This window comes from Palaemon carinicauda, chromosome 27, assembly GCF_036898095.1.
Source record: "Palaemon carinicauda isolate YSFRI2023 chromosome 27, ASM3689809v2, whole genome shotgun sequence".
Taxonomy (NCBI): Eukaryota; Metazoa; Arthropoda; class Malacostraca; order Decapoda; family Palaemonidae; genus Palaemon; species Palaemon carinicauda.
This window is the reverse complement of record NC_090751.1, coordinates 33,802,935-33,907,934: the sequence shown is the minus strand read 5'-3', so window position 1 is coordinate 33,907,934 and position 105,000 is coordinate 33,802,935. Positions and strand designations below refer to the sequence as shown.

General features: G+C 44.1%; 1 protein-coding gene across 2 annotated transcripts; it reads left to right on the top strand.

Annotated features, from left to right (window-relative positions):
* Positions 1-2,139: 2,139 nt before the first annotated feature.
* Coprox (oxygen-dependent coproporphyrinogen-III oxidase) lies at positions 2,140-87,273 on the top strand. Of its 2 annotated transcripts, none has more exons than XM_068350999.1 (9): positions 2,140-2,340; positions 23,581-23,728; positions 23,946-24,144; positions 33,272-33,474; positions 38,795-38,942; positions 49,367-49,529; positions 62,861-62,980; positions 74,461-74,630; positions 83,158-87,273. In XM_068350999.1, exons 2-9 carry the CDS (start codon positions 23,634-23,636, stop codon positions 83,242-83,244), a joined length of 1,185 nt encoding a protein of 394 aa, XP_068207100.1. In that variant the 5' UTR covers positions 2,140-2,340; positions 23,581-23,633; the 3' UTR covers positions 83,245-87,273. The 2 variants fall into 2 exon arrangements, with proteins under 2 accessions (XP_068207100.1, XP_068207099.1); XM_068350998.1 differs by having other exon boundaries at positions 2,140-2,367.
* The last annotated feature ends 17,727 nt before the right edge of the window (positions 87,274-105,000 follow it).

Genomic DNA, 105,000 nt, shown 5'->3' with positions numbered 1-105,000 from the left:
TTTGTGAGTCAACAAGCAAATCTTAAATTCAATTCTAGACTTAACAGGTAACCAATGTAGATCGATCAATGCAGGAGTTATTCTCTCCCATGGTTTAATGCCTTTTACCAGTATAGTTGCCCGGTTTTGCACATTTCGAAGCTTTCTTAGTAGTGTATTGGGCAATTTATAGTCCAGAGAATTACAATAATCAAGCCTTAATATTACGTGACTCATCGCTAAAATTTTTGTACTACCCTCTGTTAAATATTTTCTAATAAATGGTATGTTTCTCGGGCGATAGTTACACACTTTCGCCGTGTTCACTATTTTGTCCCTCATTGACAAATTACAATCTATCAGTACACCCAAATTTTTCACAACAGGCACAATCCCAACATCAGCGTCACCAATTTTTATACTTTGAATTAACTGGTAATTCTTCAAAGCCACCTTTGTGCCAAAAAAAAACATACATTCTGTTTTATCATCATTTAATTTAAGCTTTTTCCTCTGCGTCCATGTTTTTATTTCAGTCATTATCTCATCAATTTTCTTCTTTGTATCTTGTGTTGTTGAAATTGAAAGGTAGAACTGAGTATCATCTGCATATAGCTTAAATCCCACTTTTTGTTTTTTCAAGATGTGTGATAGCTCGATAGTATACATGTTGAACAAGATAGGGCCCAGAACACTACCCTATGGTACACCTTTCATAAGAATTCTCTCACTGAATCGGTTTCCAGAAACTTCTACAATAGTCTTCCTATTCATTAAGTAACTTCGCAAAAAATCCAATGCTTCCCCAGTCACTCCAATAGACTTTAAGTCGTCAAGTAAGTACTCGTGCACAACAGTATCAAAAGCAGCTCTAAGACCTAACAATCAAAATTCCACACTTTCCCTCATCAAGAAGACCTATCATATCATTCATTATTGAGCATATATATATATATATATATATATATATATATATATATATATATATATATATATATATATATATATATATATATATATATATATATATATATATATATATATATACTCTGAAGATCTTAAACATTTGATACTTCCACTTTCAAAATCCGAATTCAAACTCTAATGATGCTTGACTGCCGCTGAAAGGGAGGGTTATAACTTGAACAGTGAATTAAGTGGCTGAATGGTTCAGCACTCCGGCTGAAATTTTTTAGGAAGGGTTAAATCCCAAATACAGTAAAGGGTTTAAAATCCAAACTAACATCGTGTAAAGCGAGCCTAAGAGTTCCTGTCAACCAAGAATAATCTCTTTACTTTACTTTATGAGCTGCTTTTCTGGTCCTGTACAAAGGGGGAACCCTACTCTCTACTACAGGACATCCACTGTCGTTTTATGAAGTTCATTCGGTATATCGGCACTACCCCGTCACGTCTTAATTACCCTACCTGTTTTACATGAGATAGCTGATGTCCTTATGGAAGTGTGTTGGTTACTTCGTCTGTTGATGGTGTAGAGATCTTATATTTAAGGCTTTTAAGCCCCAATATATTTTTGTCTTGGTTTCACCACCATCTACAGTGTTATCACGCTAGAAACATCACTGCACGTATTATACTTCCTCCTGCAATACAACTGCATAAGTTCAATAGTTGTTGGGTCTTTGGAGGCTGGGAATGGATACTCTTTCTTAAACCGGTAGGCACCACTTTTATATTGTAAACCAAAAATAATAGAGTTGACAATTAACACAGAATGCTCGGTGATACTCTTAATAACAATTTTTAAAAAATAAATCTTGTAGGGTACAGAATTTACTTATCTAACAAGAAAACGGCCATCCATTCAAGGAAACTCTGTAAATCAAGCCTTTTTTTATTGTAAACAATCACGAGAAAATTGCGAATTTACAATCCATCAATTGGATTTAGTTGTGAAGTACGTGCATTATTGAATGTATGCAATTATGAATATACCGATTAATGTCTTTGTATTGGTGCAAGGAAAAAATTACGGTATTTGAACAATAAATTGTTTTTATGAATAAAACACAAAAAATAAGAAAGAAACTATTTTTTTCACCCACAAGACAGTCAAGTCTCACAAGTCACAAGTGAATTGAATTGACGATATTAAATCCGTATTACGTTACGTGGTGGCTGACGTTATCTCACTCACGTATGCAAACCTAACTCGCCGTAGCAATAGAAGGGAAAGTTTTACATTCTCTGGAAACGAATACGGTATACTGGATAAGGTGTACGCTGCTGCGTTCTTCAATCTTGTACTAAGTATAAGTACATTAATTCTTTAGAATTATCACAGCAGAACTAGGTAAGTTACCTGTAGGAAAGTGCTCTGGACTGTGACCGAAGATACCGGTAACCAAGAATATCTTATTTGTGCCTGTAAGATTATATTTAGTTTACCATTAGTTAATGTGTCAGTTTGGAAAATTGATTAAGAATATTAAACAAATGGTATTCACCTTACCGGTTGACATATCTTTTCCAACTCCTGCAAGTTTGACATAGTGTACATTAGAAAATATTTGTTTTGTAGTTTCGATGTTATACGTACAGCGGAGCCTTTGTATATCAGCGGCCAGTTCCTCAGGCCTTCATTAAAAATGGACATCCACTAACCTAAACTTTCCTCCCATCTAACCTATAAGCCCGCCCCCCTGCGACCCCCCTTACACTACCGTATTCTAAGTTAGACATAATGATACTGGTGGCCGCTATCATATATACACCCCTGTGCAGTATACTTTATCCTTTCACCAGTTGTGAATACGACTATGAGCTTTTGTAGTTGGTTGGGACAACCGGCTCAGTAATTAGAGTATGGATAAATATTTACTTTTAACACAATATTCCTAATGAAGAAAACACAATGTTCCTTGTGTATTTATTGGTGTTGCTGAATAGCGTAAAGGAGGTCAATATATGTAGTTTTCTTATTAAGAAATTTTCTAGGAATATCGATATAGCTATTAATGCTCATGTGAAAGTAAAAAAAATATCCCCTAAATAATGACTCACAGGATTTGCTAACACAGCTCAACATGTACTGCTTGCCAGAACATAGGAGCAGTGATTTTATGTATTTTTTGCAAGCGCAGCGAGCCATGGCAGAGCAAAAACCATTATAAGTTTTGAAAAATAGCTATTGTTGCTAATGTGAGAGTAAAAAATATCGCTGAAATAATATACCACCTTGCCATTACATAGAAGCAGTGATGTAATGTTACTTTTGAGAGCGCAGCGAGCCACAGCTGAGACAAAACCATTGCAACTGTAGCCGAGAACGAGGCCCAATAACATTCAGTATTACCAATTTACATTATCATTCACGCTGGAAATCGCCAATGTTCATCACTGGTGTACTACCAGTCACTTTCTGATAGAGTATTGATTAGTAACATCGTAATTTTGTATCTCTTTACGTTTCTTAAAGCTCCTTTACACTTTTCAGTCACACACTAGGTATTTTGAACTCTTCTGATGTAAATAATGGGGGGAGACCCTTATTTTTCAAATTTTAGATGGTTTGAAATTTCATAAGTTTTGATGGGAAAAACCACATATTATAAGGGAAATAATCACAAGAACTCTACCTAACCTAACCTAGTAGCCATATCCTTACCCACTTAAGTACTGGGATCTACACCCTCCTGCAATTCCCCCCACAAGACTGTTGTTTACATAGCTTACTCTTAAGATTATACTGTACCCTATGTTTGCTTCTAATAATATTTCAGAAACCGTAATTGTTCCATAACTGGAATATAAACCTTCCCTATTTATAGGGGTATTACTTTTAGCAAAGTTGAAAGGACGAGCCATTAGAATTTAGCGAGGGTTAACCACCCATCCCGCTAGCTAGCGGGGGTGCTAGTACCTACCCCTCTCAATCACACTTGTGATTTCATCCCTTTGCTTTTCGCTCGGATGGAGATAGGTTGTTACCACTCTTCCTCTTCACCATTTGGACTGCCTTTGTTAATCTTTTTGTGCTTTTTCTTTCAAATTGTGTGTGCGTGTCCTTGCTTGCTGGTCATGCATACCTGCCATGGACCTGAGGGCCTCTCCTGCGGTACTGTCATGTCTTCTGAAGATACTGACCTTCGCCGTTTGTGTCCGGCTTGTAAGGGCCACGGTGTGATGTGGATAGTAAGTGTGCTGAGTGTCGGAAGTGGTCTACCTCCCACTGGGAAAAGTTTGGGCATCGGCGTAAGAAGTACTGTAGTCTAAAAGGGCCTCTTCTCCTTTGAAAGTTTCTTCGAAGCAGAAGAAACCCAAAGCTTCTTCTTTTGCCCTTCCCGACTTTCCTTCGAAGCTTCTACTTGAGCGGTTCCCCCTGGAGTTCCGTCAAGTAGTAGCACAGGCCCCTTAACTCCTGGTCAAACTCAGTTTTCGAGAGACGGTGTTGCCTCCCCTAGTGAGGCGACCTCACCTCTGCCCCAGAGGGAGACCTTGTCTCTTTCTCCCCTTTCTCAGGTGTGGCCATCCCTGGGTTTGCCCGGTCCACCTATCAAGGAGGTGTTGTTGCAGTTGTCTCAGCTAGGTATAGGTTTGTAGCGTTCGTCTAAGTCAGAGGTGGACCCTTTGGCCCTGGTCGAAATGGTTGTCTCCAAGGCTTCGTCTGCGGCCCAGCCAACAGACTCCGTTCTTTCCTCTTCCTCTGTTCCTTCAGCTGGTGCCGAAGACTGTGCTTCCCTTTTCAATCCTTCAGAAGTGGAGCAAAGTTCTAGGCATGTTTCTCTTGTGTCCACCTCTCTCGTTCGTGAGAGACTCCTCTTCGGAGGCCTGCTGCTCTGCCTGCTCCTGGGGGGCTCTTTGTCATGGTTATTGCCCTTGCTGAACTCGCCCTCCTCTTCTCCTTAGTCGCGCTCCTTTGCCCTCAGTGAAGAGACGACTGTTTGTCTCGTCTGCTTCGTCTTTGCAGCTCTCCTTCGGAGGATCTTCCTAGCTCTTCTGGTTCTCGACTTTCACCTGTTTCTCTGGACTTCTTGCTCATCAATGAACCCCAGTTTGTGACTTGCCTTCAAGGTTTTGTTCGCAATCCTGCCTTGCGGGTGATCGTCCATCCAAGAATCTTCATTCGGCTACTCACCAACCTTCAGCTCGCTGTTCACCAACACGCCGTTCACCAACCAGCCATTCGCCAGCTCATCGATCCCCGTTTCACCGTTAGCCAATTCATCGATCTCCTCCTTGCCAATCGACAGCCCATCGGTCTCCTGCTCTTCAGGCCTTGGTAGCTGACGTCAGTCCTCGCGGGTTGCTCACCGGCCCTCTCATGACTCGCCAACAACTCGTTACTCTCCTTCAGAGGAGTGTAAGGCTACAGCTTGACGCCGTTCTCCAGCCTGGCGCTGTTCACCAGTTCACCGCTCATCAACTCGTCGTTCGCCGAACAATTGACAGCGTACCTCTCGTCAAATGGTAGCACGGGAACGTGCTCCCACAGAGCAACAGTGATGCCATCAGTCCCCTGTTCGCCAACGCTCTGATGAACACCACAAGTCTGGAGGTAGGCATCTGGCCAGACCATCATCTCTTTGAGCTCCGGCTCTTCCTCCAGGGAAGGAAAAATCTCCCCATTGTTTGCCGTCCCCCCATTCTCCTCCCCGCAAACGCAGAACATCGCATTCGCTGGGTAAGGCAGAAAGGGGCAGCCTGCAGGGATTCAAAATTCTTAAACTTCCTGCTCCTTGGAAGGAGTCCACAGCACGGAAGGAGACCACAGCGCAGCAACCCTCATCATCCTTGTCTGCAGTAAAGACTCCGTTGTGGTGCTCCTCTTCTCTCTTCTCAGGGGAACTTTCAGATAGTGCCACCATCGGACAGCAACCGTGGTTCAGAACCTTGGTAAGGGTAGTATCCCAAGCTCTCTCTTTGGGATTACCATCCTCCCGCCCCTCGGAAACTTCTGGGATCTCCGGGAGAAGTCTTCCTCTGCGCTTCCAAGGCAAAGACCCACGGTTTTGTCACCCCTTAAGAGGAAGAGAGAAGCTCTTGATGAGGTACCATCTACGAGACCAGGGTCAAGCTGACCTCTAGTAAACTTGAGAGAAAGGCGCTCTCCAAGAGGTCCTCAATGACTCCATAGGCTTCTTCAGTCGACTTTTTTGTGAAAAAGTTATCTGGAGGCTGGAGACCAGTCATTGACCTCTCAGTTCTGAACAAGTTTGTCAAACAAACTTCATACAGCATGGAGACGGCAGACATGGTCAGACAAGTGGCAAGACCACAGGACTTTCATGCGCACACTGGACCTGAAAGACGCATAATTCCATATCCCAATCTATCCGTCTTCAAGGAAGCATCTCAGATTCAGTTTAGACAACAAGAAATACCAGTTCAAGGTGCTATGCTTCGGTCTCTCCACAACATCACAAGTCTTCACGAGAGTGTTCCCCTTAGTGTCATCTTGGACTTATAGGATCGGCATCAGTTTCCTACACTATCTGGACGGCTGGCTGATCCTAGCACACTCAGTGGCAACCCTTCTTCAGCATCGAGACAGACCGCTGAGGCCTTGCCAAGATCAGGGGATCATGGTAAACCTTAAGAAGTCATCCCTGCTTCCCTTTCACTGAGTGGTATACCTAGGAATGATTATAGACACCAACTTTCACAAAGCCTTCCCATCAGATGACAGGGTAATGAGGCTGAGGAAGGTCGCAAGAGCTTTTCTCAGACGAGAAGAGCTCCCAGCCCATAGGTGGCTATGTGTGGTGGGTGGCAGATGAGAATCTGCTGAAGGGCGTTGACCTTCTAGTCCTCTCCCCGGACTTATTGCTCTTCACAGATGCATCAAAAGAAAGGTGGGGGCCCCACGTGCTGCACCACATGATCTGAGGCCTATGGTTAGAGTTCGAAAAGTACCAGCACATCAATCTCTTGGAGATGAGGGCTGCCTTCCTGGCCCTTCAACAGTTCCAACAGTTCCATCAGTGGTGGTGATGAGCGACAACACCACAGTTATTGTGGAAAAAAAAGTTTAGGAAAAATATGACAAATTATTTAGTTTTCAATATTAAACTTACCCGATAATCATGTAGCTGTCAACTCCGTTGCCCGACAGAATTCTACGGGAGGGATACGCCAGCTATCACTATACTAGAAGGGGGTGTACTCACCAGCGCCACCTGTGGCCAGGTACTGCAGTACTTCTTGTTGACACCACCTCACTTTTTCCTCTGTCGTGCTTCCGGCAAGACGTTCTGGGATACGCTTATGATTTTGGAGTATTGTTCACGGTTTTTGGTGAAGTATTTCTCTAAGATTTCAGCTTTCGCTATACTGGAAACTTTTCTAATTAGCTTAGATAGCTTTTATTTGGTTTTGATTAATGGTTAACGATCTTTTTGCTTGATTTGGAATCCCCCTTGACTAACTCTTTGATTCAAGATGTCTGACCTTTCACAAGCCCCACCCCATAGACGATGTAGGTCTTGTAATAGGCGTGTTCCGAAGGCCTCGGTTGATCCTCACACCGCTTGTTCTGACTGTAGGGAAAGACCCTGTCAGTTGGAAGATCGATGTGAGGAATGCGCCGGACTTTCGGAACTTGAATTTGTTCGATTCCTGAAATATTCAACAAAGTTAGAGAGGGAGAGAGTTAGGAGGAGTTCTTCTCGCTCTTCACTTTTTTCCTCACCTCATGATCCTCAACCTTTTCCTCCCCCTGTAGTGGCTACCCCCGAACCTTCTATTTGTGCTCAACCTGATATGTCCGATGTTTTGCGTGCCATTCAGGCTTTAGGTGACAAAGTGGAATCGGTGGTTAGTGACCATAAGTCTCTTATGGCAGAAGTCAAAGAACTTAAGGTCAAAAGTGCAGTGGGAGGTGATAGTGCCAGTGCTGTGCCAAGTACTAGTGTCAGTGTGGTGCCAAGTGCTAGTGTCAGTGTCAGTGTGGTGCGTGAGGGTACTTCTGTGCGTGCCAGTCGTCCTCCCAGTCCGGGACCTCTTGCAAGCTCCCAAGCCCAGGGGAGAAGCAATGTCGAAGGGCAAAAGGGTTCGGCAGGCCTTGATCGGCGCACAGAAGTATCCTCGGTGGTTGCGGGCGTGTCTTACAGAGACCGTCACTCCCACCCGCAGACGATTGAGCCCGTCTTTTACTCGTCTGCAGAAGAAATGTCAGGGAGAAAACGCTGGACTCAGGTCTCAAGACCTCTCAAACGCAAAGTCCAGACCTCAAGAGCTCTACAACCTGGTTGCAGTCATTGGATTAGCTCTGACTCTCCGCAGTCATCAGGTGACTGCACACCTCCTAAGAGAGGTAAGGTGATGCCGCAACAGACCTCATCTTCTGTTAAGGCTTTGCCTCAGCAGACCTTAGCGTCTGTCGACCCCAAGATGACTTTGCTGCAGTCCATGCAGTCACAGCTTGCGGTCTTAATGCGTGAGTGTCAGGCTGAGAAGGTTACACCTCCTCCTGCGATCGCTCCGCCTCACCGCAGTCCAGTCTGCCAGGCGTACGAAGTTGAGGTTCCTCAGGATACCTTACCGCGTACTGAGTTGCCGGTTACCAGCGGTGTGCAGCAACCTCCGCCTTCCTTAAGGCAACCTCAGCAATGGGAGCAGGAGTCTTATGCCTTACTTCCTCCGCTTCTGCTTGCGGTTCCACCAGCGAGGCAACAATCTCTTGAGGTACGACAACCTCTTCCATCCATGAGGCAGCCACCTCAGCACTCGCTGCAGCGACCTCAACCCTCCTCAAGGCGAGAGCCTCAACTCCTTAGGCTAGCACCTCAGGAACCTCAACTCGCGAGACAAGAACTGGGTTCTGCGCAGCCGCTACCTCAACTCTCGCAGCTCACACCTCAGGAACCTCAACTCGTTCCTCAGGAACCTGCTACTGCGCATCCGCAACCCTTACAGCAAGCGCAACTCTTGAGACAAGAAACTCATGCTAGGAGTCAGCCACCTCAACCCATGCGCCTACCTTCCTCTACTCTTCTTGACCAGTCTTTGCAGCCTGAACCTCAGGTTTTAACTCAGCAACAGAGACTTGAGGATGAAACCACAAGCGTTTATGCACCCGCTTGTTCAGATTCTGCTGTTCAGCATACCACTGTTACATTACCTCTCACTTCGCTACACTCTGGTGATGAGGTTTCTGAGGAGGAAGCTGCGCACCTGGATCCCTCATCAGACGTGGAAGAACCCAAGTCTTCTCCTTTACCCATTGACTTTCGTAAGGTCCTGGCTCTTTTCAGAGAGGTATACCCGGACCATTTTGTTTCTGCTACCCCCCGCTCTCCTCCATCTGAGTTTTCGCTGGGCATGCAACCTGTTAAGTCAACTTATACTAAGCTCGTCTTTGCTAGGTCATCTAAGAGAGCTTTAAGAATATTAGGGGAGTGGTTGCAGTCTAAACAGCAACTAGGGAAGACTTCCTTTATGTTCCCACCTACTAAGCTCACTTCTAAGGCGGGCGTATGGTATGCCACAGGAGAGGAACCAGGCTTGGGAGTCCCTGCCTCTGCCCAGGCTGACTTCTCAAGTTTGGTCGACTCTCCTCGTAGATCAGCAATGAGGCGCTCTGAGGTTTGCTGGACCTTCTCCGATTTAGACCACTTCCTAAAGGGTGTATTTCGTGCCTTTGAGATGTTCAATTTTCTAGACTGGTGCCTGGGGGCCCTGAGCAAGAAGACCTCCCCTGCGGACAAGGACTCGGCCATGCTTTTAATGTCCTGCATGGATAAAGCAATTCGGGATTGGTCTGGCGAGCTTGCTTCAATGTTTGTGTCGGGAGTTCTTAAGAAAAGGGAGCAACTTTGCACCTTTCTTTCTTCCAGCATCACACCTTGTCAAAGGTCTCAACTCCTTTTTGCTCCGCTTTCTAAGTTCTTGTTTCCCGAAGAGCTTATCAAGGATTTGTCTGCGGCCCTGATTCAGAAGGACACTCATGATCTTGTGGCCTCTTCAGCTCGTAAGACTAAGGTTGCTCCCTCAGTTCCCAGGACTTACCGCACCCCAGTGGCTGATACTCCTGCTACAAGGTTTATTCCGCCCTTTCGTGGCAGAGCCCCCAGCCGAGGAAGCTCCCGTCCAGACTCTTCCAGGAGCAGGTCTAGGAAAGGTCCCAAGACCTCAAAAGGCAAACACTGACTCTCCTCCTCTCCAGACAGCAGTAGGAGCCAGACTCAAGACCTTCTGGCAAGCTTGGGAAAGGAGAGGTGCAGACGCCCAGTCTGTCAGGTGGCTAAGGGAGGGTTACAGGATACCATTCTGCCGCAAACCCCCTCTGACCACTTCTCCCATCAACCTCTCTCCCAACTACAAGGAAAAGGACAAGAGGCTAGCGTTGCACCAGGAGGTGTCGCTCCTGTTACAGAAGAAGGCAGTGGTTATAGTCCGGGACCATCAATCCCCGGGCTTCTACAACCGTCTCTTTCTGGTGGCCAAGAAGACAGGAGGTTGGAGACCGGTGCTGGACGTCAGCGCGCTCAATGCTTATGTCACCAAGCAGACGTTCACTATGGAGACGACGAAGTCGGTCCTAGCAGCGGTCAGGCAGGAGGACTGGATGGTCTCGTTGGATCTGAAAGACGCTTACTTTCACGTTCCTATTCATCCAGACTCCCAACCTTTCCTGAGATTCGTTTTTGGAAAGGTTGTGTACCAATTCCAAGCCCTGTGTTTTGGCCTAAGCACAGCTCCTATGGTGTTTATGCATCTGATGAGGAATATTGCAAAATTCCTCCACTTATCGGACATCAGAGCCTCCCTTTATTTAGACGACTGGCTGTTGAGAGCCTCCACGAGTCGTCGCTGTCTGGAGAGTCTCAACTGGACTTTAGACTTGATCAAGGAACTGGGTCTGTTAGTCAACTTAGAAAAGTCCCAGCTCATTCCCTCCCAATCCATAGTTTACCTGGGAATGGAGATTCGGAGTCAGGATTTTCGGGCTTTTCCATCGGCCCCAAGGATAAGCCAAGCCCTAGATTGCATCCTGAGCATGCTGAAGAGGAACAGTTGCTCGGTGAGACAGTGGATGAGTCTCACAGGGACCCTGTCATCATTAGCCCTGTTCGTCGAGTTAGGGAGACTCCACCTCCGCCCTCTCCAATTCCATCTAGCAGCTCATTGGGACAAGGATTTGACGCTCGAAGCAGTCTCTATCCCTGTCACCAAAGAGATGAAGACCACTCTCTTGTGGTGGAAGACCAACCTCCTTCTCAAGGAGGGCCTATCGTTAGCGATTCAGACCCCCAATCTTCATCTCTTCTCGGATGCATCAGACTCGGGCTGGGGCGCGACCTTGAACGGACAGGAATGCTCGGGAACGTGGAACAGGGAACAGGAAACGCTCCACATCAACTGCAAGGAGCTACTGGCAGTTCATATGGCCCTAATGAACTTCAAGTCCCTCCTGCTAGGCAAGGTGGTGGAGGTGAACTCCGACAACACCACAGCCTTGGCTTACATCTCCAAGCAGGGAGGGACCCATTCGAGGAACCTGTACGAGATAGCAAGGGACCTCCTCATTTGGTCAAGAAGTCTAAACCTCACTCTAGTAACGAGGTTCATTCAGGGCAACATGAACGTCTCAGCAGATCGCCTAAGCAGAAAAGATCAAGTCATCCCCACGGAATGGACCCTTCACAAGAGCGTGTGCAACAGACTTTGGACCTTGTGGGGTCAGCCTACGATAGATCTGTTTGCCACCTCCATGACCAAGAGGCTTCCTTTGTACTGTTCCCCAGTTCCAGACCCAGCAGCAGTTCATGTGGATGCTTTTCTGCTGAATTGGTCCCATCTCGACCTTTACGCATTCCCACCGTTCAAGATCATCAACAGAGTCATTCAGAAGTTCGTCTCGCACGAAGGGACACGGCTGACGCTGGTTGCTCCCCTTTGGCCTGCAAGAGAATGGTTCACAGAGGTACTACAATGGCTGGTCGACGTCCCCAGGACTCTCCCTCTAAGAGTGGACCTTCTACGTCAACCTCACGTAGACAAGGTGCACCCAAACCTCCACGCTCTTCGTCTGACTGCCTTCAGACTGTCGAAAGATTCGCTAGAGCTAGAGGCTTTTCGAAGGAGGCAGCCAGTGCGATTGCCAGAGCAAGGAGGGTATCCACTCGTAGAGTCTACCAATCCAAGTGGGAAGTCTTCCGAAGCTGGTGTAGAGCCAATGCTGTTTCCTCTACCAATACCTCTGTAACCCAAATAGCTGACTTCCTATTACATCTAAGGAATGAGAGATCCCTTTCGGCTCCTACGATTAAAGGGTACAGAAGTATGTTGGCTTCAGTTCTCCGCCACAGAGGTTTGGACCTTTCTTCCAACAAGGACCTTCAAGACATCCTTAAGTCTTTTGAGACTTCTAAAGAACGTCGTTTACCCACTCCAGGCTGGAATCTAGACGTAGTCTTAAGGTTCCTTATGTCTCCTAGGTTCGAACCTCTCCAGTCAGCTTCCTTCAAGGACCTTACCCTCAAGACTCTTTTCCTCGTCTGCCTTGCAACAGCTAAAAGAGTCAGTGAGGTTCATGCCTTCAGCAAGAACATTGGGTTCACATCCGAATCTGCAACATGTTCTTTACAGCTCGGATTTTTAGCTAAGAATGAACTTCCTTCACGTCCTTGGCCTAGATCGTTTGAAATTCCTAGCCTTTCCAACATGGTAGGTAACGAGCTAGAAAGAGTTCTTTGCCCTGTCAGAGCTCTGAAATATTATCTTAATAGGTCAAAACCTATACGAGGACAGTCAGAAGCCTTATGGTGTGCAATCAAGAAACCTTCGATGCCCATGTCCGAAAACGGAGTTTCGTATTATATAAGGCTTCTGATTAGATGCAGAGCATTATGGATGCAACTTATTGGAGCAGCAAGTCAGTGTTTGCATCATTTTATCTTAAAGATGTCCAGTCTCTTTACGAGAACTGCTACACCCTGGGACCATTCGTAGCAGCGAGTGCAGTAGTAGGTGAGGGCTCAGCCACTACATTCCCTTAATCCCATAACCTTTTTTTTAACCTTTCTCTTGAATGCTTTTATTGTTGTTTTTTGGGTTGTTACGGTAGGCTAAGAAGCCTTCCGCATCCTTTTTGATTTGGCGGGTGTTCAATTCATTCTTGAGAAGCGCCTGGGTTAGAGGTTGTGTAGAGGTCCTTTAGTATGGGTTGCAGCCCTATATACTTTAGCACCTTAGAGTTGATTCAGCCTCCTAAGAGGAACGCTGCGCTCAGTAAGGAAGACGAACTTAATAAAGGCAGAGTAACGGTTCAAGTCGACTTCCTTACCAGGTACTTATTATTTCATTGTTATTCTGAAATAACTGATTATATGAAATACGGGATACTTAGCTATCCTTTAGTCATGTACACTGGTTTTCACCCACCCCCCTGGGTGTGAATCAGCTACATGATTATCGGGTAAGTTTAATATTGAAAAATGTTATTTTCATTAGTAAAATAAATTTTTGAATATACTTACCCGATAATCATGATTTAATTGACCCACCCTTCCTCCCCATAGAGAACCAGTGGACCGAGGAAAAAGTGAGGTGGTGTCAACAAGAAGTACTGCAGTACCTGGCCACAGGTGGCGCTGGTGAGTACACCCCCTTCTAGTATAGTGATAGCTGGCGTATCCCTCCCGTAGAATTCTGTCGGGCAACGGAGTTGACAGCTACATGATTATCGGGTAAGTATATTCAAAAATTTATTTTACTAATGAAAATAACATATTTTTTTTATTTTTGTTTGTATTTTGTTATTGAGTAGTTTTGTTGTAATTTAGTAATGCTACTGCTTATGGATGCATTAAAAAAAAGACTAGGGCACACACCAAAGAAATCAGACAACTGCAGGATTCTGGTCCAAGGAAGAGAAGCACCTGCACATTAACCTGCTAGAACTGAAGGCAGCACTTGGTGCTGCAAACATTCCAGCTGCATCTGATAGACCACTTAGGAGTGATGAAATGACAACACTACCATAGTGGCAATTGTCAACAAGCACGGAGATGCTGTTTAACAGCACCTCTGTGGGTTGGCAAAGCATGGGTACTAGACAATACGGTGGAGCTGTCGGCAAGACTCATTCCAGACAAGAGGAATGTAACTGCTTACAAGGTCATTCACCAGTACAAGTTGTTGGAGCAGAGTGGTCTCCTTATCCTCTTGTGGCAAAGACCCTTTTAATTTTGTGGCGTTCCCAGCAGTAGGCACATTCGTTATGAGGCTCAATAAGAAGCTGCCAATCTTTTATTTACCTGTCCTAGCTCAAGCAGCAGCACTGGATGATGCCTTTCAACATTTATGGAACAACTCAACATCTACTGTATGTTTTTCTGCTATTTTGCCTGATTTGAAGGGTAGTCAACCTGGCACTAACAATTCTGAACCTCAGAGTGACCTTGGCAGCTCCCAAAGGGCCACAAGCAGAATGGTACCCAGAGCTCATGATGTTCATGACATAGGTACCAAGAGAACTTCTCAAATGGCCCAACTTGCTTTGCCAGCCATGCCTGCAGACACACCACAACTCAGTGATATCCCTGTCATTTCACAGATGGAGAGCATTAGCTTCTTCTTTTAGCTAAAGGGTTTTCACGAGGTACTGCAAGGAAGATGTCTGGATACCTACGCAAATTTATGACAGACTACCAGGCCAAGTGGGCCATCTTCTGCAACTGGTGTCTTAGAAGGAGTGCTTCTCCGGTCAGAGCCTCTATACAACGGATAGCACACTTCTTTGTCTACCTTTACAGAGAACTCTCATTCTCATCTGTCAAAGGATATCGATCAACCTTGAGCCAAGTCTTTTAGAGTGAAAGGTTTACCTTTCCTCATTGTGGAAATTGTTGATGCTCAGGAGGAGCTGTGATCAATCCTGCCCTCCAAGACAGCTGAGACAACCCATGTGGAACGTCACCAGAGTTCTTAGGTCTATGAAGATGGCTCCATGTAAACCTATGAGCCAAGCATCACACAAGGATCTGATGCTTAAGACAGTTTTCTTGCTTGCTTTGGCCTCAGCAAAGCAAGTTAGTGAGCTTCACAGCACATCACATCTCATTAGGCATACTGAGGGATGGAGAAAAATCATCTTCCCCCTGTCCCTGATTCTGTCAATAAAAGTAAAAGCCTGGCCATAGACGACTCAGGCTTGAGTCCTTCATTTCCTCACTCGGGTAAGCAGCTGATGATCTGGATGATTTACTTCTTTGCCCTTTGAGGGCTTTAAGATGCCACCTGAAGCAAACTCAACCCTTCAGACTGCAGCTCAAACACCTGTTAATCGTCTTGGGCAGGTGTATAAAGATCTTCAGAACAGCATCTCCTTTTGGCTTTGCAAAACAATGAGGAGAGTCCAAACAAGCAGCAGAAGAACTGGAAGAACCTGTGCATGCTTGCACATGCTCACTGAGTCAGAAGAGTGGGAGTAACACTAGCCTTTAGGGAGAATCTGTCAGACAAATCTTGAAGGCAGGAATCTGGAAATGCCAGACAACCTTTACAACCCACTACCCGTAGGAATGTACCTACAATTCTTTGATATATTTTACCTAGGATCTATGGTAGCTGCTCAGCAAGTTGTGTTGCATACTTAATTCCTCCACAGGACAAAAAACATCTTGTCCAAGATATAGGTTGTGACATTAGTCTAGGATGAGAGTGAGACTGTCTGGCCTCTTTTCTTTTCACTTTCCTTTTCCTTGGATTTCAGTGGTCGAGCCATTATGTCGCTGGATTGGCCTTTGATACAGGTAAGCTACCATATTGAGCAAATATTCTATTTATTTCAATATAGAAGGTTTTTTCCCCGTCCTCTTGGTGAAGGGGAGGATGGCCAAAATATCAACCCATTGATTTCAAATTACCAATACTGCACTGTCATTTCAGATGTCATATCCCAATAAGGATATACCGTAGATTCCTCCATGACTGTTTATCTGCTGACAGAAACCTTGCCTATCACCTGAAATTTTCAAGGTAATAGGAGGTGGAATGGAATTAACACTTGCAGCTCTTCACGCTTTGAGTTTCTTTACATCCTGGTATTTTGGACCAGCCAGTTTGGTCATAGGACCTCCTTAAAGAATAGTCTCCTATTAAACGATGAGGGTTTGTATTTGTGTAGGAACAAATCCCAAATTTTAAAAGTAGTTTGGATTTTTCCTAACTATGCAAACCTGATACTTTCAAGTTACACTTCCCATCTCATCCACCTCGTAATTCTCAAGTGAGGATTGAAGTGATTACTCAGTGAGCTGGCAGGGGTCAGGGCTTCCCCACCACCCATCAGTAAGTACTGACATCTCATTGTAAATTTTAACAGCTGAGTTCCAGCTTTGCTGAAATCATACTCATATTAAAGGACTCGTGTTTGTATACTGTACTGTAGTTAGGAAAAATACAAAATATATTTATTTTTTCAATATTAAACTTAGCCGGTGATCATATAGCTGCAACTCTTGCTCGACAGAAAAACCTACGGTCAAAATACGCCAGCGATCGCTATGCAGGTGGGGGTGTACATCAACAGCGCCATCTGTCGAGCAGGTACTTAGTACTCCAAGCAAACAAAGAACCAATTTTTTCTCTGTCGGGCTACTGACAAGACCTACTAATACGCTGTTACTAACTGGATTTGTTTTCACAACTATTTGGTGAAGTACACTATTCTAGTTTTGAGCTTTCGCTATGCAGGGGTTTTATCTCATCTCAAAACTTGAACTCGTTTTGGATAGATTTAATTATGGTGACAAAGAGAGTATGGACTCTCTTTCACTTTTAAATGGCCGACCCTTCCCTTAGACGGAAGTGTGTTTAGGTTTTTAGTAATTTTGCTTAACACGTTATAGATCTATATTTTTTATATCTCTCCGCCATTATTAGGCCTCTTCGATTAACTTTCCATTTATAAACATATAAAAATAAATTTTTATGTTTTGTTTATATGCGACCTTTCCTGATAGTAGGCGGTCCTAGCTTGGAACCGTAGTTAATCAACGTTGAGCCCGTTATATCATATTTAAAGAATTTAAAATTTTTTAAATTTAATGTTTTATGAAAAAATTTCTTTGATAGTCTTCGTACTGTTTTCAAAGATGAACTAACGTTTAGTTTTTTAGACTACGCAGTTGTTGACGTTCAGGACGTTCAACTTGCGCTCTATCGTTACGATAGAGAGAGAGTGTATCACGGTTTCACTTTGCAGTAAGAGTAAATCGATTCTGACGTTTTGTTCATTGTTTCTTAGCTTAAATGTTTTAAATTCTATTTTAAAGGAACTTTTTAATTGAAAAACCTTTCAGTTTTTTCCTTTAGTCAAATAACATGTTTTTTTTTGACGAAATATAATTGGCCTCTTCTCTTAGGTGCGAAATCAAGAGAGAAAGAGAGAGAGAGAGATAGAGACGGAGGGAGAGAGAGGAGAGAAAACGTTCTGTTCAAGCGGGTAACGTTGTTCTCGTGTTACTCTCCTCCCTAGTCGCTGTACGGGGAAGAAGGTAAAACGTTTCTAGGGTTTTATTCTTGTCCCCAGGCTATGTGCGGTGAGAGATTGTAAACGTAGTTTATTTGAACGAGTGTTTAGTCTCTTTCCCAGCCACTGAATTTTTTATCTTTATATATGTTTTCTGTTTTTTGCTAGTATTAATAGCTGCATTATACGACTGATTTCGCAATTACTACCTTTTAATGAAGGGTAGAATTGCGTGTTTCAGGTAGAAATCAGTAAAAGTTTCGATTTCAGTGTAATAAGTGCAAAACAGAAAATCGAAGTGATAAAGTGATATGCGCAAAGTGTTACAGTGTTGCGTCCGAGGGTTCGTCTGTTCGTGCCTGTCGTTCACCTAGTCCGGGACCTCTTGCAAGCTCCCAAGCCCAGGGGAGAAGTAATGTCGAACGACTTATGGGTTCGTCAGGCCTTGATCAACGAACAGACGTTTCCCTCCGTGGTTTCGGGCGTATCTACCCAAGATCGCCCCACCCACACAAAGACGAGAGAGCCCATTTATTTCTCGTCTGCGGAAGAGCTTTCTCGTAAGAAACCATGGACCAAGGTCTCGCAGCTTATTAAGCGCAAGTCGGTCCCTTCCGCGCAAGTCCAACGGCCCAGTTGTAGCCACTGGGTCAGTTCGGACTCGCTGCAGTCTTCCGACGACTGCTCACCTCCTAAGAGAGGCAAAGCGGTACCGCATCAGGCAGTCACACCGTCTGTTGCCGCACCTGCTCCTGTAGACCCTAAGTGGTCTGTGCTGCAGACCATGCAGTCTCAGTTAACGTCATTGATGCGGGACTTTCGTACGGAGAAGGTTGACACTGCACCAACCTCTAGCCTACAACCAACCACGGTTGTGCGTCCTGTGGACGCTGAGGCAACCTTCTGCCGCACTCCAGCTGAGAGAGTCCCGCCACCCATGCGTTCCAGTGTACCCTGCCAGCCGCATGTTGACGTTCAGTAACGCACGGAACCTTCCGTTGACGTTCGCGAGGTACAACAACAGTCTAAGTTGTTTTGTTTTGACGCGGTGCGTCAACCTCCGCATCCTAGAGTTGTTTTGACTGCTCAGTATAGACAGTCAAAGCAGTCTCGAGTGAACACTGTATGTCCTCACGCACCTGTTGTGGTTGACAGTTCAGTTGTTGACAGTTCACAGACTGTCAAGCAGTTACATGACGTTGCCTTCTGGTCTGCTACTAATGCACCAGTGCTGTATGTCCTCACGCACCTGTTGTGGTTGACAGTTCAGTTGTTGACAGTTCCCAGACTGTCAAGCAGTTACATGACGTTGCCTTCTGGTCTGCTACTAATGCACCAGTGAGAGACTCACTGAGATAACCTAGCTTTTATCGGACAAGGTTCCTGTAGATGAGAAAGTGCTGTTCTCCCTCCTACTGATATTCCTTTGAGGACTCTGTCATTTGGAGAGGAGCCTTAAGCTGCTTAGCCTCCTATGGACTTTAATTAAATCATGATGATTTTTTAAAGATCTTCGTCTGGATCTTGTAACTGCTGCTCCCCGTTCGCCTAAACGTCAGAACTTACACTAGGCCTAGCTACTTCGAAGCCGTTGTTGTTAAGCTAGTGCTCTCTCGCTCTCCTAGAGAGCGTTACGTTGGCTAGGCGACTGGTTTTTACACCAGGAGGAGTTTTAGGGATTCAGCCTTTGATTTCCTTTCTTATAAACTGGCTTATAGAGCGAGAGTCTGACAGGACACGAGAGAAGTTCTCGGCTTGGGAGTTCATGCCTCTGCCCAGATAGACTTCTCAATTCTGGTAGACTCGCCCTGGCGCCTAGCCAGGAGACGCTCCAAGTTGTTTACAGGTCAACTTCTCAACTTTTGTCGAGCCTTTGAAGTTTTGCTGTACTATTATGTCACACATAACAAGGCTTCCAGGGATGGTAAATGGTTCCGCCTCAGTCGCTAACCCCGTCTGTTGCCACACCTGCTCCCGTAGACCCTAAATGGGCTTTGCTGCAAGACATGCAGTCCAAGCTTGTGTCCTTGATAGAGGACTTAAATGCGGAGAAGAACCTTCTGGCCAACAACCTTCCAACCGGTTGGTTGTGCGCCCTGTTGACGCTGAGGTAACCTACTCGCGTCTGCCAGTTGAGGTGGTTCCTCCACCGATGCGACCCAGTGTGGGTTGCCAGTCGCACGTTGACGTTAAGCGACGCTCGGAGGTGGTTGTTGACGTTCAGTGTGTCACTAGGAAGACGTTCAACAACCAGCAGAGGTGACTTGTTGTGACGCAGTGCGTCATCCTCAGCAACCCGGTAGGGTGTTGACTGCACACCCAGACAGTCTAGACAGTTTCGGGTTGACACTGTACTTCCTCGCGCACCCATGGTTGTTGACAGTTCACAGACTGTGCAGCAGTGCCATGATATTGCGTCCGGCTACGTCACGCATCCACCAGTGCGACCGGATTCAGCGAGTCAGACGTTGCCCACTCCGTTGCCGTTTCCTCATCAGTTTCGGATGAGGAACCCTCTGATGAGGACGTTGCTGAACAAGACGATCAACCCCCAGCCCTGCTATCCATCCAGAAGATGCTGAAGAAGGAACGCTGCCCAGTCAGGCTGTGGATGAGTCTGGTAGGGACACTGTCATCCGTGGATCAATTTGTGTCACTAGGAAGACTACACCTCCGTCCTCTTCTATACCATCTAGCTTTTCACTGGAAAAAGGACAAGACGCTAGAAGCGGTCTCGATCCCGGTTTCCGGAAAGATAAAGTCTTGTCTGACTTGGTGAAAGGACTATATCAACCTTAGAGAGGGTCTTCCCCTGACTGTTCAGACTCCCAACCACGTTCTCTTCTCGGACGCATCGGACGTAGGCTGGGGTGCGACATTAGACGGTAGGGAATGCTCGGGATTATGTAACTCGAGTCAAAGGACAATGCATTTCAACTGCAAGGAGCTACTGGCAGTACGTCTGACCTGGAAAAGCTTCAGGTCTCTCCTTCAAGGCAAAGTGGTGGAGGTGAACTCGGACAACACCACGGCTTTGGCGTACATCTCCAAGCAAGGAGGGACCTACTCTCTGACATTGTACGAGATCGCAAGGGACCTCCTCACCTGGTCAAAAGGTCTAGACATATCACTAGTAACGAGGTTCATCCAAGGCAACTTGAATGTCATGGCAGATTGTCTCAGTCGGAAGGGACAAATAATTCCAACAGAATGGACCCTCCACAAGGATGTATGCAAGAGACTTTGGGCCACCTGGGGCCAGCCAACCATAGATCTCATCGCAACCTCGATGACCAAGAGGCTCCCAATATTTTGCTCACCAATCCCGGACCCAGCAGCAGTTCATATAGATGCCTTTCTACTAGATTGGTCACATCTAGATCTATATGCATTCCCTCCGTTCAAGATTGTCAACAAGGTACTGCAGAAGTTCGCCTCTCACGAAGGGACAAGGTTGACGCTAGTTGCTTCCCTCTGGCCCGCGAGAGAATGGCTCACCGAGGTACTTCGATGGCTAGTAGACGTTCCCAGAACACTGCCCCTAAGGGTGGACCTTCTACGTCAGCCACGCGTAAAGAAGGTACACCAAAGCCTCCACGCTCTTCGTCTGACTGCCTTCAGACTATCGAAAGACTCTCGAGAGCTAGAGGCTTTTCGAAGGAGGCAACCAGAGCGATTGCTAGAGCAAGGAGAACATCCACCCTTAGAGTCTACCAATCGAAGTGGGAAATCTTCCGAAACTGGTGCAAGTCAGTATCCGTTCCTCGACCAGTACCTCTGTAACTCAAATAGCTGACTTTCTCTTATATCTGAGGAAAGAACGATCTCTTTCAGCTCCCACTATCAAGGGTTACAGAAGCATGTTGGCATCAGTCTTCCGTCACAGAGGCTTAGATCTTTCCAACAATAAAGATCTACAGGACCTCCTTAAGTCTTTTGAGACCACGAAGGAGCGTCGTTTGGTTACACCTGGTTGGAATTTAGACGTGGTACTAAGATTCCTTATGTCAGACAGGTTCGAACCGCTACAATCAGCCTCCCTGAAAGATCTCACCTTTAAGACTCTTTTCCTGATATGCTTAGCCACAGCTAAAAGAGTCAGTGAGATTCATGCCTTCAGCAAGAACATCGGATTCTCATCCGATCCGAAACGGCTACATGTTCTACAACTTGGTTTTCTAGCCAAACACGAGCTGCCTTCTCGGCCTTGACCAATATCGTTCGATATTCCAAACTTATCGTATGGTTGGAAATGAACTAGAAAGAGTCTTATGTCCTGTAAGAGCTCTTAAGTTCTATTTAAAAACCTTTACGAGGCCCGTCTGAAGCTTTATGGTGTTCAGTTAAGAATCCATCTTTGCCTATGTCAAAGAATGCTTTATCCTATTTTATCAGACTGTTAATACGAGTAGATAGGGTTAGGAACGAAGTGGTGAGGGAGAGAACGGGTGTAAGAAATGAGTTGGCGGCTAGAGTGGATATGAATGTGTTGAGGTGGTTTGGCCATGTTGAGAGAATGGAAAATGGTTGTCTGCTAAAGAAGGTGATGAATGCAAGAGTTGATGGGAGAAGTACAAGAGGAAGGCCAAGGTTTGGGTGGATGGATGGTGTGAAGAAAGCTCTGGGTGATAGGAGGATAGATGTGAGAGAGGCAAGAGAGCGTGCTAGAAATAGGAATGAATGGCGAGCGATTGTGACGCAGTTCCAGTAGGCCCTGCTGCTTCCTCCGGTGCCTTAGATGACCGCGGAGGTAGCAGCAGTAGGGGAGTCAGCATTATGAAGCTTCATCTGTGGTGGAAATGTGGGAGGTTGGGCTGTGGCACCCTAGCAGTACCAGCTGAACTCGGTTGAGTCCCTGATTAGGCTGAAGGAACATAGAGAGTAGAGGTCCCCTTTTTGTTTTGTTTCATTGTTGGTGTCGTCTACCCCCCAAAATTGGGGGAAGTGCCTTGGTATATGGTTAATACGAGAAGCTCATTCCCATCTGAATGAGGAAGACCAAGCTTTGCTGAAGGTAAGGACACACGAAGTTAGAGCTCTCGCAACTTCCGTGGCCTTTAAACAAAATAGATCTCTGCAAAGTATAATCGACGCAACCTATTGGAAAAGCAAATCAGTGTTCGCGTCTTTTTATCTTAAGAATGTCCAGTCTCTTTACGAGAACTGCAACACTCTGGGACCATTCGTAGCAACGAGTGCAGTAGTGGGTGAGGGCTCAACCACTACTATTCCCTAATTCCATAACCTTTTTAATCTTTCTCTTGAAACGTTTTATTATTGTTTTTGGGTTGTCCGGAAGGCTAAGAAGCCTTTCGCATCCTACTTGATTTGGCGGGTGGTCAAAGTCATTTCTTGAGAAGCGCCTAGATTAGAGGTTTTGATGAGGTCCTGTTGTATGGGTTGCAACCCTTGATACTTCAGATCCTAGGGGTCGCTCAGCATCCTAAGAGGATCGCGAGGCTCCGTAAGGAAGACGTACTTAAAAAGGCAGAGTAATTGTTCAAGTCGACTTCCTTACCAGGTACTTATTTATTTTATGTTTGTTATTTTGAATAACTGCTAAAATGAAATACAAAATACTTAGCTCATAATAATGTAAACATGTAATGCTGGTCTCTACCCACCCCCCTGGGTGTGAATCAGCTATATGATCACCGGCTAAGTTTAATATTGAAAAATGTTATTTTTATTAATAAAATAAATTTTTGAATATACTTACCCGGTGATCATATATTAAAGGACCCTCCCTTCCTCCCCAATAGAGACCCAGTGGACTGAGGAGAAAATTGGTTCTTTGTTTGCTTGGAGTACTAAGTACCTGCTCGACAGATGGCGCTGTTGATGTACACCCCCACCTGCATAGCGATCGCTGGCGTATTTTGACCGTAGGTTTTTCTGTCGAGCAACAGAGTTGCAGCTATATGATCACCGGGTAAGTATATTCAAAAATTTATTTTATTGATAGAAATAACATATTTGCAATTTTGTAGCATTCATGGTACTTACATCTTTGCACAATGTTTTTTATAAACTGTATTGTATATATATATATATATATATATATATATATATATATATATATATATATATATATATATATATATATATATATATATATATATATATATATATATTTTTTTTTTTTTTTTTTTCATTTTCAGGTGTGTTCATAGTATTTGAATATCAACATTTTGAGTAGTACTTGCACTCAACAATGCGAGCAGTAGCGAACAAAAGTCTGAGAATTGTTTTACGAACCTTTACATCAGCAATTGCTGTTGAAGCACCAAGAGTTTCAAGATCTCATAGGTATTGTATCTTTTTTTACTATATGGATAACATACAGGTTTATTTAATTCTTATATACTGTAGTAAGATTTTTATTCACAAGTTTTCCTCTTGCAGTGTTCATCACTTAATGTAAACTGTGAGAATATTTCGGGAAATTTTATATGAATTAAAGGAGTAAAACTGTGAGAATATTTCGGGAAATTTTATATGAATTAAAGGAGTAATTTCATTACAGACTCCTTGGAGCAACTTTGATAGCATCAGGAGGAGTATTGCTGTATAACGCTTACTCAGAATGTGTATCCGCAGCACAAAAAGCTGGAAAATTAGATATAACCAAGTTTATGGCTCAACCTATCACGAGTTTGGAGGTTTTGGATGGGACTCCTGATGATATGAAAACACAAATGGAATTGCTTATTATGAGAATACAGGTACCGTACTGTTAAATATATATCCCAGTTATTTTGAATGCCATGTTTAAGATAAAGTAATTTTAAGCATCTTCGTTGGTGTGAAGTCTTTTGAGAGTAAATACTAAATAGGATTATATTACTTCTGTTCTAGTTTTTCTTCCCAGTGTATTTAAGCCTATTTCTATTATACAACAACAGAATAATTGTCCTGCAAAATTTCCTCCATTAGCCTGTCTCTTCCATAATATATTTTTTCTTGTGAGTGAGAGCTTACAACTGTCTGTAGTCATCAACTGACTTATTATCAACACCGCTTCTCTGAAGGCACTCGCAGTTGTTTAGGAGCATTCATTTTAATGCATACTGTATATTCAGCTGAGAAGATGCTTTTTAATATGTGAAGCAGAATAATATAGTAGATTGATTTTTAAATTAACCATTACTGCATCGTTCAATGACTAGGGTACATTGCATTACCTCTGGTGATGTAAAACAGTAATGATCACATTCCAAATGAAATTATTTTCCTGTACTGTAGATGAGCTTATGAAAGATAATGTGACCCTCTAATTTAGGACTATTGGCTACAGTGAAATTGTTACCCTAACACAATTCAAACAACACAATTGAAAGGTTCAGTTACTTAATCCTTATATAAGATCTGTGACAGAAATCACAAACTCTTTTTGATTATTTTGTTTTTCACTTCATCATCCTTATGGTTGATATGTGCCTTTTCACTTAAACAAGAAAAGTGAATGTCTCACAATATAGAAGCAATTAGACTGAAGTGATCACCAAAGAATATACTGTAGTGTTACTTATTGGTGTAGTGGATAGCTCTCATAATTTTCAGCAGGCAACACTGTTAATTGAAGAGAATTCCTAAGAATTTATATTACTCATTATTATTATTAATATTGTTTTTGTTGTTGTTTCTATTATGTTTATTATTATTGAGAATGATGATACTGATATAGAGGATGCATAAAAGTTGTTGACGCACAAAACAAGCTTCATAGAATAGAATGGTTACTTGTGTAAAAGCAGAAGGGAGCATTTGAAAAATATATATTGCTTAACTAAATAATAAACTCCAAAATTGAACTAGGACAGAAGGATATTAGAAGAAATTTATAAGATTTGAAAAAGTACTTGCATTTATAGTGACTTCTAAGGTAAGCACATACCCATGAAGGATTTGAGTAAGAAACAGGTGGCCATGAATGCAGTTACATTCTTCCTCAAGCATATCATTTCTGGATTTATGCTGTATCTAAGGAAGACCAGCCACAGCTAAGAATCAAAGCCCATGAGGTTTAAGCAATCTCCACTTCTCTGGCATTAAAGCAAAATATAGAGCTATCTGCCATTCTAGGAAATAGCAGGGGGATATATAATTTGGAGGCCTTTTGAATACCTGATACCTCCTACCTTGGGACGTTCCCGAGACTCTTAAAGTGACACTATTGTTTGAGATCTCCCTACGAGCTGATACTGCTCTTCAATATAGACCTTCCCGCACATAGATACCAATCCATGACTGAATTTTCTCAGACACCAAAATCTTCTAATTCAATTCCAAGTTAGGGGTTGGAACAGGTGACTTCTCAAATCTGATCTAGGCACTTATACAGGTTTGAATATAGTATGTCACATCGTGATCGCACGGTTGATTGCACGGATCCTCTCCAAATAAAGGTAGGCATTCAATCGCCCCATTCTGTCTGTGGATAGTGGGCGAGTGTCCTAGAGGAGGAAGGATTCCACGATGAAATGTTGAGATGATGTCATACCCCCACCGCTAACTAGCGGTATGGTAGTTAAACCTCAGTAAAAGTCTTATGGCTAGTCTTCCAGCTTCGCCAAAAGTATAATCCTTATATAGTAAATAGCGAAAGGGTATGTATTTATCGTCGGATCAAAAACAGAATTTTGATAATGAAAAATTTTGGTACCTAAAGGTCATAGGATAACCCTCCCTCCACCCCACTTCAAGTGATGTGTGTATTGAAGTTCTCTGTTGACTTCAAATTGTAAGGGCTAAGATGGGGATGAGAGGTCTTTGGAATTTTATTCTGGGTCTACTGTCGTGGGTTGACTCCTACACTGGTGATCCCTGGAATAGAGGGTATTTGTAAAGAAGTTTTCCCTTTAGTTAAATTTTGAAAGCTTGTGCATTGTAGCACTAGGAGAAAGAGACTGCTGAGTCACATAATGAGATTCTCGTGGGTTGTACCAAGGGTTTTTTTTTTTTATATGAGAACTGAAAGCTGAAACTGAAGAAGTTGAACACCAAATTAGGAGACAATAAGTAGATGAAAAGTCTTATGCAGAAAGTAATGCGGTTGCAGAGTGCCTTTAGCATGGTGTGCACTATAAGCTTTACCCCATATGTGTTGAGACTGGAATATGAGGCAGTAGCAATTGTTGAAGGTCTTGATGCTCTCACAATTAGAGTGATCTCTATATACTGTTGTGTATAGATATTTTTAAATATTAAACTTAGCCGGTGAATATATAATAGCTGACGTCTCGGACGGCTCGACAGAAACACAAAAACTCGCGAGCGATCGCCATGAAGGTTGCGGGTGTGCCCACCAGCGCCGACTATCGGCCAGATACCGCATATACATGTAAACAGCTCCAGTTCTTCTCTGTCGGTCTTGTCGACAAGTTGATTCCACTCGCTGTTGACCTGGAGTTTTCGTCATTCTTGGTGAAGTACTTCTTTTTGGTTTTGAGCTTTCGCAGTGACAGGTGTTTTTCTCTTCAATTAAAACTCTTGAACCCTTTTTTGGATAGCGTTTATTGTTGATGACTTTGGATTGGTTTTGGATTTTCTTTGACTTTTCAAAATGGCTGACCCTTCTCCTATCCCTAGACCTAAATTTCGTAAATGTAATGCTAGGGATTGTAACAAACGTCTTCCCAAGGCCTCTCTCGACCCACATACCGTGTGTTCTAATTGCCGGGGTAAAACCTGCCAATTAGGAGATCGGTGTGATGAGTGTGTGGTGCTTCGGAATTCGACTGGCTAGAGTTTGATAAATATTCTCGTAAGCTTGAGAGAGATAGGGTGAGGAGAAGCTCCTCTAGGTCGTTGGATTTTTCCTCCTCCCATGCCCCTGAACCTAATCCTTCCCCTGTAGTAGTTGTTCCTGAACCCTCTACTAGCACTCATGAACCATCCATGCGGGATATGTTGCTTGCCATTCAAGCTTTGGGCGAGAGAGTTGAGTCTTTAGCATCGGACCGTAATCAACTCATGGCGGATGTGAATGTGTTAAAGTGTCAGAGTGCCAAATCAGAAAATAGTGGGGATAAAGTGATTAGTGCGCAAAGTGTTTTTAGTGTTGCGACCGAGGGTTCGTCTGTTCGTGCTTGTCGTTCACTTAGTCCGAGACCTCTTTCAGGCTCCCCTGCACCAGGGAGAAGTAATGTCGTAGGACTTAAGGGGACGAGAGGCTTTAGTCAACGAACAGACGTTCCCTCTGTGGTATCGGGCGTGTCTCATCAAGATCGCCCCTACCATAAGACGAGCGAGGCTGTTTTCTCCTCGTCATCCGAAGGCTTCTCGCAAAAGAAACCTTGGAGCAAAGTTTCTAGACCCTTAAAGCGGAAGTCAGTCCCTTCAGGACAGGTCCAGCGTCCTGGCTGTAGCCATTGGGACAGCTCTTACCCTTTGCAGTCGTCGGAAGACTGTTCGCCGATTAAACGTAAGCGTAACACGGGCTCCGAGAGTCTCAGTAAAAGCAATGTTTTGCCGTCACAGACGTTACCATCGTCTCGGCCCGTACCGACTCCCGTTGATCCTAAATGGGTTGTCCTGCAGGATATGCAGAATAAGCTTGCCTCCCTTATGGAGGAGTACCTGTATACCGTTGAGCAGGTTCACGATGATCCTCGCCGTTACGCTGATCGAGACTCTGGCCGTCAGCCGCCCAAACGAGCCTTTACTCGTCCTTTTGACGTTACGAAGCGTGATGTCGGTAGTTTGTCACGTCAGTCACGTGACTTGGAGCCTCACTCGATGCAGTCCCGTGTTGACTTTCAGCCGCTGCCGCAGTCTCGTGTTGACGTTCAGCCGCTGCCACAGTCTCGTGTTGACGTTCAGGACGTTCGCCAACCAGCTCAGTTGCCTTGTTTTGACATTGAGCGTCAAGCACCGCAGTCAAGGGTTGTTTTGACTGCTCAGTCTAGGCAGTCAAGACTGTCTCGACTTGACGTCGAGCGTCCATCAGCTCCTGTTGTTGCTGGTCAGTCCTTTCAGCAGCGACATGACGTAGCCTCCTTGACTACTACTGCTGCTCCTTTGCGTGTGGACTTTGCTTGTCAAGCATTGCCACAGCGGCAGGTCTCTCCCTTTCTTGACTCATCAATTGTCGGACGAGGTTCTTTCAGATGAGGATGTTGCTGATCCTCCGCCTACTGATATTCCTTTGGATGTTTTATCAGACATAGAAGAGCCTAAGGCTGCTCAACCTGCGATGGACTTTAAGAAAATCATGATGATTTTTAAGGATCTTTTTCCAGACCATTTTGTTACTTCTGCTCCTCGTTCGCCTCTGTCAGAGTTTGCGCTAGGCTTAGCTGCTGCGAAGCCTTCTTTTACTAAGCTAGTGCTCTCGCGCTCTTCTAAGAGGGCTTTACGTTTGCTAGGCGACTGGTTGGTTACCAGGAGGAGTTTGGGGAAGACGGCCTTTGCCTTCCCTCCTTTTAAACTAGCTTCTAGAGCGAGCGTCTGGTATGACACGGGAGAAGTTCTCGGCTTGGGAGTCCCTGCCTCTGCCCATGGTGACTTCTCAAGCCTCGTAGACTCTCCCCGTCGCCTGGCCATGAGACGCTCTAAAGTTTGTTGGTCCTCCTCGGACCTTGACCATCTCCTTAAAGGGGTTTTCAGGGCCTTCGAAGTTTTTAACTTTTTAGATTGGTCTCTTGGAGCATTAAGCAGGAAGATCTTGTCTGCCGACCAGTATGTTTCCGTGCTTATTATGTCTTGTATGGACAAAGCCATCCGCGATGGCTCCAGTGAGCTCGCCGCCACCTTTACGTCTGGAGTCCTGAAGAAGAGGGAAACTCTTTGCTCATTCCTTTCAGCAGGAGTTACTCCCTGTCAAAGGTCGGAGCTTCTCTTTGCCCCCTTATCAGCTGCCTTGTTTCCTCAACAGCTGATCATGGACATTGCGGCTTCGCTTGTGCAGAAGGATACACACGACCTGATGGCTACTTCTGCTCGCAAGGGAGCTCCTTCATCGTCTTATGTCGTGAGGCCCAAGATCGATACCCCAGCGACTAGATTTATCCCGCCCTTTCGTGGCAGAGCCCCCAGCAGGGGAGGCGCTCGTGCCGACGGAAAAAGAGGCAAGAGGAGAGGATCCAAGTCCTCCCGTGGCAGAGTCTGACTGCCCACGTCCTCAGACAGCGGTAGGGGCCAGACTGAACAGCTTCTGGCAGGCCTGGGAGAAGAGGGGTGCAGACCAAGAGTCTGTGTTGTTGCTCAAGGAGGGGTACAAAATACCTTTTGTACGCAGACCTCCTCTAGTAACAGTTCCTCTAGACCTCTCTCCCAGATATCGAGAGGAGTCAAGAAGACAAGCTCTACATCAGCAGGTGTCTCTGTTACTAGAGAAGGGAGCGGTGGTGAAAGTCTCGGACCTTCAATCACCGGGATTTTACAACCGTCTCTTCCTAGTCCCAAAGCATACGGGAGGTTGGAGGCCAGTGCTGGACGTCAGTGTGCTCAACGTTTTTGTTATAAAAACAAAATTTACGATGGAGACCACGAAGTCCGTCCTAGCAGCGGTCAGAGAGGGAGACTGGATGGTCTCTCTCGACCTGCAGGATGCGTACTTCCACATTCCTATTCACCCAGATTCTCAACCGTATCTGAGGTTTGTTTGCAGGAATGTGGTGTACCAGTTTCGAGCACTGTGCTTCGGCCTCAGCCCTGCTCCTCTCGTGTTTACGAGGCTCATGAGGAATGTGGCAAAATTCCTTCATTTATCGGGAATTCGAGCCTCCCTGTACTTGGACGACTGGCTTCTCAGAGCATCGTCCCGTCATCGCTGTCTGCAGGACCTTCACTGGACGTTGGGTCTGGCAAAGGAGTTGGGACTGTTGGTGAACTTAGAAAAGTCTCAACTGAATCCATCCCAGACCATTCTCTATTTGGGGATGGAGATTCACAGTCTAGTTTTTCGGGCTTTTCCGTCTGCCACCCGGATAGAGCAAGCCCTGCTCAAAGTCCGCCTCATGCTGAAAAAAGACCGTTGCTCAGTAAGAAGTTGGATGAGCCTCTTAGGGACTCTTGTCATCCCTGGAGCAATTTGTCTCACTAGGGAGACTTCACCTTCGCCCTCTCCAGTTCCATCTAGACTCACACTGGAACAAGAGCAAGACTTTGGAAGCTGTGTCAATCCCGGTCTCCGAGCCAGTAAAAGCATGCCTGAACTGGTGGGACAGCAACATAAGTCTGCGAGAGGGTCTGTCCCTGGCAGTCAAGAACCCAAACCACGTGTTGTTCTCAGACGCGTCGGATTTGGGTTGGGGAGCGACTCTGGACGGTCGGGAATGTTCGGGTCTTTGGACGTCGGATCAGAAGAGCATGCACATCAACGGCAAGGAGCTGTTAGCGGTTTACTTGGCCTTGATGAGTTTCGAGAGCATTCTTCGAAACAAAGCGGTAGAAGTCAATTTGGACAACACCACAGCATTGGCGTACATCTCCAAGCAAGGAGGCACTCACTCCCACACACTGTTCGTCATCGCAAGGGACCTCCTCATCTGGTCAAAAAATCGAAGCATCTCCCTGTTGACAAGATTCATCCAGGGCGACTTGAACGTCTTGGCAGACTGTCTCAGTCGGAGAGGTCAGGTGATCCCCACAGAATGGACCCTCCACAAGGACGTGTGCAAGAGTCTTTGGGTGACTTGGGGTCAACCCTCCATAGACCTCTTTGCCACCTCGTTGACCAAAAGGCTCCCGACCTATTGCTCTCCAGTCCCAGATCCAGAGGCGACCCACATAGATGCGTTTCTACTGGACTGGTCTCACCTGGACGCGTACGCATTCCCACCGTTCAAGATCATCAACAAGGTACTGCAGAAGTTCGCCTCTCACGAAGGGACAAGGTTGACGTTGGTTGCTCCCCTCTGGCCCGCGAGAGAGTGGTTCACAGAGGTACTTCAATGGCTGGTAGACGTTCCAAGGAGTCTTCCTTTAAGGATGGATCTCTTACGGCAGCCCCACGTAAGGGATCTTCATCAAAGCCTCCCCGCGCTTCGTCTGACTGCCTTCAGACTATCGAAAAAGACTCAAGAGCTCGAGGTTTTTCGAAGGAGGCAGCCAGAGCGATTGCGAGAGCTAGGAGAGCTTCTACCATCAAGGTATACCAGTCGAAGTGGGAAGTCTTTAGAGACTGGTGCAAGTCATCATCCATTTCCTCTTCCAGTACCTCTGTAGCCCAAATTGCAGACTTTCTCCTACATCTGAGAAATGTTCGCTCCCTCTCAGCGCCCACTATTAAGGGCTACAGGAGCATGTTGGCTTCTGTGTTCAGACATAGAGGCTTAGATCTGTCCAATAATAAAGATCTCCAAGATCTCCTTAAGTCCTTCGAGACCTCTAAGGAGCGTCGTATGGCAACTCCTGGATGGAACTTAGACGTGGTCCTAAGGTTCCTAATGTCCGACAGGTTTGAGCCATTACATTCAGCCTCCCTGAAGGATCTCACCCTCAAGACGCCTTTTTTTAGTGTGCTTGGCTTCGGCTAAAAGGGTCAGTGAGATCCATGCCTTCAGTAGGAACATCGGCTTTTCTACAGATAAAGCCACATGTTCACTTCAGCTTGGTTTCTTGGCCAAAAATGAACTGCCTTCTCGTCCTTGGCCTAAGTCGTTTGATATACCTTGCCTGTCAGAGATCGTAGGCAACGAGCTTGAAAGAGTACTGTGTCCAGTTAGAGCTCTTAAGTTTTATTTAGCTCGTACAAGATCCTTACGAGGTGGATCTGAGGCCTTGTGGTGCTCAGTTAAGAAGCCATCATTGCCTACGTCCAAAAATGCTTTATCGTATTTTATTAGATTTTTAATCCGAGAGGCTCATTCTCACTTAAGTGAAAAAGATCGTTGCTTACTTAAGGTCAAGACGCACGAAGTAAGAGCTATAGCAACTTCCGTGGCCTTTAAGCAAAACAGATCTCTACGAAGTATTATGGACGCGACCTTTTGGAGGAGCAAGTCGGTGTTCGCTTCATTTTACTTAAAAGATGTCCAGACTCTTTATGAGGACTGCTACACGCTGGGTCCATTCGTTGCAGCGAGTGCAGTAGTGGGTGAGGGTTCTACCACTACATTACCTTAATTCCAATATCCTTTTAATCTTCTCTTGAAATGTTTTTAATCTTGTTTTGGGTTGTACGGAAGGCTAAGAAGCCTTTCGCATCCTTTTTGATTTGGCGGGTGGTCAAATGTCATTTCTTGAGAGCGCCCAGATTAAGGGTTTTGATGAGGTCCTGTTGTATGGGTTGTCGCCCTGGATACAACAGCTCCTGGGAGTCTTTCAGCATCCTGAGAGGATGGCTGGGCTTCGTGAGGAAAGCGGACTAACAAGGCAGATTAATCGTCAGAGTCAGCTTCCTTACCAGGTACCTATATTTATTTGGGTTTTGTTATGATATAACTGTCAAAAACTCTAAGCATATACGCCTATATTGTATTAATACTGGTCTCTACCCACCGCCATGGGTGTGAATCAGCTATTATATATTCACCGGCTAAGTTTAATATTTAAAAATGATATTTTGATTATAAAATAAATTTTTGAATATACTTACCCAGTGAATATATAAATTATAGGCCCTCCCTTCCTCCCCGATAGAGACCCAGCGGAATGAGAAGAACTGGAGCTGTTTACATGTATATGCGGTATCTGGCCGATAGTCGGCGCTGGTGGGCACACCCGCAACCTTCATGGCGATCGCTCGCGAGTTTTTGTGTTTCTGTCGAGCCGTCCGAGACGTCAGCTATTATATATTCACCGGGTAAGTATATTCAAAAATTTATTTTATAATCAAAATATCATTTTAATGCAAATTCTGTATTTAGGTAACAGGATTTCAAGAACCTTATTTTTCTATTACAGAAAGAATTCTGCCAAGCTCTTGAAAATGAAGATGAAGGGAATGCCAAATTTATTGTTGATCGGTGGAGTCGCCATGATCCCAAAGAAGGTGGAGGAATTACTTGTGTTATCCAAGATTCTAAAACTTACGAAAAAGCTGGGGTTAATATCACAGTCATGACAGCTCCTCTTTCCAAACAGCTTCAAGCCAGCATGAGAGCCAGGTAAGAATTATTATTTGTTTTAGTACAGTATTTTATGCTATGTTTCCCAACTTCCCTTTACTGTACTGTACGGTACTCTGAATAAAATCATGGAGAATGGAACTAACCAGTTATATGGATGTCTGTGCTTAAGCCATTATTTTCTCATCCCTTTTAGGGCTTATGTGTATTGGTATGGAGCTGCAAATGTCTTTGCTATATAGTTGTTTGATAGAAAATTAACATTTTCAATATCGTGAGATATATAGCCATAGTAACTAGGAGACGTGAGGCTGTCTGTCTCAATTAACTAGCTACTCATCTTAACTAGTTTTCTTCTTCATGTATCTATATTTTCCTTGTTTAGGTTATTTTCATATTTGTCTGTTTCCTACTTAATAATTTCAGAGTAAAGTGTTTATAGAGTAGAATATAATTTGATTGCAATGTTAACGATGGTTTATTTTAATTATGTTTGAATTTTTATTCTTTCTACGTAAGTTGAGGATAATCTTTATTAGGCAATGTTTTATAATGACTGGCAGATAGCTAACTTTTGGGTATGTTGGGAGTGAGAACCTCTCTACGCTAGGGGCCAAAGATAACTTGTATTTTCGACCAGAGTACTTTTCAGTAGATCATGAGCTTCCTCGCTCACCTCTGCCAAATAAGTACCTCAATGAAGGTTGGATTCCTCTTTGGGGGTTACAATTCAAGCTTAAAGGGAGCTTTGAGCAGTTTTACATATCGTGGGACTAAGGTCTCAGGGTGAGATGGTCCTTATCCTGTGGTCACAGGCATAGGCTCCTGTCAACCTAAAGAGAGCATCAAAGGATTTTTTTTTTTTTCATCTATGCTCTGGCAAGAGAATTTGAGCAAAAGATACTTTTCTGTGTTGTTTGGAACCCTCCTCCTCAGGTGATCAGTTCATGCTCAAAGGGATTTGTTAGCAATCTTGCCTGTCCTAGGAGTTAAGTCACAGGATGAGATGGTCCTCGTCCTCAGTACAGTGGTGCACTTGCCTACTGCCAACCTCAGGAGGGAATCATAGGGATCTTTCCCTTAAGACTATCTTTTATATGCATTGCTAGATTTTAGGATAGTTTCAGGCCTTTCCCAATGTCAAATTAGTCACATCTCTTGAGTGTACTATGGTGTTGAATTCACACTTTTTTGCTTGTGATCAAACCTGGTAGCATGAACAATATATGAGTTAGTATCATTACAAATTTCTGGCACTATGTATCAACATTACACTCTTTATGTAGGAGTATTATTTTAGCAATAGCTGAAACCTGGCTGTTAAAGCTTTTGTGAGGTGTAACCACCCTCCGTTAGCTAGTGGACTGAGGTTAGCGGGGTTAGACCAGGATCCTTATCACACCAGCACTAGCAAACAACCCCCACTTTTTATTTTGACTATAGATGAATGACGTAGTCTTACTCTCATGTCAAAACATTTTTACTGGATACGATTAAAGCAACTGGCGTAAAGGTTTAAAAAATTCCTTTTTCCTTCAGATGGTGACCCCTGACTTCCCTTTTGTGTGAGCTCTCACCTTCCTTGGGGCTTTCAGATCTCCTCACTAAGGAATGGTTCCAAGAGTGTTACAGTTTTATGCAGCACACTCCGCTTCTGTTCACCTTCGTTTCTGCATCTCTGGCATAGGATCGAGAGCAATGGCAGACTGGTTTCCTTCGGGTTTTGGAGACAGGGTGATCCCTTTGGGGTGAACCCAGAAACTGGCTTTGGCTACATTTCACAGGCAGCTCTCCATGCTGCCCTTCAATATGAACAAAGCTCGTTGCCTGGAGGTCTGTCCCCAGGTGTTGGACAACTTTTTTTTTAAGAGGGAGAGTTAACCACCACCAGGTGTTGGGCAACTTTCCCTTCTGAGGCAGAGTTACCCTCCACCAGCCATTGTCCAGCAAACTTCCCACTTGCGCAGAGAATTGCCGACAGTGGCAACAGGGTTTAATCGCCATTCTCGCCCGTGGGAGAGACAGCCTTCGCCTGAGTGGCTCCCCCTCAGGGGATTCCTCCGGCCGGAATTGGATTAGTCCATGCCCCGCTCTTGCTCTTCGGAGCAAAGCATTTCAGAGTGGCAATGAACGAGTTAGGTGACTGCTTGGAGTTCCTGCTCATTGCTGCTGTACCAGTAGGTTATAAGACGATTCCCGTGAGCAATTTACCTTGGGGTCTTTGCCTCAGATGGTGATATCTGCCGACTGCTTGCGGTCGCCACCTCTCCCCGTCTACAGCACCCGAGGTGATCACTCAGAGCTTTACCCCAGTGTCCGCATGGGCTCACAAGAAAGGCACTTGTCTTCTTCGTTATTGAGACGATTGGTTAATTCTAGCAGATTTGTGGAGACCTTTCCCATCCATCGAGACAGGCTTATTACCTTTGACAGAATCAGAGGATTGTGGTAAATTACGAGAAACCGGGCCTGCAACTCTTAGCAAGGGATGGTATATCTAGGGATGAAAATCAGGACCAAACCAGACAGTGTTTTCCGTCCGAGGAATGAATAGAGAAGTAGAAAAGGGCAGCTCATCCCTTTCTCTTGCGGGACAATTTGCGAGCGAAGCTTTGATCAAAACTTTTGGGACATCTAACCTCTCTGGAGATGTTAGTTCTTAATGGCTGTTCTACATATTCATTCCCTACAGTGGCAGCTGTTGGTCTCAGCACCTCAACCCACTGAATACCTTAGTGCCACGAGACCCAGAGCAGAAGACACCTGAGTTGGTGGATGTCAGACACCAAGCTGCTCAGGGGAGTAGACCACCTTTCTCCTCCACCTGAATTGTTGCTCTTCACAGAGCCATCAAAAGAAGGGTAGGGGGCTCACCTATTGCCCTTTAAGGCATCCAGGCTTTGGTCTGGAACTGAGCGATAGTGCCGCATAAACTTGCCCTCAAGGAATTCCATGAGTTCCTTTCAGGACACTCTGTAGTGCTGAAGAAAGTAGGGTATGTAGTGAGAGTACTTCGTTAGCTGAAAGGAGCGCTGTACGAACCTCCTCGTCAACCATCAGATCATGATTTGACCCTGGAGATGGTCTTTTGGCTAGCCCTAGCCTATCCCAAGAGATTCAGCGAGCTACATGGTCTGTCCTACGACTTCGCCTATTTAAGGGTATAAGGGCAAGTGACACTTGGTTTTGTCCCTGAGTTTGTAACTAAGACTCAAAATCCTGCTGTAGCAGGTCCTAAATTTTGGCCCTTTTTAGTTTGATGGTCTCCGTTCTGTAACAGATGACCCAGACTAACTGTTACTCTACCCTGTGAGGGAACAGAGGTAAGACCTCCAGAGCCCGCCCTTAGATCAGCAGGCTTTTTGTGAGCACGGAGAGAACCAAGAGGAAGATTACACAGAACTCAATATCTTCCTATATTAGATAGGTAATTGAGAGAAGCATACAACCAAGCGCCTCTCCTTTTGGTCGTCGTCCACGTGTTCACGACGTTAGTGGGCCAGCACATCTCTGGTATCCAAAGGGAATTTCTCTGTGATGCAACGTTCACCGCCCACTACCTGCAAGACATAACCCACAGGAGCCTAGATACATTTTAAGTCCTGTGGTGGCTGCACAGAGTGCAGACAATAACACTTCAGCTCCCTTGTAGGACAAGTAGCGGTTAGTAAAGGGCAGAGTCTGCCCGCAACTAAGTCTAAAAGGAATGTGCGAGTGACTGGCCACTTCCCAATTCATCCTCCCTTCTCTTGGTGTTCATCATCCAAGGAACTCTGCAAGCTGACCCCCTTTGACTGCAGGTGGGTACCATGCTCTTTGAGTAAACTGATGTATGTGAATATTTTTATGTCTCCATCCTCCAAGCGAGGTGGGGTTGAGTATTGTCCAGGTTAAGTAAGAAGTTTGGCTCCAAAATTATGCTTACCTGGTCAAGTCACTGTGCTAATTCGAATTGCCCTGGCTGTCATCCTAAGAGGATCATGAGGTGTGCTTGGTGCTCTCTCATGCGTAGCATATTATAAGCACCCCGAGACAGTCACCAGCTAGTTTGTGCCGTACGAATGTTGCCCCATTGAACCTTGGATTCATTTTTCCTTGGGTCTTGAGGTAGCTGCTCAGTAGTTGTGTTGCACTCTCACCTCCTTCCTCACGGGACTTTGTATGGATCCATTCTAAGGTAACTTGTTTGACGTAGTATCGAGGAGAGTTCGAACATCTGTGTTGTTCTTTTTTTCAGGTGATGCAGCAGCTGCAATCGCTGCACAGCAGTTGGACATTTGGTGCTTTTGAGTTACACAATGGAGCACCTTTCTTAAGAACTAGATCCTTCTGGTAAGGGGGAGGATGGGTTGGTTTCTTGCCTTTTAGGGAGATAGTTTTTCCAGATTCTATTCCTCGCTGCCATTTAAGCCAGTACTGGCCTAGGCCCGGATAGCTTCTAACAGCCTTTAGCAGTTACAAGTTTGTTGGAGTCACCTTCTACACTGCCTTACTGAACTATGAAGGGTGATATATATATAGGGAAGTAAAGAATCTTCCATTTTGGCTCAGTGGAATTTCCTCCCATCAATGAACGAGTCTCCATAACTCAAAGAATGAAAGGTTTGTACAGTTTTCACATAAGAACAAATAACAAATAATATAAGATTAGGTTTCCCACCTCAACCACCCCTCTCAGTCATAGTAATATAGGCCTAAGGACAAAAGTGACAATTTTAGGACAGACAGATGGGTAGGGTTTTCCCCTCATGCTACCTGTCTTGAACAAACTACCTTGTTAACGATTAAATGGCTGTTCCTGTGCCTATTATAAAGGTTAACGGCTTGTATAGTTAGGAAAAATAAAAATTACTTTAAATTTTTAAAAAATTTTCTGTGACTTCTAATTTTAGTGAGCTGTACTGTAAATGAAAACTTAAGGGATATAAATCCGTTGAAATATTATTTTTCAAGGTTTTTCTACATTTTCAGTTTATCCAAAAGTAAACATCTTTATTTATTTGAAAGGGGCAGCCTTATGCAGCTGTGAAATTTTGTCTTATCTATTTAGAAGAATTTTTGATAGGTAATAACAAATTATAAGAACTGCTATAAACAGAATCATTTAAAATATTGTCAAGGTCTCTACAATTCAGGGGGGATAAGTTGGAAGATATCTTTACCATCAACGGGGTTGTGATATTGTATGCAAAACAAATCTGCTGTAAAAAGTTGATAGAAATATCCTTTAAATTTGTGTACTCGTATGTATTATAGTACTTAGAATTTTTATTGATATAGTCATCTTGCTCAATGAGTGCATTGTTTTATATGTCTTGTGTTATTGTTTAAAATACTGTGTTTTATATTATTTTTGCAGAGGGAAAGAGTTACCTGAAGATAAGGAGTTTAAATTCTTTGCTGCTGGCATTAGTTCAGTTATTCATCCTCGTAATCCTCATGTTCCTACTATCCATTTCAACTACAGATATTTTGAAATGCAAGATGAAGATGGTAACAACAAACATGTATGTTTATTTTCAACAAGTTGAGACATATCTTTTTTTAGGGATCTTGGCAATTGAATGTAATTTTGTAGTGCCTGCACTAATGTTTGGAAATCTTTTTCCACTTATTTTCATTAATAGAAATGAGCTTTTGAGGGCTAGGTATATAGTAAGGGTGTATATAGCATTTATGCATTGGGATCTAAGGGGTCCATAACATATGTAATAGTGATAATATCCTATTGGAGTTCTGCTTGTTGAATGAAAGGAAGATAGATATTATAGTAATTTTTATAGTACCGTATATACTCGTGTAATGTTCGATTTTTGAAGGCCTATTTTTCAGTTAAAAAAGTAAGGGTCGAACATTACACGAGATATATATTTGAAAAAGCAAAAATTTCTGGCCTACCGGTAGGTAAACGTAAGCTAGGCCTACGCGAAAATTATCCTAGGCTATGTTACCTACCGGTAGGTAATCGTAGGCTATGCTTACACGTATATAAGGTTACCTACTGGTAGGTAAACATAGGCTAGGCCTATATATACAGTACTAACCATGTTCATTTAACACCAGACATATTATTAGCATGGATTTTATTTCCTAAACCTTCATAAATAGTTTTTTTCCGCTACGAGTAATGACTTTACCATAACGCAGCAGGTATGAAGCTAGCAAACAGTCGGGTTGCGTATGTTATAACGTGATATGGTTAATGAAAAAATTAGGCTCATTTTATTTTACTTGGTATGGTATATTAATTGATATTAATAATAAACCGCAAAAAATTTTCTTAATTGAATCCACATTTTTTTTCTCCAAGTTCGAACGCTAGTTTCGGTAACTCCAAACATTTTTACGGCTTGAACGTTATTTGTCGTTTCAACGGACAGCAGCTGCAATAACTTGAAGCTTGAATTTTGCAGTAAATTTTCTATATTTCTTGGTAGACATCTTGATGGGTTATGAGTAAATTCTTATTCATATATATTGTGAGGAAAAAAATGATTAGCATAACGGGTAATTATATCACCGTAATTACCTGCAATTACCGGTAATGGTAATTTGTTACTCAAAACGATGAACTAATTTTGTTTGCTACTTGTAGTGTTTGCTTGTTTTGAAAGCTATTAGGCGGTGATGATAATCGGCTGTTTGCAACTAAAGTGTTCGCCAGAAAATGTACGCTGAATACTCAATTGTTATTGTAAACAGAGTTAGTATTTAGGTGTTGTTCCGATTTGTTTTATACATTTGTTCATTGCACTTAGGCATAACCCTTACTTTGTTGGTAATTATGGTATGCTGGAGATAAAAGACCTCTAGCCTACTGCCAAAATCAAGACTCGAACATTACATGAGATATATGATGAATTCATGATTTTGAAGGCAAAATAGGGGGGTCGAACATTACACGAAGTCGAACATTACACGAGTATATACGGTATATGATTTCCCTGCCTTTGCTTGAAAATTTGTTCCTATGCATATACAAACCTATCATCCTTTGAACATGCCTTCAGCATATCGGGAAAGGCTGTTAAATTTGTTAATAAGGCAGTTAGCGACAGGTGGTGAGCACGGACAAAAATCCCCCCCCGCCCCCTTTCAGAAGTTCTCAACTTTTGTTTTAGGCTGCAATGACTACAGACATACTGTTGTGCACTCAGCAAATATTTTTTATCAGTTTCTTGAGAAAGTGTATGTTAGCAGTTGCTTGTGAATATGAATGTGAAACCAGAAATGCATACTTGCTACAAAAATGGTGGACATTGCAACCGGGTTATGAGTAAACTGGCTGCAGATCCACACTCATTCTGTACTTCTTGTGGGGCCCAAGATTGTTTGCAATTATTTTCATGTGCCCCCCGAGTGTAGGTTGTAGCCTCCTGTCTAGTGGCGGGTGTATGTCTTGAAAGGGAGGAAGAGAGCTAAACTTTCTCCGGGATCTGTCTTGGCAACATCTAAGTAGACACTGAAGAAGTCTATGTCTTCCATTCTCTTATTGAGTGTGAATACTACCACTGCTTCCAGGCATACAATCTTTATACCCCTTTCTCGGTCCCTGGGAGAGTATGCATCAGTATTAAGGAGCCCTTGGATCTATATTGGCTGGCTTTTTAGGATATGGTGGCGTTTGGGGTTCCCCCAGTGATCGCTGCACCCCATCAGAAGTCAAGAGGCTCTTCTCCGTTTGCCATGCAGACCGCTGTCGACAAGTTTGACCTAAGGAAGGCTTGGGTCTCCTTAGGTGTTTCAGGCAGCCCCTATCTGACTTTGTTGAGGGAGCTGGTAGTGAAGGTTACCTTGCCCTTGGTATCCCCAGTGCCAGTGTCTCCCTTGGTGATGCCAGTGTTGAAAGGTTTTAACCCTGGATAGGTATGCTCCTCGGACGCCCCTTTAAGGGTATACTCGGACGCGCGCGACCCCGACGCCAAAAAAAATTCTTGAAAAATCAGTTTTTGCAGTAACCTCCTTTTTTCTTTTGCCAAAAAAAACTTCAATGAATGCTTAAAACAACTGTAAAGAGAAATACTACTCATCTGCAGAAAAACTATTTATTATAAATATTTTAAAAAATTAAGTAGAAAAAAAAAGACCTTACATAAAAATTCATAAAAAAAAAGTTTATACATATATACACAAATCCTTTTAGGAATTGATTCTTGAATGTTTAGGACACATCTTGATGTATTTTGGATGAAGTCAGACCCATGGAGGTGAAGATCTGAAATGAGAAAAAAAGGGTAACTTTTTTTGGCCAAAAAAATTTGTCCAAATTTCATGAATTTTTTTGGGTTCCCAAATGAAATAGAAAGTGGCTAATTTTTTTAGGGAATAAACATATGTTATCCTAGAATAGAAATATGTAAAAAAATCTTCATTATTTTGTAAATTACATTTATATCAGGGGCCATATCTAAAGGTAATTTTTTGAGTACTTAGAAATTTCGTAAAAAAATACATATATTTAATATATAATATGATATTTATGCAGGTAAAAATATACCAAAATATCACAAATTCTATAGGGAACAAGAATATATATAGATAGGGCAACTTACGCTTCGGATATGTCCACAAAATGGCCGCCAACCACACTGACTCAGACTCCCTAATCTGCCACTTGAAATGTAGGAAGGGTATGTCAATTTCAAGGTGTTATTTACTAATCTAATTATTCTTGGATATGCATAAAAATTGTATGGTGGGTTGCTGAATAATTGTCGATTATTTTACGACTATAAAATTAAAATTCTGAACCAAAAAAAAATTTTTTAAGGGAAATAAAATCGAAAAAAAAAAATGTAAAACAATATAATATTTTAGCTAAAAAAATTTGATGATATTCAATCAAAAAAGAAGTAAACAAAATTTTCCGACAAATAAACATCTAGAGGAATCATTACTCTGTTATAGTTCCTTAGTACGTAGTAATTTTGAAAGAAATGTGAAAAAACGAAAAAGTGGCAATCGCAGGAAAATCGAACACATACCTATATATACGCCATATCTGGCTAAAAATAAAGATAGGCATGGGTAGCCAGATCATCTAGAAACACTTTCCAACACTATAAAAATACAGGTTTTACGACACTACTTGCCAATTCCTTACGGTAACATGACTAAGCAAAAGAATGCAAAACAAATAAAAAGGGGCACTCGCGGAAAAAATGGCCAACATTCTAATATACGGCATTTCAGAAAAAAAAAAAAATTTTAGCCACGTACTAGGCAAACCATCAAGGCACATTTTCCGACAAATAAACATCTAAATGAATCATTACTCTGTGATAGTTCCTTAGTACGTAGTAATTTTGAAAGAAATGGGAAAAAACGAAAAAATGGCAATCACAGGAAAATCGAACACATACCTATATATACGCCATATCTGGCTAAAAAAAAGATAGGCATGGGTAGCCAGATCACCTAGAAACACTTTCCAACACTATAAAAATATAAGTTTTGCGACACTACTTGCCAATTCCTTACGGTAACATGACTAAACAAAAAAAAAAAATGCAAAACAAATAAAAAGGGGAACTCGCGGAAAAATGGCTAACATTCTAATATACGGCATTTCAGAAAAAAAAAATTCGGCCACGTGCTAGGCAAACCATCAAGGCACATTTTCCGACAAATAAACATCTAAATGAATCATTACTCTGTGATAGTTCCTTAGTACGTAGTAATTTTGAAAGAAATGGGAAAAAACGAAAAAATGGCAATCACAGGAAAATCGAACACATACCTATATATACGCTATATCTGGCTAAAAAAAAACATAGGCATGGGTAGCCAGATCATCTAGAAACACTTTCCAACACTATAAAAATATAAGTTTTGCGACACTACTTGCCAATTCCTTACGGTAACATGACTAAGCAAAAAAGTGCAAAACAAATACAAATAAAAAGGGGCACTCGCGGAAAAATGGCCATTCTAATATACGGCATTTCAGAAAAAAAAAATTTCAGCCACGTGCTAGGCAAACCATCAAGGCACATTTTCCGACAAATAAACATCTAAATGAATCATTACTCTGTGATAGTTCCTTAGTACGTAGTAATTTTGAAAGAAATGTGAAAAAATGAAAAAATGGCAATCACAGGAAAATCGAACACATACCTATATATACGCCATATCTGGCTAAGAAAAAAGATAGGCATGGGTAGCCAGATCATCTAGAAACACTTTCCAACACTATAAAATTATAAGTTTTGCGACACTACTTGCCAATTCCTTACGGTAACATGACTAAGCAAAAAAGTGCAAAACAAATACAAATAAAAAGGGGCACTCGCGGAAAAACGGCCATTCTAATATACGGCATTTCAGAAAAAAAAAATTTCAGCCACGTGCTAGGCAAACCATCAAGGCACATTTTCCGACAAATAAACATCTAAATGAATCATTACTCTGTGATAGTTCCTTAGTACGTAGTAATTTTGAAAGAAATGGGAAAAAACGAAAAAATGGCAATCACAGGAAAATCGAACACATACCTATATATACGCCATATCTGGCTAAAAAAAAAGATAGGCATGGGTAGCCAGATCATCTAGAAACACTTTCCAACACTATAAAAATATAAGTTTTGCGACACTTCTTGCCAATTCCTTACGGTAACATGACTAAGTAAAAAAAATGCAAAACAAATAAAAAAGGGCACTCGCGGAAAAATGGCCAACATTTTATTATACGAATTTCAGAAAAAAAAATTTCAGCCACGTGCTAGGCAAACCATCAAGGCACATTTTCCGACAAATAAACATCTAAATGAATCATTACTCTGTGATAGTTCCTTAGTACGTAGTAATTTTGAAAGAAATGGGAAAAAATGAAAAAATGGCAATCACAGGAAAATCGAACACATACCTATATATACGCTATATCTGGCTAAAAAAAAACATAGGCATGGGTAGCCAGATCATCTAGAAACACTTTCCAACACTATAAAAATACAAGTTTTGCGACACTACTTGCCAATTCCTTACGGTAACATGACTAAGCAAAAAAATGCAAAACAAATAAAAAGGGGCACTCGCGGAAAAATGCCCAACATTCTAATATACGGCATCTCAGATAAAAAAAAAGACATGCACGTGTTAGCCCAACCATCAAGGCACACTTTCTAACACATAAACATGAAAAAAAAATCAGTAATATACGGCAATTCCTTACTACGTAGTAAATTTTTACAAATATTGAAAAAAAAAACAGAAATTGGCAACCGCAGTTAAATACCCAATATACCAATAACTACGATTTATCTGACAAAAACAAAGTCACGTATGGGTAGCCAGATCATCTAGACACACTTTCCAACACTAAAAAAGGAAAAGTTTTCGACACTATTTGGCAATATCTTACGGAAAAATGACTTGGCAAAAAAATGAAAAAAAATTAAAAAGGGGCACTCGCGGTAAAATGCCCAACATTCTAATATACGGCATCTCAGATAAAAAAAAAGACATGCACGTGTTAGCCCAACCATCAAGGCACACTTTCTAACACATAAACATGAAAAAAAAATCAATAATATACGGCAATTCCTTACTACGTAGTAAATTTTTACAAATATTGAAAAAAAACAGAAATTGGCAACCGCAGTTAAATACCCAATATACCAATAACTACGTCGTATCTAACAAAAACAAAGTCACGCATGGGTAGTCAGATCATCTAGACACACTTTCCAACACTAAAAAAGCAAAAGTTTTACGACACTTCGGCAATATCTTACGGAAAAATGACTTGGCAAAAAAATGATAAAAAATGAAAAAGGGGCACTCGCGGTAAAATGGTCCTCGTGGTGATGAACGACATTTTAACTAAAAAAAAAATCATGCACATGGTAGCCAAACAATCCACCAAGACTTTCCACAACTGATAACTTATACAAGTTGCACCATTCTACGACAATTTCATAATACGTAATAACTTTGATAATTATGCAAATTACCTTAGAAGGGTAAACTCGGTCGCGCTCGACCCCGACACGTCTCAGAAATCGGGGAAGGAGTACAGCTACAGCAATGCACATCTGGACACTACTAGAGCGTGTAGGCGATACACCTACTGCAGGTCGATCACCCACAAATTCAGTCACGGGGGTGAGTCACGTGAGAAAAACCTGTTTTTTTTTGACGCTCGGGGTCGCGTACGACCCACCGTACCTATCCAGGGTTAAAGGTGTGTCCCCTATGTCATTGACCCAGTGATGTCCACTGTGATGTTGTCCCTTCCAAACCCTAAAAGGGCTGTTAAGGCTCGTCCTGTGACATCATTGTCGGAGCTGCCAATAAAAACTTCGGCTCTAGTGGGTGCAATGTCAAAAATAGCGGCGTAAATCATCTCCAGAGTTGAAAGTGTGTTCCTCCTGTACCAGGTGTCACCCCCTGCATCACTCTTGTGTATGCCACTTCGAGCCTTGTGCCTGTGCTTCTGGGACTCGTAAGTCCCTGGCTCCTCTGTGCCTGTTACCTCGAGTCTTGTGCCTGTCCTTCTGGGGATCTTAGCCCCCAGCCCCTCTATGTCTGTGACCTCGGCCCCAGCCCTTGTATTGCAAGCCGAATGTTTACTCAGACCTTGACTCCTTGATTAGAGACCTGAGGTGAGGGTTGGAAAGAGGAAGACATGTGAGCACTCTTCATTCTTTTCTGACTTCTCTTCCTTGTACTCTTCAACATTCGAATAAGATTCTGACACTTCTTTGAAAAAGATGAGGAAGAAGAGTAGGAAGAGTTGAAGTCCAGGAAGGATGGTCGTAGTTGTAAGGAAAGGGATTCTTTCCACCTCTCTTGTGGGGTTGGGGATGGTCAACACCTGAATGGTTCCCAGCCCTACTCCGGCCCCATGTTTCGTCTTCCTCAGGTGACAGGGCTGTAGCTTGGGCTTCCGGACAGGTAGGCCCAATTGATGGAGGAGCTTCATTGCCCTCCATCACCCTTTGTACCTGGACGGTGGACTCTTGCTCCTCCCTCAAGTTGCAGTAATTTGGCTGACATTGCTAGCTTGTGTTCAATGGAAGACCATAATTTGGGGGCAGAGGGACCCTCTCCTGTGCTTCGTGGCACGGGGCTGTGGTGGCCAACCTGTCACGGTCAGCAGTGGGAAGAGTACGAACATTTCCTTCCGCCTTTGCTGTGATTGGTGCCAAGGTGTCTTCCCTTACTGTTGTTAAACGTCCCAGGGTCTTTCAGCTCGAATTATATTTTTGGTTCTGTCTTTGGAACAAGGTGATCATTTTCTTGGGGGAGAAGTGAATCTCCGGAGCAACCTGTCATACCCTCGAGCTTGACTGGGTATGAAAGTATTTGGTAGTCATCTGCCCCTAGGATATCGGACCTTAGACCGGTGTCAACGGAGGTAGATAATCCCGAGTCGGAATGTTACTTTGTGAATGGCCTTACATTCATTCATATGTGCAACGGCCTGGGGAGATTACCTTAGCTCCGACTTTAAGGAGAACCTCAGTCATTGAATGGCACTTTGGTGCCCCTTAAAGGTCCAGGCCATCCCTGGAGCTGACCTGATTAAACCTCGAGCGAGTAAGTGGTCAGAGCTGTGGATCTAAGAACTTGCTTCCAGCGAATCAAACAAGACCTCATCATTCCACTCCCGAGGCAGAGAAGGCTCTATGCACCAGAACTTCTGGTGTCTTCACCTCTCCAGGTTGATCATCATTGTGCAATGATGGGGGACTCCTTGGAGAGCCTTTAATGCAGAAGGCACTGCATTCTCGGCATCTTGAGTCGGCGGTAGTGGAATTGTCTGCTTTGGCCTCCTTCCAAGCAGTTTCTTGGCCATACCTGTAGGATTAGGGGCAATGGAGGCCTCCAGAGCCTTTCCTATACCCCGACCTGGACCTCCCTGACTCTCAAGACTGACTTGTTGCTAGCCTTAGTTTTGGTGAAGAGAGTAGGCAAGTTGCATGGTCACTCTAACATAGTCACCCACAATGATGGGTAGAAGTAGGTCTCATTTAGTTTTGTGCTAGATTTTGTTGCCAAAGCTTAAAACATGTTGGGGCATGATCCCAGGTACAATTCTTCTATCCCTTCTCTATATGAGTATCGGGTGGCGATCGAGAAATGGTTGTGTGTCCCGTGAGGGCTCTACAATATTATATGAAGAGGATCTGACACCTCAGGTCTGATTGTCAGCAACACTTCCTTAGCACTGGCAGGATCAAGAAAGAGGTGTCAAGTAACACCATCTCTTTCTGGCTTTGTGAGACTATCTGTGTTGCGTAAACTTCGGCTACTGACAGGGTCGAAGTATCAGCTAGGACTGGAGCTCACAAAGTCAGGAGTATAGGTCCCACTCTTGCCTTCAAGAGGAATCTTGCAGTCTGCTTAATGTTGAAGGCTGGGGTGTGAAAACACCAGACCACCTTCACAGCATTTTATGTACAGGAACATACCCACAGGTCCCTTTACACCTTTGTGCTTGGTCCTGTGGTGGCTGCTCAATTAGTTGTGTAGCCCGCCCAGCATCCATATTAGACCTTAGGCATCTTGTCTATGGTAATGTTAGATGTAAGTCGGGAATAAAAGGTAAAATAACTTTTTTTTTTTTTTCTTTTACTGCTTCCTTGCATGGGGATGAAGTGGTTAAAGTGTTACTTGCTGGACTTCTATCTCCTTCTGGGGAAGGGATCCCTCCTTTGACCACATACAAATCTTGAACAGTCCAGGCTCTTTCAGCATATTCATCCCAATGATAGACAGTTAGGAGGTTGCTGGCGTCATCTCCTTTGCTTCTGTATGGAACTGTGCAGATTGCCATTTCCAGGGAAAAAATAGAAACAAATAGTTAGGTTCTTGGTGGACTTCCAATGCACCAATCAGTGAGTCTCCCTATTTTAAAGGATAAAAGGTTTGTATACTTTTAGGATCAAATAACAAATTTTAAAAGTAATTTTTATTTTTCCTAGCTATACAAATCCGAGTCCTTTCAAGTTCAACTTCCCACTTCAACCACTCCTCTCAGTCATGAGCCGGAGGTCAAAAATGAAGAGCCACCAACAAGTAGGGGTTGGAGCTACAAACTTACCCATGCTCACCTACTGTTGTTAACTACCTTATTAATGAATTCAATGTCTGTTCCAGTTCCAAGACATTCCTTATTCTAAAGCACTCAGGTTTTATATAGCTAGAGAAAAAACAAATTACTTTTAAAATTATATTTACTATGTGTGTCTAGAAAGGAGATTACCACCTGCAGAGTGCTTATTCTTTACATTTTAAACTATCCAAGGTTCTCTGCACCATTCCTTCAGCATCCAGAAACATTTTCTGTCTTTTTTAGTCATTCATATTTCCATTGATGATGTAGGTTTCTTCCCTTCTAAGTATCTAACTTTTATAACATTGTCTTTTACAAATTTTCTCCTCTTTTAAAAGTAAATTCTTCTGGCCAACTTTACAATAGTTTAGGAATAATAACATTTTATATATTTAAGATGGGAATTAGCAAATCTTGCTAGTTGATATATTCATAGTTCAGTAAAATTTTCAGGTTTTAATTTTGTTCTATATTTCCTACCTTATTATTATGAGCATTTGGTAAAGTTACTCCTTTTCAAGTAATGAATGTTCAAAGATGGTCTCCATATATGAGTTACTTTAACAGTCTCCTTGTTAGAGGAAACTACTTTCATTGTTTCTTGTGAGGCTTATGGTAGAGTATTTAATGTTTTATTAAAGCAAGGCCACTTGGAGCTGAGTGAACATTGCAAAGAACCTTTGTACTTTTTACTTTGTATCCTTTAATTATCTGCAATTGTCATATTTTATTCAAGAATAAATCCTTTGGAAAGCCTTGTGAAGGCTTATAGATTAAAGGCTTTGTCTCGTTAAACCACTGTACTATTATTTTAATGATATTGTTAAAAGCTGGAAATTTTGAAGCATTTTTGTATTTTATCTTTTAACAGTGGTGGTTTGGTGGTGGTACAGATCTGACGCCCTATTATTTGGTTGAAGATGATGTAAAACACTTTCATTCAGTGTTAAAAGATGCTTGTGACTCACATGATCGTCAGTATTATCCCAAGTACAAGAAGTGGTGTGATGACTACTTTTTTGTTAAATTTCGAGGTCAGTGGTAATGTTTGCCTCACATTTTTAATTCTTTTTTTGTATGATATCATATTTTCTTTTAAAGATATTTTAAGGATATAAGAATAAATGTTTGTTAATATGCAAACCTTGTGTTCTTTTAAATAAAGGAATATCCTCAAGGGAGCTGGATGGCTGTTGAAATCGTTAACGAGGTAGCTAATGACAGGTTGTGAGCTTGAGGAAGTAACCCCTTCCACTCGCCTGTCTTCGGTTGCAACAAGTGTGGACATACTGTTACATCCTATCCAAGGCTTTTTAATATTTTATCTTACTTTTGTGATAGTCACAGAGAGATGTACGAGAAGGGAAGGTGGTGCGAGGTTGAATGTCATGTTGAATGGAGAGTTACTTGAGGAGGTGGATCAGTTTAAGTACTTGGGGTCTGTTGTTGCAGCAAATAGTGGAGTGGAAGCAGATGTACGTCAGAGAGTGAATGAAGGATGCAGTGTTGGGGGCAGTTAAGGGAGTAGTAAATAATAGAGGGTTGGGCAGGAATGTAAAGAGAGTTCTGTATGAGAAAGTGATTGTACCAACTGGGATGTATGGATCGGAGTTGTGGGGAATGAAAGTGACGGAGAGACAGAAATTGAATGTGTTTGAGATGAAGTGTCTCAGACGTATGGCTGGTGTATCTCGAGTAGATAGGGTTAGGAACGAAGTAGTGAGAGTGAGAACGGGTGTAAGAAATGAGTTAGCAGCTAGAGTGGATATGAATGTGTTGAGGTGGTTTGGCCATGTTGAGAGAATGGAAAATAGCTGTCTGCTAAAGAAGGTAATGAATGTAAGAGTTGATGGGAGAAGCACAAGAGGAAGGCCAAGGTTTGGGTGGATGGATGGAGTAAAGAAAGCTCTGGGTGATACGGTGAAGATGTGAGAGAGGCAAGAGAGCGTGTTAGAAATAGGAATGAATGGCGAGCGATTGTGACGCAGTTCCGGTAGGCCCTGCTGCTTCCTCCGGTGCCTTAGATGACCGCGGAGGTAGCAGCAGTAGGGCATTCAGCGTTATGAAGCTTCATCTGTGGTATATAACGGGGGAGGGTGGGCTGTGGCATCCTAGCAGTACCAGCCGAACTCGGTTGAGTCCCTTGTCAGGCTGGGAGGAACGTAGAGAGGAGAGATCCCCTTTTTTGTTTCATTTATTTGATGTTGGCTACTCCCCCAAAATTGGGGGAAGTGCCTTGGTATATGTATGATGTATGTATCTTACTTTTTAGTGTGAATAGTGATATCGGCTTTGTGTATACATGGTGTGGAGGATTTAAAGTGTACTGTATAGTGGACACTGATTTGGTTCATGATAAACTGTCAGTAGATCCAATCACTATATATGGCCATAATTGTGTACTATTATCCTCTTTTTACCAAGTGCAGATCATGGCCTCCCCTTAAGCGGGCATGGAAGAGCTGGACTCTTGCCTTTATCTTTCCTCTGAATGGGGTTCTGTGGTATCCTGTGTTGAGAAGATGGATCCTTGCAAGCTTATGTGCAGTCCACAGCAGACCTCAGACCCATGCTTAGGAATGTCAACGCTCCCTCAGATGGAAGAGTACGAGGTTCTCCTTTCGTCATTACCTTGATCGGTGCTAGAGAGCCTTCTCTCCTTGAAGACTACTGGCCTGGTCTGGCTTTAGTTCAGGAATACTTTGGAGGTTCTGTCCTTTGGTCAGAAGGCTAATTTTTGCGGGGAGAGATTAGGTGTCTGGACCAGCCTGGTGGACCCTCTACCCTTAGATTATGCCGGTACTCAAGCTCTTTTGCCTCCAAAGTGCCAAACCTTGGAGCAATACAGAGGAGAACAGGAAATCCCGAGTCGGAAGATTACTTGTGGACAATATTACACAAGTATAATGAACCGGTTGAGGTAACCTTGCCGCCCCTCTTAGGGTTGGCTTTAGTCTTTAATTGGCACTTTGGGCCCGCTCATGATCAGGTCTTCTCTGGAGCTACCTGGTCAGATCTTGCTATTAGTTCTTAGTTTAAGTTGACAATCTGATCTGTAGATCAGGGTTCTTTCTTGTTTTTGGTCAGCCAACTAGGATCCTGCCTCACACTCTCGGCTGTGAAGTTTCTTGTGTCAGAGTCTGCCTCGTCATCTCAACAGAGACCCATCAATGAGTGTACTGTTGGGAACTCCCCTTGGAGAAACTCCTGTTAAAATACATGTCCTTTTAAGCCCTTGAGACAGGAGCCTTGAATCTTCTGCCATGACCATCTTCCAAACTGTCTTAGTTTGACAGTGGTCAGGCATGTGACATACTTCACTAGACAATGGAACTTACTTTACACACAGTCAGCACTCCAGTGGGCTAACACGGTTTTAAAAAGGAGGGATCCTTGGCTTCCCAACTGAAAACAAGTTTGTCTAGGGGTAGCTCTGATGCTGCATTCTCATTGGTGTGGGAAGCCTTATCTCTCCTTACGAGAGGGTTCTCGTGCAGGCAATGGTGGAGAGGAGAATTATATGGTATTACTCCTTAGCATCTTTAAAGGGTTCTGGTTTTTCAAAGAGGTGAGCATCTATCACTGCAAGAATGGCAATAAGAAAACTGCGACCTTCTCTAGTCCTCATTCAAGACTGCCTATGACCTCTTCTTCTGAAGGGGATTCTGTGCATGCACAAACATTTTAAAGTCCTCATCATCGTAAGGACAGGAATGTGGGAAGAGGGAAGGTAGGGGGGGAAGCTGATGTTGTAAAAATAATTAGTATGGGAATAAGTTATTTTGAAGTTTAAAACTCATTTACCCACAAGATCATAATTAATTAATTTCATTGTTACAGGGCTTTAATTATGCCCTGCTCTCTGTGGGGCACCCATGAGTAAAGAGATGTTCTTCTTCGATTAGCAAAAGGTTTGCAGAGAATGTTTAACCAATAAGTGATATCTTGTAGGTGGAAGTGTTCTTTATTGATGTCGTCATTGGTGAGATGTACATCGGATAACCGTATTTCCCCATGTCCTAAGACGCTACGAGTGGTAAGACGCACTCTATATTTAGCTAAGTAATTAGAAAAAAAAAGGAAATTAAGGATTTTGCAACCTATTGTAACAGCAATTCCTAGTCGGCGGTTTTACAGTGTAAATTTTCTTCTGGCCCAGTAAATTTTCTTATTTTGGGTGTATCATGAAATGTGTTGGGTAAATATCAATTAGCTGTACACCTGATATCCCAATTTTATTACATATTCATATTAAAAAAACACTAAACTAGTTGTAGTTTTCTACCACCGTAACGTTTTCAAGTGTTTGTTTACATTAAAGCAGTGTTGCCAAATGCTCCTGATCAAATTTCGGTAGAGAAGTAGAATTTCAGTAGTATTTTTCAAATTCCGCATGTAAAATTCATACAAAATTATTGATTAAGTAAAGGATTCTCTAGAAATTTTGCAAGGTAGGATATTTTTTCAGCTGTTTGTGTAATGAGGTCTAGTTAGTTTACAGCTAACTTGGTAACACTACACTCAACTTGCAGTGAAATGTTTTTCGAGTTTCTGTTCAGCAACAAATATATTATTTCGGAACCCATGCAACAAAGTCATTATCAAAATATGACTTTATTACAAATGACAAGATATGAGAAAATAGATAAATTCTGCATAAACAAGTACACTGCTGTATTGTAATACATCCTAGCGTCGTCTGCTTAGATACCGTTAATTGGCATGCTTGCATGTACTGTTTATGGCATTGGCGAGTCATCAGCTAACCACCCAAAAAAAATATCTTGTTGCTTTAATTAATTAAAGAAAATGCATTCAAAATGATATTATTTATTACATAAAGTATGAATTATAATTATAGACTTTCATTTTATGTCTTGGGCGTGTTAGTGTTTGCATGTCATTACCGAGGTGTTTGAGCTTTTGTCAAACTTCCCTATACAACTTCATCTTAGTGGAAAGACACAGCATGATTTTGGAGGGGATTTTTCTTGAAAATAAATGTCTTATGATGTGGGAAATACAGTAACAAACTTTTTGAATTTCTGAAGCAGTCATTTTTATTGCGGGCACTTCACAACTGAATGTTATTATCTCTGCACTAGCAGATTAATGAACAATTGAAAATAAATTTTTGGCCAGTTCAGTACTATATATGTTGAATATATCTATCTAGTACAATTGATAAAGAAAATTTAAATTTGAATATTTCTTGTTTATTTAAGTGGAAAATTAGCTTAACTAATTTTGTTTTGGTATGTTTTTACTACTTGGGTTGATTATAAGAACTGGGACTGCACTTCAGTGTCACCTGCCTCTAACAATGAAATACTGTATGAAAATTGACATAGGAACTGATTTTGTCTTTGGGTTGTTGTATGGTCTAAGGTATCCCACCAAAGTTACTGATAGTTTACCATGACTCCAGTTTAGTCCATTTCTAATCTTTCCAAAATTCAATATACAGTACCAGTGTTGAATATCTTTAAAAATTGGTTTTACAATACGTGAATGTTGTTTGAACTTTTATTCTCCGTGTAGTAGTAGTTTAGTATTACAGTATACAGTATAGTGGATGTTGGATACTGAACTTTAGAATGCCAAATGTGTAGGCAACCTTTATTTGTCCCAGCACTGTATAGAAATCTTACGGTCTTTATATAGTATTATTTCGGTGCTAGCTGAAACTTGCCGTATAAGCTTTAGTGAGGTATAACTACCCTCCGCTAGTTGAGTGGGGGTAGACTAACCTCCTTACTCACACCACCACTAGTAAACTACTGCCACCTTTTATTTTGGCTTGGTAGAGTACAGACTTTCTCTTACTCCACTAAAACCAAAATTAAGATTTCTATTTAACTGGTCTAAAAGTGAAAATATTTTCTTTTCATTCTTTTTGTTTTTCAGGTGTGACTACCCAGGAGACCCTTAAGTATGCAGGTTTTTCCCAGCAGTGACGGGTGCCGTCGCGGCACTTTCATGTCGGCAGAGGAGACTGATCCGCACGGTCTGTGCCCTGCATGTAGGGGTCACTCCTGCACGCGGGAGTCTCCTTGCCGGTTTGTCAGGATTGGTCGCCCTCCCTGTGGTTGAGTTTTAGCAGGTGAGGAAAGAAAAAGGCTAAGAGGGATCCTTTACCGTGGAGTCAGCTTTGAAGGGGAAGAAACCTCGCCATCGATTTCCGTCAACTCGGCCTCACCATAATGACTGCTCGTTTGGCTTCCCTGGGAGTTCATGGAGTTGATCTCCTGGCTGAGTTCATTCAGCCGGAAGAGAGACGGAGTGAGCTGCCTGGAGTTCTGCCTCCAGGTGTTGGACAGCCTTCCCTTCCGAGGGAAAGTCATCTTCCACCAGGGGTTGGGCAGTCTTCCTTTCCGAGGAAGAGCTCCCCTTCTGCAGCTCCTGGTTGGTAGGTTCCTCTCCCCTGAGGAGATTTGACATCAGGAGCAAAAGGGGATGATCCTCCCTCCTAACCCTGGGAGGCAGGAGGTGTCTCTGTGGGGTTTCCACCAAAGGTCTTTGGACTCGTCTATGCTCCATCAGAGCACAGCTTTAAGGAGCTGGACGATGATGGGGGAAGGCAATTACCTGCGATTCCTTTTCCTCATTGTCTTGTCCATAGGGCACAGCGTAATGCTTTGCACTATACAAGGCCAGGTTTTCACAAGGATGCGCCTTTGGTTTCTCCCTTTCGCGAGCTTGCGCCTTCGGTTTCTCCCTCTCGTGAGTTTGTTCCTTCAGTTTCTTCCTCTCACGAGTATGCACCTCCGGTTTCTCCCTTTTGCGAGGTTGCGGCTTCGGTTTCTCCCTCTCATGAGCTTGCGCCTTTGGTTTCTCCCTTTCTTGAGCTTGTGCCTTCGGTTTCTCCCTCTTTCAAAGAAGAACCTGCCTGCATGCAAGTCATCTCCTTTGCTCCAATACCAGATCAAGGAGACTGGCATTTCTAGGAAATTGAAATATCGAATCAGTTTGGTTCTAGGGAACTAATAAGTGAATCTCCCTATTTTATGGGACAAAAGGTTTGATTACACATTGGAACAAAGTAAGAAATAAATTTTAAAAGTAATTTGTATTTTTTCTAGCTATACAAACCAAAGTCTTTTAGTTAAATTTTCTACCTGCACCGCCCCTCATAGTTCTGAGTTGTGGGAAAAAAGTGAAGAGTCTTTGATAGGCATGCGGGTCGGCTGCTCCGCCCCTGCTCACCAAGTGTCGTTAACTATTTCAACAGTCGTTCCACCTCTGCTGAAACCCCCTATTTTAAAGGCCTCAGGTTTTTATTGCGCCCTATTTTAAAGGTCAAAGGTTTTTATTGCCAGGAAAATAAAAATTATTTTCAAAACTTGTTATATTTTGCTGTTTTTTTAATTTATTTTTTTTAGCACTAGGGTATTTATGATTACAAAGCATAGTAATTTTCAATATTAATCTTACCCGATGATCATGTAGCTGTCAACTCCGTTGCCCGACAGAATTCTACGGACGGGATACGCCAGCGATCGCTATACAGGAGGGGGGTGTACTCACCAGCGCCATCTGTGGTCAGGTACTCCAGTACTTCTTGTCAACACCACCTCAATTTTTCCTCTGTCGTGCCGCCGGCAAGACCTACATGGATACGCTGTTGATTTTGGAGTCTTTGTTCACGGTTTTGGTGAAGTATTTGCTCTAAAATTTAGCCTTCGCTGTACAGGAAGCTTTTCCCTTAGCTTAGATAGCTTTTGGAATTAAATTGATTTATTGGTTAACGATCTTTGCTTTACTTTGGAATTCCCCCTTGACTGTTCTCTAAATTCAAGATGTCCGACCACTCTCAAGCTCCTAAATTTAGGCGATGTAGTGTTAGGACTTGTAATAGGCGTCTTCCGAAGGCCTCTGTTGATCCTCACACCGTTTGTTCCGACTGTAGGGGAAAATCCTGTCAGTTGGAAGATCGATGTGGGGAATGTGCTGGGCTTTCGGAATTCGAATTTAATGAATTCCTCAAATATACAACTAGGTTAGAGAGGGAGAGAGTTAGGAGGAGTTCTTCTCGCTCTTTGGTTTATTCCTCCCCCCATGACCCTCAACCTTTTCCTTCCCCTGTGGTGGTGACCCCCGAACCTGCTACGAGTGCTCAGCCTGATATGACGGATATGTTACGTGCCATTCAGGCTCTTGGTGATAAGGTGGAGTCGTTAGTTAGTGACCACAATCTTCTCTTGGCAGATGTCAAGGAACTTAAAGTGAAGAGTGCAGTGGGAAGTGTTAGTGCCAGTGCTGTGCCTAGTGTCAGTGTCAGTGTTGCGCATGAGGATACTTCTGTGCGTGCCAGTCGTCCTCCCAGTCCGGGACCTCTTGCAAGCTCCCAAGCCCAGGGGAGAAGCAACGTCGAAGGGCAAAAGGGTTCGGCAGGCCTTGATCGGCGCACAGTTGTATCCTCAGTGGTTGCGGGCGTATCTGATAGAGATCGTCACTTCCACTCCCAGACGAATGAGCCCTTAAATTCCTCGTCTGCGGAAGAGGTTTCCAGGAGGAAACGGTGGACCCAGGTCTCACGACCTCTCAAACGTAAGGTCCCTTCCGAGCTAGTCCAACGGCCCAGGTGTAGCCACTGGGCCAGTTCGGACTCGCCGCAGTCATCTGATGACTGCACACCTCCTAAGAGAGGTAGAGCGGTGCCTCAACAGGCCTCTGCTCCAACTTCTGTGGACCCCAAGTGGTCTATGCTGCAGACTATGCAGTCTCAGCTTGCGGCTTTGATGCAGGAGTATCAGGCAGAGAAGGTTAACACACCTCCTCCTGCGAGCGCTCCTCCACCTCTGCGCAGTCCTCCCTGCCAGACGCATGTTCTTGAGGCTCCTCCTGCTTCCATGCGTGAGCTGCCGCATCGGGAGTTGCCAGGTTCCAGCACTATGCAGCAACCTCCTCTACCCATGAGGCAGGAGCCTCATGCTATGCGGCAACCTCCTCAACCCTTGAGGCAGGAGCTTCATGCTATGCGGCAACCTCCTCTACCCATGAGGCAGCAGCCTCATGCTATGCGGCAACCTCCTCAACCCTTGAGGCAGGAGCCTCACTCTGCGCAGCAACCTCCTCAACCCTTGAGGCAGGCGCAACCCTTGAGGCAGGAGCCTCATGCTATGAGGCAGCCTCCTCAACGCATGCAGCACGAGCCTCTTACCATGCAGCAGCCGCATTCTTCGCAGCATGAGCCTCATCCCATACAGCATGAGCCGCATACCATGCAGCATGAGCCTCATGCCTTCCAGCATTCGCTTCTGACCACGCTTGCTCCTCAGACCACCGCAGAACCTCCCTCACTCCAGCCTCCTGCCTTTGTCATTGCCAGCCCTCAGTCTCTTCAGCAGAGGCATGATGATGGATCCGCAAGTGCGCATGCACCCGTTCTGCAGGATTCAGCCATTCAGCCTGCCGCTCTACCTTTACCTCTCGCTACTCAACTCTCAGGCGATGAGGTTTCTGAGGATGAAGCTGCTCATCTGGATGATCCTACATCTGATGTGGAAGGACACAAGTCGTCGTCGCCTTCTTTAGACTTTCGCAAGGTCCTGGCTCTGTTCAGAGAGTTGTACCCTGAACACTTCGTATCTGCAACCCCTCGTTCTCCTCCATCCGAGTTTTCTCTAGGCATGCAGCCTACTACGTCTGCCTACACCAAGCTTGTCCTCGCCAGATCATCAAGGAGAGCTTTGAGGGTTTTAGGGGATTGGTTGCAGTCCAAGCAGCAACTGGGAAGGACCTCTTTTGTGTTTCCTCCTCCTAAGCTGGCTTCTAAGTCGGGCGTCTGGTATGCCACGGGAGAGGAACCTGGCTTGGGGGTTCCTGCCTCTGCCCAGGCCGACTTCTCAAGTTTGGTTGACTCTCCCCGCAGGTCGGCTATGAGACGCTCGAAGGTCTGCTGGACCTTTTCTGATTTGGACCACTTGATGAAGGGAGTCTTTCGCGACTGCTCCTTCTGACAAAGACTCGGCCATGCTGATCATGTCCAGTATGGACAAAGCAATTCGCAATGGTTCTGGCGAACTTGCGTCTATTTTTGTCTCGGGAGTCCTCAAGAAAAGGGAACATCTATGCTCCTACTTATCGACTGGTATCACCCCTTGCCAGAGGTCAGAGTTGCTGTTTGCTCCTCTCTCCAAGTTCCTGTTTCCGGAGGAGTTAATCAAGGAGATGGCTGCGGCTCTTATCCAGAAAGATACGCATGACCTCATGGCCTCTTCAGCACGTAAGGCTAAAACCTTACCTTCCGTGCCGAGATCTTACCGCACCCCTGTGGCTGATACACCTGCTACCAGATTCATTCCGCCCTTTCGTGGCAGAGCCTCCAGTAGAGGAAGTACCCGTGCAGACAGTCACCGGGGCAAGTCCAAGAAAGGTGCCAAGTCCACGAAAAGCAAGCTTTGACATCCTTCCTCTCCAGACAGCTGTAGGAGCCAGACTCAAGACCTTCTGGCAAGCCTGGGAGAGCAGAGGTGCAGACGCTCAGTCTGTCAAGTGGCTAAGGGAGGGTTACAGAATTCCGTTCTGCCGCAATCCCCCTCTGACCACATCTCCCATCAACCTCTCTCCCAACTACAAGGAGAAGGACAAGAGGCTAGCGTTACATCAAGAGGTGTCGCTCCTGCTACAGAAGGAGGCAGTGGTGATAGTCCGGGACCATCAATCCCCGGGCTTTTACAACCGTCTCTTCCTGGTGGCCAAGAAGACAGGAGGTTGGAGACCGGTGCTGGACGTCAGTGCGCTCAATGCTTATGTCACCAAGCAGACGTTCACAATGGAGACGAAGAAGTCGGTCCTAGCAGCGGTCAGGCAGGAGGACTGGATGGTCTCGTTAGATCTGAAAGACGCCTACTTTCACGTTCCCATCCATCCAGACTCCCAACCTTTTCTGAGATTTGTCTTTGGAGAGGTTGTGTACCAGTTCCAAGCCCTGTGCTTTGGCCTGAGCACGGCACCTCTTGTGTTTACGCGACTGATGAGGAATATTGCGAAATTCCTTCACTTGGCAGACATCAGAGCCTCCCTTTATTTAGACGACTGGCTTTTAAGAGCTCCTACAAGTCGTCGCTGTCTGGAGAGTCTCAGATGGACTTTGGATTTGACCAAGGAACTGGGCCTCTTGGTCAATTTAGAGAAGTCCCAGCTCGTTCCTTCCCAAACCATCGTTTACCTGGGTATGGAGATTCAGAGTCGAGCTTTTCGGGCTTTTCCGTCGGCCCCAAGAATCAACCAAGCCCTGGAGTGCATCCTGAGCATGCTGAGGAGGAACCGATGCTCGGTGAGGCAGTGGATGAGTCTAACAGGGACTCTTTCATCGCTAGCCCTGTTCATCGAGTTAGGGAGACTCCACCTCCGCCCCCTTCAGTACCATCTGGCAGCTCACTGGAACAAGGATATGACGCTCGAGACGGTCTCTATTCCTGTTTCCAAAGAGATGAGGGCTACTCTAACGTGGTGGAAGAACAGCATTCTTCTCAAGGAGGGTCTCTCGTTAGCTGTTCAGACCCCCGACCATCATCTCTACTCGGACGCATCAGACTCGGGCTGGGGCGCGACATTGGACGGACAGGAATGCTCGGGGACATGGAACCAGGAACAGGAAACGCTTCATATCAATTGCAAGGAGTTGTTGGCGGTTCATCTGGCCTTAATGAACTTCAAGTCCCTCCAGCTAAACAAGGTGGTGGAGGTGAACTCCGACAACACCACAGCCTTGGCGTACATCTCCAAGCAGGGAGGGACTCATTCGAGGAAGCTGTTCGAGATCGCAAGGGACCTCCTCATTTGGTCAAAAAGTCGAAAGCTCACGCTGGTAACGAGGTTCATTCAGGGCGATATGAATGTTACGGCAGATCGCCTCAGCCGGAAGGGTCAAGTCATCCCCACAGAGTGGACCCTTCACAAGAACGTGTGCAACAGACTTTGGGCCCTGTGGGGTCAGCCAACTATAGATCTGTTCGCTACCTCGATGACCAAGAGGCTCCCATTGTACTGTTCCCCGATTCCAGACCCGGCAGCAGTTCACGTGGATGCCTTTCTGCTGGACTGGTCCCACCTCGACCTGTATGCATTCCCGCCGTTCAAGATCATCAACAGGGTTCTTCAGAAGTTCGTCTCTCACAAAGGGACACGGCTGACGTTGGTTGCTCCCCTTTGGCCTGCAAGAGAATGGTTCACAGAGGTACTGCAATGGCTGGTCGACGTTCCCAGGACTCTCCCTCTAAGAGTGGACCTTCTGCGTCAACCTCACGTAAAGAAGGTACACCCAAGCCTCCACGCTCTTCGTCTGACTGCCTTCAGACTATCGAAAGACTCTCAAGAGCTAGAGGCTTTTCGAAGGAGGCAGCCAGAGCGATTGCCAGAGCAAGGAGGATATCCACTCGCAGAGTCTATCAATCTAAGTGGGAAGTCTTCCGAAGCTGGTGCAGAGCCAATGCAGTTTCCTCTACCAGTACCACTGTAACCCAAGTTGCTGACTTCCTGTTACATCTAAGGAATGTTAGATCTCTATCAGCTCCTACGATCAAGGGGTACAGAAGTATGTTGGCAGCGGTTTTCCGCCACAGAGGCTTGGATCTTTCCACCAACAAAGATCTGCAGGACATCCTTAGGTCTTTTGAGACCTCTAAAGAACGTCGGTTGTCCACTCCAGGCTGGAATCTAGACGTGGTCCTAAGGTTCCTTATGTCATCTAGATTTGAACCTCTCCAGTCAGCCTCTTTCAAGGACCTCACTCTAAAAACTCTTTTCCTCGTTTGCCTGGCAACAGCCAAAAGAGTAAGTGAGATTCACGCCTTCAGCAGGAACATAGGTTTCACATCTGAAACGGCTACATGTTCCTTGCAGCTCGGTTTTTTGGCTAAAAACGAGCTTCCTTCACGTCCTTGGCCTAAATCGTTCGAAATACCTAGCCTTTCCAACATGGTGGGTAACGAACGGGAGAGAGTACTTTGCCCTGTCAGAGCTCTTAAGTACTATCTTAAAAGGTCAAAACCCTTGCGAGGATAATCGGAGGCCTTATGGTGTGCTATTAAGAAACCTTCACTGCCTATGTCTAAGAACGCAGTTTCTTACTACATAAGGCTTCTGATTAGAGAAGCTCATTCTCATATGAAGGAAGAAGACCTTGCTTTGCTGAAGGTAAGGACACATGAAGTGAGAGCTGTGGCTACTTCAGTGGCCTTCAAACAGAACCGTTCTCTGCAGAGTGTTATGGATGCAACCTATTGGAGGAGCAAGTCAGTGTTTGCATCATTCTATCTCAAAGATGTCCAGTCTCTTTACGAGAACTGCTACACCCTGGGACCATTCGTAGCAGCGAGTGCAGTAGTAGGTGAGGGCTCAACCACTACATTCCCATAATCCCATAACCTTTTTAACCTTTCTCTTGAATACTTTTATTGTTGTTTTGGGTTGTACGGTCGGCTAAGAAGCCTTCCGCATCCTAGTTGATTTGGCGGGTGGTCAATTCTTTCTTGAGAAGCGCCTAGGTTAGAGGTTGTGATGAGGTCCTTTAGTATGGGTTGCAGCCCTTTATACTTCAGCACCTAAGAGTCGTTCAGCATCCTAAGAGGACCGCTGCGCTCAGTAAGGAAGACGTACTTATTAAAGGCAGAGTAATGGTTCAAGTCGACTTCCTTACCAGGTACTTATCGATTTTATTTGTTATTTTGAATAACTAATAAAAATGAAATACGGGATACTTAGCTTCTTGATTAACATGTATACTGGTTTTCACCCACCTCCCTGGGTGTGAATCAGCTACATGATCATCGGGTAAGATTAATATTGAAAAATGTTATTTTCATTAGTAAAATAAATTTTTGAATATACTTACCCGATGATCATGATTTAATTGACCCACCCTTCCTCCCCATAGAGAACCAGTGGACCGAGGAAAAAATTGAGGTGGTGTTGACAAGAAGTACTGGAGTACCTGACCACAGATGGCGCTGGTGAGTACACCCCCCTCCTGTATAGCGATCGCTGGCGTATCCCGTCCGTAGAATTCTGTCGGGCAACGGAGTTGACAGCTACATGATCATCGGGTAAGTATATTCAAAAATTTATTTTACTAATGAAAATAACATGATTCATTATAACAAATGTGCCCTTGTCTAATAAAGCAAGATGTGTTAAGAAATTTGGATGTATGATGAGAAGGAAAGAGGAATACTTAATCAGTAATATGATATATATGTAAATAGCAGGATGAAGGCCCAGAAAATCATGTTAGCCTATGTAAAATATTGTTATATACATCAGACTTTGACCTGCTAATAAGATGTAATTTCCCTGTGATATTTGTAATATGTTATTTCAGTTGTCCATGTTATATCCATTTTGTTTTCATGGTCAGCAGGTGAGAGACGTGGAGTTGGAGGGATATTCTTTGATGATTTAGAAGGAGAAAATGCTGATGATGTATTTGCTTTTGTGAAAGACTGTGCTGAATCAGTTGTACCTTCTTACATTCCAATTGGTAAGTGTTTATGAGCAAAACATGTTGTGAGCATTATATTTAAGGTATGAGCATTTAGTGAAGTACATTTTTATACATAATACTCATAATACTTTAACCTTACCTGCTATGCAAGACCATTATAGATTTTGGAGACTCAAAATGTTAGGATTATAGTCTGTATGCTTGATGCAGTCTCCTTTGGGTTTTTACTCATTGCTGTCATTGGTCATCCCCATTCTTGTCTTATACAGTATTGTTGTTCCATATTCATTTAAATTTTGGGGGACCTGGGTCTCTTGAATAGTCCAAGTTTGTATCAACAAGAAGAAATCAGACCTAACATGAGCTAGGATGCAGTTTAAATAAGGCTAAAGATGGACACAAGAACTGTTGTACTTAAACTATTGCAAACAAATGGACTAATTTCAGTACCTCATATGTATTTCTTTAAGACTCGGAAACCCATTTATAATTTCTTGCCTACAGTTGAGAGGTGCAATTGTTATAGAAATACCCTTAAGTTTTTCATGTATCCATCTAGCTTCAATTGTATTGCATAAATTTGATTGTGAAATATTTGAGAGAACATAATTGTTCCGAAACTACAAACCTTACGCTATTTATCAGGGATTATCTTTCAGCGAAGCTGGAAGACTAGTTATTAAGGGGCCCAGCTGGAATGCCAATATATGGTGTATAGGAAGAAAAACACAAAATCCTAAAATAATTCACTGACCTTCGTATGGCAATGGAGAATGAATTTACAAAATATTTTGTCAAAATTCCTCTTGCTTTTATAGTTACAGAGTAATTAGTAAAAGTAGCTCTATAAACTAAAAAAAATTTCCCTACAAAAAAATTCAGCATTTCTTCTGTTATCGTAAATTTTGATAATTATTACATGTTAATGTAAAAAAAATTATGAACACTGGCATTTGTATAGCTTCCATGAGTCACAAGATGATGTATTACACGGTAAATTACACCTTTCGCCCTTCACTCCTACCACAAACTTCAGAAAGAATACATGTCTTGAGTTTCACCTCTGACATTGACTCATATTTACATTTGTTTTCTTGTTTTCTGCAAGAATTTTATCCTTTCAAAGAGAAAAAAGCAATTTCAATATCTTGCTAACATAAGGAATACAGAGAGAGAGAGAGAGAGAGAGAGAGAGAGAGAGAGAGAGAGAGAGAGAGAGAGAGAGAGAGAGAGCCTTGCCTGACAATAGCCAAGAGAAGCAAGATATTGAGCAAAAGGATCTTACTTTATGAATACATTATGATAAATAACTTTGTTTTCGTTTATCAATATCCAAAATGAAACATAAAACTCATAATAATCAGGATTTATTAATATTGTCTTTATAAAAATACAAAGAAAAACTTTGAACGCTCTCTGACATTCACTCGTTTTTACGTTTGTTTTTCTCGTTTTTGGCAAGAATTTTATCATTTCAAAGAGGAAAAGACAATTTCAACATCTTGCTAACATTAGGAAGAAGAAAATTCGCTCGAAAATCGCTCTATTAACGGGTTTTGAGAAAAGTGAAAAATCTATTTTTGAGTGAGATAGCCATGTCCTGATGGAAGGTTCGTTTAGGTAGCTTTCTAAGGGATATTTGCTACGGTGATACTCCCAGAGAATTAGCCGTAGGTCTCCAGAATTCTAACTCCTGGCGCGAGTATCCTTAATGTATCTTTAAGAATATCGCATAATATCAGGGAACGTATTTTTTGATACGACACATAGCAATCTTCACCCCGAATAGATTTAACTCTTTGAAGGGGAAGAGTGGCGAACGAAAGGGGAGCCGTTATCAAGGGACCCGGTGGACCTCCTCTCCGTACTACAACGGCCCATCATTCCTACTTTCATTTCAGCTGGAATAGCCGTAGATAGAGTAGTTTCGGGTGGGGTCATATAAGAAAGAAGGGTGGGTCCATCAGGATGACATGGCTATCTCACCCAAAAATAGATTTTTCACTATGCTTAAAATCCTTTTTTTTTGGCTCGGCCATGTCGTCCTGATGGAAGCTTACCAGAGAATTAACTTGAAAGTACTTTATCTGTGGGTTTATATAAGTGCCTTTACTTTGAATGAGTTCCTTATATGGTCTACTAGACCTGTATATATGACTTTACTGTACCGTTATTTGTCATATCCACCAAGCTTGGAAATAGCTTAGGGCTTCCTGCCCCCTGCAGGGAAAGTGTCGACTTCGACTATAAAGATTCAAAGTTTGTATCTCCATAAGGAAGCAAGGGAAACTTTCTAGAAATTACCTTTTCGTACTTTGGACATTGGTACTATCAAGATTTCTATTTAAGGAAAATAGAATAAACTCTGGACTCTTATTTGGTATACTGAGGGATAAAAGAAGATGCAGATACATATTTCTTTTTTATTTTCATAAGCAAAATAAATATCAACGTATACATCATAAGTAGGAATCTAACCTTGCATATATAGACATCATGGTTATATATATTTCTGACTTGAAAGGGAAGAATATACATATATGAATTCATTATAAAAATGCCACTCAAATGAATGGGAAGCTAAACCTGTCCAGTTTCACTCAGATGTTGGATATGCTTCAACACTGTGTTCAAATGTTCACACGGCACTGGTGTTATTGGTTAGATTCTGCACCTGTATGGAACAGTTTATTAATCACCATAGTGAGTTTCACTCGAAGGTAATAATACCTATGCACCCGATACACTGTTGAGTCCCAAAACAGTCCACTGTTCATTACAGCACTAGACGACATGTTTTATGACACTACCTGCTGCCACCACAAAGTGTTTTATCTCGTGCACTTGCTTCGCATAATGTTGATAGAAGACTCTGGATGATTTCCACCACGTATATGAGTGGAGCCTCTCAAAGTCCATGTGTTGAAAGAAATTCTGTGAAGAAACAACTTTCCTTGGATCGTGACCTGCGGATGTGCTGTCAGGATCCGCTCTGCGAATAAAGTAGGTGAGTTTCGCTCTCAGTTGTCTTAGGGATAAGTTTGATCCTGAAGTTTCGCCTCGGAAGAGCTGTCCCTCCTTGAAGTCTGAAGTTCTTTGAAGATAGAACCTTGAGAGACACTACTGGTCATACAGAGACATCTTCCTTCAGAGGGCAGATTCTCCAAGGACCCCACCTTTTGGTGGGCAGCTCGTTTTTGGCGAGAAAGGTAGGATCAGGGAAGGGATTCAGTTCTCCTTTTCTGTGAACTGAATATGGCCTTCATTTCTGGATAAGGCCACTATTTCGCTAACTCTAGCCCCTGAGGCCATAGCAAACAGAAGTATAACTTTCTGTATTTGATCCTTTAGGGTGTAATCCTCATTGTTCATATTTGAAGCATAGTGCAAGACTTTGTTCAATGACCACGTTATGGGCTTTAGAGAGGTTGCCGGCTTGAGTCTAGTGCATGCTTTTGGTATCTTATTGAAGATTTCACCTGAGAGGTCTAGTCAAAGCCAACTTACACGCAGTTATTGTGGTGGAAGCCAGGCCTTGGTCGTGTAGGTGAATGAAGAAAGAAAGACTGAAGTCTATTGATTTTCTGTTGGTTTCCTTGCTTTCACAAAGGAAACCTCCTTCTTCCAAGATGATTCATATTGTCTCCGAGTTTAACTTGACTTGTATTCTCCGATGAAGTCGATTTTGTCCTTTGAGATCCCAAACCTTTTCTTCGTTGCTAGGGCGAGAAAATCATGAGATGTTGGTTCTCAAGGATGAAGCGTAGACAGTCAACTTGTGAACCAGTTGGGATAAAACTGGGTTCGGCAGAGGAAACAGCTTCAGCTTCAATTCTAGAACTAGAGGGAACCAATTGCTTCTGGGCCATTTGGGGGCCACTACTGCAGCTGTTCCTCTGAAAGATCTTAGCTTGTCGAGGACTTTTAGCAGGAGATTGGTTGGTGGGAACAGGTAGTTCCGATTCCATCTGTTCCAGTCGAGAGACATGGCGTCTATCGCTTCTGCTTGAGAGTCCTCGTAAGGGGCTACATAACGAGGTAGTTTCTTGTTGTCGCTCGTTGCAAAGAGGTCGATCTGCAGTTCCGGGACTTTTTCCGAGATGAAGGAGAATGAGTCTGCATCTAGGGACCATTCTGACTGTATAGGCTTTCGCCTGGATAGAGCATCCGCTGTCACATTGCGGAACCCTTGAAGGTGAACTGCTGATAGGTGCCATCTTTTCTTCCTTGCCAGGTAGAAGATGGCTAGCATCACATGATAGATGTGAGATGATCTCGAGCCTTGTCGATTTAGACATTTTACTATCACTTCTTTGTCCAGGACCAGTCTGATGTGGACTGCTCTGCAAGGGGATAGTTTCTTCAACGTTAGGAAGACTGCCATAGCCTCCAATATGTTGATGTGAAAGGTTTTGAACTGGTGCGACCAATTCCCCTGCACTTTCCTTTCTTGCGAATGGCCTCCCCATCCTTCTAGGGAGGCGTCTGTGTATCACTACTGATGGTTGTGGTGGTTTCAAGGGAATTGTCCGTGCTAGGCTCTTTGCTGTTGACCACGGCCTTAATAGCGCGCGCAATCGGGTCGGCGTCAACCTTAATTGATCTCTTTGAGCGTTTTATGCATATCTTCTCCAGACTCCTGATGCATCCTTTAATCGTGCTTTTAGCACCGGGTCTGTCACTGCTGCAAACTGGAGAGAGCCCAATACTCTTTCCTGTTGGCATCTTGAAATCCTCTTGTGTTGGATTAGTCTCTTGACAGCTCCCACTATCTCTCTCCTCTTCTTTAGTGGAATGGAGAGATGGTGTGACTGTAAGTTCCAATGGATTCCTAGCCATTGAAACTTCTGAGCTGGAGAAAGGCGAGACTTCTTGCGGTTGATCTTGAAGCCTAGGTGCTCCAGGAACTGGATCACCTTTCCGGCCACTTGCAGACAAGTAGTCTTGGATGCTGCCCACACCAACCAATCGTCCAGGTATGCTACTACCTGAATACCTTCGGAGTGTAATTGTTGGACGATTGTATCCGCTAGCTTTGTGAATATCCTTGGGGCTATGTTTAGCCCAAAGGGCATGGCTGTGAAGACATATTTTGTCTTCTGTATTCTGAATCCTAGGTAGGAGGAGAGGGGGTGACTGACTGGTAGGTGCCAGTAAGCATTTGTCAGGTCTATTGAGACTGTGTACGCCCCTTTTGGTAGAAGGGTCCTTATGTGTTGCAAGGTAAGCATCCGGAACTTCTTGTTGTTGATGAACTTGTTGAGTTGAGACAAGTCTTGAATGACTCTGAGTTTGTCCGAGTCTTTCTTGGGAGCACAGAACAGCATTCCCTGGAATCTGATGGACTTCATTTTCCTTATTACCTTCTTGTTCAAGAGTTCTGAGGTATATTCTTCCAACAAGGGGGTGGAGTGCTGGAAGAATTCTGAAAAGGGGGTGGAATTTTGTTCCATTTCCATCCGAATCCATTCATGATTAGGCTGTGGGCCCAGGGATCGAAGGTCCAACGATCCCGAAAGTGGAAGAGTCTGCCTCCTACCTGGAACCTCTCATTGCTTAGAGGTTCCTGCGGACTTGCTTCCGTGACTGCGTCCTCCTCTACCCCTTGAGGGGTTTCTTGAGGAGCCTCTTTTTGGGCCTCTACCTTTGTAGGGCCGATAGGTAGTCGTGTGCCTCTCAAAACCTGGGTTGAAAGCAGGTGATTGGGCCACCAGCTGCTGAGGGACCATCTGGAAGGTGGTTTGCGGCTGGGTTACCATTTGAGGCACTGTGGCCATGGTCATGGCCGGAAGTTGTGCAGGTCTATGTGGTTTCTTTGCCTTTTTGTTCTTAGGCAAGGGACCACTGTCTAAGGATGATTTCCTTTTAGAATACATTCCCCACTTGTGGAGAAGGTTCCTATTCTGTGGCAGCTTTGGCAATGACTTCTTTTACCACATCTTGTGGGAAAAGGTCTTTGTCCCAGATGCATGATGAGATCAGCTTCCTGGGTTCATGTTTTACCGTTGCTGCGGCAAACATATGCTCTCTACAGGTCATCCTTGACCTGACGAAGGCGTATAGGTCCTTCACGAGGGTAGGCTACCCATGTGGGACTTGGCCAAGACCATGTACATGTCTGGGGCATTGGTTAGACCTGCACACAATTCCAGGCAGTTCTGATGAGACAAGGAAGCGGCAAGTCTTTCCTTCGTCTCCTGTTCCCTTCCCAAAAGATGGTCTGGGAACTTTGGAAGGTTCTCATTGAACTGCTGGCCTGCTATCTCCGGATCCAACTTCGAGACGGAGAAGGTTAGATGTACTTCTTTCCACTTCTCCTCGCAGGTAGCCATGGCTAGAGATAATGGTTTACATTCCTCTAGAACTGGGCAAGGTTTGCCCTTTTCGACTGCTTTCATAACACAGTCAAGGGCTTTCACCGAAAAAGGGAAAGCTCTGGAGGAAGGAGCAATGAAGGTTGGGTGCCTCTTGCTCAATGCCGAGACTTTGGAGTTGGTTTATCCGGCACCTTTCAGGGTCTTGGTTAGGATGGCTTGTGCCTTGTCATGTTCAAAGACAATGACTTCCTTGGGTACCGTCTCCTCGCGGGATGCAGGTTCATCTCGCAGTCTCACATATCAATCTGGGTATGCTGAAAAGTTGGACCAGAATTGAAGATCTTCAAGGGGTTTGGCCCCCAACTTTTCGGAGATATAAAGCTTCCCATTCATAATGGGCATGTGCTCCGTATACCTCCAGGGGTTGGTTTCGGAGCAGTGAGGGAGGTGAGATACTCTAAGGGGCTTAGCAGAGCCCCTGGAAGCACCAGGGCGTTTCCCTTCCTTTACCTCTCTTTGTCTTTTTGAGATCTTGCTTTATCTCTTCTTGTTCCTTCTGGAACACTGCCAACATCTGCTGGATCAACTCTTAAGAGTGCTTCGCTCCTGTCAACCTGTGTAGTTGGTTGGGGTGTTGGGGCTGAAGAGGTTGACGGCATAGGTTGATATGCCGTCACAGTGAACTGGGGGTCCTCAGTCACTGTCGAAACTGATCCTTCTTCCCCCGTGGGTGGCTGAACCACCTCTTCTTCAGGGCCTTCTTGCAGTAGGTCCTGTTTGTGTCGGTGGACACCACTGACATCCGTTCTTGGTGGATGTCCATGCCTTCCAGTGCCTTGTTGATGTCCACGTCCATTTTCAGCTGAATGAAGGGAGGCTGGACTTGTTCCTGGGGCACTACCACACTAGGGTGAGCCTTAGGGAACAGAAGGCACCTAATAGATTTGTTAGGTAGGTAAGGTTCCGTAGACTTCAAGGTCCCGTAGACTTCTTCTGGAACCCTCTTACCCACCTTCGAAGGGTTTCCCTTGCTGTATCTCTTGACTCCGTGGTGTCAGGGATTTCGTCTCCAAAGCCATTGGTTAGCAAGGTCGAGCAGTTGGAGCAACCCTTCAGGTCTCATTACATCAGTCGATCCAGATAAGATGCAGCAGGGGCCATGAGACCTGCATATCATATGCCCATAAGAGTCCCTACTCTTGTGGTTGCAGAACACGACTACACATGTCACCTTTAGCTCCTCCTGTAAAGGAAAAAAGGTGAAATGAGTATACAGTTGCTTATATCGTTGATATAAAGGCATACTTTTAATAGTAGTACTTACTATTATATTTAATAGCTTAGGATAGTAAGTTAGAAAGGAAATAGGAAAGACACATATCTGTGTTTCCTCTCCCAGGCAATCGCTGAGACCTCCGTCAATATTGATATTTAGATTCCTTATAAGGGAAAATACAGGATGGAATGACTCACGTACGTATAGCCGGAATTAGTGATTATTTATACTAACTTCTCTACCTGTAAAATATTAATACTGAACGGTGTTCCATAAGTGTCCCGATAATCAAAGGATTCATCAGGGTGTTGAGGGAATACTTCAACCTCAACATGATATGCGGTCCCAACAATAGACTGTGATAGGATACACAGAGTATGTTAGAAATACTTATACTACTGTATTGTTATATACTGTAGTTTTACCAACTACTATATCGTTATATACTGTAGTTTTGTCAACTACTGTACTGTTGTATACTGTAGTTTTACCCACTACTGTATTGTTGTATACTGTAGTATTACTAACTACTGTATTGTTTTATACTGTAGTTTTACCGGTATACTACCGGGGTTAGGCTAGTGCCTGGCGGCACTAACTGATAGAGAGAGAGAGAGAGAATGGAAAGGAGGGTTTCCTATTATTTTGGTTTAGCACAATAAATGGAAGTGTAGGAGGGCTACTGCCGCCCACTGTCTCCTTGCCAGAATGAGAGTTCTAATGGAAGGGGAGGAATGCATCTGATTCTAGCTTCCATCCAACCACAACTTTTGCCGCCGGCTGTACTGCCGGTTGCAAGGTTTGTTGATGGCAGGCCAAGAGAGGACTGAAGAATTCTCAACAGTATACAGTAATGGGTTTCCCACCGGCAGCCGTCAGGGCCGGCTCAGTCTTTCCCCCCGGGGCATTCACTTCCGGTGAAGGAAGGACATAAGGAGGAAGTGGCCGAGGCGGCAACCTAACCGCCGCTGGTAGGGTCCCAGCCGGCAACATAGTCAACCCGGCAAGCCGGGATGACTGTCTGAATACCGGCGAAAGAATGTTGTGACGGCTAGGCCGACACTAAAGGGCAGAGAAGGGAGTGAAAAGGGTCTTAAAGTTTACAGGGAAGAAAGGCGGCGGCAGGCATGCCGCCTACTTTCGGCTGAAAACTAAGGAAGCATGGCTTCCTGTGCCGACGTCGTCGTGGGCGGCAGAGGAACAAAGATTCCCCTGTCGGCGACATTGTCGGTGGCAAGACGTAGTCTTATGGTATACAGGGGAGAAAGGCGGCGGCAGGTATGCCGTCTACTTTCGGCTGTAAACTAAGGAAGCATGGCTTCCTGTGCCAACGCCGTCGTGGATGTCAGAGGAACAAAGATTCCCCTGTCGGCGACATTGTCGGCTGCAAGACCATACAATACACCCTGAGCTACCGTCTTACTTCAAAGCTGGGATACTTGGCGGCAAAGAAGGTAGACGGTATATGACTATCTAAGTCAAGCCGTAGTTTACTACTCGCAGCAATGACGAAAGACAGAGGTTGCTGCTTGTAATGTCGGCGCTCAGGGAGGGAATAAGGGTTTAGCCTCTTTTCTCTATAAGAGAAAAGTATCGAACCATATCCATAAATTCTAGGGGACATCTATCCCCATCCGAATTAATAGGGAACGATACGGTGAGGGTAAACAAGGGGAATTACTTTACTAACGTATACATTATGAGTTAAGCTAGCCTAACTCTGGTGGGGGCCGCGGCCAAGTATGATACCACCGGGGTCCCCATGGTATACGAAAGTAATGTTACATATCGGAAGTTATAATGTATGCGAAATCTTCACTAGTATAATTTGCCTAACTAGCTAAAAAGTTTTCTTTATAGCTAAATACCGGGAGTGTCGCACTACTGACTAAATAAAAACACATTATGACGTGCGACAGCGGTCTCAAAATTGCTGCCTCCGGTGTCGGCTACGCTCAACTTAACACACTTAAATTATACGAATTTAACTGTGAGACGGGAGCTTATAATTAAACACAGGAAAGATTAGATACTCAACTTTCCAGAGGCTGAAGATGCTGGAGAAAGCATTATAATATTCCAAAATCAGTAACAAACACCGAGAGAAGTGTGGGAGCGCACTTATCTTAAATGCTACAGATTAAAGGAAATGGGCCATTGTAGTACGGAGAGGAGTTCCACCGGGTACCTTGATAACGGCTCCCCTTTTGTTCGCTACTCTTCCCGCTCAAAGAGTTAAATCTATTCGGGGTGAAGATTGCTATGTGTCGTATCAAAAAATTAGTCCCCTGATATTATGCGATATCCTTAAAGATATATTAAGGATACTCGCGCCAGGAGTTAGAATTCTGGAGACCTACGGTTAAATTCTCTGGGAGTATCACTGTATCAATATCCCTTAGAAAGCTACCAAAAGAACCTTCCATCAGGACGACATGGCCGAGCCCAAAAAAGAGGCTAATATCATTATAGCACACACACACACACACACAGAGAGAGAGAGAGAGAGAGAGAGAGAGAGAGAGAGAGAGAGAGAGAGAGAGAGAGATGAGAGAGAGAGAGAGAGAGAGAGAGAGAGAGAGAGAGAGAGAGAGAGAGAGAGAGAGAGAGAGAGAGAGAGAGAGAGAGAGGAGAGAGAGAGAGAGAGAGAGAGGAGAGAGGAGATGAGAGAGAGAGGAGAGAGAGAGAGTGAGAGAGAGAGAGAGAGAGAGAGTGAGAGAGAGAGAGAGAGAGAGGAGAGAGAGGAGGAGAGAGAGAGAGAGAGGAGAGAGGAAGAGAGAGAGAGTGAGAGAGAGAGAAGAGAGAGAGAGAGAGAATATGCCCGTATCTCAAAACTATACTTATTGAACTTCAAATTCTATCTTTTCCCTTAATTTTAAAGATATAACATTTAAATTTGGTGTACAGTAGAACTTAGAAAGACATTATAAAACAATCAAATGTTGCCCCTTTTTTTTAAATTTTTTCTTCATATTTTTTTCTTAATTTCTATCTCTGATTTTTAGAGTTTATATTTTTTCACCATAATGAAAAAAGTTCATATATAGCAAAATTACTTTTAGGGAAAAAAAAAAAAAAAACTGATTTTGTTGGAGGTCTACATCACTTCTTAATAATTATCAAGGGAGAAGATAGAATTTGAAAAACACTAATTTTCAGGATAATTCGCCCTTGATGTCGCAAAACCGAATGTCAGAGGCAAAAATCCTATGCCATTTGGAGATGTCCTATGTCACCTTATTAAGTGGTATGAATGTCAGTCTATCCTTAAAAAAGGGCACTAGTCGGTCAGCCCCCCTTAAGTAATGCCTATAGTGCACCATGTAAGATGCACTGATGGCACTACTACCCCCAAAGGGATATTTGTAACATTAATCTCTGAAACTTAAGAGAAAGTTTCACACCAGAATAGCAACTTGAAGAACTGTGCTGCAAGCTTTTGCTAATTCATTTGGGCAAAAACTATAGTAATACAAAGCTATGTTGTCAACAGACTAGACGCACAAAATGGGATGCTCTTGCCCACCTGAAACTCCACTATCTTTGAGGCCCATTTTCAGTTAGCAGAAACTTTTTGAATGGAAAATGTAGTGCTAAGGATTTGTGCATACCATGATTGTGATATAATTGTAATTAGTTGGTATGTTGTGAAACAAAGTAAGTATTTGTGTCAAGTTTTTATTGTCCATTTGGAGGTTACCATTGCTCAGTTGTAAAATTATTTAGACAGAAGGTCCACCTTAATACTTGTTTTGATTTTTTTTATAGCTTTATCCTATTTTTTGAAAATCAAATCAGAACTATTCTTGTTAGGATTGTTTTACCATACTAGATAATAAGAAAAAGTAGCCTACTCATTTCGTTAAAAGGGAAAATATTTGTGTTGTATATTTATTGACTTGAGGTACTTTTTTTTTTTACAGTAAAAAAGCATAAAAATGATGCTGTGTCTGAAGAAGAACGACGTTGGCAGCTATTAAGACGTGGTCGTTATGTAGAATTTAATTTGGTGTACGATCGAGGGACCAAGTTTGGTTTTGCCACACCTAATGCTCGTATAGAGAGTATACTAATGTCTCTTCCCCTTCATGCAGTAAGTAATTAGTATGCAAATTTAGCACTTGTTATTTATAGGGTCTAAAAAAAAAGACCACTTAAATTTTGGTAGGCAAGTTGATGACAGCAAGTTGGGTGTTTTTCAAGGAAAGTAAATCCGTGTTAAAATGCTTTTATTTTCTTACTGTTTATTACTGTATTTGTTAATGTTATTGTCCTTGTGGGAAGATAAAATAGTTTGTCTTTTGTTATATTTCAAATGCCTTGGAAATTTATTCTGATTTTTTTGTGTTCATGAAATAGTTTAAGCTCAAGTGGATTGCATATGAAGTGTTTATAAGCCAGGAGTTCCTTTGGTCATAGATGGGTTTTATATCCCAAATTCCACCAATTCAAATCTATATATGCATGTGCAGGACTACTGGCTGCCTGCCATTTTCTGGTTTTCGATTAAACCGGAACTGGAGTGTCTTATTTTTTTTTCTATAACAAAATAGCTAATCATAAGAAATTATTTTGTATGAAATAATATTTAAGTGACTAGAAGTGTTAAAAAAGATCTTTACAATTAATTTAAAAAAAAAATGGGTCTCCAAAAGATTGTATTGTATTCAATATGAAGCTAGTATAAAGGCATAAATTACTGGATCCATGATTGCTGGAGCATTAAAGGAAATTCAGACACTAATAAAGCTTCCTATGCTGCATCTGCTATTACCCATCTTCTTTCCACCTTTTTATTACCACTGTATAGCATGATCAGCTGCCTCAGTTAACTCTCTCCATTTATTTCTATTCCTTGTATCCTCTTCCCCCAGTCCCCCCACCTCTATCCCTCCTCACCACATCCATCCATCTGATCTGCTGATGCCCCACACTCCTTCTCCCTATCACTGGCATGTTCTTATCTCTCTTGTTTCACCTCTTCCCTTCTTAATATACTTATCTATATTAGTGATTTTTTATTATAATATCCATCATCCATATTACTGAATAGTAGCATTAAAGGAATAAAGAATCTTTGTTTCGACACTAAATACAAACCCAGCGCTATTTATAGGATATTACTTTTGGCGAAGCTGGAACACAATCTGTAAGACTTTTAGCGAGGGATAACCACCCTAGCAGGGGGTGCTGGGAGGGTAGCCTGCTACCCTGCTCACACTCTCACACCTGGGTTGTGTTATCACTTTTGTTTTTGGCTCAATGGAGAACGGACGTTGTCGCTCTCCGCTTGCCCTCTTGACTTGCCATTTGGACTGTGTTGCTTTTCCTGCTTTTCCGTCGAGACGAACCCGCATTCTTTGTGTTCGTTCTGGTGAGGGCAGCTCTGTGACCCTGACAACACCTATCCTGAATGCCAGGAGTGGTCTGTCTCCCAGTTGGAGAGATTTGGGTGGCGGCGGAAGGACCCCCTGATCTCTTCCGGAAGCTCCTGCTCGATCTGTCTTCTCTTGGGAATGGTCGAACAGGAGCGTAGACCAATTAACACTAAGTGAACCTTGGGATTCAAGAGACAGGCCTACTTCCGCTAGAGAAGCAGTCATGCCCCTTTCATCGGGTGCAACTTTCTCATTCTCTAATGTTTTACAGGTTTGGGCATTGCTGGGAATGACCGGTCCCTCGTTGAAGGTGTCGTTGTTAGAACTTCTTCAACTTGGCGTTGAGAGTAAGCTGACACTTCCGAAGTTGAGGCCCCTTCACTGATGAGTACAGAGGGTCTCTCTCTTTACCATCGCTTGCAGCTGCGGCCATTACCAAAGACTCTGCTCTCCCCCATGCTGAGCTGACTTCCTTCGGGGGAGGAGCAAAGTCCGAGGCAGGTTTCTCCTGAGGGTAGTCACCTCTCTTGTTTGCAAGTGAGGCCCTCCCAAGAGACTCCGTTCCTGAGGCCTTCTAGACGTTATCTTGTTTCCCAGCTGATGCCCCTCCCTTTGGGGTAGGTCTCCCCTGCTGAGGAACCTCGCTGCCGACGACGAGTCTTCTCTCTTCCTCCTCACCGGCACTCCGTTTAGGATGGAAGCCCTCTCCATCACAAGGATCGTCACTCTTCCTTGTCAAGGGAGCGTAGTCCTCGCCTCCCCTCCAGAGGATCACCTTCTCCATCTACCAGGAGACATCTCTTCAACTCCCCCTAAGGATCAACGATCTTCACAGTCTCCTTTTGGACGTTAGCCTTCAGCATCTCCTCACTCACCAGCTGCTCATCCATCGCCTCCTAATGACCATCACTCTTCTTCTTGCGATAGTCATTTTTTTTCCTATGATCGTCATTTGTCACCATTATGCCTCTTCTTGTCACTCAACTACTCTACACATTTCGCCAGCTTGTGATCGTCCCCTTTAAATTCTTCATCAGTCAGTGCTTGCTCATCACTTGCTATCTCCTCAGTATTTGCCAGTGACTCGTTTGCCAGCCTTACGGTGTTCATCATTCTCTAGTTGATTGTCATTTGCCAACTGCTCATTGTTCACCAGTTTGCAAGCATTCACCTCCTCGCCGTGCACCAGCTTCTCATCGTTCACCAACTCCTCGACCTTCACGTGCCGGCTCGCAAGCGCTGATCCCAGCTCTGGATAGTCACTTGCCAACTCATGATCGTCACTTCCCTGTTCTAAACCCTTACAGGTCACCTCGTGATCGTTTCTTGCCAGCTCATGATCATTACCTCTCTTTGTGGGAGCACCTCTCACCAGCTTGGGCTCATCCCTTGCATTCTCGTGACCATCATTCCCCAGATACTGTCCTCTGTTGCTCTATTAGGGACTCTTCTCCGGTCCATGACCACCGACCAACTCGTGATTGCCGAAGAGACGACATCCGTTGTTCTTCTTTTGAGAGCTGGCCTCTCCCTCATTATCAATCTCCGCTTCAACAAGCTGAGCCTTCGAAACATTCCAGGTACAGTCCTGACCTTACAAGTCCTAGGGAGACACATTTTCCCAGGACTAGTCCAGTTTCTTCATCTTTTACAGGTCATGCCAAAGAGACTCCTCACTCCTTCGTCCCTACGAAGACCATCCTCTTCCAGTAGAGTCCTAGCACGGCGGACGCCCAGTTCCATTCCTGACCAAGAGGGAATCTTCCAGGGTCCAGCAACCTTCCACTTCCAAGGCATCATGCTCTTTCAAGCCAGATGTAGAGGCCATTCTGGTGCCAATTATACCAGGTAAGAGACCAGATTCTCTTACTTTTCATGTTCCAAGACTACGAAGTCCTAGGAGACGATCTCCATCGTCCAGCCTTCCTAAGGAGCTTCCAGTCTTCCTTGCATTGGGGAAAGAACCCTTGCGGTTCGATGCTCTGGTCAAGGCAATGCGTCAAGCTGTCTCTGGGGTGCTTCCTGCAGACCAGACAGTAGCTAGCACACCAAGAACCCCTTTGGAGAAGTCAGTTCCCCCAACTCAGCTTCCCCCCATCTGACCCCGATGGAAAGCCTGGAGGCCAGCCCAGCAAAGACCCCAATCTTCCAAGATGATTGTCTGGCCCATTAAGAAGAAACAGGGATCAGCTGAGAGGGATGCGAACAACCAGCAAGACTTCTCTGAGAAGCATTTGACACCGGCTATGATGACAAAGAAGAAGAGGATGATGAAACATCCTCCTCCTCCTCCAGGAAACACCCACCATACTCGAACGAGCCGAGGATCTCAATCTCCTACCCTCTTAACGAGAGAATGCCTTGTCGAAATCATCGTGCTTCAACAGGAAATACTGTTTTCATGTTGAAGCATTGAGACATGCAAGAGGGCTCTCGAGCTTGGGGAAATTGCTCTCCCAATTCGAATCTAAATTTCTCTCGTCTATTTTTTCCTCTGAATATCACTTTGACCTTCTCCTAATTTTATAAACTCTCTTTTGTCTTACTGTCCCAACTTTGAGTAATATTTCCCTTATTATATATATATATATATATGTATATACAGTCGGCTCTCGTTTATCGCGGGTTCTTGCTTCACAGCTTCAGTTTTTTGCGCATAAGAACAACGCAATACCTATCAAATAAAAATTCTCATAATCGCTAGAAAATTCATGCTGCCCGATGATATCAAATATCCCACGCTCCTTTACACTGGGAATGCTTTGCGCTACTACCTCTCTCTCCACCCAGCTGATCCTAGCTGTCTCTGTTCAGTGTACAGTCATACCTCTCTTTGCGAAAGAATCTGCTTACAAAATTTTCACAGTGCAAAACGAGATGCGAATATTTTTATGACTGACTTTGCGAAAAATGTTTCATGTTAAGAAAAGAGATTTGCCAGCCAGGCCGAGAATGAAATAGTCACCCATTAAAAAAGTTGAAGAAATTGGGTTTACTAAATGGAAAATGTAGCTGTAGTCTATAGTAAGGATAACTATAATCGTACAGTACATATGGTACAGTATATTTTGTATATGTACAATATTATACCTTTTATATTGTATTATTTTCCATTTATCATTACATTATGTTCTAATAACTACTTAATTTACAGGTATTAACAGTTAGTTTAGGTTATTGATTGGTTCAAATGTATTTGGCGGTACAGTATTTCATTGTGGTTATACTGTGGCTTTATCATAAGATCTAATGTGGTGTTTTGTAGGGTTTGGAAAGAATTAGGCGATTTAGATATGAAATGTGACTCACAACACGAAAATATCATATTACGAAAGCCACTCCAAAACGAACTAGTTTCGTGTTGTAATGCATTACTGTACAGTGATACCTCGGTACTCGACCATAATCCGTTCGAGATCCGTGTTCGACCTCCGATTTGTTCGAGTACCGAATTTTTTTTCCCCATAAGAAATAATGGTATATATTCTATTCCGTTCCCAAGCACTCGAACAGGCCCAAAATATTAATAAAACGTGTACCTAAACAACAATAATTATCTAAATGTGTATGAAATTGGTCAGAAAATCCTATAAAACAATTTTAAACCATTTACTGTACTAAAATAAAACAATTTTAAACCATTTTCTGTACTGTAGTGAACATACCTTTGAGCAGCGGTTCGATGGCATACAGGGATGGATGTGGAGAGGATGGAAGGGGGAGGTTACTGCTTGGAAGGAGAGTCCCCTTCCATGATGTGGCGGGGTAGTTCTCCTTCAGGAGTTGTTTCTCTCTCCAATGAAAGGGTGGGCAGATCTATTTCAGGGGTTTCTTCTCTTCTTTGTCTCTTCTTTGGAGGAGAAACAGGCTTTGATGTAGCAGCTTTCTTTTCTTTTGTGAAAAACTGGTCTATTGTTAATTGTTTCTTCCTCCTCTGCAGTATTCTTCGAAAATGATACATGACACTATCATTAAACATATGCACTGCCCGGTTTGCTACTGCAATTTCTGGGTGGTATTTTTCAGCAAAAGCCTGCACATCTGCCCACTTGGAACAAATTTCATTGATGAGAGAACTTGGAACATCCTCCCTTACCTCATCCTCTTCTGAAGATTCCTGCTCCACAATCAGATCCTGCTGCTGTTGTTGTTGCAGGTGCAACAATTCCTCCACAGTCAACTCGGTAGAATGGCTTTCTACAAGCTCATCAATATCATCCTTGTCGACCTCAAGCCCCAAACTCCTGCCCATGACAACAATTTCCTCAACGACATCAGTGTCATCAGAAATTACAGGGGTAGCAGTGCTTGGACCCGCCTCTGGTTGGAAACCTTCAAACTCCCTCTCTGTGACACATGATGGCCACAGCTTACGCCAGGCAGAGTTCAATGTCCTATAGGTCACACCTCGCCAAGCTTGGTCAATCATGTTAACAGAGTTGAGGATGCTGAAGTGTTCCTTCCAGAATTCCTTTAGGGTCAACTTCGTGTCACTGGTCACTTCAAAACACTTTCTGAAAAGGGCCTTGGTATAGAGTTTTTTGAAGTTTGAAATGACCTGTTGGTCCATGGGCTGGAGTATGGGAGTAGTATTGGGGGGCAAGAATTTGATTTTGATAAAGCTGTATTCTTCTTTCAAGTCATCCTCGAGACCTGGAGGATGTGCAGGAGCATTGTCCATAACCAGAAGACATTTCATTGGCAAGCTCTTTTCAATGAGGTAAGCCTTAACCTGGGGGGCAAACACTTCGTTTATCCACTCAGTAAAGAATTGTCTTGTGACCCAAGATTTAGTGTTCGAGCGCCACATAACTGGTAGTGCACTTTTACAAATATTATTTCGTTTGAACACCCGGGGGTTGTCCGAGTGGTACACTAACAAGGGTTTGATCTTGCAATCGCCACTTGCATTTGCACACAGCAACAATGTTAGCCTATCTTTCATTGGCTTGTGACCTGGCATCTTCGTCTCGTCCTTGGTAATGTACGTATTGGCTGGCATTTTCTTCCAAAATAACCCAGTCTCATCACAATTAAAGACTTGTTGTGCGATCAAATTTTGTTCATTTATGTACCGATCGAATTCCCCCACGTATTTATCGGCTGCAATTTGATCCGAACTAGCTGCCTCCCCATGCCTAGTAACACGATGAATACCTGTTCTATTACGAAACTTTTCAAACCAACCCCTGCTCGCTTTAAATGTAAATGAATCACTTTCACTGGTACTCGGACTTTTCTTCACTAATTCTTCATAGATATGCAACGCTTTTTCACAAATGAACGCTTCACTAACACTTTCCCCGGCCAACTGTTTTTCTTTAATAAATATTAAAAGCAACTTTTCCATCTCCTCAATCACTTGTGGCCTTTGCTTAGTTACCGCCGTAACTCCCGTTGCAACATTCGCCTTCTTAATCATTTCTTTATGCTTTAAAAACGTAGAAATGGTCGACTTCGCCATTCCGTATTCTACCGCTAAATCGGACACTCGTACACCATTCTCATATTTCGCTATAATTTCCTTCTTCAACTCGATCGTTGTTCGCACTGTTTTCCTCTTCTCCTTCCCCTTAACACTCATTACTTTCTTGGGACTCATTATGAAAGCTAAAAAAGCAATTAAAAGCACTGAAAATCACTAAATCACAACGAATGCTGATCGCGCGTTGTCTGAGTGACGCTCTCGAGAGAACTGATGCTTCCCGAACAAGCGAGAGTGGCCGAGATGGCGCGATCATCACAAAGCCCATGCGGTCGTCACGTGTTCGGCTGGTCGAGTACCGAATTTTTGGTCGAGCACCGCAGCAAAAATTTCTCGAAAATTTTGGTCGAACTCCGAATTGTTCGAGTATAGAGTCGTTCGACTACCGAGGTATCACTGTATATCTTTTTACTGTGGTAAACTGGATTTATTTTTATTAAACTGGTGTTTCATTTAACTGTATCCAATAATATTGCATGTAATATTCACATTTTAGTATCGTAATTATAATTAAAAACATAGCGTTTTATAGTGTGATGCATTGTTTACATTCAAATCAGCTGATCAACCCTGAGTAGTCCACCGTCAACCTCAATTTTCAGATCAAATAACTCTCTTATTATTAAGGCATGCTATTGAAAAATATGAGAGAGAGAGAGAGAGAGAGAGAGAGAGAGAGAGAGAGAGAGAGAGAGAGAGAGAGAGAGAGAGAGAGAGAGAGAGAGAGAGAGATATTTTCACTTTAGCACAATACTGTACTGTAACCTTACTGTACATAGTGTACATGTGTACAAATGTACTGTGCACTCTACATATGATTATAAACTGTGGTAGAAACCAAATTAAAACTATTAGGCAGTATTTACTGTGTTAATCATCAGCTCAGACACCTGCTCGTGGCCAGGGGCAGTGACTTTTTAGGTTAGGAGTAAGTCCACCCTAGTGTAGTATTTATTCGCGAAAATTCACTTATCGTGCCTGTGTCTGTAACCTATCGCGAAGAACGAGGCTTGACTGTACTATAAATAGTGTATGGTTTGTATTTAGTGTTGGAACAAATGACAAATTTATAATTAATTTGTGTTTTTCCTAACGATACAAACCTGTAGCTATTTATACAGATTGGCCCATGATCACCTGTCCCCTGAGAAGTCCTTCTGCAAGCAAAAGGGGTAACACAACCCAGGTGTTTGAGTGAGCCCCATCCCCCTGCTAACTAGCGGGTGGGTGGTTATCCCTCGCTAAAAGTTTTATGGCTCGTCTCCCACCTTCGCTGAAAATGATATCCCTATAAATAGCTACAGGTTTGTATCGGTAGTAAAAATAGAAAATTATTTACAAATTTGTCATATTAATAACATTAAAGAGGTATTTCCCCACTGATTTTACAGATTATTTAGTAAAACTGAAAATAAAAAGAATGTAAATTCATTTAATGAGACCACTGAGTCTAATTTCTATAGGAGCTGTCCAAAGGATTGTGTTTTTGAAGAGGACAATTAGAACCAGGTAAATATTAGACTGGGAGATGGGAAGAGATTAAAGGGGTGCAATGAAAAGTAAAAGACAGGAAGCAGTGCAGCCTGGGCTGATGAAAAGAATATTTAGTGATGTACCATCTACAATATGTTTTACACAAAGAAAATTAAAAATACGCTACACTACTGTCGTACCCATTAACGAGGTTACTGGCGTCAAAACATAGCCATCTAGATCTGTAGTACTTCATTATTTTAACAGTAATTTAATTTTTCCAGAGGTGGGAGTACATGCACAAACCAGAGCCAGGCAGTCCAGAATACAAATTGACGGAGGTTTTAAAAAACCCTAAAGATTGGATTTGAGAAAACAAAATTGAATTTTACATGACATCTTTTTTTTAATTAATACAGGTTAGATGAGGTAGGTATTAGTGTATGTGGCATTGGATTGTGCAATTTGTATTTAGTGTACTGGAAGTGATAGCCATTTGTGATTGTAGATAGAAAAAAAATATTTTTTGTGAGATGGAGGTTATGTTTGAGGGGAACAAAGTTCGGTACTGTATTATTTAGATAAACATTTGTTGTATTTATTCATATAAAAATACAAACTATCGTCCTTTAATATGAGTATGATTTTTACTTTGATGGAAATGGCTGTTTAACATTTAACAAGGTACAATGGTAGTAATTACTGGTGGGTGCAGAATAAGTTCCACCCATCCGACTGTCAGCTCAACTGTGACTTTTGATTTCATCTGCAAGATGTACAGATGTAATCTTGTAACTGCTATAATTTTGGCTGTTTTAATAGTTTTCTGTTAGAAAAAAAGGGATAAATGTGCAGACAGACATTTGTGTTTCAGGAATAGATTATAGGAAGAAGACAAGGATATGCAGTTATTTTCCATATAAACTGTTAATCTGTGAAAGGTCTGTGCAAATCTACTGTTACCTACATTATCCTTGTTCCTGTTGGACAGCATTTCTGTTGCTGTCATTCCCTCACTAGTGACATCACTGGGTTTTGCTACTGCTGAGTGTTTACGGGGGAGGGGCACCTCCCTTTTTCTGCCACTGCAGTGTCTCCTCAATCCCCGGGGAGTCTTATAAAAGTCTTAATACTGCTTGTGTTGTCTATGTTGCTTTGAAGAGACCCATGTAGCCTATTCTCCCATTAGTGTCATCATTGGCTTGCACTACCTCGTTGAAGGCAAACTTCTAGTCCTCTTCCTTCGCCTGATTTTTGTTAGATTCTTCTGAAGCTGCTACTTTCACTGTAGAAGAAGAAATAAAAGATATCATTGAAGAATTCCGGGAAGACCAATTGGTAGGAGTTGCATACACATAGGCTCTGAATGATTCTCTCCTAGTGTCCGTGGGAGAGACAGTACTATACTGAGATCCAACCCAGTCCATGGCTCAGGAGTAGGTTTGAATGGTCTTTCTTTCCGGGAACTAGTACCCCATGGGGATGTCGCTTAATTCCTCAGGTCGTCTTTCAAGCTACCTTCCTTTACCCTTGACCATGTATCAGAAAGGATTTGACCCCTAGACTACGCACAAGGCTTGGCATCCAGCACAACTCTAACCACATGTCCTTCTCTATCTTTTCCTTACAAGCAGGATGCAGGATAACTGTCCCTCCTCTGTCCTTTGAAGATGTGACAACACTTCTTAAAAATCTCATTCCCTCTTGCAGAGCAGGAAAGACTTTCCCACACTGAAAGGGTAAAGATAAAGATATCCAGGAACATCCCTTCTGACTATTGTATCTTCAGTCATGCTAATCCAAGAAGATTCCAGTTTGAACACATGAAGTGAGGGATAACAGATCTACCGTAACTTTTAGGGAGAACCTGTCAACAGCATTATTACTGAGGTTAAAAGTCTGGTACAACAGACAAACTTCGCTGCCCACGGAAGTTTATCCACAGATCCCTAGATAACATTATGCTTGGTCGTGCGATAGCTACTCGGTTACAGTAATCGTGTTGCAAACCTAGCTCCCTGATGGGTCTGTAGCATCTTGTCTTAAGATAGTGATAGCGACATAATCTAGAATGGCAGATAAAATGTCGAATCGTTCTCTTCCTTTTTCCCCTTTACATTATTGGGGAGAAGCAATCACTCTTTATATGCTGGATTGGACAATCAGTTTGGCAAGCCTCGCGACTGAGTAAATTTTCTTGACCAGCAAGTTTTTTTTTTTTTTTTCTTATTGAAGTACAGTATCTCCTCCATCCTTATAGACGAGGGGGAGAATGGATGAAATGTATGCAACACATATTTTTACAGACATAGGTTCTTCCACCACTGCTTACCAATCTCTGGGTAGGGACCTAGCTTAACACTTGTCATAACTTCATGCTTATATTGTTAGGAAGTTGACAAACCTAAGACATTAAAGTTACACTGCCCACCTCAACCCTTCCCCATGTCCTAGGTTAAGGTAAAAGGGAAGGTTAATCTACTTGGCGTTTGGGTGGGGCCTACCTGCCACTCGTCGGCTACCACTGTACTATCTCAATAAAGTTTAAATGACTGTTCCAGTTTTTGCTGGTCACACTTCTATTAAAGGTCTTGAGATTTGTATAATTAAATAAATACAAATTACTTTTGAAATTCGTGATTCTTCCTAACTATACAAACCTGAATCCTTTAAGTTGCACTTCCTTCTTCAACCACTGCGCAATTTTCGCTCCTAAGGTCAAAATTGGTTGCAGAGCTGAATATGAGGTAGTTACGGCTTACCTTCTACCTGCCAGTAATTTCTGCTACCTCGTTAAAAGTTAAACGGCTGTTTCCAACTAAGCTGAAATCATAATCTTATTAAAGGACTTGGGTTTGTATAGTTAGGAAAAATACAAATTACTCAAAACAAATTTGTAATTTCTGTTGATACTACAAGGTTTTGTGCTATGTACTTAGTAAAACATTATTTTCTATACATATCTAAGAACTGATATTAGGTTTCTGCGCAGTTTCCAAATAATTTTAAGAGTACAAAAAATAGATAGGGTCACGAATATACCATACTGCTTATTTTTCATTATAGCGTGTGTAAATTTTATTAACTACGCTCTCTTTGTTTAATTTATAGCTTTTCTTTTCTATGATATAACTACTAGAGGGAGTTCCAAAATCATTGGATTATAATGAAACATACTCCTTTACATCAAAGTGTACTTATACTGTACTTATATCTGGAATACAAAACATTTTGTATTGACCCTAGCATAACAGGATTATTTTGCAGGGAATTATATACTGTTTAAGGAGAGTAATATTAAGAAACTATCTTTGCAAGTTTTAATTTTATGTAAATATCTGTACACTGTATGTTTTCTTTTTTTGTTATTCACTACAATGGTTATGGGTTTAAAGCAAATTTATCATAGAAAACTTTTAACCACAACATTCATTTGTCCCAAAAGGGGGAATATTTTAACTACAGTAAAACCTTGCAAATTTGGATTACTGTGTAAGAGACTCGGGCTAATCCAACTTAAAGAAAAATCAGACAGCAAATTTACATAATGTTGACTATAAATATGAAGAAACAGGTGAAAACTGTTTTACACACAATTCTATAATGTAATACGATGACTTCATTATTTTTAATCATATAGAATAAAAATTTTTGTTTTTGATACCATGACCTTCATCATTGAGCCAGTGGATAAAGAATAGCAAATAGTACAGAATACAGTGATTTAAAAACCACATTACTGCAATCAAATTGCAGTCATTGGATAGAAATGCATACAGTGGACAGCTCGAGTTGCCCAGGAGTCTTTAACTCCCTCCCCCCACACAGATACCGACATTCATTTGACCTGGTGATGTTTACAATTTAGGGAGGGTTTTATTTACTTAGAGAGTTTTCTGACTTAACGGGGGCTTATTCTTTCCAACCGGGGAAGGGTTGTGACTTTGCGAGGTCTTATTTATACCAATTAGGTCAGATACATCAAACTTAGAAAAGCCTTATTTTAAAAATTTGTAACATACCTCAAAACTATTAACGTCTGTTAGATAGATATTACTGTATAGTACTGAACTTCCTGATCATACATGAAAAAAATCTGGAAAATGTCAATACATGTACTGTATAAGGAAATGGACAATGATAAATTTCTTGAATTGAAGATATTCTATGATTTATGTTGATACACTGTAATTTTGTCATGCATATACCTTTCTAATAATAGGTGCTCAATAATTAGCAGTTTTGTAGTAAATAGTTGACATGTTCAATGTCCTTTCAAAAGTAATGAATGTAAATTATGATTTTTTATTAATGATAATCTGGAAAAAGTGTTCAGCTTATTATAGCAAATTCAAGATTTACTTGTTTCATTTTGAGTTATTTAGGTACTTATAATCAATAAGTGTTTGTTCCGTAACCGAAATACAAACCACGCTATTTACAAAGGGTATTACTTTTAGCGTAGCTGAAATGGCGAGCCATTAGAATTTAACGAGGGTGTATTACCCCCGCGCTAGTTAGCGGGGGGGGTAGGGGAGTGGTAGCTAGCTACCCCTCCTCCCCCTCACACACAGGTGAATACTCACTTTCACTTTTGGCTCGGACTGTGACAGACGTCTCTGTCTTGGTCCTCGCTTGGCAGCCATTGTCTGTTTTGTCTTTACTTAATCGCTTACTTTTCTTTTACTCAATATATATGTAAACATGTTTTCATGTTTGTATATATATTTGAGTATAGAAATAAGTAAGTTTCCTTTTCAGATGTGTGTGTGTAGTGTACGATATCTACGTGGAGGCCTCGGCAGTTAGGCCACCACGGCCTAATTTTATGGGTTGCGATCGAGTTTGACTTCGGTCTTTCTCTCTCTCTCTCTCTTGAGGTCGTTCACCCTTTTACTATGTTTTACTACGCCCTTGTAGCTTCCTTCCCGTGTGGGTGGGGTTGCTACGCCGTACATTTTGTCTCAATTAGTTTATGAATCTAATTGTAGTTGTTAATTTTTCAGCTTGTAGAACGATTCCTTTCGGGGTTTTCGTTTTTTTCTTTAGTGTTCATTCATTTTTAAATTACATAATTACATAGTTACATAATTATAATTGTTATAATTCTGTTTTGGTTACAGCTCTCCTTCCGCGAGTGTAAGTGGTTGTGAGGGCACGTGCCTATTGTGTAATTCTTGTTCCTTTTCCTCGGGATTCCTCTTCGGAGCCTTCCCGGGGGAATGAATGTGTACTAATATTATTTGTTTTATTTTTTACAGTTACCGATCTAGTTCGTTTCTGTAATATAGCAACGGTGTGAGCTGTCTGGTTGAGTCCTGGGGATTCGGCTGTTGCTGCCTCCCCCTTGTATTGTCGTCAGGGGCGTGTCTCCTTCTACTGGTAGTACTCCCGTGTCGACGGACAGCTCTCCAGTTCATTTTAGAACAGTCAGGAGGCTTGCCTCCTTGGGCGGATAACTTTCCTTCCGAGGGAAGTTTTTTCCTGTCCAGGCTTGAGCTTTTCCTCTTTTGGGGGGTTCTTCTCTTGCCCTTTTTTCGTGCGACTATGCTCTTGGTGCTGAGCGGTCGCACCTGCAGTTTCGCTCAAGGGGCTGGGCAACTGCAGGATCTCCTCTTCGGAGGATTGCCCCTTTTAGGTCACTGGCTGACCAGTCTCTTCCACGAAGTGTTTCTCTTTCGTTCGCGAGAGAGTACACTCATAGAGACTCCTCTTCGGAGGTTTCTTCTGTTGCTGTTGGCCTCCCTCGCCGTAAGGCCCTCCGTCCGCCTCGTCGTAAGGGCCTCTCATCTCCCTATAAGGGTGCTTGAGGCGCCTTTTTGAATCTCCGTTTGCAGCCTACAACTTCTTTTTCTCGATCTTCCGTCTTGGTGCAGATGGACAGCAGTCTAATCTCGTCTTCCGACGGGCAACGGTCTTCCCGACGGACAACGGTCTTCCCGACGGACAGCGGTCTTCCGACGGACATCAGTCTCCCGGCGGACAACGATCCCTTCGGGGCAAAGGGTTGCCCCCACGGGGGTTCTTCCCTTGCGTGTCAGGGTTTCCCTGCGCGCCCTTCTGTTCGTCAGCGCTCTCCTGTTCGTCAGCGCTTTCAAGATGATCTTCCCTGCAGTTCCTGTTACGTGCCCTGTGCGCCCACGTTCGCCCTCGCGATCTAGAACTTAGGTTCAGGTCGGGGTCAAGGACTCTTCTTCTTTGCGCGGGCTTCCACGCGTAGCCTTCTGCTCGTCAGCGATCATCAGCTCGTCAGCGATCATCAGCTCGTCAGCGATCATCAGCTCGTCAGCGATCATCAGCTCGCCAGCGATCGTCAGCGATCATCAGCTCGCCAGCGATCGTCAGCTCGTCAGCGATCATCAGCTCGCCAGCGATCTCCGGATCGCCCACGTGTGTTACAGCTGGCACGCCAACGTTCTCCAACACTTCTGAAGGAACATGGTTCGCCAGCTACTAGCTCAACTGCGGATGCTGATCGCCATCGCGCGACCCTCAACTGCAGATGCTGATCGCCATCGCGCGACCCTCAACTGCGGATGCTGATCGCCATCGCGCGACCCTCAACTGCGGATGCTGATCGCCATCGCGCGACCCTCAACTGCGGATGCTGATCGCCATCGCGCGACCCTCAACTGCGGATGCTGATCGCCATCGCACGACCCTCAACTGCGGATGCTGATCGCCATCGCGCGACCCTCAACTGCGGATGCTGATCGCCATCGCGCGACCCTCAACTGCGGATGCTGATCGCCATCGCACAACCCTGAACGATTGCCCGCTTCGCATGCTGCTCCTCATCGCACAACCCTGAACGATCGCCCTCTTGCGGATGCTGATCACCATCGCACCCTTTCACGCGATCATTCACCTGCGCATGCTGCTCGCCATCGCACAACCCTGAACGATTGCCCGCTTCGCATGCTGCTCTTCATCGCACAACCCTGAACGATCGCCCTCTTGCGGATGCTGATCACCATCGCACCCTTTCACGCGATCATTCACCTGCGCATGCTGCTCGCCATCGCACAACCCTGAACGATTGCCCGCTTCGCATGCTGCTCCTCATCGCACAACCCTGAACGATCGCCCTCTTGCGGATGCTGATCACCATCGCACCCTTTCACGCGATCATTCACCTGCGCATGCTGCTCGCCATCGCACAACCCTGAACGATTGCCCGCTTCGCATGCTGCTCCTCATCGCACAACCCTGAACGATCGCCCTCTTGCGGATGCTGATCACCATCGCACCCTATCACGCGATCATTCACCTACACATGCTGCTCGCCATCGCTTACCGCCAGCGATCTTCTTCACCTACGCGGCAGCACGATCCCTCGCCGTCACGCCCATTCGCCTGCGCGCCCGCGCGATCGCTCGCCTGCGCGCCCGCGCGATCGCTCGCCCGCGCGCCCGCGCGATCGCTCGCCTGCGCGCCCTCGCGACCGCTCGCCTGCGCGCCCTCGCGACCGCTCGCCTGCGCGCCCTCACGACCGCTCGCCTGCGCGCCCGCGCGACCACTCGCCTGTGCGCCCGCGCGACCACTCGCCTGTGCGCCCGCGCGACCATTCGCCTTTGCGCGACCGTTCGCCCTCGCGCGACCATAGTTCGCGGCGAATTCCACAGCCGGTGGTAGCAGCAGGGACGCGTGCTCCTAGGCGGCACTCGGGATCACCTCCATCCAAGCACAGGTTGGTAGTGCAGGACGAAGACAGGTCAGTACAGCATTCTTCCCACCTTCTTTTCAGGCAGGAACCGTCGTGTCCTCTCCAAAGGATCGCCCGATCCCTTTCACCTTAGCGAGGATTTCGGACTCTGTGTCCTTGGAGCAGCAGACATGGTTTGATCCGCTGGCACGGGCGTTAATGAGGTTTATGAAACCAGCACTCACCGGCCAGGGTAACAAACCAGCGGCTGTCTCTCCTACGCTGAAGAGAAAGAGAGGAGTGGACTTCGTGGTGACTTCCCCCAGGGCGAAGTTGGTTCCCAAGAGGTCGGTCTCGAGGGTCCCCTCTCCTGCACGAGTACTCTCTCCTTCTCCCGCCCTGGAAGGATTTTTGGCGGGGGGGCTTTCCGTTGAAGATTTCTCCATCGGACAAGGGGTGACTGCTTACCTCTTCCTCTGGGAGCTTACCAGGTTCTTTCCCTCCTCGGTTACGGCCCGAGGTTTGGTTCAAGGAAGCTACAGGAAGATCAAGGGTACTTTCCTCCTCTCGAGCTCAGGCACCTTGGCCTTTCGTCGTTAAGTATCTACTTGCGGACAAGCTCGATGTTGTACCATCTGGACGCACTGACTGAAGGCTTCCTTCGGGTGTCTCATCTGTGGAGGTCAACGACCTCAGACACCCTTCCATCCTTGAGAAGAGTTTTGTCTTTGCCCAAGGACAGAGACTTAAACATCTGCTGTGCGGAGTAAATCGACTTCCGGTTTCACTCCTCCAAGGCGCTTTCTTCCAGACTCTGCAGGGCTCCAGCTCCCTTTTCTTTCAACCACGTCGGCCTAAGTTATCGGCTACGACAACTGGGACAAGGTGTCCAATTGCAGTTTCCTCCTGTCAGGAACAGATGGCACGGGAGACTCCCCCGGGGGGGCATAGTCCTAAAAGGAGTTCACGAACTCTAGGATTGCAGGTTTTTTCGCGGGGAGGATGCTTAAGGTTACTCATCCGAATGACAGCTTCCCGATGCCCATTCCCGCACAATCTCTGTGAGTAGCCAAGGATATCGCGCCTGCCGTCTCTGTCAGCGAATTCAGTGTCTCTGAACCTCTATGCCATAGCATCAGCAGAGTTGCCCGGTTGGGCAGAATGATCCATACCTTAGGCGAAGGTCTTCCTTAGGATCATCGACGGCTTCACCCCCGGCCCCCTCAGTCGATCCTTTCTTGTAAGGAAGGATCTGAGAGGGGACGTCCATAGTCGACCTCTCAGCCCTGATCAAGTTTGTCGAACAAACTTCGGCCAGCGTAGACCAGCAGAATCGATCAGACTGGTAACGAGGCGACAGGACTCCTTTAACCCTGGATCGGAAGGACGGGTACTTTCAGTTTCCATTCCATCCATCTTCCAGGGTGCTCGTCGAATTCAGCCTAAACTGCAAGTATTCCTGCTTATGATGCAGTGTGGCTATCCCGCCGTGGCATAGCAGGTTTGTTTCCCCAGAGAACTCTCCCTGCCTTCCTCTTGGCCGCTCAGGTGCAGACTTCCGCCTCCTCTGCTGTTTGGAGGGCTGGTCAACTCCGGTAGGCTCGGGTTTCGACCTGATTCAGCGCCGGGAAAAGCTTCCGAATGCTGACCATGAGTGTGGGCTCATGGTATTTTGCTTGGAGCCTTCTCTTCCTCTGCCTCAACATCTGGAGTATCTGGCCATGATATTGAGTCAACCGCCTTACCACGTTGGAAACCCCGCTTCTCGTCCGTCCAGCGAGGTTAAGCAACGTCGGTACTTGGATGGGTGACCACCTGGGGACGCCAGATTCTGTTACCACATCCTCCGAGCCTTCCTTTCGGTTCACCGTGGCAAGACTGAGGAGAGTCGCAGTACCTGTTCTCAGTCAAGCAGAGTTTTCAGCCCTACCTTGGAACGTTTCCTAGTTCTTCTTTCCTCATTGACCCGTTTATAGTCCGAACGGTCGCCTCAGGATAAGTTCCATGTGGGGCGATCCAAGTTCCGGTGGCTTCAGGCAATGTTTAACCGGACTCCCTGGCCCTATGGGACCAGCGGAACTATTAAACCTGCAATGGGTGTTGACCTATGGAGCCTCTTGATGGTAGTGGATATTCTCGTCCTTTCCCCACATTCTTGATGCGGTTCTCGGACTCGTCAAAGGAAAGGGGGGGGGGGGCATGTTCCGGTCCAGGCCTATGGTCAAGACCTGAAGGATACCTCTCCATCATTCAGGCAGGCTTAAGGGCCTTAGTCTGGCCCCTCTTCAGATCCTACCGCTCCTGCCAAGTCGCCCCGTTGCGTGTCGACTTCATGCTAACCAGCAGGGGACGCATTTTCACACCTTCACATCTTGCAGTAGAGATATCGGGATGATTGAGATTCTCTCAATTCCACCATCGGCTCTCTCATTCCAGGCAGGGGAATGTTTCTCTCAGACTATCCGAGCAGAGCCTCATAGAGAGAGTGTACCTAGGGGTCTTTGACCTTGGGTAACCAGCAAGTGCTGGTCTGGGGGACCTGATCGCGACACCTTGGAACCTCAAGCTTCCGCTAGTTTTCCCCCCAGTCTCAGACCCCGAGACTCTGGCAAGATGCATTCCGGTGATGGTGGGACAACTTCGACGCCTGCGTCTTCCCTCCTTTTTGTCTGCGGACAATGGGTCTCAACAAAACCAGGTTGTCTGTCAACCTTTCAATGGGAGAGCTCCACTGGGACTATGTGCAGAACGGTTTCTGGACCCTCTGCTTCCCCTGACGGAACTCCCGGGAGAGCTTCTCCCACGGCGCAGACTACTCAAGCAACCACACTGCGACATCTCTCCCGAACCGGGGCGTCGCTTCGGCTTCATGCCTGGAGACACTACGCTTCCTCCTCTAGAAGAGACAACCCGCTACAGTCGCGGTACGGAGGTCGCGTCATCTGCGATAGTCATCCACAGGGGTCTCCCAGGCAAAGTGAAGAGTCTAAGGTGGTTGGTGCCGTGGGAGATATACTTCCCGTGAGGCCTCTTCTCCAGCAATAACGGTCTTATTGCCTTTCGGCGGGAGGAAACTCCTTTCCGCTCTTGGCAATGAAGCCTGTCGCTCAGCCTTTCCCTGACCTTCAGGCTTAAAGGAATAACTTTTTCCTGCCCGCTGGATCTATCCTCGCTCATGCGAAGCTACGATCGTCCCTGCCCTAGTCGGAGGAAGACCTCCAACTTGGAGCATGGCTCGGACTTTTAGTCCTTTAAGAGATCTTCTCAAGACCCTTTTACGACAGGCCTCGGATTGTATTCCGCCCTGGGTCTTCTGCTCACTCTGGCCACGGCCAGTGTGTGAGCAATCTTCTTGGTCTCTTACTACTCCCCCCCTTTCTAAGGAAGAGGGGAAGGCAACATTCAGGCTCGCTCCTGAGTTGTTGGCTAGACTCAGAATCTGAGGGTCCCGACCCTTCGGTCCGATTCATTCAAGATTTTGAGTCTCCATTCTGTGTCTGATGTCCCAAGACCTTCTCTTTCTTGCCAGTACAGGAATCGAGAGGTTAGCGCTGGGAACAGCTGCAGTTTGGCCTCAGTTGCAGCCGATTTGGGAACACAAGGAGGACATGGGGGGAGAGTCACCAGTATACCTCTTCAGCCCGGACTCAAGGACATTCATCTCGACCTGTCTTCAGACCCTCCCCCGTCACGTCGCCCTACAGCACGATGTTGGATACATCGCAACGTCCCTCGCCTTCGAGTAATACTACTCTGTGACGCAGGTGCTACAAGCTGGAGTCTGGAAGCGTCTGATGACCTTCGCAGCCCGCTTCCTGCAGGGCGTGACCCACAGGAGTCTCGATACGTTTTCTATCGCTCTGTGGTGGCTACACAACAGCTGGTCTAACCTCAGGCTCCTTTTTGGACAGGTAGCAGAAGGTTGAGGGCATTGTTATCAGGTTTTAGTCTGCATGAACGAAAGAAGTATGTCTGGCCCTTACTTCTTTCTTCATCATCCCCTCTACGGGGAAGCAGCATCCTGGTCTCTGCATAGCTGACCTCGAACCTCTGCAGGTAAACCATGCTTCCTTGTGTTCCGAGTATTGAGTCAATACTGTCGCGTCCCCCATACCCTGACGAGGTGGTATTGGGAACGTCTTAACCCAGAGTTCCTTCTGGAACTCCAGGTCAACTGCCTAAGACGGGTCACACTTCTTCCTTCACACACAAGCTTACGTAGGCCACATGGTTCCTTGCGGTGCAAGGAACTTGTGAGGTGCAGGGACTCCTTTTCTCGAGTGCGACTCACTCGGATTCTGAGTCCCCGGGTAAAGCCAAAGCCAGTATGGCTGGGGACTTTCCACCCTTCCTAAGGGATAAGTCACCCTTTGTAAATAGCGTGGTTTGTATTTCGGTTACGGAACAAATGACAAATTCGAAGATAATTTGTATTTTTCCTAACCATACAAACCTTAGCTATTTACACATATTTGCCCGCCAGCCCTGTCCCCCAAGACAAGTCCTACCTCTAAGTGAAAGTGAGTATTCACCTGTGTGTGAGGGGGAGGAGGGGTAGCTAGCTACCACTCCCCTACCCCCCCCGCTAACTAGCGCGGGGGTAATACACCCTCGTTAAATTCTAATGGCTCGCCATTTCAGCTACGCTAAAAGTAATACCCTTTGTAAATAGCTAAGGTTTGTATGGTTAGGAAAAATACAAATTATCTTCGAATTTGTCATATTTCATCCTAATTGAAAACATCATAAAGCAATCAATACATTCTAATTGCCAAGTTAAGCACAAAAAGACCACTCTGATCTCAGTTCTGGAACATAAATTTATCCATGACATTCTTATTGTAGTTGTCATGAATCTTTGATATTTAGCATTGTTGACCTCATGGAATATAACCTAATGTAGTTCATTAGTGTTTTTAGAATTTACAATTTATTTGCCACTGATATTATAAAGGTAAAATAGTTTGCTTGCTGTAAAGTAGTGTATCATACAACTGTAGGTACTTCATAGTAATATTGCTATGTATATTACTGTAGTTTGTGGTTATTAGTAGTGTGCACATAGCTGTTATTTTTAGTGGTGCTGTTAAAATTGTGATAAAAATTGAAAAATGTATTGTAGTACTTACTTTTTATTAATACAACTATTCTAATAATAGGAGATGGCAGGATCAAATATATCTAAATGGTTTTGGTAAATCTACTGTATTTAAATATTTGTAATTTTATAATATAAATTCTATCTATTACTTTACTATTTGTCTTTTACTTTCACAACCTTTTGTAAAATCATCTTTAAATGTTTGTAAAATTATTCCATTTACAGTAGACAATTGAAAGATAATTTTTTTCATAGTAAAGAACAGATAAATAACCTTCACCAAATGAAATTATTACAGATGAATGTTTTATCCTGATAATTGTTAGGTGGTACTTGAATATTTTTGTGAACCTTAACTGTGGTTCACCTTGCTTTCTCTATTTTGACGTTATTGAAAATTAAAATAATTCCCTCTCTCCCTTTCTACAATTGCCTTACCCCTTAGAATGTTATGGTTTGGTACCACATCTGTGATGCTCTATGACAAATTTTAGAAGTGTGGATATGCTTCATAATCTCCAATGCCTCTCATCTGGAAGGACATTCAATTGGTTTCGCCTCAGCAGTGCTTTGTTTAGTATGTTGTTTTTTAGTTTGTTAAATATCTCAAACATATAAAGGTAAGTTCTTTGATGGTTTTAAGCTATGTATGTGCGAGTTAGTTCCTAAAATGGTTTGTAAAAGGGATTCGTAAGACTGGGGATAGAGAATTCTGAGTAGGCTAGGCTACTTGACTTGGGTGGTGGTGTAGAAGTTTATGTTCAAATAGGTAGTGAACACTGGACTATTTTCCCCTGCTTTTCCAACAAGGATTGTAGCTTAGCTGGTAAAAATGATAATGATGAAAATAATTGGATTGGCTGAACTGCTACTTTCAAGTTTATGGCAAGGTTTGCTTCACTTATGTATTCTAGTGTTTCTAATGATAATGTGTGTGTGGCAGAGTTCCTGAATCTTAGATTAAATTTCCTTAATGTTTTGCCTGGCAGTATTTACATACATCTTGCTATGTGCACAAGCTAAATATACGAACTAGAAGATGTAACTTCTAATGTATATTCAGTCGCTAAATGATCTCTTTGGGAGTGAATACCTTCAAATGGGTAGGCTTTGAAAAGTCATCACTCTTGTATATCCAGAGATAAAAATGTTGTCCACAATTTTGGATAGAGAAAACTTGGGAACAGGATCGTTCCCATTATCCAAGATCGATTGTGGATGATTAATGAAGGTTTTTTTTAAATGTTTGTTCCGACACTGATATAAACCCTTCGCTAATTATAGGGATATACTTTCGGCGAAGCTGAAAGACGAGCCAGGATAATTTTAGCGAGGGATAACCACCCCAACTGCTAGTTAGCGAGTGGGGGGGGTGGTGGTAACCGGCTACCCCATTCACACACCTGGACTGAGCAACCATTTTTCTTTCTGGCTCGGTAGAGGATGGTCATATTGCTGCTCTCTCCCGTGTTTAGACTTGCCATTAAATAATACTTTTATACTTTTTCTTTCAGTCATGTGCTTGATTTTCTGCCTGAAGTCCCATGCGTACCTGTCCTGGTCCTGAAGGCCGCACTTGCGGTACCTTCATGTCCGCTGTAGAGACGGACCTACTACTGTGCCTAGCTTACCGAGGCTGCCAGTGTTCCCGGGATGACTTCTGTAGTGAGTGGTCTGCCCCCCAGTGGGAGAGGTGGGAATGGCTGAGTAGCAGCGCAGTCTTGGTTACTCTAGGTGAACCTCGTAGATCAAGGGACAGTACTGATGCTCCTAGCAAGTCGGTTCGGCCCCTTCCTTTTGGGGAGTGCCTACCCAGTCTCTGACTTGACTTTTTGGCCACACTGGGCGTTGATGGCCCATCTTCTAAGGACGTTCTCTTCGGACTCCTTCAGTTGGAGGCTTAGCAGAGGCTCTTTCTACTTCCTTAGAAGTTGAGGCTTTCCCCTGTAGGCGCTGGCGCTGCTGCTCTTCGGTCGGACTTCTGGTCCCCCGTGACCGACGCTGAAGGCATTGCAATTCCACCAAGGGGGGTGGAGTAGCAAAGTCTGAGGCAAGTTCTCACTCTGGTTGAACACCTCTCTCATCCTAAGAGAGAACAACTTGTGGTCAACGGTCTTCTTACGCCTATGCGTCTTCCCCTAGGGCGGGAGGCAGAGCTTAGTCCTAGGCGATGTTCTCCTTCAGAGGAACAAACCTCTCCCATGGGAAAGGAAGCTTCCGAGCTTCTTGTGCTTGAACAGTCTTCCCCTTGGGTAGTTTCTGCTGGACATCTCCTTCGAGGTTTTATTGGGTGGAGGAGTTCCTGACCCCTCGTCACCCCGGGCTTCCTCCTCCCCCAGCGGTAAGGAGACACCTCGTCGAACCTCCGGGTTCAGGTCACTATATCCCTTCGGGGTCTCCCGTCTGCCTTACATGACCCCAACCCTTCCGGCTCTTGTGTGTAGGGGAAGCAGGAGACCGGTTTCCCTCCTAATGTCTGCAGGAAACACTGACACCTGCTCTTCTACTGGTCGCATCGACACAAGAAAGTGCTTAGGTTGTTCTCCAACAACTCTCTACCCATTGGGGTACTACTGCTAGAGTTATGGGGTCCTTTGACTGGCCAGACAGTATTACATAGGATCCTTCTCTCTGGTTATGGTTCAATTTACTTTTGCCTATACATACACTGAATAGTCTGGCCTATTTTTTTACAGATTCTCCTTTGTCCTCATACACTTAACAACACTGAGATTACCAAACAATTCTTCTTCACCCAAGGGGTTAATTACTGCACTGTAATTGTTGTGGCTACTTTCCTCTTGGTAAGGGTAGAAGAACTCTTTAGCTATGGTAAGCAGCTCTTCTAGGGGAAGGACACTCCAAAATCAAACCATTAATCTCTACTCTTGGGTAGTGCCATAGCCTCTGTATCATGGTCTTCCACTGTCTTGGATTGGGTAGTGCCATAGCCTCTGTATCATGGTCTTCCACTGTCTTGGATTAAAGTTCTTTTGCTAGAGGGTACACTCGGGCACACTATTCTATCTTATTTCTCTTCTTGTTTTGACATAAGTTCTAGGTTGTTGAGCTGGAGGAGGGTCAGGATTTAGAGCAGTCTATGACCTTGCAAATCTATGATGAAATGGTGTTCTTGGTGACCCTACTCTTAATTCCACTCATGCAGACAATTGGGGTCGAGTTACTGCAGCCATTCAAGATATCTCAAACTACTCACTTGGCATAGTAACAATTGATCTGGGTTATTGGTTACAGAACGTAGACACTTGATCTGAAAGGGCCCGAATTTAGGGTCCAGTACCCCCAGATTTTGAATCTTTGCAATAAACTCGGGGATGAAACAGAGTGACACCTCCCCTGAATCGACTACTGGGAGTGGATAAGTTGTTTCTTAGCATCACTATTGAATTTTTAAGTAATAGATCGCAGAGTTGTTGATGGGCACCATAGCGAGTATCGGAGTATGATATCTGGTGTTCCTCTGGGTAATGTTCTTGGCCCATTACTTTTCATACTGTATACACATGACATGTGGTTTGGAGTAGAAAACAAGCTTGTTGCATATGCAGATGATGCTACTCTCTTTGCATCAATTCCATCTCCTGAATGTAGATCTGGGGTTGCTGAATCTCTTAATAAGAGATCTAGGTAAAATTAGTGGAGGGTGCAAATTATGGGGTATGAAGTTGAATCCTAACAAAACTCAAAGTATGATTGTAAGTAGGTCCGGGAACCATTCTGCATGATGCCATAGTGGGGCTATGAGGGTCATTATTAGGTGGTTGGATGTTCTGGTCTTGTTTGAGCACCCTTCACATCAGACTGAACGGGGCAAAGGCGTATACATCGATGTTGTTGAAATGCACTCTGCCATAGAGCCTGATGGTCCAGGAATGGGGAACAGTATAGGGAAAGCCTAGAGTTCAGGGACGTCGCAAACAGAACAGTCAGGGAACCCCTCAAAGTCAGAACTTTGTTGGCTGATTCAAAGACCATTCGGAGCCCACTATTTGAGTAGCCCTGCTCAAGTTGTCTGCAAGCACATTCAACTTGCCTGGAAGGAAGCAAGCTGATAGGGTCACCGAATGTTCTATCCATCTTAGTATCTCAACTGCTAGATGGCATAGGAGCTGGAAAAGGGTACTACCTTGTTTATGTAAGCCACCACAGCAATGTTGTCCCTCATCAACAATACGGAGTGACCCGCCAGCAACTGATGGAACTGCTGGAGAGCTAGAAAGGCTGCTCTCGTCTCCAGGAGATTCATGTGCTGGCACATTTCGGAATCGGACCAAAGGCCTGAGACTTTGAATGACGCCAGTGGGCCCACATCCTTCTTTTGATGCGTCTGTGTAGAGCATCAAGTCCGGAGGAGGGACGAGAAGATCTAGTCCTTTGAGGAGGTTCTCCTCTGCCATCCGCCACTGAAGATCCATCACTTGATCCTATGTTATAGGGACCAAGATGTCCGAGGAGCCCGAGTGTTGGTTCTACATGGAATTTAGCTGCTATTGCAGGAATCTTGTCCTAAGGTGGCCGTTGGGAAAAAGACAAATCAGGGAAGCTAGGTGGCCTAGAATCAGCCAATTGTCAAGGTATCCTAAGAGACAAATACTGTTCTTGTGAGCCCAAGATGACACTAAGCCGAACACCCTGGTGAAGACCTGGGATGCTGTTGCGAGACCGAAGAAGAAAACTTTGAAATGATAACGTTTGTTCTCGAGCAGACCAAACTTGTACAGGGGCAAGAGATCTATGACAGGTCTCTAGCCTCCAGATGCCTTTTTTACAAGAAAGAGTCGACTGTAAAAGCCTGGAGGCCCATCGAGGATCTCTTGGAGAGCGCCTTTCTGCAGCATAGTCTGGACTTCAGCCTGAAGGGCCAGCTCCTTTACGGATCCCTTCGTACAGGAACTCAATGGAATTGGATCTCGAGTCAAAGGAAGGAGAGATTGAATGAACGGGACGCAATACCCTATGCCAATCACTGCGATCGTCCAGGTATCTGCCCCATGGGACTGCTACCTCTCCCAGGGGCATTGCAGGCATTCTCCCACCGGTGGACTGATGAGAGGATTGCCATCTCTAGCAGGAGCAACCACCTTAAGTGCCCCCCGTAGTACCTTTCTTTCCTCTGAAAGTTTTGTTACCCTTTTGGTCTTTAGCCTGAAAGGGCTGCTTAGACACTTTGGCAGGTCCTGTGGATCTGGATGTCGAGAGATTTAATGTGTTGGGCTGATCTCTGGGAGGCTGAGGACCCCTCCCATAGGATCGAGAAGTCATGGCTCTGTAGAGGAGAGAATCCTTGGAGGATTTTCTCCATTCATTAGCTGCTCTTTCTACCTCTTCCGGGTCGAAGAGAGCAGATCCCTCGAGGGTCGAGTTTCTAAGGCGCGCAATTTCCGCTTACGGCACCTGCCTATGGAATCTCCCAATCATGGGACAGTATCCCTTCTCCTCAGGATTACATTCACCCACAGGTTAACTGAGTTCTGCAAAAGGAACTCCAGAGTCCGGGTACCAGACTAGAGGAAATATTCCATGACCGCCTTGTAGATTCCTTGGACAAATCCTCAGATCTTACAAAGTTCCCTAATGACCCCAACCATAGGCCAAGCCATGAGAAGCAGCCTCTCTCTATGTTGCAGAAAGTGAGGCTCTCAGTGTGGAAAGTTTCTGTACGGAAAGACTCCTTATAAGGGATTCTACTGAGGGGTCGAGGGGCAGGGTAGGAAGGGACTTGTTTTCGATCTCATACTTCCTTTGTAATATGTAAGGAAGTGGAAGACCCCTTGAAGAAGAGCCACCCTCAGAGAGCTAGATGTGCCTGCTATCCGTGAGATAGCTTTTCTTCTGGCCGCTGTCAATCCTTTCGACCAGGGCAAAACTCCACTGGTCTTAGGGGGTCTCTGGATGCCAAACAGTCGGTCCATGACCATGTCCTTGCCTTCCTGGAGAGTGGAACTTTGGACTTGCTGCTCTAGGTAGATATTCGTCATCAGTGTCCTGAAACTCCTCTACCTCCAAGCTCTAATCTATAGGAGCCTGGGGTAGGTCCAAATCATCAACTGATTCTTGAGCAGGTCCCACTTTAGGGGATCTCCAATCTATCTCTGGCCTCAGAGTTTCCCTCACCTTCACGTTCTTAGGAACCATCTTCAAGTCTTTTCGACTCTCTACGAGAAGGGAAGTGCGCTTCCAGGATGGAAGGTCTGGGAGGAGCCTACAGTTACGTTGGAGCGTGAGACTCAGGAATAGAGGATTTCTCATCTCTGGGTGGCCTAGAGACTGGGTAGTATTCTGGAGGAACAATCTCTAGGGGTTGAAGCTTGAAAGGTCGAAGGGATATCTCAAGGGGTGAGCGTATATCCCTGCTCAACCAAGGTTGGAGCCAATTGGCGTGAGGGGGTGTACCATGCTATATCCTTCTCTTTTGTCTTGTTGTCAGCCTGTCTCCTGAACGTATTAGAGTAAGAGGGAGTTGTCAGAAGGTTTGAGACAACCCAGGATGTACCCTGTATTCAGCCCTATGTCCAGGTGGGGGTGACCGATGCGCTGGAGGGACGTTAGGCCGACTAACCAGGGCAGGTTTCTTCTGGGATCAGAAGGGCCTGCAGAGGAGGACGCAAAAGATACCGACCTCTCCAGTGGGATACTACGAGTGGATTGGATCTGAGGCTATAGTGGTTGTGGAGGGGCTGGAAGGCCCAAGCTGACTAGTCTTCGGCAGGTTCGATACCAAGGTGTTGTGCCATGACGGAAGTTCCCCGACCGTCGTCAGGTATGAGGTCTCCTTTGAGAGCCCTGGAGGAGAATGCCTTTTGCTGGGATAGTGTTTTGGAGCTTGGCAAGCTCTTGGGAACAATGTCTTGGGTATGAGGTACTCCTCTGTTGTCCATAGCAAACAATCGGGTGATATTGGAACGCCCGCGAACTTGTTCAGGGGTTCCTTAAACCCTTCTGTAGTGTATCAGCCTGCCGCTAGATCTTGCAGAGGCTGTTGCCAGAGGCGTTGGGCTCGCGATCACTTAAGTAACCATTTCACGAGCGATTGATGGTGAGCGCAGAGGAGGAAGCCTTGGGGCCTCTGTAGCACTATAGAGCTACAAACTCTTGCTGGAGGTGGAGATGGAAGCCTCTGGATGGGAGTGACGCGTTGCGTTGGCGAGCATTGCGTCAACGGGTGACGCGTAGGCGAATGCTTACCTAGGATACCCCAAGCATCAAAGGGAGTTGGGGGTAGCCTATAAGGACACCTCTCTGGGAACTGTCCATCAGGAGGTCCTTGTTCATGCATAGGTCATTTTGGAGGAGCAGCTGGGGATCGTCGAGTTGTAGAGCGCCACGTGGTTTGTGAACGCGAGCGCCTACAATATCCATGTGCAAAGGATCATCTCAATTGTGAATGTGAATGCTTGTCTCGCAATCATTGTGATCGTGTAGCTCATGAATGAGAGCGCCGAGATCATGATGAATTGTGATCTCTTGATTTTGAGCGCTTAGCTCATGAATGTGAACGCCTTCATGGTGAAAAGCGCTGAGATCGTCATGATCTGCGGTCTCTTTGGTGATTATCAGATTGTTGCGAATATTGTCCTGAGGGTGATCGCCCAAGACGAGAAAATGACAAGTTTCCTCCTGACAATCGGCGAGCAATTGGACTGCTGATCACCAGATGATCATCTATCTCAAATTCCGCAGCAGGCGAGCGTAGAGCGCGCGAGCTGGAACCTTGCCTGCGAGGAAAACAAAAGGCTGTGGGTTAGGTGACGACATAGTCTCAGGATGGCGAGAAGACTCGTCGTCAGCAGGAGGCCGTTAGATGGGCAAAGGAAGGCAGTGGCCTCGTACACACGTGGAGGGGCCAGGAGAGGGCAAGAGATGGACCTCGCAGACATCAGCTGGTGAAAGGTCTCTCCATGCCCCACACTGAAGGAGCTGAAGTAGAGCTTCCTTGGAAGGGAGTGCAGATACTCTCAGGGACACCCAAGCCTGTAGCACATCTGAAAGGGAAAATGGTTCCCCAGTGGCTAGAGGTGAAGGTGCTTCTCTAGGGGAAACAACAACCCGCCCCCCAGTACCCCAAGGTTACCATGGAGTTTTTTGGTCTGCGCTCCTACTTGACTGCCCTCCGGAGGACGGCAAGCAAGGAGGAGTTTCGGAGAGAGATCTCTTTTGGCCTTCTTCCTGCGACGCCCAAATTTCTCCCACTGGGAGGCAGGCCACTCCCTACACTTCGCAGGGAAAACCCTGCTCGCAGCGACGCTCTGCAGGCCAGGCACAGCAAATCAAGGTCAGTATCTACCGATGACATGGAGGTGCTACATGAGCGCCCTTCGTGACCAGGGCAGGTATGCATGGGAGCATCAAAGAAAAAACCGTTACACCTGGAAAAGGAAAAAGAATTTGCATAGAGAGATTAGTCTGGCCAAGCCTTGAGAAGCGAGTGGACACGTCTAGTCTCTACAAGCCAAAAGAAAAAAGTGACGTAGTTCACTGATGAGTAAGTAAATATAGGTGGCTGGGTACCTCCCGGCCACCCCCTACCTATCCACTATAGTGGTTAAGTAGAGTTGCCACCTTGCATTAGAAGTATAATGGCAAACCTTCCGGCTTTGCTGAAAGAATATCTCTAAAAATAACATTAAGGTTTGTTAGTGAAGGAACAAATATTATTTCTTAGAAAATCGTTATCCTGTTAGTGTATTACTTGCGACATCATCACACTGAAAAAGTGGTTGTAAAATAGAACAGTTGTAAGTCGACAACTACCTGTATGCTGTATACATATTTTGAATGGTTTTGTAATGGCAATTATAGTACAAATTATAACCCAAAAGATTTAATGGTAATAATAATTGTTAAAAATATAACCCCTAACATCACAAATTAATAAAAATGAATCATTCTAAATAACAAATAAAAATAGACAATTAACTTGAAATAATTGACAAATTAACTTGGACATTACCTCTGAGTAGAGTAGTGGTTAGTGAGAGGGAATCAAGAGATGTGGAGGAGGTTACTGCTTGGAAGGAAAGTTTCTCCTTGAACAGTTTTAGTAAAATATCATAAGTTCTCTCTACTGAATGTCATTTAATATCGGTAACTAGATCACTTAATTTATGCTTTCTGGACACTCGTATTTTGTTTTATATTCAATTTTGACAAAGAATCTCTATAGACATGACTGCTTTTGCTTTTCCTGTAAAGTGGGATGCAAATGGGTAAAAATCATGAAAACACTGTGTGGCTTGACTGATTTCTGTGTGCCGTGTGCTAGAATTTGTCCACAAAAAATGCCAATATTACACAAATATTTGCTCGCAGGCTAATATACTAATATCCATTGTCACTGGTAACCCTAGAAACTACCATATC

Coding starts and splice junctions, on each gene's coding strand:
- Coprox (XM_068350999.1), top strand. CDS start 23,634: ATGCGAGCAGTAGCGAACAAAAGTCTGAGAATTGTTTTACGAACCTTT. Junction 49,530..62,860: donor CTTTTTTGTTAAATTTCGAG/GTCAGTGGTAAT, acceptor CATGGTCAGCAG/GTGAGAGACGTGGAGTTGGA. Junction 74,631..83,157: donor TGTCTCTTCCCCTTCATGCA/GTAAGTAATTAG, acceptor TAATTTTTCCAG/AGGTGGGAGTACATGCACAA.